At 35.8% G+C, this 128635-nt stretch overlaps 6 protein-coding genes and 1 pseudogene across 7 annotated transcripts; 2 read left to right on the top strand and 5 right to left on the bottom strand.

Annotated features, from left to right (window-relative positions):
- Positions 1 to 20393: 20393 nt before the first annotated feature.
- On the top strand, positions 20394 to 25604 carry LOC138336507 (uncharacterized). Its single transcript, XM_069286014.1, has one exon. The coding sequence runs from the start codon at positions 21094 to 21096 to the stop codon at positions 22696 to 22698; it is 1605 nt and encodes a 534-aa protein (XP_069142115.1). The 5' UTR covers positions 20394 to 21093; the 3' UTR covers positions 22699 to 25604.
- Positions 25605 to 45469: 19865 nt separating this feature from the next.
- Positions 45470 to 60726, top strand: LOC138336448 (uncharacterized). 2 transcript variants are annotated; one of them, XM_069285951.1, is made up of 3 exons: positions 45470 to 46686; positions 55599 to 55712; positions 59758 to 60726. In XM_069285951.1, the coding sequence occupies exons 1-3, from the start codon at positions 45600 to 45602 to the stop codon at positions 59928 to 59930; spliced, it is 1374 nt and encodes a 457-aa protein (XP_069142052.1). In that variant the 5' UTR covers positions 45470 to 45599; the 3' UTR covers positions 59931 to 60726. The 2 variants fall into 2 exon arrangements, with proteins under 2 accessions (XP_069142052.1, XP_069142054.1); XM_069285953.1 differs by lacking the exon at positions 45470 to 46686 and adding an exon at positions 51106 to 52661.
- Positions 60727 to 62399: 1673 nt separating this feature from the next.
- Positions 62400 to 77677, bottom strand: LOC138336446 (protein stum-like). The gene is made up of 3 exons (XM_069285949.1): positions 76974 to 77677; positions 69985 to 70170; positions 62400 to 64174 (listed from the first exon to the last, which is right to left on the bottom strand). Exons 1-3 carry the CDS (start codon positions 77164 to 77166, stop codon positions 63924 to 63926), a joined length of 630 nt encoding a protein of 209 aa, XP_069142050.1. The 5' UTR covers positions 77167 to 77677; the 3' UTR covers positions 62400 to 63923.
- A 1953-nt stretch (positions 77678 to 79630) lies between these two features.
- Positions 79631 to 83930, bottom strand: LOC138336442 (uncharacterized; annotated as a pseudogene).
- Positions 83931 to 84020: 90 nt separating this feature from the next.
- Positions 84021 to 89226, bottom strand: LOC138336441 (proline-rich proteoglycan 2-like). Its single transcript, XM_069285947.1, has 3 exons — positions 88937 to 89226; positions 86861 to 87043; positions 84021 to 86342 (listed from the first exon to the last, which is right to left on the bottom strand). The coding sequence occupies exons 1-3, from the start codon at positions 89061 to 89063 to the stop codon at positions 85870 to 85872; spliced, it is 783 nt and encodes a 260-aa protein (XP_069142048.1). The 5' UTR covers positions 89064 to 89226; the 3' UTR covers positions 84021 to 85869.
- A 1679-nt stretch (positions 89227 to 90905) lies between these two features.
- On the bottom strand, positions 90906 to 98127 carry LOC138336440 (uncharacterized). The gene is made up of 5 exons (XM_069285946.1): positions 97085 to 98127; positions 95833 to 96018; positions 95013 to 95275; positions 92044 to 92145; positions 90906 to 91453 (listed from the first exon to the last, which is right to left on the bottom strand). The coding sequence occupies exons 1-5, from the start codon at positions 97752 to 97754 to the stop codon at positions 91307 to 91309; spliced, it is 1368 nt and encodes a 455-aa protein (XP_069142047.1). The 5' UTR covers positions 97755 to 98127; the 3' UTR covers positions 90906 to 91306.
- Positions 98128 to 106420: 8293 nt separating this feature from the next.
- On the bottom strand, positions 106421 to 120324 carry LOC138305010 (carbohydrate sulfotransferase 4-like). The gene is made up of 4 exons (XM_069245425.1): positions 120020 to 120324; positions 119566 to 119915; positions 116708 to 116879; positions 106421 to 107323 (listed from the first exon to the last, which is right to left on the bottom strand). The coding sequence occupies exons 1-4, from the start codon at positions 120322 to 120324 to the stop codon at positions 106483 to 106485; spliced, it is 1668 nt and encodes a 555-aa protein (XP_069101526.1). The 3' UTR covers positions 106421 to 106482.
- Positions 120325 to 128635: the final 8311 nt, after the last annotated feature.

Genomic DNA, 128635 nt, shown 5'->3' with positions numbered 1-128635 from the left:
AACATAAATATCAAACGACAATTAAATGCCATCGAACGTAAATATCAAACGACAATTTAATGTCATCCGACGTAAATCTAAAACGACAATTAAATGTCATCGAACGTAAACATCAAACGACAATTAAATGTCATCGAACATAAATATCAAACGACATTTAAATGTCATCGAACGTAAATATCGAACGACAATTAAATGTCATCAAACGTAAATATCAAACGACAATTAGATGTCATCAAACGTAAATATCAAACGACAAGTTAATGTCATCCGACGTAAATCTCAAACGACAATTAAATGTCATCGAACGTAAACATCAAACGACAATTAAATGTCATCGAACGTAAATATCGAACGACAATTAAATGTCATCAAACGTAAATATCAAATGACAATTAAATGTCATCGAACGTAAATATCAAACGACAATTAAATGTCATCGAACATAAATATCAAACGACATTTAAATGCCATCGAACGTAAATATCTAACGACATTTACATGTCATCGAACGTAAATATCAAACGACAATTAAATGTCATCGAACATAAATATCAAACGACATTTAAATGTCATCGAACGTAAATATCTAACGACAATTAAATGTCATCGAACGTAAATAACAAACGACAATTAAATGTCATCGAACGTAAATATCAAACGACAATTAGATGTCATCGAACGTAAATATCGAACGACAATTAAATGTCATCAAACGTAAATATCAAACGACAATTAGATGTCATCAAACGTAAATATCAAACGACAAGTTAATGTCATCCGACGTAAATCTCAAACGACAATTAAATGTCATCGAACGTAAACATCAAACGACAATTAAATGTCATCGAACGTAAATATCGAACGACAATTAAATGTCATCAAACGTAAATATCAAATGACAATTAAATGTCATCGAACGTAAATATCAAACGACAATTAAATGTCATCGAACATAAATATCAAACGACATTTAAATGCCATCGAACGTAAATATCTAACGACATTTACATGTCATCGAACGTAAATATCAAACGACAATTAAATGTCATCGAACATAAATATCAAACGACATTTAAATGTCATCGAACGTAAATATCTAACGACAATTAAATGTCATCGAACGTAAATATCAAACGACAATTAAATGTCATCGAACGTAAATATCAAACGACAATTAAATGTCATCGAACGTAAATATCAAACGACAATTTAATGTCATCCGACGTAAATCTAAAACGACAATTAAATGTCATCGAACGTAAACATCAAACGACAATTAAATGTCATCGAACATAAATATCAAACGACATTTAAATGTCATCGAACGTAAATATCAAACGACAATTAAATGTCATCGAACGTAAACATCAAGTGAATATTAAATTTCATTGAGAATAATTTTTTCTGTATTCCTTCTCTTTTTGATGCTCATTGTATGATAGGACCGTGATAAAACAACTTAAAAGTTATCACAAAACAATACTTTTGCAGATAGTTGCCCCTGATGTTGGTACGTTGAGATACGTTGCAATTGGTCGAGATGCTGTTGACGCGACGCCATTTAAAGTACATAGTGTATGTATATACATGTCAACAATATTTTCAATGTGGTTGTTTCCTTTTCTCGAATTTTTGACTGGATTTGATAAAAACTAAGCTTAAATGTGAATTATTTTAAAAGAATATCTTTCGTTTAATAAATATATTTTCCCCGCAGTGTTTTCTAAGAATTTTAATCAAACTACTATTCTGACGTCTTTCTCTTTCATTCAATTAAGTTTGCTCTTGGAGCCATTTAATTTAATTATATTTTGATTGTGTATTATTTTCCTTATTAGGTTGTCCTGCACCCGGATGGATATTCCTTCGAATACACAACCACCCGATCCATGAGAATCCGATCTCGATCCCAAGAGGAGGCAGAAGCTCAGCTTATCCGTTGACCCCTCATGCTGTATAATAAGCTGTAGCTTTAAAATGAAAAGTATTTAATACCGGACGGGCGAAGATGCAGTCATGGAATTCGTTTTGTAATTATAGAGTACATGTATATATATCTAAAGGACCAACCACCTATTAAATACAATGTATTTGAAGGAAATGAGATATGTTTGAGGAATAATGAGTATTCGACGAATAACGGTCAGCGCTATCTGAGTTTTGTTATATAAGATATATAGGGACTCGGTCAGTTCGACGAAAAATATGTCTTCGAGGAATCCGAGTTCGTGTTAGATGGGTTATACTGTACACATGCCTTTTAAATGCACACACTTTACGATGAACATACAGTTGCATCCAATTGCTTTGCATTTAACATTACCACTGTCAAAGTTATCAGTCCATAAAGTAGCATCTAAGTTCATGATTGTAAACAGCATAGTTTTTTGACATCGTTTCTTATTATATTCTTCACGCAACCTCGACGAATGTCACGAAAACACGCTTCTACTAAATAATAACATTGTGTGTTCCTACTATATACAAACATTGTGTACTCCCTCTAGACAAACACTGTGTACTCCCTATAGACAAACACTGTGTACTCCCTATAGACAAACATTGTGTACTCCCTATAGACAAACACTGTGTACTCCCTATAGACAAACATTGTGTACTCCCTATATACAAACACTGTGTACTTACTATAGACAAACACTGTGTACTCCCTATAGACAAACACTGTGTACTCCCTATAGACAAACACTGTGTACTCCCTATAGACAAACATTGTGTACTCCCTATAGACAAACATTGTGTACTCCCTATATACAAACATTGTGTACTCCCTATATACTCCCTATAGACAAACATTGTGTACTCCCTATAGACAAACACTGTGTACTCCCTATAGACAAACACTGTGTACTCCCTATAGACAAACATTGTGTACTCCCTATAGACAAACATTGTGTACTCCCTATATACAAACATTGTGTACTCCCTATAGACAAACACTGTGTACTCCCTATAGACAAACACTGTGTACTCCCTATAGACAAACATTGTGTACTCCCTATATACAAACATTGTGTACTCCCTATATACAAACACTGTGTACTCCCTATAGACAAACATTGTATACTCACTATAGACAAACACTGTGTACTCCCTATAGACAAACACTGTGTACTCCCTATAGACAAACATTGTGTACTCCCTATAGACAAACACTGTGTACTCCCTATAGACAAACATTGTGTACTCCCTATAGACAAACACTGTGTACTCCCTATAGACAAACACTGTGTACTCCCTATAGACAAACACTGTGTACTCCCTATAGACAAACATTGTGTACTCCCTATAGACAAACACTGTGTACTCTATAGACAAACACTGTGTACTCCCTATAGACAAACACTGTGTACTCCCTATAGACAAACACTGTGTACTCCCTATAGACAAACACTGTGTACTCCCTATAGACAAACATTGTGTACTCCCTATAGACAAACACTGTGTACTCCCTATAGACAAACACTGTGTACTCCCTATAGACAAACACTGTGTACTCACTATAGACAAACACTGTGTACTCCCTATAGACAAACATTGTGTACTCCCTATAACAAACATTGTGTACTCCCTATAACAAACATTGTGTACTCCCTATAACAAACACTGTGTACTCCCTATAGACAAACATTGTGTACTCCCTATAGACAAACACTGTGTACTCCCTATAGACAAACACTGTGTACTCCCTATAGACAAACATTGTGTACTCCCTATAGACAAACACTGTGTACTCCCTATAGACAAACACTGTGTACTCCCTATAGACAGACACTGTGTACTCCCTATAGACAAACATTGTGTACTCCCTATAGACAAACACTGTGTACTCCCTATAGACAACATTGTGTACTCCCTATATACAAACACTGTGTACTTACTATAGACAAACACTGTGTACTCCCTATAGACAAACACTTGTGTACTTCCTATAGACAAACACTGTGTACTCCCTATAGACAAACATTGTGTACTCCCTATAGACAAACATTGTGTACTCCCTATAGACAAACATTGTGTACTCCCTATAGACAAACACTGTGTACTCCCTATAGACAAACACTGTGTACTCCCTATAGACAAACACTGTGTACTTCCTATAGACAAACATTGTGTACTCCCTATAGACAAACATTGTGTACTCCCTATAGACATACACTGTGTACTCCCTATATACAAACACTGTGTACTCCCTATAGACAGACACTGTGTACTCCCTATATACAAACACTGTGTACTCCCTATATACAAACACTGTGTACTCCCTATAGACAGACACTGTGTACTCCCTATATACAAACACTGTGTACTCCCTATAGACAAACATTGTGTACTCCATATAGACAAACACTGTGTACTCCCTATAGACAAACACTCTGTGTACTCCCTATAGACAAACATTGTGTACTCCCTATAGACAAACATTGTGTACTCCCTATAGACAAACACTGTGTACTCCCTATAGACAAACACTCTGTGTACTCCCTATAGACAAACATTGTGTACTCCCTATAGACAAACATTGTGTACTCCCTATAGACAAACACTGTGTACTCCCTATAGACAAACACTGTGTACTCCCTATAGACAAACACTGTGTACTCCCTATAGACAAACACTGTGTACTCCCTATAGACAAACACTGTGTACTCCCTATAGACAAACATTGTGTACACCCTATAGACAAACATTGTGTACTCCCTATAGACAAACTGTATGTACTCCCTATAGACAAACACTGTGTACTCCCTATAGACAAACACTGTGTACTCCCTATAGACAAACACTGTGTACTCCCTATAGACAAACATCGTGTACTTCCTATAGACAAACACTGTGTACTCCCTATAGACAAACACTGTGTACTTACTATAGACAAACATTGTGTACTCCCTATATACAAACACTGTGTACTCCCTATATACAAACACTGTGTACTCCCTATAGACAGACACTGTGTACTCCCTATAGACAAACACTGTGTACTTCCTTTAGACAGACACTGTGTACTCCCTATAGACAAATACTGTGTAATACCTATGAGACATTGACGGTACGTATTGTTTTGGGAAAAAATCCATTGAAAAGCTCTAGAATTGTACCTTTAAAGGTTCTTTATATTATGAAATGGATTATAAAATTAATTATAAGTATTGATATTAATATTTTTTAATTTTATCGGGTTATGAAAAAAAATTGTTTGCAAACTGTGTGAATCCGTTACACAGATTGAAAAATGTTTTTTTCACAACCCGATAAAATTATAAAATAGTGACATCAATGTCAACTGAATACTTGAGGATTGCTTACTACATTTATCTATTGGTTTTGTATTGTTTCTGACTTTTTGTCGTTCTTTGGAGTTTAAGGGCTTATTTAGCGATGTATATTTAAATTTTCTGAATAGTAATTTTTATTATGAGTCTTATTGAATTATCATCAGAAGCAAAGTTAGCTATTAAAGTTATCAATATTTGAAATGGTTACATATACAGTCAAACCTGTCTATAAAGATCTGAAACCGGACAAGGAAAGAGTTGTCTTTATCACCACGTGGCCTTTATACACAGGTCAAATTGTATTATAATTAGTCATAAGGGACCCAAATAAGTAGTTTTATTAAGTAGGTGGTTGTATTTATACAGAGGTGGTCGTTAAGGCAGGTTTTACTGTACTTTGTTAACGTTTTTATAACTTATTTAAATACCGATATGAAGAACACCAGCTGCCTCAGACAGTTCTGCTGAAATAAACGCCAGCAATCTTAACTAGTGTATAATATAGTCACCATACGGGGAGAATGATGTAATTGTGGAAGAAACAGACCATAACAATCTTAAAGATGTTCCACCGCTGAAAAATGGTATTTTTTTCAATATCAAAAACAGGAGCATACGATTTAGTATTTTTCTTCAGTTACAAACTTACTTACTTTACACCATTACCACCATTGAACAATTTGAGATTCTAATTCTACTTCAAGTTAAAAATTTGAAAAATAATTAATTGCATCCCGAAAAAATTCCGTGTAACTATATCCTATATGGAATGAAGTACTGATTGCGCATGCACTAAAGGCGAAATAATTATTTTATATGATTTTTTGTGTTAATTAGACATATATACACGATTAAACACCAATTATTGTTCAAATGATGAATATCATTTATGCTCTGTCGGCGGTGGAGCATCTTTAAGATATAATGTTATGGAGACATTACACAGAAATCTGAGGGTAAATCGTTTTATGATTAGAGTATCCTCAGATTTCGTTTTAAATTTTTTATAAGATAAAAAAATCTATTCATGTTAATTCTTATAATCAATTATGATATAAAAAAAATCACTTCAAAACTACAAATTGAACATAGGACTCGTTTGTAATGAAATCATTACGCTGTTATAGCACCCAAACAGAAATTACGTTACAAACAACAACGTCATTTTTTCTTTATGAATTGATAAAGGACATTTTTATACCAATGACAATGGTCTTACAAAATTGAATCATTATTATTTCATAATGCGTCATCATTTGGTATCTAAACAAACTACATTTACACTTTATTATCGAATTAAAATTATTGACATCGTTAATAGATAGTCAATCGGGTGATTTTTGTGGATAACAATGGCTTATATGCAGTAGAAGAATAACCTTGATTTGCGTCATTTATATTTTCTGCATCGGAAGCATGCGGGAAATTATTAAAGTTTGGGTACAAGTCAATGAAATTACCAACTCAAATGCTGGAAAATAACCATCTATGATATTTAACTGTCGCTGATAGTGACTTGACCTACAGTCAATAAAGTGTCTTTTGACATATTTAAATACGACGACTTTGGCCTATCGGTGGCCGCTCAGAATCATGGACAGGGCCTATGACGACTTTGGTTATGAAAGACAAATCATGACTAAATTTGATATTGTTATAGACTTATATAGATTTTTACTTCACATCTTGGTAGGGATCATTGACTTATTATCACTGCACAAATTCTTGCCGGAAAGGAAAATTGATTGATAGCATTCTTGTAACGCTTTGTATTAGTACATATACGGATGATGTGGCGTTAAGATTATTATCAAATAATAGAAAACAACGAGTACTATCCATTATTAATCATCAGTAGCTTTGAGTCCAGTAAGTGAGTCATTATCCGCTTCGAGTGTTATGATCTTGTTTCCAATGGCATGCATGGTAATACTCCAGTTTTAGAAACGTTTCATCAACCAAAGCGAACACAGATCGAGATAAAGCATAACAATTATATCTAGATAAAATATAACAAACACGTATAGAGATCAATCGAGCATAACAAACACATCGAGATAAAATATAGCAGACACATTTAGAGATCAATCAAGCATAACAAACACATCGAGATAAAATATAACAAACACATCTAGATAAAATATAGCAAAAACGTTAAGAGAGCAATCAAGCATAACAAACACATCGAGATAAGAAATAACAAACACATCTAGATAAAATATAGCAGACACATCTAGATGAAATATAAGAAACACATCTAGATAAAATATAGCAAACACATCTAGATAAAATATAGCAAACACATTTAGAGATCAATCCAGCAGAGTAGACACACATCGAAATAAAATATAAGAAACGAATCGAGATAAAACATAAGACACAATCGAGATAAAGCATATCAAACACATTTCGAGATAACGCATAACAAATACACATCGAGATAAAGCATAGCAAACACATATCTAAAGTTAAGTTTGTATTCGAAATATTGTAGGTAATATCACCATGGTGTAGAATGAAATCAATCGACGTGAGGGAATTTTGGAGAAGATCGTGTGGTCGTAAGTTATTACTACAATCAGAGGTACATAACTAACATCAGGGAGTCAGATACGGTTAACGTGCACCCCAGTCAATCACATCTTAACGAAACAAAATTTTATCATTGTTGTTTCCAATTATGATTTTGTTATAATAATTCTAGTGTCATCAGATATAGTCTACTCATTCCCGCTGTCATTATAGTTACCCTTTTTATGAAATTTGTATGAATCCTATTTTTCATATTTTCGTCATTTAAACTGCACCAGAGAAAATACTTATTTTATTTCACATCATAGAAATGTTAAATTTGACTAGGTTAATACGAGAGATTGTTAAACCTGAGAAAGTTGATATTCCCCAAGGCCGAAGCCTTAATTTATATCATATTATACACATACAAGTATTGACTTTTTGTAGGTTAAAACAAGGAATTGTTAAACCAGAGAAAGGTCATATTCCCCGAGGCCAAAGCCTAGGGAAATATCCTCTTTCTCAACTTTGGTCGTATGTTAGGTTAATATTTGTTCTGTTATACGAAACCACCATGCCTATAATAAAAACATATAATAACTAATTAATCAAAACATCAATGGAAATCGACATCCACATATCCTTTGATACCTTTGCTATGTATCTTCACAATATTATCTTCGAACATACAGCTCACGCTCAAATGATTAGTCAAAATGTGAAAGAGACAGGGAACTCTTGTGTTTATTTATAGCAGGTTACCAGATTTGCAATGTCAGCCTCTGAACAGATGTTCATCGTTCTCAGGTTGCATTGCATTTTGTCAAAGCCTGTCCGAATGGTCTAGACCAATCAGAAAACAATGAAAAAAATTCATAATCATTAACACTTCTGTTTACATTCCTGTCCCAATATGATGGCATATTTGATCCATAGAGAACAAGTACAATATGGTGGTCGTCTGGATGACAAAATGACCTGAATTACTTTTTCAACTAATTAATTCCGTTTTTAAGGGAGGATAAGTTAATTCATTATTGGCCAGCTAAGATGTTTGGAATATTTTTTTTAATTCATACATTGTAGCTTGAATCATATTTTATTGACTTCAATTTTCAATATTTACATTTTCACTTCGCTCCGCCTCAATGAAACTAGTAAACTCCGATCACTTCATTTCCCAATGAAGATGCTTGGTCACGCGCTGACCTCTGACCGGCGTGAGAATACATTTTGACATTGTTTACATTTTAACCTAGTTTTACGCCGCTTCAGTTTTGAATGAACTTTCTGGGATGTGGCCTATCGCTGTACATTTAGAAACACAGACAGAAATGTTTGATAAAGTGATATAAGAAATTGTTAGTAATATGATATTACAGATATTTTACACGTATTTTGAAGAAATGATGACTTAGGCTCAAGCCCCGGAAAAGGCTACTGAGCGCAGCGATGTTCATCACTCATCGAAGTAGGCATAATCGAACGCAAATAGTTAGGATAATGTGTACAATATATAGATCTATATGTGAAACGGTGACATACATGTAAGCTTAGAAAATAGAAACGATAGATTCCATAAAAATACGCTCAAATACCAAACAGGCTGATTTCAGTGACATAAGCCTAACGAAACGATTCTGCGAGTGTCAAAACCCACGGCATTCGAGGGTCGTTGGAAACTACCAACATTTCAAATCAATGTTTCTCTACTTACTTTATACAGAATTTTAATCCTAAAACTCCAGTAGACAGAGAAGTTAACACATTTCAAGAATAACACACAAGTCTTCCAGTGATCTGCGACTAAATCCCACATTTTAACACGTTTTATTGAGCCCCTGAAGCATGGTTCTTGGACTGCATCGCATACCATAGACACAGGGGTTAGATTTCACAACAGGTTTAGTTAATAAACATTTAACTGCCAGCTACAAACAATTACCAGGCGGAAATACAACATTCAGGTACATTCCACAACAATCGCAATTGATTTTTAAAAGATTTGATTATGTTTAGATACCAACTATTCAGCATTTTCACCACAATCGTCATTTTCTTCAAAACCGGACTCCTGCTAAATCGAGCAACCGGATTACACGTTGACTGCACTGCTAGTACTGCGCAGTATTTTTTTATTTGAAGCTACATGATCATGTTTTTATGATAAAATTTAAGCCATTAATTCTTGTACATAAAAACAATATTTCAAAATCGCCGTTTTTAATTGTAACAACGCGCAAAGAATGAAGTTATTTTCGGAACTACATTTTATGTTGCCTTGGTGACGAAAAGAACTGACTGGCGGCTGTTCCGTACCTGTACATACATGTACGATAACTGCTACAATGTTGCAAATTGTATAATAATCTTATACCGAATACATATAATTTGACTTTTTTTCAAAAGCGGGATATTTAAATTGGTTAACGTAAATATAAGGATTGATTATCAATTTTGTTGCTTGCATTGACTGATGAAGAAAGTTAATCTCGTGCAAATGTTACATGAACTGCTTCGCAGTTCACTTCATTTGCACGAGATTAACTTTCTTCATCAGTCAATGCAAGCAACAAAATTGACAATCAATCCTTAATTATAGCGGCCGTTTTGAATTGTATTAAATCTATTTTGCTTTCAACTATTTGTCCAATTACAAACTGTCATTTTGATACATCATTTGTCACATTTGATTAAAAAATGAAAATGTTATGTCTTTTTTTTTTCTTCAAAATTCTGCACTCTGTAAGTCCAGGTTTCGCAATGTTACCTGTTGATTTTTTTAGTCAGGGTGGAGTTGCAACATTTTACTTATATATTCGCTTTCATAATTTGCATCTCTATACACTCTTGAGAAAATAATGATATTTGACACCACAAAATGTTATTTTGTTACGGTTTTCGATAAAAAAAATATAACCTTGTCATACACATCTAGTGAGTATCATTAATTTGGCAATAACAAAACTACATTGTTATTTCTAACTACATTCTGTATTTGTAAAGTCGCAATTTCTATACACTCTTGAGAATATAATAATATTTGACACCAAAAAATGTTATTTTGTTACGGTTTTGGATAAAAAAATATAACCTTGTCATACACATCTAGTGAGTATCATTAATTTGGCAATAACAAAACTACATTGTTATTTCTAACTATTTGTAAAGTCGCAAAACATTCTATAAAGTTTGCTTGTATCTTATTTATCATGATTTCAAATTTGGATCGTTCGCCATCTTTATGTCCACATGACTGAAAGTTCATCATCATCCTGACAATTTCACACGATGGTTCAAAACCACAATGGCTTAGTTTGTTTAATCTTGATAGTAACGGGTTGATATTTCCTGGTATACATATCCTGCCGTTAAATAAGATTATGTTACTTTTCTTGATTTTTTTTATGTTTATTGCGTGATATAAATATATGTTTTAAGAGTTAATAAGCACAATTGGGCATCTGATCATGATCGATATCCTTTTTCAACGGAAATAATTACGAGTTATCTCCCGTGAACTGTAGTCTGAAGGAAACAAAAATCGATGTTAAACCGCGATAGAACACTGTAGATTATCTCTGATCATAACAAATCGGTTTATGACTCGAAGGGCCGTTTAAAACAGTAGATCAGATGGAAGTATTTCTGCTTAGAGGAAACACTTATTGTGAAGATGCTATCATTGAGTTATAATGTAAACAACTTTATTTTCCAGTGTGTTATGTTTTGACTCTTTGTTATTTTCAATATAGTTAAGCATCATTCTCAATATCTTTAGGGTTTATGAAGTCATAGACAATTTGTTTTTGTTTTATGACTTAATAAGCCCAAAAGATATTGAGTGTGATGCATATAATTTAATTTGAATAAATTAATGAGGTACTAATTACAAGTTATAGGCATCAATTTCCGTGCTTTCACTTACTTTTACAATAAAACGAATTCAGTTGTGGCGCATTGATATCTTTTCCAATAGTTCAGTTTGGCCAATGACTGTGCCGCTTTTTATTTGTTTTCCTTGAAAACGTTTGCATACATGACGTCATGATACTCAACGGACAATATTTTCTGTCTATGAAAAATAATCGTCTCATAAAGATCTAACCAATAGAAATGAGTGTAACATGTGAAATTAAATATTTCCGAATACATAAAAACCCTGTGTCAGCACATCTGTCACAAATTATGTTAAACTAAATGTATAAATACATCACAACTGAAAGGCAGTATATATTATGACACAACACTGTTTCTAAGCTTCTTTTGTCACGATTGCATTGTCATGTCGTATTTTATTGAAACAGCATCCAGTTTTAAAATTCAAAATGAAATATTACTTATCAATACATTGTTTATCAAAATTACTTATTACTCGTTATAAAATAATATGTCACATATGTATATTTTTTATACCCCAAGTTGGTTAAGATTCAATATTCACGAATTGTCTTGTCATCTACATCGTGTCTTTAGTTTGTATAAACTCGTTTATGTTGTAATGTTGTGTTATACTGAAAATCAATAAAATGATTTTTTTTAAAGTATTCATTTCGATTTATTCAAGAATATAGTTGAGCCTGAACATGATGCGTATGCGTTGTTTTCTAAAAGCCTTATACAAAAATTACTCCATTTATTTGTGGGTTCATGCTAAGGTTGAATGGATATACGATTGTACAAAACAGAGAAGGTAAAAGGGGATATTTTTTAATATGATCAACATCGGTTCGGGAATAGAAATATGTATATATTTATATTTATAAGTTACTACAAATGTAATGTCATCTGGATCAGGAAACGTCCTTTTTAAGTTAAAATTCTACTTATGTTATTATGTTAACACAAACATTAGAGTGCACTCCCCTCATTCGTGGCTTGTTTTGTTTACAGTATTGTATTTTTTAGGATTGTATTTTTGTATTTTTTAAACAGTGTATTGTATTTTTTGTACAGTGTATTTTTTTTTGTACAGTGTATTGTATTTTTTAAGGATTGTATTTTCATATTGCATTTTCTTTATTGCTTTTTGTTGGGTTTTTTTCGTGTACGTATTTTTACACATAAATCTTATTATTTCATTGAAATTATTTTCATACAAACTATTAAAGGCTTCTTAATATGATGTTTCGACACGCACGAAAATACATTAAAGTATTATCCTTAAAAAATTGGAAAATTGTTCATGTTTTGTTCACATAAATATTGTATTAATTATGTCCATACAAAATTGGATGCTACTTAACTAGCCTATGGCATTTGTTTCCACATGTATGACTCATTTAAGAATAAACGATCGTTAAATCAAATACTCGTGACGTCACATCGACAATAAAAGAACAAGATAATAAAAATTTATCTGTAAACATGAGCCTGCTTGTCACTGAAATATTTATGCTTATGTTAAGGAAACTGACTTACCTTTATATGTTCGCCTCTATAGAATTTACGCCCGATGGCTAGGTGTTTAATTTGACGTTAAGTCAGGATTTTTATCACTTTAATGATACGGTTATGATATAACACCTAGAACATTACTATAGTTTCCATTTACATACACATAGTTCTCACGGGTATGTCCTTGGCTCACGGTATTTACGCTCAGATATTTTTCATCTTCGGCTGTAATTAAAAGTATACGCAGCGTGATGTTTATATCGTATTGTTACTACATCTCGCAGTCTATACATCAGTATGGTTAGATTCTTAACTTATTCACCCATGACGATTCTAAATGGATTATTCCAGCCTTTGAACTAGACTAATCTAGATGTTTGTTTAGGGGCGAATGGGTTCATAAGTAGTTTATTATACATTGTAAAGAATGAGAGATGTTGAAATAATGGGATAATTGTTGATTACTAGTAGTTAATTAGTTATAAGAATTAGAAGAATTTTCTTTTCCAAAATTTATGAAATTAATATTTTGTCTTTAGATCGAAATATACATAAAGTACATTTATCACATAACTAGCCCGTCCAGCTATGTCATACGTCTATGTCATAAATATCGTAAAACATATGTGTAATAACACTATTGTGACGTCATAGGTAGTTTTAACGCCATAATCTATATATGGCGTCGCATGATTGACTCAATAGACGGAAAAGTCACATCGGGACGAATTTCTGCTGTTTTATTATAGAAACTAAATCTAAAGTTTTACTTATGTTTGCATTATTTAAAGTTATGTGATGAATAAAATCTTACAGTCGTGACTATGTGATATGAATGAAATAGATCAAACTCCTTAAATAATCTGATATGCCACTCGCCTAAAGGCTCGTGGCATATCAAATTATTGAACTCGTTTGATAAATTTCATATCATACAACCACTCATGTAAAATCCTCTGTGTACTAACCCACGACGTTTGTATGATTTCAACCACTTCATTCAATCGTCTTTTGAACTCTTAAGCTTGTTATCTATGATGTGTTCATTTTCAAATTTAGTTAGTAGCTCATTTGTAGTTCGATCCTGAAATATTGTAATATGTTTTGTGTATAACATGCAATAAAATGAATATAATTGAATTCCACAAACTTGGTAGTCTCTAGGTATATATAGTTATTTTCATTCACATTTGATTTCACGTTGTGTCTTGTAGATACCGCCTATGATATTATCTAAGCAAAAAATGAACTTTTCCATCGAATCGTACCAAAATATTTGATTCCCCGTACTGTTTAATGCCGTAACGACTTAAAGCTTACAATGCGATGTTTGATTGACCTTTGGTCAAGGGAACATGTGTTATCGGTACGATCTTTTCTCCCACAAATGACCAATAGATTATATCCCAGGTAGCCTTTCACACATCAGTAGTTTGTCCGAGTTAATCTCCACTCGAACTTTAAACACCCGTTATTACTCACGAAAGATGTTACTTAATATACTCAGACCACTTAACAGGACTAATTTGTGGGTAATTTTAGATACTTATCTAATATAGTGTATATATCAGCTTTCTCCTTTTATGTTTGCTACCTAGTTAATGTTGTCCCCTGTATATCCCTGAATGTATTATTTACTTTCGTTTTCATTTAGTTATCTGTATTGACAAAAACTTTGCCACGTTAGTGGAGTATCAAGTTTATCCTTTGTTACTGTTCATCTTACATTAGCGTAACAATTGTTTACACTTTCATTGTCCACACCTGAACACTCATGATATCCGAGATATATATTTACATTCATCAAAGTTATCTGTGGTGAAAGAGTTTGGTCTTTAAACCGGAATGTAAAAAGTAGCTTCTACACGTGTCATGGGTTTAGTATTAAACTACATCAACAAAGTATATATTTTGCTAATTGACGTCATGAACCTGTTTTCGTCAATAATAAATCTGTAACATAGACATATAACGCTAATGCTTACAACTTTTAAATGATCGATTGGCAACAAGGTCCGTTCTAGAACTATAACGATTTCTCAGCTTAATCATAAATGGTTAAAGTAAACGTATCTCTGGTGATCCTTCGTTTTGTATAAGAAATATTGAAGAGACCACAATTATGAAGTTCATTAAAAGTGTTAGGAGAGGTTTTACACGGAGAATAAATGTTTTCTTGAACTGAGTGAGGGTGATTGTAACGTTGATCTGATGAAATAATACTTACAACTATATTGAATGATAATTTGAAATTTCACATATATTTTTTTTTTTTTTAATTTTTTTTATGACAAATATTCAATATTAGGTATTACATGTAAAATGCGTTTTAAAGTTATGTGCCATAACTGGGGCAATTTTGACATGCGTTTGTTCAGTGATATATTGAAAATCATCAGGGTTGATGAAATAAGCTATGAAAAACATTTACATTGTAAATGTAGAGCACTTACTTGTTTGTATAAAATTAAAACATATACATTGTAAATGTAGAGCACTTACTTGTTTGTATAAAATTAAAACATATACATTGTAAATGTAGAGCACTTACTTGTTTGTATAAAATTAAAACATATACATTGTAAATGTAGAGCACTTACTTGTTTGTATAAAATTAAAACATATACATTGTAAATGTAGAGCACTTACTTGTTTGTATAAAATTAAAACATATACATTGTAAATGTAGAGCACTTACTTGTTTGTATAAAATTAAAACATATACATTGTAAATGTAGAGCACTTACTTGTTTGTATAAAATTAAAACATATACATTGTAAATGTAGAGCACTTACTTGTTTGTATGAAATTAAAACATATACATTATAAATGTAGAGCACTTACTTGTTTGTATAAAATTAAAACATATACATTGTAAATATTGAAAATATCAAAATATTGGTGTCGTTTAATAACCTATTTTTAAAAAGTTCGTCTTGATTCGTCAGTATGAAAGATTTCGGCATTTATATATATGTAACATTCAAAATTATAATGTTATTGATATGAAGGTATCTTTTAACATGGGATGTTCTTGAGGTACTTTTGAATTGTATTTTGCTCATAGAAATATTTTAAAAAAATATTAATGATGACTATATATTATTTCGTTTGAATAGACACTCATGGTTATCACACCATACTGCGATCTCCCCTTTGTGTAACATGTTTACCGGTCACCATGGCTCCGACGTTATTGATAAGTCTATGAGATATACGATACATACAGAACACACATTTCGAAAGATAAGTTATTTGATATGCAGGCTTGTGGAATAGTTAATACGCTAATTATATTCTTAACTTTAGGGAGAAAATGCCAAAAGAAGTGTTTAAAGCGAATCAACATATGTGTCATAAATATATTCTTCCACACTCTGTTCACACTGCGTGGCTCAGGAGTCCCCGCTGACTGTGAGATAGGTTTTATCAGAGTTCGTTGTGACTTCAAAACGCAATGCATTCACACGCATTACTGTGAATAATTAGTTACTCAACAAATTCAGATACATTTGTATTCATGTATTTAGGGTAGAAATTCAGAAAATATTTTTAAGATTTTTTTATTAAATGGAACTTTTACATCATCAAATATTACGAATAAATGATAAGCTTCAACGTTTGAAGGGACTTTAATTAAATGTTGTAAGATTAATAATCAATTCAATTTTTAATCAGAGGAACAAGTACTATTGATGATTTTTGCACATAAATTGAGCATAAAATCCACAGCAAAACTGAAGCTTCTGAGTGCGATTACAGATGGGACATGTAGTTTGGACCTTTGATACACATAAAAGGAATCGAATAACGGTACATTGTATGGTATTGAGGATGGGCGTCACTCCCTGTATGTAGACTTATGATTGGTCAGTTTTGCTTTGACATAATCCAGGGATGGATCCTGTAAAGAGTGTGAGTAATCATGATTGTAACTCCTGGAACATGGAGGATGACGACTTATATTACAATATTTAAACAATAAGTCTTTATGTAAATAAACAAATAAATAAACTGTTCCAGTTTTTGATTAAATTGACTTTCTAAATGAAAGACTGTACTATTTTCGTTAAATGACCGCATAGAATGAAAGTTATACGAGAGATGATGTCCACCCGTAGTAATGTATTTAAAACGAAATCACGCAACATTTGGTTACAAGTGGTAAGGTCAAGGTCACAGTCATTGGGAAACTCATACATGTATCATGCAATATATATGATGTTGTTACTTAACCTAGACTGAAGTTGTCAATGGCATTCTACGCATATAACTGCTATGTAGAGCTAAAATATGCAACATGTAGCTATATCATCCAATATATTGATGACTATCTGATCAAAGAATATTACATTGCAAAAAATTTAAACAAAATGTCCAACACATTCCAAAGAAAAACTGGGAGGCCCCAAGATAGCTAAGATATATGCACCTAGGTTATCAAGTTAGGTCCGTAAGAAAGCCATGGGGGCCCTTTGTTACTAAATTACAACAATATATTTGTAAGTCCTGAATCAGCCACCGTGGTATAAATGCAGACATAAGATCTACACATTAAAACAGGACAATATTTATACTTGAGTGAACGGTTGATTGATTGGTTAATCAACATCCTATTAATAGCTAAGGTCTTTTAATAACGGTCTCCCCGTATGCAATATATTTGTATGGGCGTTTGTGAGATTTTGGAGGCTGCGGCATGTTCGTGTTGTGTCTGTTAGCAATATTGGGAATTCCTGTCCATTTTATAGTGCTATTCCACTGAAGCATACCGCCAGAGACAACTGACAACACACCCCACCTGGTCACCGGACAACACACCCTACCTGGTCACCGGACGGTGTGGATTGATATGTTGTATGTGTTTTCGAATGTAATTTTTGAATATTGAATGAAATAGTTTTAATTAGTTGTAATTATTAAGTCTGATAACGTACGGAATAAGATTTGAATTTGAATTCGAGTTTGTCGATAAACTATCGTCCGAGAGAAGAAAAAACTGTACATTTGTGAACTTTCAAATCGCATTATCAAATTACCGAAGAACCGTATCACATTTAAATATACAAAATATAACAAACTCATACGTTACTGCAAACGGCATTATCACGGTGATTAAACTTTTTCAATTTTCTTCTGAAATGCCTTCGATTTTGCTATGATATAGCCCATGGGTAAATATAGCGACAGTGATAGTAACTCCTGGAATATCGAGGATGTCTCTGATTATGCTTTAAACCTTCGTAATGCCTTATCGCCCGCAAAATACCCAAAATTAGATCGCACACAAAAATGATTTGGTTAACAGTATCATGAATTCATATCTCTTTTTAAAAGCATGTATTGAAAAATATTTTCATTTATTTTATCTAACTAACAGATAGTCAAAATGATTGGATAACAAACGAGGCTATATAAAGTCTTTCCATACGCGAACGATATGTTACATTCGCTCAATGATAGCACGTATCCTCAAAGTGAGCAATAATAAAATTGGTAATTAGTTCGACATTGTAATGACTTCTCGTATCAGCAATTCGAGTAGCGGCTGTCAAAAATCATCAATGATGCATTCAATATTTCATGATCAGTCATAGTATCGTATCGCAGTTACCTTTATTGTCATTTACAGCAATTGGTTGCCAATGTACAAGTTATTTATTATAAAAAAAATGACACATACTAATATACATTTAAAACCTGCTTATTTAATTTTCTTTTTTTCATATGTTTGCGCAAAAATGGAAAACTCGATAGAAATATTTACCGCAAAACTGGAAAACTTGACAGAAATATTTACCAAGGAAAAATACACCAAGCTAACAAGTCTTTCTGCGAATGTGTACTGTGCGGCACTACAAGTAAAAACACGATGGTCACTACCGATAGGGAATGTAACAATTAATAATTGATATCGATCTCTTATCTGTATCATCGATCGACAATGTGTATAATGGACAGACGACAAGTAAGCTTTATTTAACACCGTTATTTATACGAAGACTTCTACATACCTATTCAGTTACCTGTCTGTATCTGATCGAGGCGACCACAGACGACCGTGTTTATTGATCGCATTTCTTTACCACGGAAAGGTTGTATGGAGCATAATTAGCTTAAAATTCCGTTATCGCGTTCAGCATAACTTCGATAATTTACCAATCAGGATATCACAATTTTATCAAGAGGAATTTTGAATTACCTACTTAGTGTTAAAGTGCTGATATATGATTAAATTTTGATTGAAATGTAATTTTGGATTGGTGTAACTCAGCTTGTCAACTATGTGAAAGAGTGATAAGGCTACAGAAAGCAGATTCTAATGTAAATATTATCGATCTGGAAATAAACATTGGCTTCTGCCCATACCACATAGACAGACATCGGTCACTGTGGGGTTTATACACTCATCTATAACATTTATGTCAGATATTCCTTTGTACATCAACTAAAATGCAATTCCCATACACCACTCCAGGAGATTGCCAACTTACTTAATAATTTAAAGGATTACCCCCTTTGGTTCTTTCCACAGATGTATTTTTATTTGATTGTTGATAAAGGATGTGTACGTGTGTATTTAAATGGTCACAATCTTCAATATCATTGCTTCGTGTTTGCACATGTGTACACTGGATGTGAATACATCGATTGTCCAATGCCTTTCTGTACACAAAGTCAAAAAGTCTGTGTTTGTGCGTATACTGCGAAATTTGTACCTGGCCCGGCACCATGTGAAACATTTGTGTAAAACACTGAATAAGTCATTTAAAAATCAAATAAACTTCACATGTAGCGTATGTATAGGCCTTGTGGTATTTTTACATGATATTATAACGTTTAAACTGTTTTAACAACAGACATTTTTCCTATTGTTGCATTTAGACTTCTAGGCCTTTTATCATAACACTATACACGAGATATCACTTTACTATGTATACTGAGAATATGAATAAGTATGTCTACTGAATGTGAATATGAAAACACTATGGCATGTTGTCTTTGTGGATAAATGAATATAGATCAAGTTAGGATCAATAGTATATATATAACTTCGGATACAAAGACAGCTGCAGAATGGCATCCGGGTGTATCTATTTCAAAGTATACCACAGGTCGAGTTAAATAAAAACATTATTCTATAAGATTATCAACTTTCATGTTTATAAAAATTAAAAGTGGATTAATATACTTCTCTAAAGGTGTCCATGCGGATGTGTATCGAATATGCGGCTAACGGTTTAAATAACGGTGTGGATGAAGCGAGCAACAATAGTCAGGCTGGACACGAAACAATAACATTCATTCTGACGCTGTGTCGCTAGTGACATTATAGAAATGTGGGCATATAGAATATAAAGCCGATACACAGTTGAATTACCTGTGCGGAAGCCACTTCTACAGTGACGCTTGTTACCTGCCCGTACAGGTTCACGCATACTCAAATATAGGTATATATCTATCATGTATATATATATACGGAAAGTGTAAACTTATATTGACAGACGACGTAAGATCAAATTAACCGGCGAGCACGACTGTATGTCCATGCTACCCGTATATATACATTTTTGTATGGTACTGAATGTGGTGTGTGGATCAGCGAGGAATTTAGACCGTGCACCTGCTGTACTATTGATGGATTAATATATACATGGCCAAACCCAAGCTTGGACTAATCGTATGTAAACGGATCAACGAACTGAGATTCGCAGTCCAAAAGGTTAACATATTAGATTTATTTGACTGTGAAAGGATTTACATTCATTGATTTTCTTTACTAAAGAAGTCAATATATAACTTATGAGAAGAATGACTGCCGCTCTCGTGGTGAGTTTAATTTGATTTCTGGCTGTAGATATATAATCTATATTCAACAAAATGGCAAACGAAGAGGACGACACACTAGGACCGCTTTCGATGGTATGGAAAGCGAAGTGTCCAAAGGATGTACCTATTAAGACTCTTCAAACCTGGCAACCGATCGAAGAGGAAGTCGACGATGTTTTTCACATGCAAACGTCGACGAGGACAGAACCAAGGTATTTAGATTATAAAAGCGATGAAGGTTTCGATGTTAGTAACACTGATGATTCTGTTCTTAGTTATCAGACCGGTTTGACTAACGGTAAAGATGATAACACTGCCGAATCTAACGATAGCAATTATTCCAGCGAGATGGACTTGAGTTATGATTCGGCTATGCCCGATAATCAAGATATTGTTTTAGATGTTCATAAACTGTCATTAGATGAAGAGGAGGTTATCAAGCCAGTACGAAACACAGACAGATATACAGAACGACCTCTGAACTCTGTAGAGATCACAAGGCGACAAATAGTTCCCATAAGACCAAATATTCGAACACAAAGCTGTCCGACTCCGCCAGAATCACCAAGGGACAGTGGTAAGGAGTCGTCAGTGACGTCATTCGACGAAACCACCGCAGAAGCCATTAAATTGCGCGATGCTACACGTGCAGCTAGATCGTTTTCACGTCCGTTAGTGCGAAGTAAAGCAGAGGAACACGACGTGGAGGACGACTTAGAATACAAAACATACAAGTTTATTTCTGTAGATGTGCCAAAGATTCCTCCGCCTCCTACACCAGAGGAGGGCGAGGGCGAGGAAACTGTCAAACCAAAGAATGACTTTCAAATCCTAACAGACATTACAGCAATGACGAGAAAAGCAACCAGACCAAAGATAAAAGACTTAGACTTCAAACCGAAGTCCACCTTAAAACGATCAAAGTCGGTGGTCCAGGTGTCATCTCCTACTGTACCTGCTTTGTCGCCATCAGGTGACCGTTCACCTATGTCAAGGAGTCGTACCTCGTCCACTACTAGCTCCCCCTCGGACTATATGTCATATGCGTTTACGTATCAGAATGACGAAGATGCCTGCTTCAAGTGTGGTAAAACCGTTTACCAGCTCGATAAAGTAGGCCCCATCAGAAAGGCGCTGTTCCATAAGCAGTGCTTTCGGTGTTTCACGTGTGGTTCCGCTTTAACCGTCAAAAACTACTGTCAAAACTTCAACGATAAAACTGATAAACAGGTGTATTGTAGAAACCACAAGCCAAGTGAAGGTAAGGGATCGGTCAGTCTTGATGATAGAAGCATAAATGTGATACTGAACCATCCAAAGCTGGATACGCACAACAATACAATAATCAGAGGACCAGAAGGGGACAAAAACAAGGCACACCCTCATGGTTTCCGAGGAGCTGCCTCAACGCCAAAACTGGACGTCGTATGCAAACAATGGGACGAGGTTAACAAAAGTTTTATGGACCGATTAGAGGAAACGTCACCGCATGGTCGACATGATGTTCTGAAATTAAATCCGTCCGAAGCGCGGTCTGTGTGGTCAAGGTCAGCCATGGGGGCTGCATCTTTGGATTTTGGGATTCCCAATCCGAGGAGGAATATACATCACTTTTACCAGGGTTCCAGGCCAAATTCAACGTGGAGCTATATGTGATAATGTGTGACTTCTCAGTGGAATATGTGTTATCAACATAACCAATGCGTAACCATTTAGTACATAAGAAAACTAATGTGACTTACAGGTTGAATCTTAAGTGTTTAGTTTTAACATATTACACAATATATATGTCATAACCAAGACAACCTCATAATTCATGTTACTCTTAAAACCGCGGGCCGCGGTGGCCGAGTGGTTAAGATGTCCCGACATATTACCACAAGCCCTCCACCTCTGGGATGCGGGTTCGAATCCCATGTGGGGCAGTTGCCAGGTACTGACCGCTGGTCGGTGGTTTTTCTCCGGGTACTCCGGCTTTCCTCCACCAACAAACCTGGCACGTCCTTACATGACCCTGGCTGTTAATAGGACGTAAAAATAAATAAACCAAACCAAATCTTAAAACCATAAAATGAACATGCATAACATCATCCTCGATAATCCAGGAGTTTCTATCACTGACATTATATCCATTCATGGACTATCTCATAATAAAACTGGAGGCAACAGAAGACAAAGGTAATTTGGCCCTTTTGTGTCCATGAAAGTAATTGTATAACGGTACACTGTGGTTGTTGATTTGAAGTTGGGCGAAGCTGTCTCTGTAATCTTCAAAGGAAGGCTTTGCAGGCCAGTGATAGTAACCCCTGGAGTATCGATAATGATATAAAATATCCGATAAGACAAATCTCATAAAAAATCGTCAGGTTTACCTATAACGTACAAGTCTAAACTAAAATGCCAGTATTTCAAAATTGAATGCCGTCGTGATTTGTGTGATATAAACTCAAAGTGAACGCAATATGATAAAATGCTATAAATGGCCAGTACAAGTTCTAAACCTAATTGAAATTGTCTAATTGAAAAAAGTCTATTTACTGGAACTTGATATGACATGAAATTACATACTTATCTAATTTTCTAGTTTTGACTAACCTTGACAGACATTTTACTTCCCAGCTATCTTATAGATATTTCACTCGGCCAGACCTATTGAGAACCATTATGTAACTGTAGACAGTCCTCTGTGTGATAGCTATACAGTAGTAGCCAAGTTTTAATAACTTTATAGCTCTATGATATTGACAAAAGGAATATTGACTTTCGAGCGTATTTAAAGTTAGCATTATCAGCATGGCAAGGAGCGAGAATATAACACTGTCTACATAACAATTCTTATGTGTTCTAACCAGACTTCATCTAAATATCTTTATGAAATAAATTCCGATGACGTTAAATAGCTTGATAAAATAAGGAAGACTTATATAACATCAAGATTTCTATGGCTTTAATAGCGACTCAAGTCTGATAACAACGGAGCAATTAACGAAATCATGTTATCACATTGGAACTAGTTTATTAGGCATAACATGATTGAAAAAATATCTGTATGATGGTCAAAGTGAATATTATTTGTCAAATGAACTTAAAAATTAGCATTGTCAGCTTGACAAAGAGAAACTATAGCATTATGTCTACATTATTATTCTCAAGTGTTCTAACTAATCTTCATCGAAGTATCTTAACGATATATATTAAAACATTGCGATGACGGAATCTAATACAAGAAACACAAATCCAGCATTAGCTTTCTATGTATTTAATGGAGACTCAACTTTAAAAACAACAAAACAATAAGAGATATCAGTTTATCTTATTAGAACTACTTTGTATAACATACCACGATTTCCTCAAAGTTCCACAAGTATGTTCTTAAACTATTCAAAAGATCTTTCAAATTTTTGCAATTTGTATTCCTTTATCGGATGCAAACTATTTTTCATTGTTAGTGCTATGAACAATAAATGTGAATTAATATAAAAATGTCCTTATACAATAGTATTCCTCTCGTGTATATACAATTCGTACTTAATTCTTCTATTATAAATTATTATACATTTTTGCAATATACAGATTGTACATTATAAACCCTTGATGTGATTTTAAACTGATGTTGTAATCATCGATTACAATCCATTATGTTAATTTGATTGTTTTATATGTTGGTTAATTAATTAAATATTTACACTTTTACATCACAGCCTGTCCTTATTAAATTTATTGTCTATTTTCGTATTTTTGACGAGGAACGAGACAGAGTGTTTTAATAATGATGTTATGTATACCAAAAATACATGTTATTTCAAACATTTGTGATAAAATTTTAAAGATCCTTCCACCTTACCTATCCTTACTTTGTTTGTATACAGTTATTTAAATGTAACATTCCATAGTTGTTATATACCCAATACACACAGATTGTAATCAATAATCGACCCATGCGGAGATGTGTGGTCACGTGCCTCCACAGAATTGTCTTTTTATTAAATCATAAATTATTTATCGTCTTGCCTACTCCGGAGTGTTCCCTTACTCAACATGCTTAATAAACATTTTCTTGCAATATTTTCTAACAGTTAGCTCAATGTTATTCCATCTACATACTTGCTCGTTATCTTAAGTAACGGCGTTGACTCCAGTATTAGTGTTACATATACTATCTTATTTCATAGGTGTATGAATAAATGTTTGTAAGCTGAGTAAATCAGCGTAGCAGATTATTTTTAAAGTTTCCGAAAATTTTGTTTCATAACCTAGCGTGATTATTTTATTCAAATCAATACGCAACGCCAACGTTGCTTTTCTCGGAATTTTTTGACAGGCATCTGAAAAAAAATCGACTAATCATAATATTAGATTTAGGATTAATATAACGAAAAGGTAATTAATAGTCAACTTGTGAGTGTATGAAGCTGGGGTAACATCGATTTCCAGATAAAATAATCCCTAACCTGACCTATACAATATTATACAATATTATTTTGTTATATTAACATTTTTTTATATTGTTTTTAAATTGCAATGTTTGTATTTACAGGACTATTAAACTATATTGTATACGTTGATATGGTTTCTTGTTTCATTAAATGGCTACCTTACGTTTTAGATTATTTTTGAATAATTATGCATATCACATCCTGAACAGAATAGTAATTAGCTTTGCGTTTGTGTTACAAGTTATTGTACCCAGGTACGGACGTACACCGAATGCTACATACATACATGTTATGATTACCATTGAAATTTAAAGTGTATTGAATTTAAGATCCAAGGCATGTTTTTTTTTAATTTCTTTTTGCTCTAAAGTAGTTTAAATTTTGGCATGACGTAAATCAGACGGATTATCAACATTGAAATAAATATTAAATAACAGATGTTTTCAATCGTTTTGCTAATGATATGATTAACATTAAAAACAATATTTCTTAACCGATCCACCTGACTATAGGGTTTAGTTGTTTGAGTTATTAAACACCTCCTTATCCCCTGCTGAGTGGTGACACCAAGAGGTTGTAAAGTATTATAAAAAGAAATCGGTCGCCATCTCGTTCATAGTACATACACTGATATCCAATTGTTAATTTGTATTTAGTTATTCTGCACAGTCTACTGAATGTGACTCTTTGTTATATTCCTCACATGCGATTATCTAATTGTTAATTGATATTTTCACAACATTAAAACACATTGTACTCATTTTAACACGTTCCTAGTTCGACATATCAACTCAATATTATTGTTATTAAATGCTAAGCCCTATATTCTTTCTAATTACTGAAATGGACAGACAAGTGCTAGTAAGATAGGATACGCCTTTATTTCATAATTTTGCATAGTCATTTGACGTCACCATTTCTCATGCAAGTAAATACACGTATTTCACTTGAAAGGTAAAGGACTATGTATAATCTCAAATTTCATCTCGAATACATTTCTCCAACTTGAAATACAACTCCAAATCGTTTCCAACTTAAAAGGATAAATCATGAAATCTTCAGTATCTATTATCAGACTACGATTTATGGATTTCTCTGATTTTTATAAGTTTGATCAACATAACAAAAGGCCTTTAACTTCATCTCGTTGAATGCTAAAATCATATTTAATAAATAATATATTTATTGATTGCAGATATGCCAAGATTAGCTCCTGAAAACAAATACGATAAAAGGATAAGAAACAAATGAATTCTTTCCTGTAAAGTGGGATGTATTTTTTGTATTCCTTATACACATAGCACAATTAGGCAAAAACCGATATCTTTTAGACAAAGTATTCTTCAAAGGGCTTAATTATTCTAACGTGATGTATGCATACACACCACATGGCTGTGAATCCCAAAATATTAAATAGTAAAAAGAGGTGAATGTTTCGGAGCCTACTGATTGGGTATTCAGGGTGCATCAGTTTCAAAAGTGTATAGTTTAAAATATTTGAAGTTTATATCTGACAGAGGGAGGTAGTCAAGATTGGAAGTTTTGGTCAATTTTTGGTGTGAAATTCAACACAAGATGGCACCCCACCTAAAATGTTACCCAGGTGGTACATCTTTGAAATATTCAAAGATGTGTGAGATTAACTAGGACAGTGCCAAATGTTAATCAACGTCAATGGGAAATAATTTGGTTCTGCGGTCTCTAAACTCTATTTCTAAGGTTTAAACTTGAAAATCGTTCTTTTTGTAAAACAACATATCATTAAACAATGTTTTGACGTCAGAATTCGAGGACGTCATGACAAAATGATGGTATTCACTAGATATTTGTAACACATTTTGACGTGATTTTTAGAAATGTTGATGGTTGAAGTTATGTAATAAAATGGTATTTGATTTCATGAAACTCATCTCCAAGATAAAACCTTCATTAGTCAAAATTCCATAGGATATAAAAACACTTTAAAGTTCTATAATTATTTTTTAATAGTTTTCATTATAGTTTTCATACTAAATCCAACTCTCTGATTGGAAGATTATTTTCCTTCATATACTATGAAGAAAAATTCGAGAATGGCGCGAAAATCAGATGTAATCATGACGTCACAATAGAGACGTCGACGTTCCGTATTGATTTAGAAAAATCAATAGAATCGTACGCTTAAACGTATTTTATTTTATCAAGTAGTCTAGTATGAAAAATAATTATATATTTTTTTAACTTTATAGGGTTATGAAATAAATGTTAGAATCCGCTACGCGGATTCACACAGTTTGCAAAAACACTTTCTTCCTAACCCATATGAAGTAAAAAAAAAATAACATCAATGCTTAAATATTATAATTGTTTCAGTAATGTGTATTGACATAAAATATCCTAAAACCAAAACTATAGAAGCATAAATGAATTGGTTGGTCACTAAGAATTGGTGATACATTATTCTTTCCTATTTTGATATTCCTTTTATTATTCATTAAATTATTAAACTAGTCAGTTAGCTGCAAGGAATACAGGCGTAGTAGACGATATTCATTGTTGAAGTGTATTAATCAAAATTGATAAATATTTGAAACTGTTAGAACCCATTCCAGTCCTTTATAGATGAAACAGCACTAAAGCCTTATACAGGTACAGACAGACGACCTTGGTTGTTCATTCCAAGTGTCACCTTCTGATAAGATTCAAGGTTAAATATTGTTGTCAAAGTCAAACAGCTTACTATTGTTACTATAAATATGTCTGAAATGTTGGACAATGTTTCTGTAATAGATACTTGTAACTGTATCGCATTCCAACGCCATAACATTGTATCTTTAATACCAAGTAATTTGCGCGGTTTTATGTTTTCGCTACCTGCCTATAAATATCTTGCAGATCAAATGTTCATGATAATAGCAATGTGCCGCGAAATCGCTAAATATCATCCCCGGCCCTACAGTATCTATCATCCCCGGTCCTACGGTATCTACAATGTATATACATTTTCAGTTTTGGTCGTTTAATGCCTAATTGAAGCCAGTCGTCGTTTCAGTATGTGTCATAATTTGAAAATAGAGAAAATGTACAGTGAACTAAGTCAATGGCTTAAATCGAATTAACTGTCCTGTATAGAAATCAAAACAAAACATTTTCTTGAAATTGGCCGAGTGGTCTAGATGTCTCGACATATTATCACAAGCCCTCCACCTCGAAAAACTAGACAAATCAAATTAAACCAAACCAGGCGTAATAACAGACGTTGAAATTGATTATAGACACGCTGTAAATAACATCATTATGTAATCTATATATTATTTCTTTTAATAGCTACTTAATTCAGTAATTTCCATGATTGCTACGAAAGTAATTGAAAACGTATTAACTTTTTTGTTATATCATATATTTGCGATGCATATCTAAATACATGTACGCATTTCCCTAATTCACCAAATATTTTGCTTTCCTTATTCGGTAATATTTTTCCTTAGTATAAAACCGCATTAAGTGGCATAAAAAAGTAATGCAGTATTCAACTGAGTGGCGTACTACCGACTTAATCAATTGAATTTATTTTTTGGCGTGTAATGAGTCTATACATCATTGAACAACATTCATTTCCTCTCCAAGATAAGGCAGTATTTCAGGGACTGTATCGAGCAAATTCTAATGAGATTTTAATGGCCAATCCACACACCTAGATCGTTAACATTAGAGACTACTCAAGTGTAAGAGTTCAATAGTTCATTTAGTTTAAGACACGGCTAAAATAGAAGTAATACCACCAAAGTTGTAGTTTACCGTCATAATTTTATGATAACATTTTAATACCAACTTTCTTTCGTGACTACTAAATTTCGCGAATTCCATTAAAAAAAAGTTTTTGAAAATTGACTTTCACGGTATTTTAAAATGATTGAAAATTGATAAGAGATTGAGTGAGTACACATTGATACTTGATATAAGATAAATATAAGATAAACATTCGCGAATTTACTTGGATTGCGAAATTTTATCGCACGCAAAAGAAATTTGGTTTACAGTATATACGATAAGAGTTACGAATAGAATATTTCTTAATAGTCATGTATCCAACTAGATATTCCAGGGGTTCATATAACTCTCGTAATATCTACTCTTGGAATATGTAATAGCAAAACTGAAGGCAATTCAGAAGGAAAACACTGACCAATCACAGGTCTGCAGAGTCTTCCTTTGAGGATTATATAGAGAGCAACACCCAACCTCAAAACCATAAGTTAACCACAGTGTACCTTTATCCGTTATCACATCAAAGGACCAAAATACCAGTCTCATCTGCTGGAGCAAACAGAGCCTTCAGTTTTCGTGTGACAAATTCCAGAGGCGGTAAGAGATTGAATGTAATAACCTTGGAGTATTGAAGATACTATACTATAAGAAGGATGAGGGGAGTTGGAAATGGTGCTTTTAAACCATGGGTATAGAAATAAAGTTTTATGCAACATGATATTATTATTATTATTGTTCCGTTGGCTAACCACTGATGCTTTACCCTCGATTTCAAATGAATATCCCAAACCATTTCATTTGGGTTAATAATCTACTATTGCTCTGAATGTTAGGTCATATTGGTTTGGAGGATTCACAATCTTGCCTACAATTTAGGACATTATGTTGAGTAAGTGTGATATAATAATGTGAGTGTACATAAATATACATTTGCACCAAGTTATTGGGGAATTGAGATAGACAATGTCACCATAACATTTTCCATATAGGGTTCAAAGTAATACAGCTTATAAATATAAAGTGTTAAATGACTTACCTATCGACCTTGCATGAGGATAACATCTACATGTACAACCAATGAACCATATAATAAATATCTTTGATTTTTCACCTGTATTTGACATTGATATTGATATAAAGCTAAATGACATTTTATAAACTCGGATATGGTTTCATTTTTGTAACATTATATAGACATACTTGTATGAAATTATCTTCATTTACAAGCCCCATTCTTTGTGTTTCGGCATCCATGTGTACAGATATAAGGATATAATGACATCAGGCGGTTTCTATCCTCAATGACTGGTTCAGCCCTGGCAGTGTTGATATCCAGACACGAGTCCCAATGGTATACAGTGACATATAGAAACCTACAACAGATATTAATTTCAAGCGTGAGTGATACATAGATTGTGTCCAAGGACGGCGGGAGTCTTTGTCAGCGACATTTATAGAATGGGTGACATCTAGGTAGATATAGTAATAGACATGTGCACGGTTATATGACTATTCAGATAGTTCAGGTACTGTAAACAAACTAATTTTCACGGAAACTTGATTTCGCGTTTTCATATCTAAAAATTCTTATGCCGATATTTCGCGCTGTGCAGTTTAAAAGATATTTTACAATATTTGTTTTGTGGTTAAATAAAATGTGTTTTGTAGTTGCATAATTGAATACTTGTTTTGTAGTTGAATTGTTTGTTTTGTAGTTCAAATATTTGTTTTGTAGTTCAATAATATTTGTTTTGTAGTTGAATAATATTTTCTTTGTACATAATAATAATGTAGTTGAAACATCTTTGCGGAAATTTATTTGAAATACGCGAAATTTAGTAGCACGCGAAGATAATTTGGTTGATAGTAAATACATTATTTACATGATTTGTTTGATATACTTGTGAAGAATTCACCTCATACATTGTTGTTGAATATTGTATGATAGCTTCCGGATACATTTTATTAGAAAAAATATCTAAATCTTTTTATTCTCTCTTTCAAATGTTATGTACATTTTCCCGTTTAAAAGGGACGTTGGTTTCAATGAAAAGATACAATATTTGTTCGTACGGATAGAGAAAAGCAACCAACATTAAAATCGAGCAATAACATTTCCAACGTTACAATTACGCCGTCAAAGGTAATTGACGTCACGATGAATCTGATGTTGTTACACAGAAACACATATAATATTGGACTCAATAGAGTTTCTCATTCCAGAAAAGAATAAATTCAGAAAGAAAAAATATGAATGGCAAAATTAGAAACTAAATTAGTTGGTTTATGAGCAGGTGTATATTTTCTAGCTAATTTATAAACCATTAGTCTAAATTGTGACATAAATTGTGACAAAATATATGCAGTAAGGTTTGATTTTAAAAGTATAATATCTTACAGTCTGTATTTTGTACGAGTAGGTGGGATAAACCATTTATATCTTAAATCAGTCATTTCATCTATCTAATTCCCAAACCTCTTCGTTTAGCTCAATAGTATCACGTCATTTATCAGCAAAACAAAATGGGATCAATCAAATGGAAAAAGACTAGGATCGAGGAAAAAAGAAAAATGCTTAAACTATCAATTACAAACGAAGAGATATTTCCAGAAATTGTCAGTGCAGCTCCTGTATGTAACTCAGTCAAACCAAACGGAGTTATGCCCCTTATATCTGCTTACATACACTTTCCATATAAAACCAATCTAAAACGTAAGTTTTAAATGTTTGAGGAATATTAACAGGAAAAGGATTGTGGCTTATGTTGAAAGTTGATTTTACAGGTTGGTTCAGTTTATAACAGTTACTGCAGTACTATCAAATTGCATTTATTTAAAAACAGTTGAAATTCTTTATAAAAACTAACTAATGAACTTGCATTAAAAAGTACTACTTGTGATCAAGGACGTATAGTTATAAATCCTTGTTGTGATATAAGTGTTCTTGTTATCATTATTATTATTATAATTACAAGCTAACCGATATTTACATAATATCTAATTCATTTTTCGCAATTTTCAGTCATGTGGACATGACGTACATAGCAATTATTTTACATGATGAATAATTTGCGTGCCCCTGTGCTTGGGCTGAGGTGACCAATATTACATTTCACGGTCCCGGAATAGCAGTTGGGATGGGTTGTTTTTATCTTGTACACACGTTCCTTCCACATATTCATAATTCTAAATATAACTGTCGAAGACATATATATCTGGATCAAATTATCGATGAAAAGTTACAAAATACATATGTATAAGACCACGATCGAGTGCATTGTGAGTAGCGATAGGCCTAGGACGTCTCTTTGCAGGCGGTATATGGAATTTTCAAAATATTATTTGCCTAGTGAAATATTGATTTGTTTAAATGTCCAGGAGACAGGAGTCATCTCGTCTTTCCGTGTTGACACCAAAATAAAACTAACAGGCCTATTCAAGGATACGTCCTTGGCCTACTACTGTAAGATACTGACCGTGTATATATCCGATGTAAATCCTCAGATATATAATTATGTATTTTGTAGTAATAGCTACATGTACATGTAGCCCTCACTAGATTTTGTGAATAGTTTGAATAGGCATGTTTGCATGATAAATTAAAAAAAAAACGAGAAAAAATTGCCGCCGGTGGTGAGAATCGAAAGATCAGAAGATCTGCACTTTAACACTAAGCCAGATTTCTGCTTTTTTATATACAGTGATTTTTTAAAAGAAGCAGATAACATGTTTATTTTAATCACCTATCTTTAATAGCAAATATTTGATGATGTATGATTTAGTAATTCTAAAAGGAAAAAAACTTTTGTGAAAGTTGGCGGATCGCCAGCTGTCAATCAAACTGCTTGGTACCGCCCCCTTTTGCACGTGACCTTAGCCGTCAATTCGAATGCTCCGACATCACAGCCATTTGTTTACGTCAACACTGTAGACTTGTACGGCGTGTGTAATTTGAAAATGCGGGTTAGCGTTGGCGTTGGGATAAATATAACAGCAACAATCGACATCCTGATAAATTTGTTAGAAATGTTTTATTAAACCCTTTTCCTGAACCTGGAAGATCGCTGGACAAGTTCAAAGGTAAAACTGTATGTAAGTAACTCATAAAATATTCTGTTGTGCATATGTCATATTTTATACAGATCATCAAGAAGTGTTAGCTCTAAATTTATTACTATCAAGACCTACTGATTTCTGAAGGTATAAAGTCGGTAACGTGTGTGGCCGTGACCGAACTTCCTATATATAGGCCCAAAGTGTACAATACCAGAGTATGGAACGCCATAGCTGCCTTAAGACTAGATGTTTTATTACATCACGTCTCCATGTTATAGCATCGTGTCAACATGTTATAGCATCACGTCACCATGTTATAGCATCGCGTCACCATGTTATAGCATGATGTCACCATGTTATTGTATCACGTCACCATGTTATAACATGATGTCACCGTGTTATTGCATCGTGTTACATTTTATAGCATGATGTCACCGTGTTATTGTATCACGTCCCATGTTATAGCATCGTGTTACCATATATAGCATGATGTCACCATGTTATAGTATCCTCACCATGTATAACATGATGTCACCGTGTTATTGCATCGTGTTACCATTTTATAGCATGATGTCACCGTGTTATTGTATCACGTCCCCATGTTATAACATGATGTCACCGTGTTATTGCATCGTGTTACCATTTTATAGCATGATGTCACCGTGTTATTGTATCACGTCCCCATGTTATAACATGATGTCACCGTGTTATTGCATCGTGTTACCATTTTATAGCATGATTTGTTTGTTTGTTTGATTTATTTACGTCCTATTAACAGCTATGGTCATGTAAGGACGGCCTCCCATGTATGCGGTGTGTTGCGTGTATGTTGTGCGAGGTGAGTGTACTGGGAGACTGCGGTATGTTCGTGTTGTGTCTTCTTGTATAGTGGAACTGTTGCCCTTTTTATAGTGCTATATCACTGAAGCATGCCGCCGAAGACACCAAGCAACACACCCCACCCGGTCACATTATACTGACAACGGGCGAACCAGTCGTCCCGCTCCCTGTATGCTGAACGCTAAGCAGGAGCAGAAACTACCACTTTTATAGACTTTGGTGTGTCTCGGCCTGGGAGCATGATGTCACCGTGTTATTGTATCACGTCACCATGTTATAACATGATGTCACCGTGTTATTGCATCGTGTTACCATTTTATAGCATGATGTCACCGCGTTATTGTATCACGTCCCCATGTTATAGCATCGTGTCACCATGTTATTGAATGATGTCACCGTGTTATAGCATCGTGTCACCATATTATAGTATCGTGTTACCCTATCATAGCATGACGTGTCACCATGTTATAGCATGAAGTCACCGTGTTATTGCATCGTGTCACCATGCTATAGCATCGTGTTACCATATCATAGCACGACGTCACCATGTTATTGCATGATGTCACCGTATTGTTGCATCACGTCCCCATATTATAGCATGATGTCACCGTTTTATTGCATCGTGTCACCATGTTATAGCATGATGTCACCATATTATAACATGATGTCACCGTTTTATTGCATCGTGTCACCATGTTATAGCATGATGTCACCATATTATTGCATCGTGTCACCAAGGTATAGCATCGTGTCACCGCGTTATTGCATCGTGTCGCCAAGTTATTAAGACGTTTTCTTTTAAGACTACTCGGAATGCTTTTGGATTTTACCTTACAGTCAAGCACAAAGACGATCCCGATCACCTGCTAGGCCCAATCGGAACATCTCGCCTATTTTTTGACAAACTGTTTTACCTACTACCTGTAGGACTACATGTATACATGTATCACAGGGGGTTACTTCCCTTGTAAAACATAAAGCGTTTTTTTGTCCATGTCATATCTCTACCTTTTTTTTTACATGTGCATTGTACATCTACATGTAAGTAAATCAATGACATGAACAACTTCCCTGTTATACTATCTAAATTTGTGTTTTAGAAGGTGTGTATGTGATATATTTATTTAAAGTAACACGAATGCTTGAACAAGAATCATCAGAAGATTTTTTTTCTTTTAGCTGTGATTTTTTTTCAGAGAAATTCATCCAACGATAACCTTTTAAGAATGGAATATATAACTTAACACATTACACATTTTTTGAAGATTGTGTATACTGTAATGGCATTGTACCCCAGTTTGTGCGTTATTAAACCGTTAATTTTTTACCAAAATATCAGTGTAATTTTGTATGATGATCGTCCGATATTGGAACCCTTAAGGCCAGATACATATGATACATGTCGTTGTGTATACACCGGTAAGTTTTTGTTTATTTATCAAAAGAAAACTATATAAACGTTTATATCTAATTTGGGTTCAGTCCGTGATTTTGGTTGCGCGGCATCATCAGTTCAATAAATATATCACAAGAAATGTATTCCACAGAAAATAATTTATAAATACAATGTATATATACATCAATATATACAATTAAGGAAACATTATCGTAAATATTACAAATGTCTCTTCTAATTATAGGCGAGGGTAGGTACCAGTTAGGTGACTTACCGGACTGGTAGATTGATTTTTATTGATTTAATTGGCTTATAGATATAATAATATGCATTTTTTGGGTCAAACTTTCACTCCAAAATTCTATCTTTGAAGACCTTTCCTTTGTCTGTGGGCAGTTCACAGAGAGAAGAGTGAAGATATAAGATTCCTGTTATAAAACGTTCACTTTCAACAAAATTGTTGAAATCATTAAAACATACGGTCCATTAATTATCGCTGTCTAAAATACCTATAAGTACAGTATCGCATTCATCATAGAGACACTACAATGTAATTAGTTACCATTTAATGCTTAGGTTTGTGTGTCCAAAAAGACATGTAACTAAACCGGTCACTGTATACAAATACAAAAACTTGAGCGGGACGTGTGGCAGAACGGACATGTAAAAAAGAATGAAAGAGACAAAATCTTAAAACATCCCTCAAGCAAAAAGGTTATTTTATGTGTTAATGACTCACAGGGTCAAATGCATTTTTAAAAGGATTTTACAAATATACCTTTATTATTTTGCAAGAACAGTGACAGTGGCGTAGGAAGATGAAACGTAAGGGGGGGGGGGAGGTCCTCAATATTTTGTAACCCCTCCAAAGCGCCCCCCGCACCCACATGGATACTTTATGTTATGTTTTCATATATCATGACATATAATCCTTGTACACATCTATAGACAGTAGCGTCGCTAACAGGAAATTAATGAATACACAAAGTAGCGTGCGAGCGCCAAAGTCTCGAGAGTTTGAATGTTTGGGGGTCTGGGGGTATCCCCCGGAGAAAATATTAAGATTCAGAATGACTGAGATGAGTTTTAAGATGTATTTTGATGATTTTGGAGCGCCGACACGCGAGATTTTATCGTTTGGAAGGTCGAGGGGTCTCCGAAAAAATTATTACGATTTAGCATGGCTGAGATGAGTTTTACGATGATTTTGCAATTTTTTGGGAGCGCCCAAGGCGCGAGATTTTGTTGTTTGTGGGGTCCAGGGGTGTCCCCCGGGAAAAATATTACGATTTAGAATGACTGAGATGAGTTTTACAATGTATTTTGTTGATTTAAAAGCGTTCTTAACACGGTAATTTTTCGATTTAAAGTACCTGCATTTAGAAATGATAATTTTGTGAATGTCGTCATACCATTATGCAACCCTGCTCGATCTGAACATGTACATGTATACCGGATTCACACCATCGGATTATCCCTCCCCCCCGCCTCCTACGCCCCTGAGTGTTAATGACTGTATCTGTACAGATTGAAGAACTAAAATGCCGCGTTACCACAAGAAATTTGAAGACAACAACTATCGGACATCAGTTTCTTAATAGAGATATGTAATTTAAAAAAAACAACACTTTATATTTGACCCATATTTTCCACATTTTCACTTCAAGGAAGGATTGTTCAGAGAGACGTGCGAAATTTTGGCCTAACTTGTTCACTTGATACCTTCGAATCAGCCAAAATGTGACAAATATATTTATGCTTATGATTATTACTACCGAAGCAATAAAAAATCAATTCTAGACGTTAAGATAAATTTAGTATTTTAAGACAATTATATGAAAAGATGAAAAACACGATAACTATTAATGGATCGTTTTACTTTCTATTGTTTTATTTACATGTACATGTACTTTCATACTACAATACTTTCAATTATTCAACGTAAACAGTTGAAATATTAATAGATAACAAAGCCGTTATATGTTTCTTGAATTTTAATAGAAACAGAACCGTTGTGTATAATCTTTTCACTGGGACCTTTTAAACTAAGCACTTCTGTTTGACTGTACACCGTTAAAAATAGAGCGACTGTATCATAATAAAAAAGGAGAGACACCTTTTCAAAGATACGAAACTATTACGAAATAGAATATATATTCGCTACCTATTTCATTAGTCATTAAAAAGGTCATTAGCAAATTGTCATTTTGTAGCTGTAGATCTAACAATAGATCTAATCATACCTACCAAACGTCCTCCCGCCAAACAACACTGAAGATAATTTCCGGCTAGCAGATGGTGATCGGGATCGTCTTTTCGCTTGACTGTAAGGTAAAATCCAAATACATTCCGAGTAGTCTTAATGGAAAACGTCTTAATAACTTGGCAACACGATGATATAACCTGTTGACATGATGCTATGACATGGTGACACGATGCTATAACATGGGGACGTGATGCTATAACATGGTGACGTGATGCAATAAAACGGTGACATCATGCTATAACATGGTGACACGATGCAATGATATGGTGACACGATGCTATTACATGGTGACACGATGCTATCATATGGTGACACGATGCAATAACATGGTGATATCATGCTATAACATGGTGACACGATGCAATAATATGGTGGCACGATGCTATAACATGGGGACGTGATGCAATAAAACGGTGACATCATGCTATAACATGGTGACACGATGCAATGATATGGTGACACGATGCTATATGCTATAAAACGGTGACACGATGCAATAACATGGTGATATCATGCTATAGCATGGTGATACGATGCAATAATATGGTGGCACGATGCTATAACATGGGGACGTGATGCAATAAAACGGTGACATCATGCTATAACATGGTGACACGATGCAATGATATGGTGACACGATGCTATAACATGGTGACACGATGCTATAACATGGTGACACGATGCAATAACATGGTGACATCATACTATAACATGGTGACACGATGCAATAACACGGTGACATCATGCTATAACATGGTGTCACGATGTTATAACATGGTTACACGATGCTATGAAATGGTGACACGATGCTATAACATGGTGACACGATGCTATGACATGGTGACACGATGCTATAAAAATGGTGACGTGATGCAATAAAACATCTAGTCTTAAGGCAGCTATGGCGTTCCATACTAGAGACTAGCTAACGTTATAGTTATTAGATACATGTACATGCATGTGTATACGGTTTAGACGAAAATATTTTTATGTCAATAGGGCCTCGTTATGTCTGTATTCATGGTCTATATACAGTGTACGATTGCCATAGGTACTTTAGTACTAGTTAGTGCATTTTTATAGGGAGTGAAAAAACTGTGTACATGTAGTACATACATTAATATTCCTAACACACTGAAACGTTTACACTATGCATTTAAGTTTCTGATTTATGTAAAACTTCCTAAGATGAAAAAAACTTAGTCCCTCTTATAATTAAAGTTGCTTGAAAGTAATTATTTAAACTCTTACACTATATACTGTATATATCTTTTTTAATCCTGATTATCACTTTAAACATGGAGGGCCAACCATCCCTGATCCACAGTCTGTTTCATTATATAATGTTTTAAAGTACATATTTGATAATGCAATAGAAGATATTTAATTAAATAATTTATTTTAAACAGTTTATTGATATTTGTTTTTCAAATTTTCATATACATGTGCATTCAAAAATCTATACCCAACCTTTCTTAATAATTCATGTATTTAATGTCTCTTATTATTGAAATGTGACCTATATTTGTTTTAATCTGGTTATTGTACTTTTATGTACAAGCTTGCCACACCCTGCTGGAAACAGCTTTGAGAAGTGATCAGGTTCCTACACATGTATAGTTACAATATTAATCATATTAATTTTATCATTTGTTGCATCATGTCTGTGATTTTTTATATTCTGTGTACATGTATATTAATCAGTCTTAAAGTCATTGTGATGTCATTTATCAGCAACACAAAATATTTACATATATATATTTTTTCAAACCAAACGGAGTTATGCCCCTTATATCTGCTTACATACACTTTCCATATAAAACCAATCTAAAAACGTAAGTTTTAAATTTTTGAGGAATATTTAACAGGAAATGGATTGTGGGACATTATGTTGAAAAGTTTCGATTTTACGCAATTTTCAGTCATGTGGAAACATGACGTACATAGCAATTATTTTACATGATGAATAATTTGCGTGCCCCAGTGCTTGGGCTGAGGTGACCAATATTACATTTCACGGTCCCGGAATAGCAGTTGGGATGGGTTGTTTTTATCTTGTACGTTCACGTTCCTTCCACATATTCATAATTCTAAATATAACTGTCGAAGACATATATATCTGGATCAAATTATCGATGAAAAGTTACAAAATACATATGTATAAGACCACGATCGAGTGCATTGTGAGTAGCGATAGGCCTAGGACGTCTCTTTGCAGGCGGTATATGGAATTTTCAAATATTATTTGTCTAGATGAAATAAATGATTTGTTTTAATGGCCGGAAGACCGGAGTCATCTCGTCTTTCCGTGTTGACACCAAAATAAAACTAACAGGCCTATTCAAGGATACGTCCTTGGCCTACTGTTAGATACTGACCGTGTATCCGATGTAAATCCTCAGATATATAATTATGTATTTTGTAGTAATAGCTACATGTACATGTAGCCCTCACTAGATTTTGTGAATAGTTTGAATAGGCATGTTTGCATGATATACATGTATTAAAAGAAAAAGAAAAGAAAAAACGAAAAAAAAATGCCGCCGGTGGTGAGAATCGAACCCCGACCGCTTGATCAGAAGATCTACACATAACACAAAGTCAGATTCCTACTTGTTAATACATATACAGTGATTGTTTTTATAATAAGTAGGTAACACTAGCAGTGATTTTAATTACATATCTTAGCAAATATTTGATGACGTATATGATTTAGTATTTCCTAATAGAAAAACTTTTGTAATTGTCATATACATGTAGCTGTGGTTGTAGCATGAAGAAAAGTGAAAAAATGATAGTAATCTTTGTTTCCCGCTTTTTTGCCGAAATGCTCGAACGTCATTGAAGACACCCCTGAGGGGGATGATTTGGATTTCGCCGAAAGGATGCAGGCCCGTGTTGATACGGAGAAAACGACAGCTTTTCTTTCATGGCGTTACCATGGAGTATCAAAGTTATATGCTGTGAGGAATTGAACAACATTATATGTTTTTAGCTTATATCTTTCGATCGAGCTTCCTGCGTGTGCATCGTGAAATTCTACTAAGTTGAAAAATCACGATAACTGGATAGTCGATGTCGGGAACAGGTCCGATTTGATGGATGCAATGTCTGCCAATATTTCGTATGATTTAACTCAAATATTAAAAAATGAATGCTATTTCTGAAATTTCTTGGACTGACGATAGTTTATGTGAATTTTAAGTCTTCCAAGATTGCTAGTTGTTTTATACTGAATAATAAAAAACACGCAAAAATCACGTCAACTGCATGGTCGCGATCCAGTACTGTTTCTTTTTTCTTTTTTGTCAAAGTGACGCTTAAATTATTAATGTTTCAAGATAACTTACACAATTATTTTAAACTATGTTCTGTTGTATACGAGTGCAAATTGCCACCATAGTGCTAGGTCGAATCACCCGAGCTCAAGTAAGACTTAAAAGTGACGTCAGTGGAATGATCGGGATCAAATTATCAAATTTAGAAATGGTCGTCAAAATAAAGAAATTAAACATTTATTTACTCACATCGTGATATTTTCCAATCGCAACTGTTACGGGAAATTCTTATTATCTGGTATCGAATTATATGCCTGACTAATCTCGAAATTAGTGCTAAAAATACATCGTTTATTGATATTGTTCCGCTTCTTTTAATGAGTTTGAATTTGCAAATTCGAAGGGCGTGAGAACGCTTGTATTCAACGGGCAACACCGTAGTGATACAAACCTTCTAAATGAACATTTGCGTCGGGGGAACAGGGACACAAAAAGTTGATTTTCTCTAAAAGTAAGTAAATTCAAATACATTAATTTTGCTGGAACACTAAAAAAATCATTCTGATTTCAGAACAGTTGGAAATATGAAGATACCTCTTACAGTATTACAGTATTATTATTATTATTAATATATATTATGTAAATTTAATTATTATTATTATTTTTTTTTTTTTGCATTTTTATTTTTTGCCAAAACACCTCTTTAGATTGTATGATGTAATTTTCATTCAAATTCTTGAAGGTGCTAACATCTGAAACACAACCTATAAAAAACATTTATCTGTATACATGTATTAATATACCTTGAAAATCCATTAAAATTTTATTGGTTATTTTCTAAATATTTTATTATCGAATGGAAGACAAAATTGCTTTTAACACATTCAAATTTAGTTATGCTCTAAACGTTATTTTATATTTTTTTAAATTGTTATTAAATTACATAATGTATATATATTTTTTATATAATGGAAAACCATCCTACCTTGTGTAAAATGTTGCAGAACGTTATCAGTTACGTGATAATAACTGGAACTTCCCCTTTTCTCACCTTTCGCTTTAAAAGGCAAACATTTGAGTACGACATGGATTCTTTTTGGCGATTTTCCTGTTAGAATGCATATCTCCGTGAGCTTTTCAGTTATTCATATGGAATATCTATATTCCATTGGGCATTAAGTTTAATTAGTTTGCAAAGTGTTGGTATTTACCTAATAACCAACCGTACAATAGCATGTATCAAGCACTGACTCATTCACATACATGTGCATTACAATGGAAATATACATATTGTTTTTTACTAACAAATATAACAAAACTATCCCTATAATGTTACAGGTAGACTGACATCACCGATTGGATGTGTAACAGGTTATTTATAAACTTGATTACAAACACGGATCTTGATTTGGACAATAAATCAGACACTTTTTAAATACCTAAGTTTCATATTAACATATCACCTGTAAATTCGGTATTTAAACGGTTACCTGTATAAGATAGATTGTGAGCATATTATCAAATCTGAATAAAAAGGGTAAAGTAATACATATACCACACAAATACAACTAATTAAACATCACTTAGAAACATATATTTCTACCTGCATTAAAAGTTTACAAATATTAAAATCTAACAGAAACATTATAAAAATCACACTATTTACACTGTATCAAAGTGGAGAGTTAACATGAAAAGAGATTCGGTTGCATATGCATTTTTATCGTCGTGGAGTACAGTTGATGACACAACGGTACAACTGCACTTCACTCCGATACATAAGTGCAATCAACCGTCGTCTCCGACGATGAAGTATATTTTCAAAATGGATTAAACACTTTTGCGTCCTAAGTATCACCGATAGAGCTTATTTCGCTTCAGTATTTGTGTTTTTAATTTGTACTTGTGATTTTATACTTTCACATGTGAAGATTACAGACGAAACCAAGAGAGCATTACAAACAATCTACAAAAAAAGTACAACCATGAATGTTTGTCACCTACACGTACAGCCAATGTTATGTGAGTGGTAATACCCCGAAAATAAATCGACGCGAAATAAATTCAGCTTCATGACCTTTTTGACCCTCTGAGATGTAAATCGCGAATATTTTATAAGGTATGCAACGTGAAATTAATTTTGTTTAAAGTAACAGCATTGGAACATGAAAAAATATTATTTGAATATAAAAGAAAAAACAATCAGAGAAGAAAAATCCTAAGTTGTGATTGATTTATCCATTGTCCTTCTACCTTGATTTTGGAATTATATAATTCTGATACCAGTTATGTTGTGTAAGGTCGAGATAAGATTGAAGGTCGTCCCGAACATTCCAATCTGACTATGATAGGTTACATTAAGAACACCAGACATTGGTTCCCATGTAATCATTTGTTACAACAAGGAGCAGTGGCCTAGCTGATTTGGGGTCTCAATACTACTTAGCCAATATTTAATGCAAAGGATATGTGAAAATTAATTATCAGAATTGATCTTATAGGTATGAGTGAATTTGTATGGAGAATTAGCATAATAAAGAACATTTACATTATGTAGAGAAATCCAATAATTGTGTGCTGAGTTTGTCACGTAGGCCAGTCAGTAAAGGTTACAGTTGTTTTACCGGATGTAGCATCGGTCAGTAATTTGGCTTTGGTATTTCAAATATTGGTTAAGTCAATATACATTAAAATTGTTTTAGTCTTTTTTTGCTTTTGTTATAATTACAACAAACAACATGTTTTTGGTTGATTTTGAAATAAAAAGGTTTCGGGGCACCATGAAAAGAATGGCCTGGCCCATGTACTAGTATTTTGTTGGCATATATGTATTACATAAGGGAAAGCCATCAATTATAATTTTGTATGAAAATATATCAAATGAGTTCGGTATCATATATCGTTACATGCGACAAAGATATAATCAGCTAAGAAAATTATCTAAAATGTTACAAATAGTATAATCTAAATAATGTTTCCTCTTCCTTTTTCATATGTACAGTATATAATTATTTCCACATACAATTGTCAAGTTATCATTTGTACTTGGTTAAAGGTAGTTTCCTCTCGACAGAGAATAATCCTTTTTGTTTAGGATTGTATGCTATCTGTATTTCAATAATGAGGAAGGGGGTTCTAATGAAATTTAAACAAATGTGTAAATTATTTCAAAATTTAAAGCAATTGTTAAGATTGGAAACTTGGTAAGAAGAAAAAATCCAAAGAAAGGCTTGCCGAGTGGTGGAAAAGTAGTCGTCGTCGAAATTGATGACACAAGAAAATTGTGAACGTTAAATAGTAACGTATTATCTACATATCGTATGTCGTCTGCTCTTTAATGCCATATATTTACATTTCCTTCTCGCTTCTACTATATAAACTAACCAAGGCAAAGTGAAGTAGATGGCGGCATAACTGACAACCAATGCGTGACCATTATGACGTTACTAATGTTGACGTGGTGACGTCAACTGATCACCGTCAAAATGGCTGTTCAATCTTGTAGATGAAATCAGATTTCATGGTCTAGCTTAAACAATGTGAATGCAGAGACCCTAACATGAGTTCATAATGTAAATATAAGCATTAAACTATCTTGGTATGGCATCTATATAGACCATAGATGCCATAGGAAGATAGTTTAATGCTTATATAACGCGAAATTGATAAACTTTTATATGGGTCGATAAAATACATATCAATATGTCAACTAAAATGGAAGATGTGCCATTTTTGATGACATCCCAAGCTCTTTCACTAGATTGAAGTCATCCAAATATCTGCTTTAATGCCTCAGGTTTTATATTGTTTCTCACACACTTAGTGGTAAATAAAACAATGTAAGTTATCATCAGAAGAATTTTATCATAACATGAAAACATAATGTCATTATAGAGAACAGATGCCATGGTTAAACCGCACACATCCATAGCGTTACGTAATTCAGAGTCACTCTTACATCAGTGTCGATAGGGTTTGGTATGTCTATCGAAGTGTCATCTATAGCAGGTGTAAGTGAAATTGTAAAGCTAACACCAATCCATAGCATTGATCATTAGAAACAGGATATACTACATTTTAAAATTATCACTCATTGATCAAATACATCCTTTTAAATAAAATGTGAATGTTTGGAGCCAAAACTAATTTTACGCAACAATAAGCCTGCATACGTAATGCATTACAAGTGTGTGGAGGTGATCAATCAAAGAGCAGCTTTTCCAACTTTTCAAATCCACGTTAATACTAAGAATAACAATTATCAAATAACAATGATCATACGCATTTGTCTATTGTTTGTGCCTAGTCCACTCGTCACCATTACGCGCCGCCTTTGTTTTATCAAAGACCTGTAAATGATATGTATGAAACAGACCGTTCTTTAGTATATGCCTTTTGGGCACACTGACGCAATTGGCAGTACATGTACATGTGTATGTGTGCGCGCTGAGGTCTAGCTTGTGATCCGGGATTATATACCTACCATAACAGATAAGTATTGTTTCCAATACCATACCACCAAACTGGCAGCTACAAGCATGACATTAGTACTGGCAATGCGTATAGTCTCTTTAAGGCTATTTGCTTCACAATTACGAGCTACCATCGCGCACCAGACCGCTAGGACATATGTAGATACTTTAGCACAGCGAAGTGCTCCCGGATTAGGTGCTCCGAAGAAGCTATGGTGGGCGAAGGAAATTACTCCGGACTATCACGTCGCCGGACGGTTGTCCGAACGACAAATCAAATACGCCGCAGACGGTGGATTCAAAAGTATTGTGTCGTTGTACCATTATGCCGAACCGTCCAAAATAGGTGACGAGTACCTTCCTACGTCTGAAGAGTCGGCAGAAATTGCGAAGATATCCGGTCTTGCTCATCGGGTGGTGTTGGAACCAGGGAACTCCGATTGGACTTCCGTTGACGCCGTGAACAAATTATCTGAAATCATCCCAACCTTAGAAAAGCCCATTCTTCTTCATTGTCACCGTGCTTATACGATATCATTTGTGACCATGATTCACATGGCTAACGCTTCGAAATATGACCCAAATTATTCCCCGAAAGTTGATGTACAAAAGTTCTACAAGATGGCTGCTCTTATGGGCATAGACTTTACTATGGACGCTACACGAAAAACTGCCGCGGAAATAACCGGCGAGACTGTACCGGAAACTGTTCCGACACCGAACGTCGTGCCAAAAGTATGGTATGACTATTGGATGGCGCATCCAGTGTACAAGAACTGGTACACGGCCGGACAAATACACGAAAGTCATCTGGAGAAGTTAAAAATGGACGGCTTCATCCACATTATCAATATGAGAATGGGGGTCGATGACGAAAATGGAAATCCTTCCCAAGAGCAGGTAACTCTAATCAACGTTAAAGACGGCACACCGACTTACGGTAACAAAGAAACAGGTCCACGACAGATCCCGGATACATTAAAGGGCCTGGTCCTCGATTCTGGAAAGGACAATGGCTTTATAGCCGAAGGTTCCGACGTAAACTACGAGGCCAGAAACGCTGGCGAGTTTGGAGACGACATCGGTTATAATGAGGAACGTGAAAGACAGGTTCTGGAGAAGGAAGGTTTCCAGTATTACCACATGCCAGTCTGTAAGTTGTTTTACTTATTATGTCTAAAATACTCAATATAACATAAAATGTTCATTGTGTCTAATTTTGATATTTTTTTATCGCGGTTGCTATGACACTATGCATATAAAAAAGGAATTAGTTCGATACTGAATTTCTATTTACAAAAACTAACCTAGAATATTTCTTCATACCAAAAATGAAATGTCCTGACCAAGACTGAAAACATTCACGAATAGTTCATGTTATTTAGCAAAGACCTTCGCAAAACTCAACGATACTTTCTCAAGAGCAGTCAATGTTTCTAAAAGTAGTGTTAATTTTTCAAACTCTAAGTATAAAATTCAAAAGAATGACAATTTGTTCAGGAGCATTGAATTTATTCTATGATTATATATCGCTTTTGTTTATTATTATAATAAAGTATCAAATCGAAGCCTCTACAACAACTCATAAGATTTTAACAGCTTTGTTTTATCAGAAACAGAATCATAGCAGTTCTACCCTATGTGCTCCTAACAATTGGCAATAAAGTCAAAACATTTAAAAAAATAACATAAATGAATTAAAAATAATTAATGATATATATGTAGAAACTTATCAATCTAATAATGTATTCGATTTTTTTAATTTTCAAACAAAATTGAAAAATGCGACTGGTATCACACTATATATGTAAAACAACAATGATCAATAAAAGTTCAAACATTATAACATTGATGAATATATTTTTTCTAGCCGAATTTTTATTCAGTCTTTGCATATAACAGAGTTATCTCCCTTGTGGTGAGGTGTCTGTAATATGAACAGTAACCTAATAATAGATGTGTACTCAAAACCTTTTAATTTTATATTTCTCAATTAGTTTTTATTACCATAGATATATTCTATACCGTTATTTCAGATTTCTTTTAAGTCTACAGTTAAACAATGAGGATTGGACACGGTTCACTAATAGGTCAAAATATCATTATCAATCGTCTGTCCATATACATGTATTCAACAATAAAATCAATAAATATTTTCTTTTAGTGCAACTCATTTGCTTCTTATTCATTTTCAGGCACTACCGATATAAACTATTAATAATCCACTCTATAAACGGGTCTTGTTCACATGGAGTAGATGATGAAAATCGAGTTGTGATTTTATTATCTTCCGGCATAAGAAGCAATAAATATGCTAGATGAAGTATTTCCTAAAATTATAATTATGCTAGAATGCTAATAATTCAATCTGCATTTTCATTGACTTCACAATGAATTTGGCCATCTTATAATGTAGAGAATGACGTCACTGTTTGTAACGCCATCTCTGATACAAAAAAAAAGTTTCAAGGGAAACAACTTATATAGGCTATATACCTGTTGTAATCCTTTTTCATATATTTTTTGAAAAAACCCCTTGTTGAAATAGATTGAATGATAAGGATTTACTTGAATAGATTTGTATGTTGTGGAACAATAACACAAAAATCAGTGTACTGTAGATAAACGCTAAATGCTATCCAAGTTCATTCTTAATTCAAAATGTAATACTTTTATCACCTTTTATGTCTCTAACGGTTTGCACAAAGGAATATTTTGTTTACATCCATGGCATTTTAATCAAGAAAATAAAAAAATAATCAGCAAGGAATAAAGAGAGGGAAAGAACCTATCACACTAATTATAATTACTTTATTACCAATCGTGTAATGATTAATTACAAAATCATATAACCCATTTATCTGTTTTAACGCCGTCACTATTTTATTTTATGTTGACATGGTAACATAACCTGACATGTGAAGTATTGTGACCTTGAGTTTCATGTGACGCCTAATTTGTTTAGCGTTCTATAAACTGCACTACACACACGTTGACTATGTATGCACATTATTTGAGCTGCAATAAAATGTGCATGTGAAAGCAGGTTTACTGTACAAAGTGCAGATATCATTCCTGTGTTCCTACGGTTTAGCAGAAGTCTTATAAATAGGTACATGTACATTATGTAGCTGATAACAATGCGTCCTCCAAATCACAGTGTGAATTATTTCATTTTCAATGCATATGTTTAAATAAGAGCTCCAAAAAAAAATGAAAAAAAAAAACATATCAAGATGTTCGCCTAGTTGTCGTACATATAAGACTAAGCTGTACAATGAATGTTAAGGATATAACTGTACACAATGCGATTACTAGAACTATGAGCACTGTAACACACGTTAGTTTCGTTTATCAACAACGAAACCCCCATTAACTAGTATTTTTTTCCAAATGTTTGGGGATATAAAAGTTTGATTTTGTAAATCGATATCTATTATAATAGATGAGTTTTACCAGTGACTTCTGTAACACTTACTTTAATGCTTGCTAACAGGCTCTATATCTTATTTTAGTTTTAATTTGTGCTTGGCCTTTTTGACATTTTTGCTTATTTTTACTTTTTTTGTCATGTTTTGTAAAGAAAAAAAAATAATTTTCAGAGATCTTGTGTCTGGTTAGACGTATTTCTTAATCTCCAATGGTTTTCACTTTGGTTTGTAATCATAATAAATTGCATAACCTTTGTAATTTTATTGTTAATTCATTTTCACCACGGAACTAAGTTGATGCCTAAACATGGCGATAGGAATTGAATTTCTTGGCAGTTTGTGACAATGCTCTGAATAAACGTGGCCTTGGCTAGTATCAGTATTGGACAAGAAGAATGATATATGTATCCAAGCAGTTACATAATTTGAATCCCCTTAACTTAAAGGTTAGGTCAGAAGATCCACGGTGATCATATTCTGTCTTTAGTTCAAATCTATTGTTCAATACATTTTGTTTATCAAAGTTTTGTAGTAATGCAATTAAACACGTTGCTATGGTATTTGTTATATTCAATTCAATTCAACTTTATTGCTTCCTTACATCCATTCAAAAGGGATTAATAGCAAAACATACATGTACATAACACACAGTAGATCAAAACAACAACTTAAACATTTATCAAGTCAGTATTCCTCAGTTCAAATGACCTTTTAACAAAGAATCCTAAATCCTGCAGAAGTGTTAGATCATTAGACGACAAGAGTCGTATAATATTTTCAAAATCTGTTAAATGGTGGTTAATTACATAAATGTTATGTTTTGTGTTTTCATGTAATGGTTATGGTATTATTGTATTTTGATGTTTTTGTAGTTTGATGACAATCTACAAAATCATATCATTTATATCGCGTTTGTAAACCGTTTGCTTCCTTCTACGACCGGATGGTTTATAGAGATTTTTATTTTGATAGTAATATGTGGGTCAGTAGATCGTTTTGAACAATAGGATATATAAATATTGTTTCTAAATGTGATTAAGTAGGTTATCTTTTCATACGAAATAGTGTTGTTACCTCCAGTATATTACCTCATTAATTGAAAGAAAGTCACCTGACAATAGTAACTTAAGTTTTTCCCATCTTAATGTAGACTTGTCAGACCTACAGATGGGTAAATACAACATACATGTGTGTGGAATACGTACATTGTATAGTTTTGCCCAGTCGCTGTACCACTGGCCACAGTTATAGCCCCCTTAACTAGGTCAAGTGAAGTGGTGTAGATATGACAAGTGGGGAGGGAGTCAGCGGGGTGTCATAGGGCTACAATATAATGCTATTGTGAACATGATGTGTTATTATATATTACACATAAAAGGGAATAATTTCTTTTGAAAAAAAATTGTTCCATGTTCATTGTACATTACTGCATGATAAATGGACTTTCAAAGGAATTTTCCAATTTAATGACTGTCTAATCCTGGGGGAATACAAAATCAATTCAAAATTATTTAATACAAATCATATGAATAAATAGTAAGTATGGGATTGTGTCGTTATTAGAATTAGTTCATACTAGTCAGTTCGAGCCTCAAAGGTTCCAATCATAAGTAAACATTTCTTCAACAAATATAAATTAAAACATGCTTCTGATGTTGTTGGTTGCCAGTGGTTCGTTAAAACGAAGTGATTTTGTTGGTTGTCAGAAGTTCGTTATAATGAAGTGATTTCGTTGGTTGCCAGAGTTTCGTTAAAACGAAGTGATTTTGTTGGTCCCCGGAGATTCGTTATAACGAGGTGGTTTTGTTGGTCCCCAGAGGTTCGTTATAACGAAGTGATTTTGTTGGTCCCCAGAGGTTCGTTATAACGAAGTGATTTTGTTGGTTCCCAGAGGGTCGTTATAACGAAGTGATTTTTTGGCTGCCAGAGGTTCGTTATAACGAAGTGAATTTGTGGTTATTAGAGGTTCGTTATAATCTTGTTTAACTTTGATTCTTATATACATTTGTTGGTTTTTTTTTAAATAATGCAAGTTCGCCGTCTTCAATCTATTTCATATGTCATACAGATTCGTAAAATTACTTTAAATAGCAATAAAACAAAACCAAATCGAACCAATATTATTTTATTGAGTTTATAGATGGTTCTAAGGAGGAGAGGGGTTAGTAGATAATAAATATCAAATTAAAACGTAATATCAGCCCGATGATTGTCTTCTTTCGCACCAGAAAGCAAAATTCAGACCATGATAAGACCAATGTTTACAACATGCCACATAAGGGAACCTCACACGTCTCGTACACATGTATACGTGCTAGATTTAGCGTGAGGAGCACAGCTGTGCAATATACACGGACAAGGCAACGAATAGACTGGCAACGCTGTGATCCGGTAAAGGTGTTTATTTCAGCTGCAGTGAAATGTGACAACCCTGCTGCCAGATGATGTAATAATAATCAATTTCTAATAGTGTGTATGGATGTGTATATATGAGTGGAAAAACCGATATCTCGATTATCGACAATATCACGTGCACAGGAAAGTGAGTTATATATAGCCACGTCACCATTCGGAGTTTCTCGGATATCTAGCATTTGGATAAAAGGTACAGACATGAATCTTGTATTTAAATTGATTTTATTGACTTTGGGATTATTCGTTGCGTTGTTACGGGCTGATTTGCAGCAATCAAACAGTGCATATGTTAACACCTTTATGCAGAGGAGTGCCCCGGGACTTCGTGCCCCTAAAAAACTATGGTGGGCCAAGGAGATAACGCCAGATTTCCACGTCGCTGGCAGACTAACTGAACGACAAATTAAATATGCTGCTGATGCAGGATTTAAAAGCATTGTGTCGCTATTTCAAGATGACGAACCGTCAAATATTGGCAACGAGTATATCCCTACCAGCGCGGAAGCTGCTGAAGTCGCCAAGCAAGCAGGACTTAAATATCGCGTTGTCTTGGAAACGGATAATTGTGATTGGGCATCGATTGAGGCTATAAATAAAATGTCTGTCATAATACCTACATTGAAAAAGCCTATTTTACTTCACTGTAACCGAGCATATACGATAACATTTGTTACTATGTTATACATAGCTAATGCTTCAAAACACGACCAAAATTATACACCTCAGGTAAATATAGACAAAATTTACAAAATGGCTACCGCCATGGGAGTAGATTTCGCAATGGATTTTACGCAAACGACCGCAGCGGAAATAACTGGTGAAGAGATTCCGGAGAATTTACCGAAACCGGACGCCGTGCCGGAAGAATGGTATGATTATTGGATGGCACATTCTGTATACAAAAATTGGTTTACTGCAGGACAAATACGAGATAGCCATCTTGAAACTTTACAAATGGCCGGCTTCACCCACGTGATCAACATGAGAATGGGCGTCGAAGACGAAAACGGAAATCCTTCCCAAGAGCAGGTTACTCTCATCAACATAAAAGACGGAACATCGACGTACGGCAACAAGGAAGTTGGTCCACGACAAATACCAGAAACTTTGAAGACACTTGTTCTAGATTCCACTAAAAATTACACTTTTGTGGCGAAAAATTCGGCTATGAACTTTGAATCACGTAATCCAGGAGAGTTCGGGGACGAGATCGGTTATAACGAAGATCGGGAAAGACAGGTTCTGGAAAAAGCGGGTTTCCTTTATTATCACATGCCAGTCTGTAAGTAAATTATTTCTATGGCCGATATGTCCATGCCAACCACGTGTATGTCAACATGGATAGAGAGCTTGCAATATCAATGACGTCACGACTAAATGAACCAATTTCATTATAATGTACATTAATATTATATTACTTTCTCGTTTTATTAGTGCTTATGCGGTATTTTAGTGTATCCTTGATACTCCATGGATTACTATCACTGCCGTTATTGAAATAACGACTGTTATACTAACTCCTTGTATATCGAGGATCATTTTAGTGATAATACCAAGTTAATTGATAACACCAAAAAGTATATTCACGTTTCGTTTTAATAGATTAAGACATAATAATTATATTTGAGTGTTTTGTCACTATATGAATCAACCAACTGGTGAAAACAAACATTTGCCTATGAAAACACTATGAATACACTATGGCTTATTTCCAATCGCCATCAGTTGCTAGGCAACTTAACAATTGGGCGGAGCTACTTTCCGATCACGCCATCTCCGTTGACGTAATCAAACGACGTTAGTATCGATCGGAAACTGTTACCGAACACATCATCATGTTGATCTTTTAAGTGTGAGGTTCGTGAAAAATGAAATGGGGTCAGAGGATAATACCTTTCATTTGTACATATACGTACATTTGTTTTGTACATTTTTAGACTACCTGTATGTGGTTATCGTCTCGGAATTTCAACAATGCATGCATATAAATTTATTATTACGCCTAGTGGTATAAAATGATGAAATATTGAGAAATCATAGCGGAATTAAATTATAACCTGCCGTTAGAATAGAAGCAAAACAAAACGGACATGGAATCACAATTACCATCTCGGAATAATTTAAATGATTACAATGTCAAATTGTCTCAATCTCTAACGCATGAGAGAAATAAATTTTTAGTCTAATCAAAGCTTTTGTATGTATCGGTATATTAAAACAGTTAAAGTATGGGGTTTAGAGATATAGCAAGTTTCTGGTTTCCCTCGAACTTGCCTATTTCCCTCGGCTCCGCCTCGGGAAACTGACAAGTTTCGGGAAACCAGAAACTTGCTGTATCCCTCAACCCCATACTTTAACTGTATAATATTTCATTTTAATTAACTGCTGTGATATGTGTTATATATCACTTTATCATTGTATGTTGTTATGTTACCTTATATTGTGTATAAGACAGAATGATATCTGTTTGACGGTAATATCATTACATCATGTGTATATTTTACCTATCGTGGGTCTATCTAATGTTATAAAAGCAAAAAACATGTTTTCAGAATAAATTGATTTGAACAGTCAAACTTACCTACACATTCTACAGAGAAACCTGTAAGAATGTAATATGTAATTATATATATATATAAGAACTTATCCTTTTTAATTATCACTGAATACATTAATGACTACATTGTGAAATATTTTGCTGGGCTTGAACATCGTATAACGTGATCGCCTAACTCGTTAAGAAAACTTGATGAGAGAAAGGTAATCGTCAATGTGTACGTGTGTCTTGTCACATAGTGTTTACTACAGAGAGTAATCGTCAACCTAAATACGCCTTAGACATCTATAGGGACACTTAGAAAGGTCAAAAATATTGTAAAAGTGGCTATTTTCGCGAATGCTTAATGTCGCGATTTGCGACCATAAAGCTTTGACAGTCATGTTATTTTCACCATTGATGTAGTCCTTACACAGTTCATGTATTCACAACACATTACATTTTCACGATCAAGAGATGCGTAATTAGCGAAAAAAAAACCTCGCCAAAAATGTCCGCGTTTACAGAATATGTAAACTACAACTGATCCATGTCTTCATAAGTAAATATCATAAAATACTTTGTATGGTTTTGACTCTTATTGGCCCCCAAATTCGTGTAATTTTCAACTTATAGTTACAACAATAACCTTTCGTATCTGAAATATTTAGTTGACCCCTGATTTATCTAAGATAATACTCTGTATTAATGTATGGATATTTTATATGGTTACTATGGCAACAACAACTGCAATGATACATAACTATCATACTAATTGTATCAGGGATATACTAGATATTTGAAATTCAACAATTTAATCACTAAATAAAAAGTTTGAAAAGGATGAGTGTCCTATCCCCCGGGTATCTGTAAACAAAAAATAATGCGTATCCGGCATTGCCACCAGAGGGCCCAAATTGACACCCATCCTTTCATCAGATTTGGCAGCCAAAAAGGCCCCAAAATATACATCTAGTCCATTTAATATTTGAACGAAAATAGAGTACCTGACATAAGTGACTATGTAATATGAAAAGAATAGTATGGGTTTGGCCGTTTTTGGCCCCAAAATCCGTCAAATTTTTAAAATTGTTATTTAGTGATAAAATTGTTGTATTTAAAATATTTAATACATCTTTTAATTACTGTAATGTCTGTTTTTTGAATTTGTCGCTTTATTTAGTTGCCATTATAACCACCCAAAATATGCATAAATTATGAAAATGTGGAGATTTTGACAATTTTGGACATATTTGTTTATGGTCAAGTTTATTTTATCCAAAAAACACCAAAAAAAACCCAAAGAGCGCAACCTGGAACAAACTTTATCTTTATCTTAAAGGTGTATCGGACCTGAATACATATCTCAGTTAATATCTTTGTTCAAGGATGCGTTCTATGGTTTCCTAGATTTAAAAAATGGCCAAAATTGTCAAACGAGTTTGATAAATCATTACGTAGCCACTAGTATTAGATTTTATTTATTAAATAACTAAAATTGATGGACAGGTAAAACTTTCAATCTCGCTTATATTGATGGCATGGCCGTATAACATAGCTGAACGAATTCGTTGTCTCTATTGGAGGTTGTAGACAATTGAATGATAAATAATTCACAATTTTACAATAAGAATTGGTTTTAAAGCCAGCGTACCTGAGGATACTATTTTTGTATGTCCACAGTGTCTGGGGGAAAATTCAGTCCGGAACTATTCGGGAAATATAAGGACAAATTGCTGGAGATCGGAAGAACTGGGGAGCCTGTCTTAGTTCACTGTGCTAGTGCTACCAGAGTGGGTAAGTACATGGGGAGAACTGGGGAGCCTGTCTTAGTTCACTGTGCTAGTGCTACCAGAGTGGGTAAGTACATGGGGAGAACTGGGGAGCCTGTCTTAGTTCACTGTGCTAGTGCTACCAGAGTGGGTAAGTACACAAGGGGAGAACTGGGGAGCCTGTCTTAGTTCACTGTGCTAGTCCTACCAGAGTGGGTAAGTACATGGGGAGAACTGGGGAGCCTGTCTTAGTTCTCTGTGCTAGTGCTACCAGAGTGGGTAAGTACATGGGGAGAACTGGGGAGCCTGTGTTAGTTCACTGTGCTAGTGCTATCAGAGTGGGTAAGTACATGGGGAGAACTGGGGAGCCTGTCTTATTTCACTGTGCTAGTGCTACCAGAGTGGGTAAGTACACAAGGGGAGAACTGGGGAGCCTGTGTTAGTTCACTGTGCTAGTGCTATCAGAGTGGGTAAGTACATGGGGAGAACTGGTGAGCCTGTCTTAGTGCACTGTGCTAGTGCTACCAGAGTGGATAAGTACACAACGGGAGAACTGGGGAGCCTGTCTTAGTTCACTGTGCTAGTCCTACCAGAGTGGGTAAGTACATGGGGAGAACTGGGGAGCCTGTCTTAGTTCACTGTGCTAGTGCTACCGGAGTGGGTAAGTACATGGGGAGAACGGGGGAGCCTATCTTAGTTCACTGTGCTAGTGCTACCAGAGTGGATAAGTACACAACGGGAGAACTGGGGAGCCTGTCTTAGTTCACTGTGCTAGTGCTATCAGAGTGGGTAAGTACATGGGGAGAACTGGTGAGCCTGTCTTAGTGCACTGTGCTAGTGCTACCAGAGTGGATAAGTACACAACGGGAGAACTGGGGAGCCTATCTTAGTTCACTGTGCTAGTGCTACCAGCGTGGGTAAGTACATGGGGAGAACTGGGGAGCCTGTCTTAGTTCATTGTGCTAGTGCTACCGGAGTGGGTAAGTACATGGGGAGAACGGGGGAGCCTATCTTAGTTCACTGTGCTAGTGCTACCAGAGTGGATAAGTACACAACGGGAGAACTGGGGAGCCTGTCTTAGTTCACTGTGCTAGTGCTACCAGAGTGGATAAGTACACAACGGGAGAACTGGGGAGCCTGTCTTAGTGCACTGTGCTAGTGCTACCAGAGTGGATAAGTACACAACGGGAGAACTGGGGAGCCTGTCTTAGTTCACTGTGCTAGTCCTACCAGAGTGGGTAAGTACATGGGGAGAACTGGTGAGCCTGTCTTAGTGCACTGTGCTAGTGCTACCAGAGTGGATAAGTACACAACGGGAGAACTGGGGAGCCTGTCTTAGTTCACTGTGCTAGTCCTACCAGAGTGGGTAAGTACATGGGGAGAACTGGTGAGCCTGTCTTAGTGCACTGTGCTAGTGCTACCAGAGTGGATAAGTACACAACGGGAGAACTGGGGAGCCTGTCTTAGTTCACTGTGCTAGTCCTACCAGAGTGGGTAAGTACATGGGGAGAACTGGTGAGCCTGTCTTAGTGCACTGTGCTAGTGCTACCAGAGTGGATAAGTACACAACGGGAGAACGGGGGAGCCTATCTTAGTTCACTGTGCTAGTGCTACCAGAGTGGATAAGTACACAACGGGAGAACTGGGGAGCCTGTCTTAGTTCACTGTGCTAGTGCTATCAGAGTGGGTAAGTACATGGGGAGAACTGGTGAGCCTGTCTTAGTGCACTGTGCTAGTGCTACCAGAGTGGATAAGTACACAACGGGAGAACTGGGGAGCCTATCTTAGTTCACTGTGCTAGTGCTACCAGCGTGGGTAAGTACATGGGGAGAACTGGGGAGCCTGTCTTAGTTCACTGTGCTAGTGCTACCGGAGTGGGTAAGTACATGGGGAGAACGGGGGAGCCTATCTTAGTTCACTGTGCTAGTGCTACCAGAGTGGATAAGTACACAACGGGAGAACTGGGGAGCCTGTCTTAGTTCACTGTGCTAGTGCTACCAGAGTGGATAAGTACACAACGGGAGAACTGGGGAGCCTGTCTTAGTGCACTGTGCTAGTGCTACCAGAGTGGATAAGTACACAACGGGAGAACTGGGGAGCCTGTCTTAGTTCACTGTGCTAGTCCTACCAGAGTGGGTAAGTACATGGGGAGAACTGGTGAGCCTGTCTTAGTGCACTGTGCTAGTGCTACCAGAGTGGATAAGTACACAACGGGAGAACTGGGGAGCCTATCTTAGTTCACTGTGCTAGTCCTACCAGAGTGGGTAAGTACATGGGGAGAACTGGTGAGCCTGTCTTAGTGCACTGTGCTAGTGCTACCAGAGTGGATAAGTACACAACGGGAGAACTGGGGAGCCTGTCTTAGTTCACTGTGCTAGTCCTACCAGAGTGGGTAAGTACATGGGGAGAACTGGTGAGCCTGTCTTAGTGCACTGTGCTTGTGCTACCAGAGTGGATAAGTACACAACGGGAGAACTGGGGAGCCTGTCTTAGTTCACTGTGCTAGTCCTACCAGAGTGGGTAAGTACATGGGGAGAACTGGTGAGCCTGTCTTAGTGCACTGTGCTTGTGCTACCAGAGTGGATAAGTACACAACGGGAGAACTGGGGAGCCTATCTTAGTTCACTGTGCTAGTGCTACCAGCGTGGGTATGTACATGGGGAGAACTGGGGAGCCTGTCTTAGTTTACAGTACTAGTGCTACCAGAGTGGGTAAGTACATGGGGAGAACTGGCTAGCCTGTCTTAGTTCACTGTGCTAGTGCTACCAGAGTGAGTAAGTCCATGGGGGAGAACTGGGGAGCCTATCTTAGTTCACTGTGCTAGTGCTACCGGAGTGGGTAAGTACATGGGGAGAACTGGGGAGCCTATCTTAGTTCACAGTACTAGGGCCACCCGAGTGGGTAAGTACATGGGGAGAACTGGGGAGCCTGTCTTAGTTCACAGTACTAGTGCTACCAGCGTGGGTAAGTACATGGGGAGAACTGGGGAGCCTGTCTTAGTTCACTGTGCTAGTGCTACCGGAGTGGGTAAGTACATGGGGAGAACTGGGGAGCCTATCTTAGTTCACAGTACTAGGGCCACCCGAGTGGGTAAGTACATGGGGAGAACTGGGGAGCCTATCTTAGTTCACAATACTAGGGCCACCCGAGTGGGTAAGTACATGGGGAGAACTGGCTAGCCTGTCTTAGTTCACTGTGCTAGTGCTACCAGAGCGGGTAGGTACATGGGGAGAACTGGGGAGCCTGTCTTAGTTCACTGTGCTAGTCCTACCAGAGTAGTTAAGTACATGGGGAGAACTGGGGAGCCTGTCTTAGTTCACAGTGCTAGTGCTACCAGAGTGGGTAAGTACATTGGGAGAACTGGGGAGCCTGTCTTAGTTCACTGTGCTAGTGCTACCGGAGTGGGTAAGTACATGGGGAGAACTGGGGAGCCTATCTTAGTTCACAGTACTAGGGCCACCCGAGTGGGTAAGTACTTTTCACGACTTTTAATATTTGTGGAAATAACGTAACTGTAGAACAAAAAAGATATCATAATGTCAACTTTTTGTTTGAATACAATAATTCACAACTATGATTGAGGAAAAATGCACATCTATGTTGCAATAACTTTTCCCTAACCCATATTGTTATATTTGAAAGAAGAGCTAAAGTTTTATAATAAACCATTTTGATATCAATGACGGCGTCATCGAAAAACAACGATATCTTATTTTTTATTTCAACGATGCAACTGCAACAGGGGTGATTTTACGGTAGATAAGTACTATATGGCTTATTCATACGTGTATGTAAAAGATGACATAACATCCATATCTTTCATATTTAAAAAGAGTATTTTTTCTTCGCATATCCATTTGGAAAACTTCTTAAATTTTTTATTACAATTTTACAATGAAGATTTCCTGCCATTTGCAAAAGAAACCTCATAATTTCACTCGTGAGTGTCAGACAAAATATTGTAAAAGTAAACTATTAAACCAAAAGTCATGTTTAAAATAAAAATTCGTTTCTATACCTGATGTTGTTTGTTTATTTCTTTTTTTACAATTGCTTGCTTTTACCTCCAGCCTACATGACGGTGCTGGCCGCAGCCCTTCAGTACAATAAGGACCTAGACTGGGCCCTACAGAGGACGAGGGAGCTAGGATTTATCGTCAGCCCAACAGAACATAAGGATGTCTATCTGATGTACTCGGCCTGGCTCGATAAAAACTTCAACTCTACTAAGGACGAACTTTGAGGACGTTTAATCCCGGTGTAATTCCGGGAGGATTTTTAGTGCCATGGCGTTTTATATAGAATTGTGAAAAATGTGGAGTATTTCGTGAATTAATTAACGGGATAATTATATATAGTTGATTTTCATGTGTAATCATGCCACAAATATTTTTTTGTAATAAAACTAAGACTACATTCCTTCTTAACAATAAATTGGAAAATATTTACGAAAGATCATGGTTACTGATTTTAACAACTACACAAGTTCGGAAGTATCATATCTTCAGTATCAAGTTGATTGTTTCATTTGAACTATTTGCCTTAAAAATTGTATTTGTCCTTTTTAATAATTATGATAATATCATAATTGTCATTATTCGTTTCAGTGTTAATTAACACAATACAGCGGCACTAAATCAGCATTAATTGCTTATAAGTTATTCAATTTTATTCATTCATTATGTTATCATTGCTCTATGATTGAATTTATAATGCAATAATTAGCCCGTAAATATATTACATAGTATTTCTAACTGTATGAATACCTTAGTGCGCCATATGTTGAAATAACCATAGTTTACATTTTATATGTCTTTTATTTGAGGAACCTGTTCTAGTCCAGCATCTATGAAACTATGCTGTGTGTAAGATTGTGTTAAATTCATGAACGATTTTCTTTTGTTATGAATGTATTCGTCCAGGGATTAATATATGTATCACTGCAATCCCAAGAGTTGTCGAAGTAAGCGTTATCTCCCCTACAATCCCATGTTATTACTTCGTTATATACATCGAAAATAAAAATTATTTTGATTACATACTTGACATATTGTTGTTTAATTACGACGAAGTGAATAAAATGATGCCAAATTAAAGGAGAGCATAGACAGAGGTCAAAGGATGAGTGTCAATTTGGGCCCTCTGGTGGCCATGACCGATAAGCATTATTTTTTGTTTACAGATACCCAGGGGTTAGGACATCATGATATGACAGTATAATTAAGGTCAGGTCGGAGTCCTTTGTGAGTTATGGGGGTTAAGCAGGAGGGGCAATTTTCTGTTTTGTCCCGTTTTGTAGGAACCAAATTATATATTTGAATTATTTTTTATGAATTATAATGTATTTATATGTTAAAATTTAAAGATTTTGGAAAATATAACTAAGTAGTGTCAAAAATAGGTCACAGTGACCAAATTTTGTAAAATGTCAATTATTTAAGAATAAAGTTCATCTGATGCCATAATATACCTGACAAAATGCTACATACATTATATTATATTGCAATTTGCATTTAATAAACTTAGGCAAAGAATAATTTGGATTAGAAAGGATTGGGGAGGGGGAGCAGGAGGGAGATGTGAGGGGAGATTTTTATTTTTGAAACTGTAAAACACCAATAAATGTTTTTGCTTATGTTCAGAGGGTCATATACTTGGTCAAAACTTTACTGTAAAATTTTCAAATGCAATAATAATTTTGTAAATGTTTTAAATTCTCTCAAATGCGATTCATTTCAGAAAAATAATACTATTCGAGTCAGTTTATCTTACTTCTGAACATAGCAATACATTTATTGGTGTGTTAAAGTTATAAATTTTAAAAAAAATCCTCTTGCTCCCCCTCCCCAATTCCATCTCAACCACAATATATTTACACTAAACAGAAGTAATGGCAGTGACCATTGAGGCACGCCATGTTTGTCAACAACAACTTCCAGTGAGTTTCAGGGGGAGTATCGTACTGAATACCCTTGGCCAGCAAAGTTAAAAAAGATTTTAAAAAATCACGTAAGAATAATCGCATCAATGTGATAGCATAGTTATATTTCAAAATGAGTTTAATCTAACAAATTACATGAAGTAATCAATGCTAAATTGCAAATAATATCTTGTTTATACGAAAATAGAGTGTGTTGAACCATGAAAAAATCATTGAAAATTTTGAGGTTTCTTTTCATCTCAAATCAAAGCTTATCTTGCCTAACAAGAACCTCTCTGTTCTGAAAAATCAAAATCGTAAATTTATGAATTTTAGCACCAATTCCAAATATATCTTGAATATCAGATGGACAAATTCTTTCATATTGAACCCGAATGAATAAGACACATTGACTTACAAACTAAGCATATTGACAGAAGTACAGTTTACGGAATTTTACATGTAATCAACAGTCATTGTCCATATCATGGCGCCATGTTGTAACACTAGACAAACGTCAGAACATTTTGTAGTTTATACCATAAAGCACTTTTTGTGCTACAGAGTTTGAAGGGTAATGAGCCAGTATGTTAGGAGTTTAACACATTGTAATTTGGGGCATTTATTGTATATCATTGACAGAATATCAAATCTCAGCGGTTAGACACATTGACACTTTTTTACCATGGTAGACACTTGCACACTACGTGTATGTAAAGGTACATGTTATTGTACGAAAAATTAAAGTACAAAAATAGATTCTGCTTTGAAAATGAATTAGAAATACCAATATTGATGTTTCAAACACCATACTTTAATTCAAAATCATACAAAGTGTCAGATTGCATTGATGTGGCAAATACAAATAAATATCAACATAAATACACAATTAGAACCCGTAAATTAAAATCCCGTATTCTTAATACAGACAGTCAAAACTAATACACAACATGTAGTATTTCATAAAACATTTTACCGCAGTATGGGAAACTTATTTTTGTATATGTACATCGTACTGTAATAGATGTTAAACATTTTAATTGTTCCGGTTCTGTTGGTAGACTTAATCTAAGTTCCGTCAAGATACATTTAGATATCCACATATGCATGATGCAAGTTTTTACTGAACAAATACAAGACTTTTCCTACCCGAATCCCAATAGTGTTATAATACGGAGCAAGAATCATTGCTCCTTAGTCCGGATATGCTTTTTTCGATTACATAAATCAGACAATACCTCACCATGTACTTAGTATATTGTTCGTGTGCATGTATCAATACATCATGTTGTATTTTCTTATTTTTATTCTACTACATTTAATAGCATCAAATTATTCTATCTAGATGAATATAATCATTTCCATTCGCTGATATACGTTCAAATTGACGCCATCGTTTAAAATAAATCCTCTGATTGGCTGAAATAACAGCATAATCATTTCCTTGAGAAAAGAGTCCTTCGAGAAATTCACAGGATCAGATTGAAATGTAAAAAAATACACAAAAACGAAATGTACTCTAACTAAACTGTGGAGTGGTTTATGATAGTACACTGCGATTTGTAAAAACAACATTTCTATTGCGAAAGGAGACAACTCCCTAGTGTCGACTTCTGTGTTTTGAAATCCATTCACGGCTAACAATCATAAAACAAATTAAAACAATTCTACTCTAGAAGTGCATTCGATGTCGAAATGGTGATATTTCAGAAAGACATTCTATGAAAAGTAACCTTACAGTCCGTTACCACTATTACCACAGTGTTATATCTAAATTAGAACATCTGACCACCATGTGACCACCAACTTCAAAACTGACCTGGGCCCACTCACAACATTCTTTAACTTAAACTTTAAGAATTCCTTTACTTAGAATTTCCTATAGAACATCATTACAGAACTTATGGGAAAATATTAAGTTAAGGATTCTTCCTTAATATCTGTAAATATCTAATTGGAAAATTTTAAGTTCAGAAAAAAAGGAATGTTCGTGAAGTGTGTTCTAGAATTCCGACAATTTTTAATCTAGTTAATCTTTCCAAATCTAGATAAATACTCTAACATCTTGTAATCTTAATCCTTTCATTATTCTATCCAGCCTTCAATCCCTTTACCCCGGCCGGGTAAACGTTCACCAATGGTGTAGATGTCAAATGGAAGCGACATTCAATAAAACCTTGTCTATGTCATCGTCCCATTTCTGGAATTCCATCATGTAAGGCACCATGAAATCATCCAAGATTTCGCACCATGGCCGGTATCCAGTTTCTTAGGAGATAGTAAACAGTAAATGCCCTATATATTTATTGGTAAGTATCAATATGGAGGAGGGGGCTCATCGTCTTCAGCGGACGGCTCCAAGTCGTCATCTTCGTCAGAATCCTGGATGAGGATCTCGTATCGAGGCGGAGGGTCGTATTTATCTGCGTCATATTGATTTACTGTTCTATGACTCTGACCAGGATCCAGTGCGCATGCCTCAATGTTGACGATTGTCTGCTGGATGATATCGACGTCATTCGATGACGTCATAAAGTCACTTTGTCTGCGCTGGTTATTATACTCATCTGCAACATGATAATAATCAGAAATATTGTATTTACAGATTTTCCTTCTTCGACATGTAAAGTATGAATGATATACTCAACGTATACTTAGTCTATTTAGCATAGCAACTACGGCGACCGTAGTTACCCTAGCAGCCACGGCGACCGTATTTACACTAGCAACCACGGCGACCGTAGTTACCCTAGCAGCCGCGGCGACCGTAGTTACCCTAGCAGCCGCGGCGACCGTAGTTACCAGCTTTAGTCTGTCTAAAGCCAAAACAGGGATGTAAATATAAGGCTTGATCTTCGGTTTGATTGCGTATACGATAGTATGAACTCAGTTGGCAACGGAAACTATCTATGTTCATTTTAAATAGATGTAAAATACTCATAACTAGTATCTAATTGTATTTTTGTATCTTTTATCTTTACAGTCTAATTTCGTCATAGCTATATCCTTCTTATTTTCTAAATTGTGTTAGCAAGGACAACAACTACAGTATACATAATAAAACGAACGCATTGTTCCCCTTGTTTTGAAAATAGACCGGCATATTAGGCATATTAGACCAACAGAAGAAAAATTGACGAAGATGAATACTGATGTGTATCCCAAAGGAAGGACTCCTGATTGCCCGAGTATTATATTATAACGCCGAAGCAGTTAGAGCGCAGAGAGGATAAAACCCGACAAAGACAAACAGTAGCATGACAATCCACGGTGAAGGCGTATGGCGAAGAAAACAGACCTGGCGATGATGAAGTAACTGTCACAGGGAGAATGACAATGAGGAGACGACACCGAAATTCTGTTACTGAATCTTTTATTTACGATAATTTAGCACTGTCTTTCCTGGTCTATTATCAAGGAATTATCCACAATACATAAGTCCAAGAATATACATTACACACAAAAGTCCTCAAGTACAGTATAGGTAAAATTAATCATCCAATATGGTAACGATACGTTGTCCAAATTAACTACAGTATTTTACGTGAGACGGTCACTACTGTGATCCGAAATCTAACATAATTTTCTAAAACATTCGTATTTATACAAAATTAACACAATTGACAACATACAGCATAAAACTATTTCCATTGGTCAAACAACCAATCAAGTGGGAGTGGTTAACCCTGTACCGTTTACCCCTAGAGCTGGACAAGTTATTGACATGTCTAAACAATTAATACGTCTGGCAGGTTTATTTCATATTCTTAATTACCCCTAAGCAACTCTAACACTACGAGTATACACAATAGCCCTAATTACTGCGAATGTGTGAACATTTCTCATCTGCCAGCGTTTAATCTCTTCAACTCTACTTCCCACAAAATACCGGATAGATCTACGTTCATGAAAATGTTTTAATTGTATATCATTAACTCATTAATATATAATATCACATAAATCAATGAAACCTAAATGTGACCCTTGTCACACTTGCCCACCGTTAAAATCTTGTTTGCTCCTGCAAACTTTTCTGAATCCGAGTCCAACGTTTTGACATATTATGAAAAAATAGAATGAAAATATAGTAATATTACTGAATGTCCATGGAAGGTCCAAAGTCGAAAGAGTTATTCACATTAGTTCTTTATTAAAATTGTTACCGGTACCGTCCGCGTGACTGACCGCCCCGTCGCTGTTGTCGACCACGTCCGCGGGGATTGTCCCTTTTGGGGACCTCACATGACCGGTCCTGAAGACGGTTTGCGGATACTGCTGCTGCTGCACCATATGATGTACCCGAATGTTGTCGGGTTTCTTTTTCCTCATAAAAGTTAATTCGATCTTGCAGCCTTTGAATACATTCATCTTTTTCCTTAATGTGATGAGCCTGTGCAGTGACGATATTTGTTTGAAAATGAAACGAGTCTTCGAGTTTTTGACTTTCGGTTTTCACCACATCAAGAGTTCTTTTATCAAGGTCGTGGATGCTTTGGAGTTCGGTGTATTTGGTTAAACAATTACGTAGTTTGTCATTAAGGTCTTTATTTTCTTTTTCGAGAAATGCACACCGTTTTGATACAATCAAAATTTTGGATATCATAGATTGATGAACGTCCTTATTACGATCAACTGATGCACACGGGAAGTCTTCGTCTGACAAAGAGGCGAAAGGAAGAATACCTTGAAGACGCTGGCGTTGTCTGTAGGTCTGAATCCTTTTCTTATCGCGGCGTCGTTTGGAGCTGGACTTGGTGCGTACATGTAGTTGTTGGTTTCCGTCCTGGTTGATGCTGGTGATGTTGTGAATGACTCGTTTTTGGAAGCCACTGGGTTTCGTATGGAAACATAGTCTTGCATAGTGTCCTATGCGTCCACAAGTGTAGCAGTGGGACTGTTTGGCAGGACACACACTCAAGTGTCCTTGTGTAAAAATCCCTCCACACTTTGTACAAGATCCATTCACAAAAGTTTTAACACCACTGTATTGCACAACTCCATGTCTCCTGTGAGCCTGATCCATTGTTGTAGAAACCTGGGGAATATCCTCTTCAATCGCTTTGCTTTTCGGAGAGTACGAAGATCGGTCTGCAGCTAAAAAGTGCAGAAACCGGTTCTCACACCAAATTGTCACAGGGAGAATGACAATGAGGAGACGACACCGAAATTCTGTTACTGAATCTTTTATTTACGATAATTTAGCACTGTCTTTCCTGGTCTATTATCAAGGAATTATCCACAATACATAAGTCCAAGAATATACATTACACACAAAAGTCCTCAAGTACAGTATAGGTAAAATTAATCATCCAATATGGTAACGATACGTTGTCCAAATTAACTACAGTATTTTACGTGAGACGGTCACTACTGTGATCCGAAATCTAACATAATTTTCTAAAACATTCGTATTTATACAAAATTAACACAATTGACAACATACAGCATAAAACTATTTCCATTGGTCAAACAACCAATCAAGTGGGAGTGGTTAACCCTGTACCGTTTACCCCTAGAGCTGGACAAGTTATTGACATGTCTAAACAATTAATACGTCTGGCAGGTTTATTTCATATTCTTAATTACCCCTAAGCAACTCTAACACTACGAGTATACACAATAGCCCTAATTACTGCGAATGTGTGAACATTTCTCATCTGCCAGCGTTTAATCTCTTCAACTCTACTTCCCACAAAATACCGGATAGATCTACGTTCATGAAAATGTTTTAATTGTATATCATTAACTCATTAATATATAATATCACATAAATCAATGAAACCTAAATGTGACCCTTGTCACATAACTACAAACCTAATGCAGACTTACATTATGTGACAGTAACACACTTAAAAGATAGGAAAACATTTAAAACGTGTTTTCTGCTTCGATGATTTTATGAGTGATTCTTTTGTTTTGTCGCCTCGAAAAGACAATAACTAAAACGTGAATAAGGGCCATTTACTTTCGTTTATTCGCGGACAGCTGAGAATCAAGATTTCATAATTTCCGTCTTTTTGGACGAAAAGAGGATAATTATGGCCTCTTTAGTATCTTCAATTCGAAAAATATGAATAACAAAATAGCACAAATCAGCTACTGAACAATACATCTCTTACCAGGAACATGCATGTTGGAAAATGGATCGTAAATGGAGGTTAAAGCGAGCTTTTCTACTGCATGTTTCCTATGAGGTCTCCCATCTTCCTCCGAATGTCTCGCACCTAAAGGCTCGGTCCCACTGAAGAGCGGATTAATTAAGGATGAATTTAGTTTACAAATTTTGGCCGTTCATTGTCATCCGCTACAAAATTGGCTAAAAATAACAAATTATCGAGTATAAATTACGGATATATTAATAACATTCTGCATTTATTACGAACAAATGCGGATATTTCACGAATAAAAGCGAATACGATAACGGATGCTCTCCCTTGAGGGGTACAATCGGTAAGATTATCCATCAATGCGGATATACTTTAAAACAATTACGAATATATAACGCATATATTGAGGAAACAGATCGAAAGTATTGCGATTATTACGGAAGTATTACGAATCTAATAATAATGCATTGCGCAGTTGTAGCGGAAATAACGGTTGTAATGCGCATGTAGGGCATCTGAATTACGGTGGTAAAATAAACACGTTCGGGCCTTTCGGTATCGTTTTTCACAACAACACGACTGCAACAAAGGTAAGCAAGCTACAGCTTTCTTCCTACATCCTCCAGATACAAAGAAGGTCCAGTCCATTTCAAAACTCAAACCAAAGCGGACAACTTTTTCTTTTCTGTCTTTGAAACAATTTCATGACTTCAACAAGTTGTTATGCTGCATTGGTGTTATTGCCGATGACACATTATTACACCTGTACTCGACGGACTGGAAATAATAGACAAATATGTTGATTTTTGCCTTATTTATAGAGTAGTTTTGGTTTACGCAAAACGTTTGTTATACATTCGCAAATTATTCGCAAATCAAATGCATAACAGACGCAATATAAACGCTGAACTCAATATGCATTCGCTACAAATTGTTTTATTTCGTGATGTCAACGTGATAGATACGCTATTACAGCGTATATATAGCACATTTAATAAGCATGTATTGAGTATATATTACGAGCGAATAGCGTATCTAATGCGAATGATTTCCGCAATCAAAATTTTGTGCAGTTCAAATATCCTGGGAACGGAAAAACATGTTATTGCGGATAATTACGGACGTGTGTGGATGTTGGGTGACAGATACAAGTACGATTTATGAATATTGCGTATGTTCAGCGAATATCAGCCAATTTTGTGCGCGATGCATTCGCAAATCTTCCTAAACGCCAGTGGGACCGGGCCTTTCTACAATGGTAGGGATATACCCACTCCAGTCTAAGCAGGGTCGTCGTTCTTACTGCCTAGAGTTTTGGCTAGTTGTCAGTACAATGTGACTTTTCCGCTAACAAAAGTAGGTGCTCATACTCATACATGGGTAACCAGCTGTCTTGTGTTGATAATTCTGTACGCTATGTGTGGGCTTTATTAGGGCTTTTCACCTATTGTTTTTGTTCTGTTTTATATAATTCTTCTGCACAGAACGCGGTATACAGTTTGTACAAAGGATCTCCGAAATGTTACGATATAATTATGTCAATGAATGTGTCACCATATTGTAGGTGTTACAGCAGTATTTTTATGTTGGTCAAAAATCCAATAAGGCCGCTATGATCTCACTTCCGTTATTAAACTTAGGTCAATATTTTGTTATCGGTTTGACTAATTTCTTTCATTTTTGGATATGTTATGTAGAATCTAAAATGAAACAATTCACTACCATGTTTCTGTAAAATGCCAACTTCCGGTTGTAAATAAGTTCAAAAGAGCAATTTTTCGAAAAAAAATAATTAAAAAATATTCTAGACTTCTAGAAGACCCAGAGTCCTAATCATGCTGACATTAATGGCTTACATGTTTGTTAATATCGTTGACCATGACTATATTCAAGTTCACAAGGGCTAAAAAAACTAAAATCTTCAAATCACTTCTTCTGAGGTTCTGGAAGTCCCAGTGACCTAATTATAGACATGTAACATGCTGACATATATGTAAAAGCCTACCAGGTTTCATAATATGAATGACCTTGACCTATATTGCAATAGAGTAACTTTTGTCCTTTTTATAACGCTATCTCACTGACGCATGCCGCCAAAGGCATCAAACAAGCACAGAGTAGAGGGGATGTTTGGCGCTTGTTTTGTTTTACTTGGTCTCATCAAAAAGCCGAACTGATATAATTCTGATTAATAAAAAAGTAAATAGATGGCTTAGATGCGTCCTTAAGACAGAAAACATCATCTATACATGCAGAACAAAAATAATTACCTGCTGTACGAAGGAAGAGAATTCCCCACATACAACTCCACAACCAGCCGAGCAGGAAGATCGGGGTAAGTAGTATCTGTAATAGTCCTATCACAACATTAGCTGTACAATTAGCACAAACGTCCGAGCAGTTCCGAACGCCATGTCGGTCACAGCAGCACAGGGCGAACCCGGTCATCAGCGTTCCTGGAAAATGATGAAAAGAGGGGAAACGGTTATTCCTGGATATAAGGGAAAAGATTATAGAGGAAATCGATGTTCCTGTGAATCAAGTTATGTTCGCGGCGACTAAATCTCGCATCTATAAAGATAACCACTTTTTTCAAGGCAATTTATATTTTTGCCGCAAATTTCGCGTTTTTATGGATAAAAATTTTTTCAATGCGATTTTTATTTCACGGTTTAGAGTATTTGTTTATCTTATAGTATCTTATTGTATATCTATATAGTTTACCTTTGATTTGAACAATTTCGCCGTGAATACCTGTCGAAGTGATTACATGTACCTATCGCGATGATTACCTGTCGCGGTGATAACCTGTCCCGATGATTACCTGACGCGGTTAAACTGTCGCGGTGATTAGCTGTCGCAGTGAGTACCTGTCGCAGTGATTACCTGTCGCGATGATTACCTGACGCGGTTAAACTGTCGCGGTGATTAGCTGTCGCAGTGATTACCTGTCGCAGTGATTACCTGTCGCAGTGATTACCTGACGCAGTGATTACCTGTCGCAGTGATTACCTGACGCAGTGATTACCTGTCGCAGTGATTACCTGTCGCGGTGATTACCTGTCGCAGTGATTACCTGACGCAGTGATTACCTGTCGCAGTGATTACCTGTCGCAGTGATTATCTGTCGCAGTGATTACCTGTCGCGGTGATTAACTGCCGCGGTGATTACCTGTAGCAGTGATTACCTGACGCAGTGATTACCTGTCGCGGTGATAACCTGTCGCGGTGATTACCTGACGCAGTGATTACCTGACGCAGTGATTACCTGACGCAGTGATTACCTGTCGCAGTGATTACCTGTCGCAGTGATTACCTGACGCAGTGATTACCTGACGCAGTGATTACCTGTCGCAGTGATTACCTGTCGCAGTGATTACCTGTCGCGGTGATTACCTGACGCGGTGATTACCTGTCGCAGTGATTACCTGACGCAGTGATTACCTGTCGCGGTGATTACCTGTCGCGGTGATTACCTGACGCAGTGATTACCTGTCGCAGTGATTACCTGTCGCAGTGATTACCTGTCGCAGTGATTACCTGTCGCAGTGATTACCTGACGCAGTGATTACCTGTCGCGGTGATTACCTGTCGCGGTGATTACCTGACGCAGTGATTACCTGACGCAGTGATTACCTAACGCAGTGATTACCTGTCGCAGTGATTACCTGTCGCAGTGATTACCTGACGCAGTGATTACCTGACGCAGTGTTTACCTGTCGCGGTGATAACCTGTCGCAGTGATTACCTGACGCAGTGATTAGCTGACGCAGTGATTACCTGTCGCAGTGATTACCTGTCGCGGTGATTACCTGTCGCAGTGATTACCTGACGCGGTGATTAACTGTCGCAGTGATTACCTGACGCGGTGATCACCTGTCGCGGTGATTACCTGACGCGGTGATTAACTGTTGCAGTGATTACCTGACGCAGTGATTAACTGTCGCGGTGATTACCTGTCGCGGTGATTACCTGACGCGGTGATTAACTGTCGCGGTGATTACCTGTCGCAGTGATTACCTGACGCAGTGATTACCTGTCGCAGTGATTACCTGACGCAGTGATTACCTGTCGCGGTGATTACCTGACGCGGTGATTACCTGACGCAGTGATTACCTGTCGCAGTGATTACCTGAAGCAGTGATTACCTGTCGCAGTGATTACCTGTCGCAGTGATTAACCTGACGCAGTGATTACCTGTCGCGGTGATTACCTGTCGCGGTGATTAACTGTCGCAGTGATTATCTGTCGCAATGATTACCTGTCGCGGTGATTAACTGTCGCAGTGATTACCTGTCGCGGTGATTATCTGTCGCAGTGATTACCTGTCGCGGTGATTAACTGTCCCGGTAATAAACTGTCGCGGTGATTACCTGTCGCAGTGATTACCTGACGCAGTGATTACCTGTCGCGGTGATTACCTGACGCAGTGATTACCTGTCGCGGTGATTACCTGGCGCGGTGATTAACTATCGCAGTGATTACCTGACGCAGCGATTACCTGTCGCAGTGATTACCTGACGCAGTGATTACCTGACGCAGTGATTACCTGACGCAGTGATTACCTGACGCAGTGATTACCTGTCGCGGTGATTACCTGACGCGGTGATTACCTGTCGCAGTGATTACCTGACGCAGTGATTACCTGTCGCAGTGATTACCTGACGCAGTGATTACCTGACGCAGTGATTACCTGTCGCGGTGATTACCTGTCACAGTGATTACCTGACGCAGTGATTAGCTGACGCAGTGATTACCTGACGCAGTGATTACCTGTCGCAATGATTACCTGTCGCGGTGATTAACTGTCGCAGTGATTACCTGTCGCGGTGATTATCTGTCGCAGTGATTACCTGTCGCGGTGATTAACTGTCACGGTAATTAACTGTCGCGGTGATTAACTGTCCCGGTGATAAACTGACGCGGTGATTACCTGACGCAGTGATTACCTGTCGCGGTGATTACCTGTCGCGGTGATTAACTGTCGCAGTGATTATCTGTCGCAATGATTACCTGCCACGGTGATTAACTGTCGCAGTGATTACCTGTCGCGGTGATTATCTGTCGCAGTGATTACCTGTCGCGGTGATTAACTGTCACGGTAATTAACTGTCGCGGTGATTAACTGTCCCGGTGATAAACTGTCGCTGTGATTAACTGACGCGGTGATTACCTGACGCAGTGTTTACCTGTCGCGGTGATTACCTGTCGCAGTGATTACCTGACGCAGTGATTAGCTGACGCAGTGATTACCTGTCGCAGTGATTACCTGACGCAGTGATTACCTGACGCGGTGATTACCTGTCGCAGTGATAACCTGACGCAGTGATTACCTGTCGCGGTGATAACCTGTCGCGGTGATTAACTGTCGCAGTGATTATCTGTCGCAGTGATTACCTGTCGCGGTGATAAACTGTCGCGGTGATTACCTGTCGCAGTGATTACCTGACGCAGTGATTACCTGTCGCAGTGATTACTTGACGCAGTGATTACCTGTCGCAGTGATTACCTGACGCGGTGATTACCTGACGCAGTGATTACCTGTCGCAGTGATTACCTGAAGCAGTGATTACCTGTCGCAGTGATTACCTGTCGCAGTGATTAACCTGACGCAGTGATTACCTGTCGCGGTGATTACCTGTCGCGGTGATTAACTGTCGCAGTGATTATCTGTCGCAATGATTACCTGTCGCGGTGATTAACTGTCGCAGTGATTACCTGTCGCGGTGATTATCTGTCGCAGTGATTACCTGTCGCGGTGATTAACTGTCCCGGTAATAAACTGTCGCGGTGATTACCTGTCGCAGTGATTACCTGACGCAGTGATTACCTGTCGCGGTGATTACCTGACGCAGTGATTACCTGTCGCGGTGATTACCTGGCGCGGTGATTAACTATCGCAGTGATTACCTGACGCAGCGATTACCTGTCGCAGTGATTACCTGACGCAGTGATTACCTGACGCAGTGATTACCTGACGCAGTGATTACCTGACGCAGTGATTACCTGTCGCGGTGATTACCTGACGCGGTGATTACCTGTCGCAGTGATTACCTGACGCAGTGATTACCTGTCGCAGTGATTACCTGACGCAGTGATTACCTGCCGCAGTGATTACCTGTCGCGGTGATTACCTGTCACAGTGATTACCTGACGCAGTGATTAGCTGACGCAGTGATTACCTGACGCAGTGATTACCTGTCGCAATGATTACCTGTCGCGGTGATTAACTGTCGCAGTGATTACCTGTCGCGGTGATTATCTGTCGCAGTGATTACCTGTCGCGGTGATTAACTGTCACGGTAATTAACTGTCGCGGTGATTAACTGTCCCGGTGATAAACTGACGCGGTGATTACCTGACGCAGTGATTACCTGTCGCGGTGATTACCTGTCGCGGTGATTACCTGTCGCGGTGATTACCTGTCGCAGTGATTATCTGTCGCAGTGATTACCTGACGCGGTGATTAACTGTCGCAGTGATTACCTGTCGCGGTGATTATCTGTCGCAGTGATTACCTGTCGCGGTGATTAACTGTCACGGTAATTAACTGTCGCGGTGATTAACTGTCCCGGTGATAAACTGTCGCTGTGATTAACTGACGCGGTGATTACCTGTCGCAGTGATTACCTGTCGCAGTGATTAACTGTCGCGGTGATTAACTGTCGCGGTGATTAACTGACGCGGTGATTACCTGTCGCAGTGATTACCTGACGCGGTGATTACCTGTCGCAGTGATTACCTGTCGCGGTGATTACCTGACGCAGTGATTAACTGTCGCAGTGATTAACTGTCGCGGTGATTAACTGTCGCGGTGATTAACGGACGCGGTGATTACCTGTCGCAGTGATTACCTGTCGCAGTGATTAACTGACGCAGTGATTACCTGTCGCAGTGATTACCTGACGCATTGATTACCTGGCGCGTTGATAACCTGACGCGGTGATTAACTGTCGCGGTGATTACCTGTCGCAGTGATTAACTGTCGCGGTGATTAACTGTAGCGGTGATTAACTGTCGCGGTGATTAACTGTCGCGGTGATTAACTGTCGCGGTGATTACCTGTCGCAGTGATTACCTGTCGCGGTGATTAACTGTCGCGGTGATTAACTGTCGCGGTGATTAACTGTCGCGGTGATTACCTGTCGCGATGATTACCTGACGCGGTGATAAACTGTCGCGGTGATTACCTGACGCAGTGAATACCTGACGCGGTGATCACCTGACGCGGTGATTACCTGTCGCAGTGATTACCTGTCGCAGTGATTACCTGTCGCAGTGATTACCTGACGCGGTGATTACCTGACGCGGTGATTACCTGACGCAGTGATTACCTGACGCGGTGAATACCTGTCGCAGTGACCACCTGACGCGGTGATTCATTGTCTTGGTGAATACCTGTCGCAGTGACCACCTGACGCGGTGATTAACTGTCGCAGTGATTAACTGTCGCGGTGATTAACTGTCGCAATGATTACCTGTCGCAGTGATTACCTGTCGCAGTGATCACCTGTCGCAGTGATTAACTGTCGCGGTGATTAACTGTCGCGGTGATCACCTGTCGCGGTGATTACCTGACGCGGTGATTAACTGTCGCAGTAATTACCTAACGCAGTGATTAACTGTCGGGTGATTACCTGTTGCGGTGATTAACTGACGCGGTGATTACCTGTCGCGGTGATTAGCTGTCGCAGTGATTATCTGACGCGTTGATCACCTGTCGCGGTGACTACCTGTCGCAGTGATAAACTGTCGCGGTATGTTATCGCTCGTGAAACACGCGAAAGTTAGTCGCACGCGAAAATAAACTTGTTTACAGTATTTCTGGGGTTTTTTTTGTTTTTTTTTTTTTAATTTGTTTGTAATTTTAGTCTTTTTTTCTTTTTGTGAAGAATGACTCAGGTCTTACATATACAACATCGACTTTGAACTTCAATAATTTATACTTTGTACAAGTAAACTTTGTAAACGTTTTTGAGTGAAACAACTAATTAAAAATATATCTATATAAAAAACATTTTTGCTTTAAGGCTAAGATGTCAACAAGCCTTTAAAAAAATCTATAGATATCTTTTAAGATGTCAACACATAATTAATGATTCAGAAGTTAGCATTTTATTCATTATAAAAGTAAAATGTATGTTTTCCTATGTATGCAATTTTGAAGTCATTTATCACCCGTTTACTAATGCATTAATAAAAACTCTGTTTCGACATACACAATAATTGAACCGACGTTTGACATTGTCTGTATGTTTATTTTTTATTATATCTATAATCGGCTTACGGTATAATGTTCATATAGAGGATATAGTCACCTCATAATGACATGATTCAATAAAAGGGTTCTAATACCGTAAATAAAGCCTAAACATTTCTTTATAATAGAGATAACTTGTCCCGTACGGTTGAAAGCTTTTCGTGAAAACATTCACTTTGTGTAATTTAAGAATATTATATATCTTTAGTGGTTAAGCTGACCCTTTTCTCCGTTTCGCACCACAGGCTCTTGTCATGTGTGACTGTAACAGTTACTATGTATATTGTTTTGCAGAAAAGACGAGTGCCTGTGAGCATACCGGTGTTGATTTCTGCAGAATTGTCAGCTTTATAAAAACACGTTTGTAAATTTCACCCTATCAATCTAGTTCATTGCTAGTCAGAAACTTTCAAGGCATTTATTATATTACTTATGTACGTTTTCGTATATCAATGAGTTATAGGGTTCATCAGGGTGCCGTTCTATGATCATTGTTTTTCTTGTAATTAGCTTACTCATATAGGGTTCATCAGGGTGCCGTTCTATGATCATTGTTTTTCTTGTAATTAGCTTACTCATATACCGCTTATCTATAAATTAAAGCAGCTTTAATTTGGATTGTATGCTGTTGTACCACCCTGGTAGGGACATTATTCATTCTACTATATACTCTATCTACTCTAACATATTAACCTAATAAAATGCATATAATTGATAGTTATATTTTGTGAGCTTAAGGTAACAGTGTCTGTACTTCAGTTGTCTAAATGGGCTAAAACTACGTAAGGTATGCATCATTGGTTGGATGGTATAGCGCAACGTACAATAAACAAAACGTGATTTGAGGATGGAAATCAATGTCTCAATACCACAAGGGATGCGTTGTTAACGGAGGCGTTAGGAAAAGGAAGATAGGATAGGAAGAAGAAAGTCGGATAGGAAGAAGCATCTGATTTTGACTGAATATTTGTGTTAAATAATGAAAGCCTCGTTTCTTACCAAGTCCAGGAAAAGCGAAGTTTGACACACAGCAGACGACAGCAACAGGTTTCGGAAGCGCAGCCATCGCGATTGTATGCGTTGGTGTTTCTTCGTAAATTTCATAGGGTCGGTCGCCATTCGGTGGCATTCTTTCACTTCGAACACTTCCGGTTCTTGTGGATTCTTCGGAGAACAAGTTTCCGTTTTGCATTCTTTCTAAAAATCAGGTGTATTGCATAACAAAATGCAAAACATCGAATTGTTTTATCTGATAGAGACAGCACTATGTGTCTCGTACATAAAAATCCATACAGTGTAGCTTCATAGTCCACAGTGAAAACAAATTCGGGTTATTAAGATATATTTCTGCCATCAAAAACGATAATATACATAAATCTGGTTTCCAGTATATGGTAGGTTTCACTACACAGTGCTCGAGAGTTCATGGACGTATATGTACTCGCCAGATAATCGATGGAGGTATTTGTCCTTCGATCTGCTAGATTTAAGTCCAAAACAGTTCTGAAATGTCCCCATTTGACCTTAGATAGTTCTGTAACTACTAAAAAATATTGCATACATACGTATCACTGTGTGCGTCCCAACAAACAATTCTATCTATATACATGACCTATTTGGTCTCATGTTGTTATTTTCAGTTCTTACTTAAATACAGAACTGTACAATGTATGTGTGTATACACACGTGTTTCTGTGTTTACACCTGTCAAACCGTGAGGTATACGAATACCATCGACAGGTTAATACCCACATGGAAATAAGTTATCATATTATTATGTTTTTCGTATTTACTTTCGTTATTCCAAAGAACGAATCTGGTATTTTTAGTTTGAAATTTGATTTAATATATATACAATAATCGAATCAATTTGATACAAAGTATTGAAATATATGCATAAATGTATGTATAGTAAGGAACATTTATATCTGTGTGTCCACTGACCTGTGGCGAAGTTTTGTGGCAAGGTTTAACACACAAAATGGTTTACTTCCCTTGGCTACGCGTAAACAATTCTAAACAAACCTTTAAATTGCATTGTATTCACGGCTGATCAGGTCTAGCTGCGAGAGAATTGGGTTAGCCTTTAATTTGTGTACCTTTAAGCTTGCCTGTCTATGTGGACCTATTTCAAATATTTTCATATTACTAATTACTTTTAAAATTTCAATGGAAATATCGATTTGGAAAATACTTCCTATTGTTTAAATCTCAAATTTTAGTGTATGTAATGTTTTACCAATGAATACACAAATCAGTTTTATCATCATCATTCACCATCACCATCAATCATCTTATCATCATCTATCATTATCATCAGCATCATTAGCTATCACCATCATCATCATCATCATCATCATCTATCACCATCATGAAAACCACCATCAGCAGCATTATCATCATCACATTATCATCATCATCATCATCATAATCATTTCATCATCGTTGTCGTCGTCTTCTCTTCGTCGTCTTCGTCGTCTTTCGTAATGCTTAAGCTTTTTAGCGTCTAGATTCTTCCGATAACTAGGTTCTTTCAATACCTAGTCTTCCAATACCTACATTGTAGGTTCTTCCAATAACTAGGTTCTTCCGATAACTAGGCTCTTTCAATAACTAAGTTCTTCCGATAACTAGGTTCTTTCAATGCCTAGGTTTCGTCTAGTTCTTCCGATAACTAGGTTCTTTCAATAATAGGTTCTTCCAATACCTAGATTCTTCCGATAACTAGGTTCTTTCAATACCTAGGTTCTTCCAATACCTAGGTTCTTCCGATAACTAGGTTCTTCCAATACCTACATTGTAGGTTCTTCCTATAGGTTCTTCCGATAACTAGGTTCTTTCAATACCTAGGTTCTTCCAATACCTAGGTTCTTCCGATAACTAGGTTCTTTCAATAACTAGGTTTTTGCGATAATTAGGTTCTTTCAATGCCTAGGTTCTTCCGATAACTAGGTTCTTTCAATGCCTAGGTTCTTCCGATAACTAGGTTCTTTCAATACCTAGGTTCTTCCAATAACTAGGTTCTTCCGATAACTAGGTTCTTTCAATGCCTAGGTTCTTCCGATAACTAGGTTCTTTCAATACCTAGGTTCTTCCGATAACTAGGTTCTTCCGATAACTAGGTTCTTTCAATTCCTAGGTTCTTCCGATAACTAGGTTCTTTCAATACCTAGGTTCATCCGATAACTAGGTTCTTTCAATACCTAGGTTCTTCCTATAACTAGGTTCTTTCAATACCTATGTTCTTCCGATAACTAGGTTCTTTCAATACCTAGGTTCTTCCGATATAAAAATTTCAAACCGTAAAAGAGTCGTAACAAAGCATGTAGGATACATGTAATTTCATTCCCGAAGCTGTTGTGTGGTATACACTGCCGTTAGGTGACTTTATTTCAATTGTTCCCTCAAAGCAATGAATTTAAAACTTTTACGATGCAGTGGTGCATCTTGTTGTAAATTTGATATACCGTAACAGATGTACGACATGGTCATGCTATTTTCCCTGCTCTTTTCAAACAAAGCAACAGAAATATCTCAAGATAAATTGTTTTATGTACAATACAATGAAAAATATGTAACAGAACATCGCTCAGTTTTTAAACATATAGTAATAAAAAATAACAACTTCATTACTTTTGAAGATAAATTATGCTACGTGCTGGATGTTTTATTAGATAGATTTCCGTTGATAAGGACTTTCATGATAGTCTATTAATTTCAAAATCCAAATCCCAAATATTGATTTTGAAATAAAAAAAAAAGTATGGTCATTTCGTGCCTAATTCTTAAATTGGGGTATATATTGTTTTCTCTGATGCAAAAAGGAAAGACGTGGTTGTAAACAGACAATTCAAAATGCGAAATCTTTATTCTTTTCTTCAATAAAATTCTGGAACACACTTAAGATACCAGAGCGTCTACCGCACAACCTTATGGCCGTGGGTAGTAAATGACGTCATGTCGACATCAGCGTCCAGTCTCGTTAACGTTGGTTGCTATGGGGATCCGTCAGCCAGGCGACATACATGCCGAATACATCCGGTTTGATCGAGGGTCCGATCGGAAACCCTATCTCGTCCAGTTTGGCTAGGGCCCAAGGGAGCTGTTGACCTTCCTGAAGAGCGGCAGCAAGGACGGTCAAATAGGCTGTGAAATAAATTAAATATATTTAACATCATTATCTGTAAGTAAAAGTATAGGGTTCAAGTAATGATTTCACTAGGTAACGATCAAAAGATGAATGTAATTACGTCTACTTACTTATTCATTAGGGACGAAACGCATAACATAACAAAGAGTTTTGAAGCAAAGAAGATTGTAAAAAGACATTAATTTACTACAATTTAACAGCCACACTCATAGCAGTTACACATTTTTATCTATCAGAGTTATATCCCTTAATTTCACTTTGTCAAAACGAAGGGAGGTAACTCTAGATCTGATACAATAGATAATAAATAGAGGTTACACAACTGGTTGGATATGGAATTCATTTCACACTAGTGAGTTATTTTTTGAAAGTTAAAAAAAGACACGCGCTTTAGAGTGTTCTTTCTTTCATACCTACACGTGTAATACTGGCTGGTCCAGGGCAATACATCCTTGTCGCCTTAGGCTGTATTGCATTGCTACCCATGCAATAAAGCCTCGTGACGTCACGGCGTCAACAAAATCTCTATTTCCTCGGCAAAATTTTAACATTTTTTTTCAGCAAATATGACTGGTTTTACTATAAAAGATGCAAACAACGGAATTTGTGTTGAAAGTATCACGTAATTTTTCTTGTATGGAAAATTGACTTCCAGTCGTGGATTTCTTCGAATTTATTTCAAAATGGCGGGATATTATAGTTGTAAAATTGCAATAAAACGTCGAGGTATGAAAGAAAAATACTCTTTCATAAGTGGATATGAAGGATAGGGATATTCTACCCTCGGGATCACAAAATGTTGCAAAACCCTCGGCAAGCCTCGGGGTTTACTACATTTTGTGACCCTCGGGTAGAATATCCCTATCCTTCATATCCACATATGAAAGAGTCTTATAGTATTACCTGCACGCCTAGTATCGGAGCAGTGTACAATGATTGGTTCTCCTGTCTGTCCGACCTCAAGAAGTCGGTCGCTTCTCATCTAAAGAAAATAGTCATGATTCTTATTTTCACTATATCAATCAATATATACACTAATAAGCACCACGATGGTTTCACATCACGCATTAGAAAGCAATACTAGAATTAACAAATAAGCAAAAGAAGTAAATAAGCAAACTGTTACTGTATTGTGATAGAATGATTGATGAAAAGGATTCAGTAATGTGCAAGTGGGAGATAACTCTAAATTGCATTTTGAACTCTTTTGTTGTGATAGATAGAAAAATAAGAATAAGAACTCAAAATGGACGGATGTGTCATGATTACTCTTACATGATTCCCAACTCAACAAACAAAACATTCCAATGCAGTTTGCCAGTTACGCATTATATAACATTATTATTATAATGTATATAAGACTCATAATTTATAAACAAAAACATCATTTTGGAGATGGAAATGGAAAGATTTACCCAGAGGAAGGTGATAATAGGTCAGTCCGGCGCTCTCTACAGCGGCTTGCTCCAAACCTTCATTATAACCAACACTGTCCCCAAACTCGAGGGGGTTGGTCTGTTCGTAGTTCACAGGAGACGTCCCGGATATGTAGGTAGTTAGTTTATCAAGATCAATTCTAGTTCTGACCAGAGTGTCCGGTGACTGACGTGGTCCAAGAGTGGCGTTTCCGTAGGTCGGAGTTCCGTCCACAATGTTGAGCAGTGTAACGGTTTCCTGTGAGGGTCTGTGTCGTGTTGATGTCCCTAATCTTAAGTTGACGATATGTTTAATGCCGGTACTGACAATAGCTGGTAGATGTGTAGTGTGGATCTGTCCTCCCACAAACCAAGACCTGTAAACAAAATGAACCAGCCAATAGTTCGACCATTCGGCAGGGTAGGCTGTTGTCCTCGGAAACACTTCCGGTATCTCACTTCCAGTTATTTTCGAAACAACTTGCGATGTGTTGTTTGCTGTGAAATCTAAGCCAATTGATGCAGTAACTTTATAAAAGACATCACTTGTAATTCTTGGCTGAAAGCTTGGATCAAATCGTGTTTGGTTTGCTAAATACATCAATGTAGCAAAGGTAATGGTATGTGCACGATGACAATGGAGCAGTATCGGTTTCTCCGTTTCCTCAATGGCTTTAGTCAATTTTTTCAACTGTACTTACTTTATACCAGTTTTCCTCTGTATCGAGTATAGCTCTGAAGTTAATACCAAAGCTTCTGGCCATAAATTTCGCTCCATCTGTTGTCGGAAATGTATCCAGTCCCAACAATCCGGGAGAATCGAACCGAAACAGTGTAATGATACTTCTGAATCCACCTTCGGACGCATACTTTATTTGTCTTTCAGTGAGTCGGCCTGTCAAATAAAGGTCTTGAGATATTTTCCGCGTCCACCAAAGTTTTTGGAGAGAGTTCGGATTAATCCGGTCCGGGAAATTATTATGCAAAGGGAAGCGTTCCTGAACATTAGCCTCTGTTCCAATAGCAATGCTTATCAGAGCCACAAAATACAGCACTGTCGCCATTTTTCTTGATGAATTAGACCGCAAGATAAAGAGCATTTCTTATCACTTCGGCGACGTAATGTTATAAGCCGAAAATAGCAACACTAGTGAAAATGTGACCTCATCTACCATAAACTGCTCAAAATGAATTGATGTGTTGGTGCATGTATAGATCGTATCTTGTACATTGCATGAACATTCATTTAGGGAAATCTCAGATAGATATCAAAATCACCATTAACAGGTGCTTCAAACAACAGTGTTGTGAAATCGATACATATCTTTATATAACTAGCTTCAAATTGTCTATCAGTTACAGAAAGAACAGTTCTTTAGCTCAGTCGGTTGAGCGTCAGACTAGTAATCCAAAGGTTCAAAGTTCGATCCTGTTTATAACACATCATGCCCTCTGTTACAATCATACTACATATTTTATTTGTTGTATTTTCTTAACACTATAAACTATCAAAGACAGAATACGTAATGCAAGACTGAAATAAACACTGGTCGTAGTGGCTGAGTAGTCGGTTGACAAGGGAGAGGAGTAGTGACCGAATCTCAGATCCCAATAACGAATCCGCTGATAACTTAGTTTGTTTGTTTGATTAATTAACGTCATATTAACAGCTATGGTCATGTAAGAACGGCCTCCCATGTATGCGGTGTGTTGAGTGTATTTCGTGCGAGGTGCGTGTTTTGGGAGACTGCAGTATATTTATGTTGTGTCTGCATTTATAGTGGAACTGTTGCCCTTTTTATAGTGCTATATCACTGGAGCATGCCGCCGAAGACACCAAGCAACACACCCCACCCGGTCACATTAAACTGATAACGGGCGAACCAGTCGTCCCACTCCCTGTTTGCAGAGTGCTAAGCAGGAGCCGAAACTACCACTTTTATAGACTTTGGTGTTTCTCGGCCAGGGGACAGAACCCAGAGCCTTTCTCACAGGGGCCAACGCTCAACTCAATGCCAAAAGTGAGGCGGTGCTAAGGGAGGCATTAGGAAAGATAAAGTCAGTTAGGAAGAAGAGAAAAGATAATATCCTAAATTTAGTCGCCTTTTACGATCATGCAATAGGGACAGCAGGCACAATTCTAACGCCTTACCTGCAGCACTTAGTGCCCTCGAAGATGTTGACTAGTAAATTAGCAGAGCATCTGACTCATATAAACGGCCAAGTAGTAAAGGACTATCCGGAATTAAAAACTCCGTGAAAAGGGAAAACTACAATTTGCAGACCGTCGGCCGGTGATTTTCTTATAGGATATTCTGGTTCTATATCTGGATCTGCATTATATCGCAAACCCCAACACGAATTGTCAAAAGGACTGAACCAAAAATGTATGTACACGTGTGTATAAGTATATACACTAATTCCACTGGAGCATTGAAACAATGAATTCTACACTCACAAATAGAACAATATAATGGTCTATTACAAAATTGCATAATTTATTTAACAATATGAAATGCTTATTTCAATGTATACAAAAATATGTATGATAATTAATTATGTATTTAACAATTACATGTATATGCCATCAACAATATAAGTAAAGGCAAGAGTTCCAATGCGGAACAAGCCAGATCAATTTTCTAAATATGAAAAGCAGTATAAATAGATGTATGTACATGTATATAAATCATACAATCCACAACAGAACTTCATGTTCACTGTATACAATTTAATGTATATTTCGTTTTTAATAGTTAAACCGTCTCTCACCTATAAATTGTGTTACTTGCCAATTTTAACACAGCCCAATTGAAACTATTATTCTATTCTGACCCTTTCCAAAGGGAACTGTTCTCCTATAGTGTTGTCTGGCGAGGTATAGTCCCCGAGTCGAAGACGAGTTTCGTTAAAGACAGGCAGTCGTTATAGTCAGGCAGTCGTTATAGACAGACCTGTTTACAAAACTAAGAGCATATAAATCATGCTTTGAAGTATATTCAACAATTCTATAATAAAAATATGATACATGTAATAAGAAATAAAACAGTCAGCTGTACACATTGAAATATTAAACGAAATGGCTTAGATGGTACAAAGAAAATATTACAACCCAGTCTGTTAAATAGGAGAGAAAAACAGATCTCAACACATGTACACATTAAAACATTAAAATCGTTATCAAATAATAGAATGAACACAAAATTGAGGAAACAATTTTTCTATAGTATGTTATATCAGATATACAAATATCACAGTGATTTTTTCTCAAGAATTTCATATTTTCAAAATGAATACTTACGTCGGGTAAGATATACACATAAATTATATATCTATGTATGAGCTTGCAAAAAGTCACAAAGCTATTTTGATATCATTAAATACACCGTTACAACACGGACTACATGTTTCTCTGTATAGACATAAAGGTTATTGCAGAGAAATATCCATGGTAACCGCTCCTAGCAATAGGTGACCGCCACTGACAATGGGTTACCGCCCCTGACAATGGGTTCCCGGCCCTGACAATGGGTTCCCGGCCCTGACAATGGGTTCCCGGCCCTGACAATGGGTTCCCGGCCCTGACAATGGGTAACCGCCCCTGACAATAGGTTCCCGCCCCTGACAATGGATAACCGCCCATGACAATGGGTTACCGCACCTGACAATGGATTACCGCCCCTGGCAATGGGTTACCGCCCCTGACAATGGGTTACCGCCCCTGACAATGGTTTACCGCCCATGACAATGGATTACCGCCCTTGACAATGGTAACCGCCCCTGACAGAGATGACAACAAAACGAAAAATAAACCTTACCACTTTTTGAACAAAATTTAGAGGTCTGATATCCAATTATCATCTTCTCTCTTCAGGTGTTTCGATCTCCTAAAAAGAGATTTGTGATAGCACTGTAGTCACGTGTTCCAGTCATTGTTTTGATTTGTCTCTCTATCCGTAGATCAGGAATGATTTACGTTTAGCTTCCGTGGAAGGAAAAATAGCATCATATGGAATGTGGCTTTAAGCTTAGTACGTGTGTTGGGATACAATGTTTGATTGGTGTGTGTGGACCAGCAACTACAAACGTCCGTCAGTAACTATAACAACACCTTAACCATACTATAAGAACTCCACGGCAAAAGTTCGTTCATTCCCGATACTCCAGGGGTTACTATCACTGAAGTTATATTCACGTCAGTGATAGTAATCCCTAGGATATCGAGAATGGAGTTCGGTAAGTGAACAAAGTCTAAATGACAGACAAATATGCGTGCCATTTTAGTATCACACATTGACATACATATACAGTTTTGACCTTTGAACTGAGCTCATGTTGGTGAATAAGGTGGCGGTGGCTCCATTGGAGCTGATGGTTCCACTCTGTTATCCGAGTACGGAGGCACCTGTGGCGGGCCTTGAGGCGCCATTTTAGGATTTGGCTGAGGCGGAGGGAACCCTCCCATAGGAGGCCCCGCCTGTGGCTGATACGGTTGAGCTGTTGGCTGATACGGTTGCGGTTGGTTGTAGGGCGGTTGTTGGCCCGGTTGATAACCACCTGGCCCTGGCTGGTAGCCGGCAGGTCCTGGTTGCGGGACCTGTTGATACCCGCCTGGTGCTGGTTGATAGCCGCCTGGACCTGGTTGATAACCGCTTTGTCCTTGTTGGTAGGGATATGTTTGGTTTGGAGGGACCCCAGTCTGTCCCGGAGATCCATATTGGTTACCAGGGTTACCTTGGTGTTCTGGGTTAACCGGATATGACGATGTGTCGCTATGTGCCGGATTGTCATGGTAATACTCAGCTGAAATTAAATGACAGTCAATTTACATTTATTTGGCATTAAAGGGGGAAATTGTATGTAGGAATACCATTCTTTCGGAATCAACCAATCTCAAAGGATACAAAATATGGGTTTATTATCTAAATTGGAAAAAAGATAAAAGTTACAGAAATCGAGCGCGTGATTTACGGCCAACTAACAATTACACGAAAATGAAACCTTTCAACGAAAAATGAAGTATCTTAAAATGAGATGGCAGGTATAACGTATACCCAGAGAAAAAACATATTAGAAAAGGGGGGTACTGCCATGTACGTTTCTTTTGAAAGAAATTAACCTAAATCGCTTTCCTTTAATTAAGAATGAAGCTATATGACTAAAGGTCATACAATATAAGTTTTTTTAATTAGTGACTTTCTCGTTAGGTGATGCATTGTACCATATGGGATTTGACGAATAAGACATCGTCATTTGTATAAAGGTCTTTAGATCTTTAGAGCTACACTATTGAAGCTAATAAATACCATAGGTGTACTTACTGGACATGCCAATCATCATGACGCCCCAGACACATGACCAGACCCAACCAATGACAAGGGCCGTTAGAATGAGCTGTAACAGACCAATCAGAATGCTGAGAGTACAACTTCCGCACTGCTCCCCTCCTCCCATGTCCTCGTTCCGGGAACAGCAACACACACATAACCCCGCCACAATGGTCCCTAGTCAGACAAACAAAGAGGACACATTTTGTATCTTCACACAAGTATTTCATTTACGTCCTATTAAAAGCAAGGGTCATTTAAGAACGACATCCGGTGGATGTGGTGTCATGCGTGTGTGAAGTGCGAGGTTAGTGTTGTGTCTTCTTGTATAATGGAACTCTTGCCCTGCACGTCACCTGTTCGAAAGTCTAGAATTGTTATAAATCAGTATACCTTACCAGAATTGTTATGAATCATCACTACTTAAAGCATCAACGAGTCTCGTTCAAAATATCTGGAATAGAATATTGGCTGGTCACTTTTAATCCCGACAAAACCGACGTACTTTTTATCTCGAATAGAAATGAAATAGATGAAATGTTAGAAATTGTGTTTAACGGAAATATTTTAGATTTTACGGATAGTCATAAACATTTGGGTGTAACTTTGATCTCAAGTGTAAAATGGGGAACCATGTAGAAGCTATATACTCTTCAGTTATGAAGAAAATGTTTGAACAAGCATCGCTTTTTCTTTGAAGTAATATTAAAACTAATTACGGTAACAGACTTGAATCTGTCCAGATTCGGACGCCATCTTTCTGATAAAGCATGGTCGCACGGCGCTTGCATCTGTTTAGATTTCAGTGTAGAACAAGCATTCGTGGTAAAAGTATTCTGAATAGGTATTTTCTAGAAATATATCGGGCACTTTAAATGAAATCTAGTTTCATTTACAGATGGAACAAATATATCTCTAGTAGTATACCATGTTCGAGACATTATTTTTAGATCACCATCGTGTAGCAATAATAACCAGACAATGCGTAAATGCTAACGGGACACGAAACAAATGACAGTACATACTAAAAGCGGAATGAAAACGGCACATAGAAAAACACAGAAACATATTAGATTAATTTCAATATTTCCTTTGCCTTTTCTCTGAGCTTATCAATCTCTGCACAAAACTCTTTTTATTTTGTTGGTAGCAAAAGTAATATAAAAACTGTTCGTCCGTACTAGACCTGGCTACCTTGCACTAACACAAGCTCACAAATTATGAAATGGCTTTCAACAGAACAATTAAAATTGCAAAACAATATCGTCATATCATTGTTTAATTTCCATATTCTGTCCAATCACAGAGTTAAGCTTCCACGTAGCCCACTTAGCTTTTTGGGAAGCTAATACTTGTATATATTTATTTTTTGCCCATCCATAATAAAAATGTAATGCTCCCCCCCCCCCCCCACCCCCAACCCCACCCATACTCTCTCTCTCTCTAAAATTATATGTATATATTTATTCATGATCTAACTTTTATATGTATTTAAAGCAATTGTAATTATCTATATGTCATTAGTGTTGGGAGAGGGTTTTAATAAGTTGTAATAGCTTGTGCCCGATCCTGTTGTAAATTTGTTTGCAATAAAATACTAAGTAGAATATTAATGAAACTAAGCCTTAACCTTTTATTTCATGCCCCTCTTTATGTCTTCGTATAATTGATACAATGCTGGCCAAAGGGGAGTAACTCTAATAATATCAATACCGTACCGAGAACCCGGAAATCGTCGATGGATCTAGTATATATATATATGTAAACCTGTGTACCGGTGCATCAAATTAACCATGCCTTGTCCCCGCCGTTATGGGACTCGAAGTATATTTATTATTTTACTCGGTCTATGAATTGTTTTGATAGAATGAAAGTAATAATCTGGAATAGCACGCGAAGATGGCCGGGGATGTAAAAGTTAACAATACATACATGTACGTGTATATGACATACATGTATACTATGATACATGTAAAAGATGTAGATATTTTGTCCAGTGACACGTGATTTATATAAATATGACGTACATTTATAGATTGGTAAACTGACCATGTTGACATAAGTACATACCAAGTCCAGGCAGTATGAAGTTCAGCACACAGCAGAGTGTCGCCAGGGGCATAGGAAGGGCTGGAATGTATATCCTTTTCTTCTTCCCCCGGGCCCTTAGGGTCCCATCACCAATTCCAGCGCCCATCTATCCCGTGGGGTCAGGCTAATTCAATAAAAATCCACAACATCCGGTTTAATTAGCCAGCTCGTATACAAAATAATGTACGTTAATGTATACTCGCGATAGAAGTATGTCAGCTGGAGAGTATACATGTGTATACGTTCTATTATTGATAGCGAAACTACATATACATATGTACGTGTGGTTAACCGCCATACACCACCTGAGGCAAATATACCAAAGTATTATAACATACTTCGGGCGGTTTTTATCGATATGTATATAATACACATCACAGGCGCACGCATTTGATTTTTAATGAAGATATTGTAATATATGTCTTAGCAGTATTCTCTGTATTATTACCAAGACACGCTGTCAGATTTTTTTAGTCTGCAATCCCCTTGATATACATGATAGTAATGTAATGCTTGATGTGTATTTCTTCAAGACTTACACATGTCTGACTTTGTAAATATTTGATGGGATACTCATTAACTAATTGTGTTATTAAGAGTAAATGTGATCGATTCAAGGTCTGATATTGATCATTGATCGTTGTAACATCACGGATTTGTCATACATTGTACATCGTTAAGAAATTACGAGATTTATATCGCCAGAAGGTGAGACTATATATATATGTCGTTTTAGTATCACGAAACCATTTTATTGCCCAAACGTGTTCAGGATGGAGGATTATGTTGGAGACTTGAAAAGATTCCGGTTTTATCATGCTTGTTGTAGAAACGTTTTAATACAGGGTACATTACAATTCAATCATTGTTACTAGTATTCATAGCATTAAATTATTTATCTATTGGTACATATTTAATACCGAAATCATTGTAGTTTTGTAGAACATTCTGCCAAGAGATTATGCAACCAGCAATTATAATTCACGGACAGAGCGATGTTTTTTGGTTACGTTCATGACTCCACATTTACAGCACTATTTGTTATTCATTGGCCTGATTTCATTACCAAACATGGACGACATGTGATTGGAGTATTCCGCTATCGTGGAAGAATACTATAGTATAGCAGATTTACGATCTTAGCACACTAGAATCCATCATATAAAACTGCGATAACTACTATAAACTATTGTTGTTTCGGTACAATATTCTTAGTTTTATTTTACGTCCTAGTATTAACACTTACGGTCATTAAAGGACGCAACAGAGAGAGGTAGCGGAAAGCCGGAGGAAAACCAACGAACTACGGTCAGTGAGTACGTGGTACGTGAGACTATAACTACATGTACAAATATATTTGACACCTTAACCGTTCAGCCATCGCGGCCTTGGGTACATCTTTAACAGACACGATATTACAAAATTAATTATGTACCAATACAAAGATGAATATAGACTATGAAGATTGGATGGTAATATAAGTGTCCAGGAAAAAAGTTTCTCCAAATGACGATATTTGTACACTATTTTTCGCAAATCGTATTACAGTAAAACACGGTTATAACGAACATCTGGGGACCGACGCAATCACTTCGTCATAAACATAGTTCGTTATACACATATTGTAGATATTTTTGACGGGGAATGAGAATTACTAGTTATAACCATGAACTCGTTTTAGGCGTGTTCGTGAAAACGTCTTTTACTGCATTTATGTATTTATATTGTGAGAAATATGTATAGGGTTTAAGATTTGTGTCTCTAGAGTAACAAACAATACATGTTGAGTGCAGATCACATGATCTCCCGGCTATTTGCGGATTTGGGAAAGGTGTCGGATGTAAGTGGTAGATCTATGTAGCTAGAAAAGAGCTATACACGTATGTTCGCGGAGATGCAATGTTTTACATAAGGACCAGTTCTTCAACAAAATCACAAACACAAGCTGTCAGAGCACCATAATATGTATTTATCACATTTTACACTTCTCCCAGGATGCTTTGCATTGGAATATATTTATCTATACAAGGTACCCTGGGAGAAAATCACATTCAAAGTCGACAAAACGCTTGGTTTATATGGCCTTTGCTCCAGTTATTGGGCATTTGGCCAACGAAAAATCGCCAAAGTATTTTCAAACAAAATGCATTGCTTAAACTAAACTTTCCGGGTATTGTTTTTCATAAAATGTTGTAAATCTTTGTCACATCTTTCCGAAATCAGTTTCGTTTACATTATAATGATCCCCGGTGCTTAATTTGAGCATTTTTGTCAATATCACAAGTTTATGCATAAACATATATATTAATTATGAGTCATATGATTTATATTCTTTGCGTTTGCGCAGAACTATATGTGTGCCTCTAGATCCGCTTCCATCTCGAGATGATCAGTATAGCAAACATCACATACAATAGAGTAGTCTCCCCCTTGAAAAGGAACACGCTTTGTGTAGCAGTGGCTACACACAATATCTGTACACCGTCGACAGGAAAACTTGAAAGAAAAAACACATAATACTGTTGATGTGACATTTTGATTTATATGAATACATTATTAGTCAAAGGAAACAAACCAATGGAACACTAATTAGTGAAAACTAATTACTTTCTAGAACTAAATTACATGTAACACTAACATGATTGTGTTTTAAGTTAGCCTGCAGTACCAGTTACTAGCTAGCCTGAATACGCGGGGGCGAGGGGGTACTTTAGCTACATGTTATTTTAGGAAAGCCACTTCACCGCCAAAACTGTCCATCATGTGGTAATTTTTAAGTTTTGTGAAGATAAACGATATCTTAATACCAAAAGCCCATAGATATCGCGAGAATCGCACAGACACTAAATGTCTACTCTTACATACCGCGAACTAAAGCGCTCGCGAAAATATCCATGTTTACAGCATTTAAAGTGTATTTGTGATTTACCACATTTACTCTCTCTCTTATGTTCACAACACATGATTTTAATTACTAAATACAATAGAAATACATAATATACGTATTCGTTATACATATATTTTCAAAAAGTAATGAGAACTCTTTATGATATTGAAGAAACTATGTTAGAGTTTTGTGGGCTTACCCTGTGTTCTTCCGTGGAGAAGTCCTTTTGACATACGGCACATCGATTTGCAGAGCTAGGGTTCTGGACTTGGTTATTTTCGGACAGGTCTTCCGTTGGGAGCTTAAACATAAAACATTTTCTAGTAACAATGATAACCTTTAAAAACGATAAATTTTAATTAGGCCCCAACACCATTAGCCAATGAGAATAATGGGAAATCTTGGCATATCTAAAATACATATGTCACACGCAGGGATCTGATAGTTACATGTAGTTACAGTATATATTATATATAATTATACGGACCCACAAGATTGTCCATAGACCATGAACCATTTTAAGCTGTTTTACACATAAAGTAGTCTAAAATTCAAAAAAAGGTAAAAATCCTACCCCACATGATGCTATACTCTACATTACACTGAGGATGATTTTTACTGATTTTTATCTAGACCGCTACAACGAATAAAATGGTCTATGAACACTCTGGTGGGTCCATATATGTATAGACTTACTAATTCTCAAAGCCCTGTGATATCATCTACAATACTCTGGTGTCGATACGTGTTCCTTAAGAGTTAATGATGAGTTAGTACAAAGTTTCAAGTATCTTATATATCATAAAGTATAACATGCATATTTGTAAGGGGCGATAACTCCCGTGTATTTAAGACAGGCACTGAAAATTTTTAATGTTAAAGATGCTCCACCCCTGACGAATGGTATTTTTTTTCACTATCAAAAACAGGAGCAGACGATTTAGAATTTTTCTTCAGTTACAAAAGTTACTTGCTATACACCATTACCACTGTTGAAAAGTTTGAGCTTCTAATTTTACTTCAAGTTAAAAATATGAAAAATAATTAATTGCATCCCGAAAAAATTCTCTGCACTATGTCCTACACGGAATGAAGTACTGATTGCGTATGCACCAAAGGAAAATAAATTATTTTTTATTATTTTTTGTGTTAATTAGACATATATATATGTACACGATTAAACACCAATTATTGTTCAAATGATGAATATCATTTATGCTCTGTCGGTGGTGGAGCATCTTTAAATTTCGAGGGGAGAAATTCGATACGTTATACGACGGCAAATATCAACCGTGTAAAGACGTTATGTGTCTACTGGTGCATGTAATGTAATAGTTCTTAAGTTCAATAAACCATTATAATGATTTGAAATAAACGGACCATCCTTAATACATTTTGTAATTTCGCCTAATTCGACAGAGACTAGTTTATTTAAATTTCATTTACAGTCACCGTGTGGCTTTTAACACGTCATACGCAAAAATGACCCATATACACGTTTTCAACTTGAAGTAAAAGCTAGGTAAAAAGGGTGAATTCAAAAGAATTTGAATATTTCTGCATTTTAAGACATGTAGTCACCATGCATTTTTGGATTGCACAATGTTTTAGGTGTTTTTAATTTTTAAACATTTGAGACGATACCAAGCACGAATTCTATTCTACAATAGACCTAAGACAATCGATGAAGGTCATGTATTTTTAATGAAATAAGTAGGCCAAATTTCATACTTGTATATAACTGTTTTGACATACGTATAGTGTGTTACATGATAGTGTGTCAGCGTGTATAGCTATAATATATGATTTATATCAGACATTTTCACGGGTATCAAATTTCCCTTTGGCCGCATACAAAGTTAATGTCAGTCACAGAGGCTTGTCTTCATTTTCAAATACTGATAAATTAATAATAGAAATACTGACTGTGTAATATTGGGCATTGTGTTGGGTCCCTGTGATTTATGTACATCATTAACATTAATGCCTTACTTTATGATGATTTGAGAGAACCTTTACACGATATGCCCAATTCATAACTTACCCAAGCGGAATGAGAAGGACTGTTTTATTCCCAGTGTCAAAACTATATTTACTTTATTTGTATATATGATAAACGTTACTTTCAGAATGTATCAATTATAATGATCAGATAACAACAACTCAATCATTGAGGTCCGCTGAGAGATTGGCCAATATTCACCATGTTAGACTGTACAATTATACTAATAATGTGGTAACTCATAATTAATTACATCCGTTAATTAGACAAAGAAACGAACTTATAGATAATAATAAACTGTCTGAATATTGTGTTCCCAATGTAAAGAGCAAAAAGCATAATACACAATACTTGCAGTAACGTCCTTCAGTAATGATGTGACTTTTGAATTATAAAAATGTCCTCCAAATACTAATTCGTTAAAAACCATAAATACCTATTGTTTTGTGTCAGTGAGAATCAGCAAAATACTGTGTAACATAAAATACACGCGAGTGCTTTATTTCGTGGTTTTTAGTACTTCTTGGAGAAATGTTTTCCTGTTTATACTATCATATTGACATTATGCCAGGGCGTTCCAGTATTTCGTGGTGAACCAATGTCAACTGAATTATAGCAGATTACTAAACCAATATGTCTTCGATCATCGAAAAGTTCCACACCTTAAACACTTGGCCATCGCAGCCCCACAGTCAGCCAAGCATGATAACGAGAATAAGAGTATTAAAAGTGGTAATGCAAGTTAAAAACGTTGTGATGAGATAAAAAAAAAACCAAGTCAAACGGCTTTCTTAGAAGATTGACGGCCATTTTTTGTTTAGGCACCTGGCCCCAGGATCATGAAAAAATGTTGGTACATGTATATGGTAGGTACATGATGTATTATACGTTTGTAGATTACAGAGTTATCTGCCCTTACGGGTAGGTATTGATTTTGACGCCAAATGTTTGCGAGCGTAACGTCATACTTTTTGGAGAAAACGACGAGAATTGATCCCCCAAAATAATGACATCACAATGGATACCTACCCGCAAAGGGGGCTAACTCTGAAATATGTAAAGGCGGAATAAAATCAGTCAACAAGAGCCGACATACAGGGGTCATCTACAAAAGATTTTGACTTGCATTGTGATCAGCTTTATGGAGGATTGGAGACAGAACTCACCTGTCCTGTAACGACGCCATCAGCGGGGGATGGCGGGCTGTATGATGGAGGGGGAGTAGCAAACATAACGTAGGGTGGTGGCGGGCTATCTCTGTCGATGTCAGATGGCGCTCTCATCGGGTAAATGAAGTTAGAACGAGGCCGTCGTCTGCCGGATCCCAATGGCCGGGAAAAACATTCACATGTACTGTCTGATTGAGCACGCGCACTACTTACACGGTTTCTCCAACTTGATACTTCATGTGGCTTCTCGTAGTAATCCACTGTCAGTCCAACACAAAAAAAGAACAAATGTACATTAGGTTTATTTTACATTACATACACTCAAATACATGTAGCAATACTATATTACAAAAAAAATATTGGACAGAATCATGTAATTACTGTATGATCAGACCTATAATGTATTTCGTTGCTTATGTATATAGTATTTTGTATCGAATGCGATTCGAGTATCATCTTGCATCATTTATAGTGATAAATACACCTTTATATGATGACGTAATTGTCACGTCTATTTTACGTGCATGTCACGCTTTCCTAAATTTTTCGGTTATTGTAATATCATTTTCCCACACACTTCGGATATTGTCACATAACTATTAATGATGATGAATGTATCCTCCTTTTTGCTTTATGATTCCATCATTTTCAGGGATTTTACAATGTATTTTGATAATACCTGTATGTTAGGAAAACTGAAAAGGAAAACTTGGTCCTAAACGAATAGCTCGTAAATAAAAAAAAAGTAACGGTAAAGGATAGCAAAAGCTTGTCCATATTTCAGAAAAAGAAAAGAATAATTGTCGAACTAACTTACATGATGTACCAACGAGTGATAACCCCCAGATGGCGCTCCAAATCCAGCCGACAAGGAAACATGCGGTAAGAAGAAGCTGAAGAAATCCAACACCTACTACGGCTGCGCCAGAACACAACTTCCGGCGCCGAGACATTTCCTCGGCATCTCCACAGCATGGCATGCACATCCCAGCAACTATAGTCCCTAGGGAACAGATTAATTAGTTGATGGTCAATACATAACCCTGAGCTTATTGATTGAATATATATTTAATCACAGATAAAGTTTTGTTTCCTTATTCAAGCTGTGTTGTTTACTATTTTGGGTGTTTGTTCGGTTATAAGCAAATCGGTAAGATGCAAAGGAATGTTATTAGAAGGGATACGTAAAATATGTCCTTTGCAAAATGTATCATAGATTTTTGTACATATTATTAGTCAAAATGTATATATACATAACCTGCAATTGTTTTGCCTAAACTTGTTTTCGGATTTATTGTATTCTTCAAATACTTTTTCTAGAGGACTGTACCTTACATGTACATTGTCCCCAAATGTTTCCATTGTTGCTATAAATATCTGATTTGAAAGGAATGAATATACAATGCAATACTGCTTTTTAAAGTCAGTTAAAAGGGGAAAAATGTGCATGTAATGGGGTTTTAAAGCTTGGTTAAAGCCATAGGGCAAGTTCATCGGGAATCTGTAAATTACACAAGTAGATGTTTGTCTATTGAGAAGAATAACAAAGGAATTCTATTCAGCTACACAAGTAGATAATTACTCTAGGATAATCATTAGGTATGGCCATTCTATATAAAGTGGGTTTACTTGTTATCTCTATAGTAAATAAATGTACAAACACGGTGTATGAGCGCGATAAACATTATTAGGTTCTGTCAATAGGAAAAGAAATTGAGCTTTACGGGTGTGGAATAATGAAATCATTTACTCTAGACTAGGACAGTAAGATGGGCTTTATAATATGGAGTGAAACAAAGACATTTGTTGAAACTTCAGCCTGAACTGTACAATTTTCTCAAAACATTGTGAAGTTATAACAGTAAATGGCTTAAGAACACACTTACTCCTAGCCATGTATAATGTATCGTGCAAACATACATGTATGTCCGTGATAAACATTGATTTCTTCTAAGTCTTGTTAAGAGCAAACGCGAGTTCTTTTTGGTTTCTTAAAATAGGTGCGGGTTTTTTTTAAATTGTTTCACGTGCAAATGTTGTATATAATTAAGTTACATTTTTAGGCTCACCTAGTCCGGGTGCGGCGAAGTTCATTAGACAGCAGGCGATTGCCATAGGGATAGGCAAAATGGGTACGATAAACTCATCCACAACTTCCGGTTCAGATTCGTCCTGTCCGGGGGGTCGGGCTGTCAACAAAGCCATGTCTATCCGGGTATGGCCCCGGTGTGAATAGGAATCATGTCGATCGTTCTGCAAACGTGGATTCGGTCTTTGGTTATTGTCATTATTGTAAACGTACGGTACCGCATGTAAAACATCCGCAAGTGACGTAGGTACTTCCGGTCGTGTAGGCACGTTTGGTGCCGTTGGCTCCTGTGTCTGACGACCATCTACGAAACTTTCAGATCTAACAATCTGATTTAAGTCCACTTGTCTCCGATTTCTTTCTACAACAACATTTTGATCACTGCCCGCCAGATTTTGTTCTTCGTTTCCCGCCGAATTATTCAGCATCTGTGACCCCGTTTGATGTGATGTGTTATCGAATTCGGCTTGTCCATCGCTCTCGTGTCCTATTAACCATGGATCTCTGGGTCCATGTCCACCTTCACGTGAGTCGTCCAAATGTCCAAACAGACATATGCCTTCTTGTAGAAGGTATGATCCATCTGACTCGTGCGCCGACGATGACTGCGGGTACTGAACATTATGGGGTTGCCACTGGTTTCCCGCCATCAATTATGAATGAGATCGCGCGCTATGAATCCTATTATAATATCCGTTCTCGGATGGATCCATTTCGCTCGATCCGTATAAATCAATGGCCACACACATACTACAGTATCAGCGATCACAAATCCCAGTGGATTAACCAGATAAATACTTAAACATACACTCTACAGGAAAATGGTAATTGTGTTTTTATATGCTAGCAGTTAATTATTATTCACAACCGGAAATGAAATATAGTTAATGTTAAAAAGCTTACGTGATTTCATCTGAACCGACGGTCGGGGAATAATCCATGAAGGGTGAAAGATAATGTGATTAAATACCATTATAGAGAAACCAATGTCTCTACATTGTACAAATATCGTGAACGAGACTGATTTGCTTATACGTCACGGCTGAGCACACATTAGCTATTGTTATATATATGTATATATACATGGGTCTCAAGATGGTCTCATGTTCAATCCTATTGGGATTTTAATTTGGAGTAAAATTTAAATACCCTAATTGAAACATCGTGCTTAAAACATAGAGTTCTAACATGCAGAGCTGCAATCCTAAAATGACCATATATCTGTTAAATGATAGTACAAATCAACCAATATTTGCCATAATGAAGAGTTTCGTTTTTTATATACATGTTCGAAGTATTTTTGAGACTCTATCAATTATAAAATATGATTGAAAGCTAATAAGACTTGGGTATATAATATCAGCTCGTTTGACAGATGGCACAGTGTGAATTGTGTTCAGGACAATAGTACCTAGATACTATTACAGGCTATACGACACTATTGTCTAGGCCATTGTTGGTTTTTTTTTCTGTTTTGCGTCGGCGTGCTGGTAGGTCTAAGGTCCCAAGAGTGAAAAACAAAAATATACCTTTTTAAGGAATTATCATTCTCGGTAATCCAGTGTTACGTTCACTCTCGGTATATCCCGTGGATATTACAGTAGCGATAGCAATCCCTGGAATATTGAGGATGAGGAATTGGGTATTGAGATAAATGCACACTGGTAAATGTTTTAGTCTGGACTGTCGCATCAAAGCCGGGCGCTCGTTTCTCAAACCCAAACTCATCTATCTGTCATAATGTGTAAGCCTGGTGTTAGGGCCAGAGTATCTATCAGTCATAATGTCTAAGTCTGGTGTCAGGGCCAGAGTATCTCGGGCTACACCAGACATCTATCTGTCATAATGTCTAAGTCTGGTGTTAGGGCCAGAAGTATCTCGGGCTACACTAGACATCTATCTGTCATAATGTCTAAGTCTGGTGTCAGGGCCAGAGTATATATCTCGGGCTACACCAGACATCTATCTATAGTAACGTCTAAGTCTGGTGGTAGGGCCAGAGTATCTCTGGCTACACCAGATATCTATCAGTCTGGTGTCAGGGCCAGAGTATCTCGGGCTACACTAGACATCTATCTGTCATAAAGTCTAAGTTCGGTGTCAGGACCAGAAGTATCTGGGGCTACACTAGACATCTATTTGTCATAATGTCTAAGTCTGGTGTCAGGACCAGAAGTATCTCGGGCTACACTAGCCATCTATCTGTCAAATGTCTAAGTCTGGTGTCAGGGCCAGAGTATATATCTCGGGCTACACCAGACATCTATCTGTCATAATGTCTAAGTCTGGTGTCAGGGCCAGAGTATCTCGGGCTACACCAGACATCTGTCTGTCATAATGTCTAATTCTGGTGTCAGGGCCAGAAGTATCTCGGGCTACACTAGACATCTATTTGTCACAATGTCTAAGTCTGGTGTCAGGGCCAGAGTATATATCTCGGGCTACACCAGACATCTAGCTGTCACAATGTCTAAGTCTGGTGTCAGGGCCAGAGTATCTCGGGCTACACCAGACATCTATCTGTCATAATGTCTAAGTCTGGTGTTAGGGCCAGAGTATTTCGGGCTACACCAGACATTGAATAATGAGTATTGCGCAATGATAATTTTGTACAGATAATGAATTTAAGTTGTCAAGAAGCCTAAAGTGTATTTTAAACCGAAATTGTGTGCATACAAAAATGTATCGGGTATGTAAATGAATAAACAAATTTCTGGTGTATATAGTAAATTATGTAACAAATTTCAAATATTAACAGATGAGAAAAAGACACAGACTTATTTATGTTACTTCAAATTAAAAAAAGACATTCTTGGACTGTTCAAAAACTTTTACGAAAATACTTTGTATTTGTTACTTTAGCATGATTTCAAAGTTGAAAGTTCAGACTGTGATTTGATTATGTTATTTATACAAACTACAAACGAGTCGAAGTTAAAGAAAATTAGAATTTATTTACAGAAGAAAACGATACTAACAATAAAATACATTTGCTGAAAACGTTTTTTTTTAATTTTCGTTCCGGAAACGTTTTGGTTTCTTTATAGATGTAAGGGGTTCTCTTTCAAGAAAGAATAGCATAGTCTTGTCTCTTTCATTCGATTTTGGTCAACAATTCCAATTCTACTAAATTTTACCTCAACTCTGAATTCTATATTTTTGTTTACCTATCCAATTAATGCCCAAGGGGTAATATTTTAAAGTAATTAACTAATTGCCATATAGCCTCACCGAATTGTCATTCTAAGGTACATTTATTTGTATAAATATAACAAACATTGCTTACAATCCAATTACGGGCGTAATGTATGTTCAAAGAGGAGTAACTCATTGCCATTTTTGGTTATTAGAAATCAATGTAAAATCGTTTGAAAGTGACACGTTCCCATTCAAATTAAGTATACTTGTGAGAATATCAGTTCGTTTCACAAAATAGAAAATGAATTTGATATAATTTTGAATCAAAATATTGATATAGGTTTACACGTCTGGACTGACACTGGAGTGTCCATATAGTACACGTTTCTGTGACCTTTTGATTAAGGTAACATACAGGTTCTTTGTCATAGTACTACACGTGTGTTTTGATAAATTGGGTTAGACTTGTAGAATAATTACAAAACCTATAAGAACAGTGCCAAAATAGACTTTTGATACTTTATCGTTTCAAATTAATTTGTTTCGTACAATTTCTTTAAAAATATATTGCGAATCAATCTCTAACCCTAGACAGGGATATCCGCATTTTTACCGGTGTGAGGTTTTTATTTCTCACCCTAGAGTAAAGACAAGCTACACGAGATCTTTGCACATACTCACATAGGGTAAGAGAAAAATAATCATTCGTCCTTATTGGGGTGAGGCAGGAGATCTCAACCCTCGGGATAAGATGCTTAGCTGCCAAACACTCGGCGAAGCCTCATGCTTGACAATTTAAGAATCTAACGTCCAGGGTTAAGATTATCCTGTCTCGCCCCAAAGGGGGTGAAAGATTTCATTAGTCCTACATGTTTCCCTCCATTGACAAGCTCCATTTTACCCTTCTCACACAGCAGTCACAGACAGCAATAGTTTGTGATACCACGGACTCCTCAGAGTTACGTATTTATAAGTACACAGACAGCAGTAGTTTGTGATACCACGGACTCCTCAGAGTTACGTACTTATAAGTACACAGACAGCAGTAGTTTGTGATACCACGGACTCCTCAGAGTTACGTATTTATAAGTACACAGACAGCAGTAGTTTGTGATACCACAGACTCCTCAGAGTTACGTAATTATAAGTACACAGACAGCAGTAGTTTGTGATACCACGGACTCCTCAGAGTTACGTAATTATAGGGTACACAGACAGCAGTAGTTTGTGATACCACATACTCCTCAGAGTTACGTATTTATAAGTACACAGACAGCAGTAGTTTGTGATACCACAGACTCCTCAGAGTAACGTATTTATAAGTACACAGACAGCAGTAGTTTGTGATACCACGGACTCCTCAGAGTTACGTAATTATAGGGTACACAGACAGCAGTAGTTTGTGATACCACGGACTCCTCAGAGTTACGTATTGATAGGGTACACAGACAGCAGTAGTTTGTGATACCACAGACTCCTCAGAGTTACGTATTTATAAGTACACAGACAGCAGTAGTTTGTGATACCACGGACTCCTCAGAGATAAGTAATTATAGGGTACACAGACAGCAGTAGTTTGTGATACCACGGACTCCTCAGAGTTATGTATTTATAGGGTACACAGACAGCAATAGTTTGTGATACCACGGACTCCTCAGAGTTACGTATTTATAAGTACACAGACAGCAATAGTTTGTGATACCACGGACTCCTCAGAGTAACGTATTTATAGAGTACACAGACAGCAATAGTTTGTGATACCACAGACTCCTCAGAGTTACGTATTGATAGAGTACACAGACAGCAGTAGTTTGTGATACCACAGACTCCTCAGAGTTACGTATTGATAGGGTACACAGACAGCAATAGTTTGTGATACCACAGTCTCCTCAGAGTTACGTATTGATAGGGTACACAGACAGCAGTAGTTTGTGATACCACAGACTCCTCAGAGTTACGTATTGATAGGGTACACAGACAGCAGTAGTTTGTGATACCACAGACTCCTCAGAGTTACGTATTTATAAGTACACAGACAGCAGTAGTTTGTGATACCACGGACTCCTCAGAGTTACGTATTGATAGAGTACACAGACAGCAGTAGTTTGTGATACCACAGACTCCTCAGAGTTATGTATTTATAAGTACACAGGCAGCAGTAGTTTGTGATACCACGGACTCCTCAGAGTTACGTGTTGATAGGGTACACAGACAGCAGTAGTTTGTGATACCATGGACTCCTCAGAGTTACGTATTTATAAGTACACAGACAGCAGTAGTTTGTGATACCACGGACTCCTCAGAGTTACGTATTGATAGGGTACACAGACAGCAGTAGTTTGTGATACCACGGACTCCTCAGAGTTACGTAATTATAGGGTACACAGACAGCAGTAGTTTGTGATACCACATACTCCTCAGAGTTACGTATTGATAGGGTACACAGACAGCAGTAGTTTGTGATACCACAGACTCCTTAGCTCAGAGTTACGTATTGATATGGTACACAGACAGCAGTAGTTTGTGATACCACAGACTCATCAGAGTTACGTATTGATAGGGTACACAGACAGGAATAGTTTGTGATACCACAGTCTCCTCAGAGTTACGTATTTATAAGTACACAGACAGCAGTAGTTTGTTATACCACAGACTCCTCAGAGTTACGTATTGATAGGGTACACAGACAGCAGTAGTTTGTGATACCACAGACTCATCAGAGTTACGTATTGATAGGGTACACAGACAGGAATAGTTTGTGATACCACGGACTCCTCAGAGTTACGTATTTATAAGTACAAAGACAGCAGTAGTTTGTTATACCACAGACTCCTCAGAGTTACGTATTGATAGGGTACACAGACAGCAGTAGTTTGTGATACCACGGACTCTTCAGAGTTACGTATTTATAGGGTACACAGACAGCAGTAGTTTGTGATACCACGGACTCCTCAGAGTTACTTATTTATAGGGTACACAGACAGCAGTAGTTTGTGATATCACGAACAACTCATAGTTACGTATTTACAGGGTACACAGCAGTAGTTTGTGATGCCACCGACTCCTCATAGTTACCTATTCATAGGGTAATTTCGAAATTAAACAGAAAAAAACTTCTACTTTCATTCGTGAAGATCTTGTATCATACCGGTGTTACATAACTTAAAAAAACTATATTTATTTACTGGAGTCCTTAAAAATGACTTGAAAAAGAAAAACTAGAAATAACAAATAAATAGGAAACAGTAAACCTATCTCATGATTACTGCATGTACAGAACCACTCAGTCTCTATGGAAGTGGTTTTTGCCGATTATAATCAGCCACCATAGATAAATTAAATGTTACAATACAGGGTTTATTTTGGTTCGAGACTTAGGAAAGCCGAGAAGACGAAGCTTTGCCGACTCATCTCGGCTTTCTGTGTCGACCACCAAAATAAAACTTGTATTGTAAGATATTAACCGTGAATTATGTTTATCCTGCAACCATTATGACATTCAAATGCAAGCAAATTGTTAGTTATTTAGTTGGTTCGCTCGAAGCGAGAGACTTCTTTAATGCGAATGAAAAGATTCATTCATTTAACCGAATGAGAGTGTACTCCTTTTTACTTCCGTGGGAAATATATCAGTACAATGTGCAAACAGTACCAGTAATTCTATTCAGTGTGTAATATCACTGAAACAATTTTAAATATACTAAAAAAACCCAATAATTACTCATCAAAGAAATGATTTTTACATTACATACCTTTGCTCTAAGCGAAGAAAAAGACGATATCACCATACGATATTTTCGATACATGTACCGCAAAAACGAAGTCATTTCGGTAAATGTGACGTCACTTTTTAGCGAGACCGAATGACGTTGCATTCGCCGGAAGTTTCAATTTCTGGGTCAAATTAGAAAAAAATCAGTCAGATATGGAACAAATTCACGTGATCGTGTTGATGGATAAAGCACAAGTTTATCCGGCAGTAGTTATGCGTCAGTATGTTGGGCAGTTGGTGGAAAACAACATATATAATATGACTGAAGCCAAGGCCTTAAAGGGCGCCGCCACATGTTTCAGTGATAATTAATTTTGCAATGTTAAAAAGTTCAATGTATGGAAATAACGGAGCCGAATTTTCTGTTTATTTTTTATTCATATATTCACACTTTATCCCTGCCCAAAACCCCCATTTGGGAAGGAAACCCATATACAAGAAGAAATTTCAATTTCAAGAATTTTTTTTATTTCAAATAAATTGAAATGAGATCAAACAACAGGCAGTGCCTATATAAGTTCTCTCCCTGGTAACAAAATGCATATATACAAATGACATGAAAGAGCATTTGAAAGCATTTGAAAGCATATGTTTCAGAAGTAATGACAGTATATGAGATATTATTAGTGAGATTATAGATAGTAATTTTGTTTTTAAACAGTATGATAATAAAGAAATGAGAATGCAGCAGCCATGAGGAAATAATCTTCACCCACCAGATACAGACCAGAAAGTCCATGTGGCTATTAAGCCGATGGTCATCCACCAATGGGATTCAGAAATTCTACCATGGCTGCTGCATTCATGTATATGATTTAAAAGATAAAACGTTGCAGAATATTGAGATAAAGTTTGATATAAATTTATACTTGTCATGACACATTAATTTCAACAATTACCTAAACAGATATGTAGCTTAGATAAATGTATCAATCATGTGTTCTAAATAGTATGATAATCTATATAATAATACGTAAAATTTACAACTAATAAAGGATAAATGATAAATGCCCATCGGAACAGATGCTATTATAGAAGTGTTTTTCAGAACACTAATTTTATTAATTAAGGTATGGTATTTTTATCCACGATTAGTTAATCAATTCTTCAAAGTTATTGATGAATCATACAATTTAGAAGTATGTTATGAAATCTATTAGTAGCCCTTACAAAATCTAGTGTACACTGAAAGATATTCAAGTTTTATTACAATCATTACAGCCAGACAAAAGTATTTGAAGGTCAAAGTGGTTATGAGTAAAATTTATTAACTTATTTTGGAGAGTTATGTGTTGTTCCTTGTATTTACTACAGGAGAAGAAGTAATGTTTAGTGGTTTCATATGCATTACCACACTCGCACAATGGTGATTCTGCTAAGTGATCATTATAAAGATCAAAGTTTAAGTTACTACGGCAGTTCCGTAATTGACATATCAGAATATTATCTTTCCTTAAAATTGTCTGAATTTAAAAAAAAGTTTTGTACTTAGAATTAGCTGTGGGTGTGATATCACTAATATTCTGGTTTAGAAGTTTTTTTAAATTGGTTAATAGAGGTGATATTGGTTAAATCAAATCTAAGTGCAAGTTCATAATATTCTTTTAGAGTTTTTGGAATAAAACCATTAGCATAAACGGTAGATCTACTAAAAGGAATTGCAAACAGTCTTTCATTTCTTAACAAATATGGGTTTTCATTATTAAACTATTGTTCAATTAATTCGTTTAGATAGGAGGGAGCAGTTCCTGATAAAATTTTATAAAGAAGGACAAGTCTATGTTTTTTTGCGCCTTGTGGTAAGTGTATCCCAAGCCAAGTTCTGAGTAAAGTTTATAATGAGATGTTCTCTTACGCAGTCCAGTGATAATATGAGAAGGAAGAATTTTTTATTTCCGTAACAGATATTGGACGGTAGTCTATCACTCGAACGCATGCAAATAAAGAGCAACAGCACCGAGCTTCTGCTGAATGAAGATTATGTTCGTCGGATCTTAAAAGCGTTTGAATCGCTTGATTATATAATGAGCTGATTTCAAGCATCGCATTCACGATGATGGGATTTCTTACAGTGGATAAAAAATGCATATGGCGGCAGCAAAATGAAGCTGTCAGTGTGTTGGATTGAATTTGAAGATTGTGTTTTTCTTAATTTTCATGTATGCATTACCTTAGAAGTGCTTCGCACTCTGCGCCCTTCGGGCACGAATAAGTAAATCACATAGTTTACAGTCTAAGTGAGATAATAGAACCCTTGTTGTACACGGGTTATTCCCCTTGACGGATAATAGACTTGGAACAAGACGGTTTTCTGTTGTTGTCGTGTCCCTGAACAAGATGTAACCACAATGAGTTTACTAATATCAAACAACTTCTCAATCACAAAATATCTTGATGGTGCTGATACAGGAAAACTCTCCCAGTTAATAACAAGCGATACAGGAAACACATTGTACAATACGATTTGTCTATAAAGACATGTATTTCAATTTATATTTCTGTAATGGCAACGACAAATTTCTTAGGCTGTTAGAATCCGTTATCTTTACAAATCCAGCTGTTTCGTACAATTTCTTACATTGCGAATCAATTTGTCGTGCATGTTTCTCCTCTATTGACAACCTCCATTTAGAGGATGCTAATTTAGCATTCGTCTTTTTGACACACCAGGAACAGTTATCCACACTTCTGGTTTGTAATGTCACAGATTCTACATATTTACGAATTCTTGCGGTAAACTCTATATTTAAAAAGCTAAACAAACTTTTACTTTTCTGTATTGAATCATTGGTGAAGCTCTCGTACTGGAGTATCCTAATGGTATCTGGGTATTGTTTATTTAACCGCTCCGCAATCAGAATATCTGATAACATCCTATTACATCGTGAGGAAGCCAGATGTTCTATGAATGACCAATCCCACGATTTTGCTTCGTGTAATTGAATTGCAGAAATCAAACTTGCTCTTGGATCCCGATATAAATGGATGACTTTTAAACCAGGAAGCCATTTTAGCAACAGTTCCACGGAGGCCATATCTAAGCGAATAGTCTTGATGATCATGACTTTCCTAGAGAGACATGGTTTCAACAGTAATTCCACACATCTGTTTATACTCTCTATGCTTCTTGTTATGGATTTATATATGCCAGGGCGCCGTTTCACACATTTTATATATTTTTTATATGTGGCAGAGTGATAAAACATCATACTGGTCAGGTCCCGGATGTTAATGCTCCGAACGTCACACGTAAACCAGTTATAGATCATCTTCGCCATTACATAAATGGAATCGCTCCTTGGGTATGATCTGTAATCAAAGATTTGATCAAAGATATAAGCATAAGCGACTTATTCCCTTGACTCACTAAGGTATTGTTGTATCGCACAATTTGCGACCACATGTTTAGGCAGCCAGCATGAATTAAATATTACACTAATGTAAGACAAGTATTAGCTTCCCAAAAAGCTAATCGGGCTGCGCGAAAGCTTAAGCCTTTGAGTGGAAAGAATATGGAAATTAAACAATGATATGACGATATTGCTTAGCAGTTTTAAGTGTTCTGTTGGAAGCCATTTTATAATTTGTGAGCTTGTGTTTGTGCAAGGTAGCCAGATCTAGTACAGGCGAACAGTTTTAACCAAACTTTGTTACCAACAAAATAAAATGGTTTTTATGCAGAGATTGCTAAGCTCAGAAAAAGGCAAAGACAATATTTCATATGTTTCTGTGTTTTTTAATGTTCCGTTTTCATTCCGCTTTTAGTATGTATTGTCATTCCGCATTCCGCTTTTAAGTATGTTCCCTGTTCCGTCAATTAGCATTTAAGCATTGTCCGATATTTATTTTTTACACGATGGTGTTATAAATAAGAAATATAAAACTAATGTCTCGAACATATTATATTAATTTATTAGAGAACATTGTAACTATGTATATGTAAATGAAACCAGATCTCATTGAAAATGTCTGATTAATTTCTAGAAAATCCTTATTCAGAATACTTTTACCATGAATCTTTTTTCTACACTGAAATCTGAACGAGTGCAAGGGCTGTGTTACCATGATTTATCAGAAAGATGGCGTCCGAATCCGGACAGATTCAAATCTGTTTCCGTAATTCGTTTTAATATTACTCCAACATACAATGCTTGTAAAACACGGATCAGGCGTCTGATTCAAGTGTTCTTGCTACATGACTATCCTGCATGATGGATTGAATTACTTTTGAAACTAACTGCTACTCCCAAAGCGGCGTAGCAAAGATATGCTCTGGTTGTAACAGAGAGTATATTATGATTTAAAGCTAATGTAATTTAAGGCAAAGCCTCTCTGAGAGCGAAGAAATTAATCCATTAGTTTGTTTGGGTTTTTTTTAAACTGTTAATAAATAGAAATATACCAGGAAAATAAAGGATTTCTAACGGCGAAAGAGTTATCTCCCCTGATCAATCAGTCTTAGGTAGCAGTGTACAGTTAGACCGAATGGCCACGGGTGAGATTTTTATTAAGCGGAAAGCCCCTGTTTTAATATATGCATTAAAAAAAAATGCATATACCCTAAAATTGGTGAAGTCAATCTAGAGACTTTTATGCAGGCTTCACATTTGCATAAAGAAATTCAACAAAATAGGTTCGAGATTAATGGTTTAAAGAAAACCTCAACTCTGTAGCAGCAGAAATTGATAGCCACGGTACGAGGTAAGATTGTTCAAAAGTTTAATTTTATACCTATGTTGAAATAAGCATAGTTCCGCTATCACGACAGTGATGCTTGGTTTTAAACTGTATTCAAGAAGAAAAATTATAGTAGAGGGGGTGTGATTTTGGGTTGAAAAACCCAATATTTTGCAATTTTAAAAAAAAAACAATGGGTTACCATGGTTTTTACAGGATCGCAAAACAATAAGAAGCAGACCTGTCCAAAAATGAACTCTGTATAACAATTGCAAATGTTGTGTAGATTAAAAATATATATACTTCTATATAGGTGTTATTTAAGGTTAAAAAGCTGTGTGTACATAATTGAAGCCTGCACATTATTTTGCTAAATTTTTCAAATCTACTGTACACTGCTACCATATCGAAATTGACATGTTTTTTGTTCTAATTGCTTATTGTGTGTGCTGACTAACGGTACTGATAGAAACCGTTTATATAATTATTAATTATTAGAATCATAGCTTTGCTGAAATACTTGCTTTGCGTTTATAACAAGAAAAACAATATTGAACATAGGGGTAGTTATACTTTCACTTTCTGCAAAAATACGTGACTGCGGCTACAAAATATAACTCAACATCATTCTCCGTTGCCAGGCGGAAAATTCCGAAGCAATTGCTCACATAAAACGGCTTTTAAGTTAAGATTCAGGACAATATTTAATTGTTAGATTCAGGTCAGAATAAATTGGAAGGTTAATCTTTCACTCATGTATTCATTTTGAATTTTTCAAAAATAATTTGTTAATAATCACGCGAGAGTGTGATTTTGTAATCACGCGAGTGTGTGACTTTGGATACTGTCTTGTGTGATGCTGGATCTTGTGTTGACTTCCAGTTTCCGGTTTTCGTGAAAGTTTTCCAACTCTACAAATATTGGATTATTTACATAGAATAATGTTACCGAGACATCTCTATCACAAGAGTTCGCTGCGCTGTCTAATATGATTTATAAGGCAAAGCCTATCTGAGAGCGCAGCAGTTAATCCATTCTTTCGCTTGTTTTTTAATGTGTAACTCAAAAGAAATATGCCAGGTAAATAAAGGATTTCCAACGGCGAAAGAGTAATCTCCCCTGACCCATCAGTCTTATCGATATTGGCATGCGTTTTGTTTTTATAGCTTATTGGGTGCGCTAAATAAATGTAACGTTACTGCTAGAAGTCATTTACATAATTATTAATCATTAGTATCATAGCTTTGCTGAAATACTTGCATTGCGTTTATAACAAGAAAAACAATATTGAACATAGGGTAGTTCTACTTTCACTTTCTGCAAAAATACATGACTGCGGCTACACAATATATCTCAACGTCATTCTCTGTTGCCAGGCGGAAAATTTCGAAGCAACTGCTCACATAAAACGGCTTTTAAATTAAGATTCAGGACAATATTTAATTGTTAGATTCAGGTCAGAATAAATTGGAAGGTTAATCTTTCACTCATGTATTCATTTTGAATTTTTCAAATATAATTTTTTTTATAATCACGCGAGAGTGTGATTTTGTAATCACGCGAGTGTGTGACTTTGGATACTGTCTTGCGTGATGCTGGATCTTGTGTTGACTTCCTGTTTCCGGTTTTTGAGAAAGTTTTCCAACTCTACATATATTGGATGATTTACATAGAATAACGTTACCGAGACACCTCTATCACAAGAGTTCGCTGCGCTCTCTAATATGATTTATAAGGCAAAGCCTTTCTGAGAGCGCAGCAGTTTATCCATTCGTTTGTTTCGTGGTTTTTTAAAACTGTTACAAAATAGAAATATGCCAGGTAAATAAAGGATTTCCAACGGCGAAAGAGTAATCTCCCATGACCCATCAGTCTTATCGATATTGACATGTGTTTTGTTCTAATTGCGTATTGTGTGCGCTGCTAACTGTACTGATAGAAACCATTTATATAATTAATCATTAGAATCATAACTTTGCTGAATAACTGGCATTGAGTTTACAACAAGAAAAACAATATTGAACATAAGATACTTCTACTTTCACTTTCTGCAAAAATACGTGACTGCGGCTACAAATTATATCTCAACGTCATTCTCCGTTGCCATGCGGAAAATTCCGAAGCAACTGCTCACGTAAAACGGCTTTTAAGTTAAGATCCAGGACAAAATGTAATTGTTAGATTCAGGTAAGAATTAATTGGAAGGTTTATCTTTCACTAACGTTTTCATTTTGAATTTTTAAAGGCGTTACTTGTTTGTAATCACGCGAGAGTGTGATTTTGTAATCACGCGAAAGTGTGACTTTGGATACTGTCTTGCGCGATGCTGGCTCATGTGTCGACTTCATGTTTCCGGTTTACGAGAAAGTTTTCCAACTCTACATATTTGAATGAATTACATAGAATAACGTTACCGAGACACCTCTATCACAAGAGTTCGCTTCGCGAACGGACCCGTTTGCTGCGCTCTCTATCATTTATTGTAAAGATAAATATATATATCAATTGTTTTGTCACTGCCGTCTACACGACGCCCTCATCCGACGGATCAGATATGAAATTTCGATTGTTTAACTCCTGTTACTCTTTGATTCGGCTATCTATTTAAGGATTGATTGTCAATTTTGTTGCATGCATTGACTGATGAAGAAAGTTAATCTCGTGCAAATGAAGTGAACTGCGAAGCAGTTTATGCAACATTTGCACGAGATTGACTTTCTCCATCAGTTTTTTTCCCGTTTTTCTGTTAACCAATTTAAAAATCCCGCTGTTGAAAAAAAAGACAATTTTAATTTATTCGGTAAAAGGTTGTTATAAAAATTTGCAACATTGTACCAGTTATCGTACATGTATATACAGCTACGGAACAGCCGTAAAGTAACTTTATTATTTGTGCGTTATTAAGATTAAAAGCGGCAATTTTGGAATATTGTTTTTATGTGAAAGAATAAACGGCTTAAATTTTATCAGAAAAACATCATTATGTAACTTCAAACACAAAAATTGCTACGCAGTACTAGCAGTGCAGTCAATGTGTAATCCGGTTGCTCAGTTTAGCAGGGGTCCGGTTTTGAAGAAAATGACGATTGTGGTGAAAATGCTGAATGTTGGTATCTAAACATAATCAAACCTTTTAAAACTCAATAACAATTGTTGTTGAATGTAACTGAATGTTGTATTTCCGTCTGGTAATTATTTGTAGCTGACATTTAAAGATTTATTAACTAAACCTGTTCTCAAATCCAACCCCTGTGTCTATGGTATGTAATGCAGTCCAATAACCATGCTTCCGAGGCTCAATAAAACGTGTTAAAATGTGGGATTTAGTCGCAAATCACTGGAAGACTGTTCATCATTTTTCCGGAGCTTGAGTCTAGGTCAGCGTTTCATCGAAATACGTTTAAGATATCTGTATAATATTACTTTACTGGCAATTTCTAATATCACTTAATCAAGCATTTCTGTCTGTGTTTCTAAATGTACAATGATAGGCCACATCGCAGAATGTTGTTCTGTTTTCAAATCAAGCAATAGACCTATTTAAATAAAATAAATCTAGCTGATATGCCAATATGTCTCTTGAAAAACTTGTATAATTCTTTAGTCAGAACAATCTTAACATATAATTTTGAAATATAGTATGCTGACTTTTACAGTAAAATTGCAAATGCAAGTAAAAGAGCGTGTGTGAATAATCCAACATTTGACGAATGTCAATAATAGGTAAAACGCCATTTGAACAAATAAATTTAAAATTTTGCAATCTTATGGCCCTTGGGGTTGGAAAATATGCAGTAAATGTTGCTTCCAGGGCTGAATAAGGACAGAAATCACTAGACTGTTTCATTAATACTCAAGCATTGTGTTATTTGGCTAGTTTATCACAAGATGACATTAATAATCTTGTAAAAGAAGCTTTGAACGTCAGTAAAAATATTCATGAAAGTGGATCATATTCGTGGTTTTCATACGTATTAAGTATTATCAACGAAAATAACATCACATTTGGCATTAAAAGGGGAAACTTCAGTAGGAAGGAACAAGCCAGATTAAAACGGTCATTAAAAAGATTCATACATGGCAGATTTGACATTATTTTCTCAAGCAAAATGCAGATTTTAGATTGTAGTAATAAGCTATTTCTATATAGCAAAATTAAATAAAACTATACAGAGGAATATTATCTTTCTTTGCAAAATTTCTAATATCGAAAATTGTTGGCAATTATTCAGTAGAAAGAAAAACATTCTTATCTAAATACAATAATTCTATGTTCACAGACTATGAAACTTTGATAAAGTTATTGACATCTAATGAACCACAATTTCTGCAGGATTTGGGCATCTTCATGAAAAAGTCGTTTGAACTGAGGAAAGCGGGCTTGCTGAATATTATTATTGTGTTATACATGTAATGTTATTTTTGTAATTTGATCCTTGTTTCTGGATGTAAAAATGCAAATAATTGAATTGAATTTAAAACTGAAGCGGCGTCAAAATGTATTCTCACGCCGGTCAGAGGTCAGCGCGTGACGAAGCATCTTCTTTGGGAAATGAAGTGATCGGAGTTTACTAGTTTCATTGATGCGGAGCGAAGTTGTTAAAGTTATATGTCCCGTATTTTTCATACTCACGAATCAAGATATGCTTTTAATATATTATTCATCAGCAAAATTTACCAACTTTTTTGATGTACGTTCTTTTATTGATTCACTAAAATTAGGCTGGGTAAGAAGAATATTTCAGTCTTCTAGTAAATGGAACTTGCTTCTGAATACTACTATAGACTTAAATAAATTACAAAATTGTGGCAAAGAATTCATTTGTGTCTGTGCCTCCTCATGCAAAAATAAGTTTTGGAAAGATGTTTTTAAAGCCTGGGTCAGAATGAATAACTCTATGTTTCTGAGAAATGTTACACAGGATTCTATCTTGAAAACACCGCTATGGTATAATAATGATATTCAAGTTGGAAATAATTATGGTTTTTTATCCAAATTGGTTTAAGGCAGCAATTTTTACAGTCAACGACCTTGTTAAAAACACTGATGATATGACTTTTTATTCATTTGATGAATTTCTTCAAAATTTCAGGATTAATAAAAATTTCCTTCAGTATCATGGTGTAGTTACTGCAGTGAAACGCTTTCTTCTAAAGTATAATTTTCAAATGAAAAGGCTAGCCCAAACTTTCTTGCCACATCTATTTGAAATATTTTTTATGAACAAAAAGGGGTCTAAAGATTTCTACAAATGCTTAATTTCACCACTTCCCACTCCAAATGGTATCAAGAAATGGAATGAACATTTTGATTTTGAATTTGATAACGAAAAAATGGCAAAAAATACTTAAAATACCCTTTTCTGTCACAAACAGTTTCAAACTACAATGGTTTCAGGTTAGAATTATTATTTTAGTAACGAATACTTTTCTTTACAAAACAAAGTTGTATCCTAGCCTATTATGTTCACTCTGTAATAAGGAAAGAGAAACTATTATTCACTGTATATGGGAATGTTGTGAAGTACAAAAGCTAATACAGCAGTTTGAAAATCTGTGTGACATTTTATTTTTTCCTGTTGTTTTAAATAAAGAATCATTTCTTTTCGGAATATTGTCCCCTGTAGCTAACATTGTTGATAACGAAATTATAATCTTAATCAAACACTATATATATAAAAGTAGATGTCTACATAAATTCTTAAGTCTTCACGCCCTCATCAATACTATTAAAGATCATTTCAATACTGTGAAATTTACCACATATTATAAAAATGAAAACATAAAAAAGAAATTTGACAATAACTGGAGAAAATGGAAACATTTTATTGAAATGTAGCTATAATGATAAGGATTAATATTTAACATGCATGTGCGAAACCAAAACTTTAATCTTAATTCCTGACTTTGCCTTTTTAGAAAAAAAATGTTGTTTTTTTTCATCTTATATCAGTTGTGGGATCTCTCTCTTTTTCTCTTTCTTCCCTCTTTTTCTCACCCCCTCTCCAAATTTAAGTGTTTGATGTATAGTTGATAATAAAAATGATGATTTTCTTTCCTTTGTGTATGAGTTAAGACTGTGTGAAGGTATACAAGGGTGTGTAAGTGTGTGTGCATATGTTAGGGTGTGTATGTATGCATGTATGTATGTATGTATGTATGTATGTATGTATGTATGTTATATATGTATGTAACTTCAACACTATATATGTACCTGTGCATGTATGCTTTGTAAGTATGCTTGTATATGTATCTATGTATGCATGTAAATATGTATGTTTATAAGGAAATATGTAACTACTATACATATGATTTACGATATATGTGTGTATGTATAAATCTATGTAATAGATGTATAAATGTATGTATGTACTTCATATGATTGCAATTACTATACATGTATAATGTATATGGTATGTCGGAGTGAATGTATATATGCCTGTATTATGTTATGTACTATAAAATGTCTTGAACAATAAAAAAGATTATAAAAAAAAAGAAAAAAAAACTTTTTGAAAATGACAGTTCTTTCAATGCATAGGTTTTTTGTACTCAGAATTTGCTCGTCATGTAATTATACATAGCAGAGTCATATCATGTATAAAGAATACTCGTTTAAAAAAAATAACGTTTTTAATATATATAGAAAATAAATAAAATTAAATAAATAAGATAAAACAAAAAGCTGTTTAATCTTAAATGTAGTGAAATTAGTATTTATTAAATTGTGCTGTTAATGTCTAGCCTAATATTTATCAATTTATCTTATATTTCGTGCCTCTGGCACGGAGCCATTTCATCGTATTTTATGGGCTTTTTTCTGTCGTATTATTTTTTTTTCCTTCTTTAGATTTCATTTTGGCATTAGATTGTTTTCTCATTTATACTCTTTCGTTCTCTTTCTCACTTTACTGCAGCTAATAAAGAAGTTTTGTTATAATATTATATCCTCTCTCTCGCTCTCTCTCTCTCTCTCTCTCTCTCTCTCTCAGGACATATCCATTCATTCCCCATTGCATACGAGCTGTAAGAAATAAGAGCTGAACATTATTTTGGCAGTACTGCCTTAAATCATTATATTTACATCAATAGTGAAGTGAAATGAGTACCTGCGGTCAGCCCATGGAGCCAAATTGTGGTCTACAATTTCATTACACATTTTGACAGTGTTATTAGTAATTGTAAAGTGATTTCTGCAGATATGTTTCCATCTAAACATACTTAAGGCACAAAAAACAACAAATTTACAGTACATAAATTTTGTGGTGTAAGTAACGTTTATAAGGCATCTGAAGCAATTTGAATGATTTTAACAGATTAATTCACCAAACCTTGTGGTTTTCAATAGATTAACGATGAAAAATAGCCTGTGGAAATTGTCGCCCAGTTACGACACATATAACTTTAAACGAAGAGAGTAACTCAGGTAGGTCATAATGCGAAGAGGCTTAAATCAAAATCAAATACCCTCGATGTCAACCTTATATTGAGTGACAAAATTGAAAGTAATGTCTTCAGTATCATGTGTGGCCAAAATTAGGTGTTTAGACTATACCTTGAAGACATTCACCATTACGGAATACCAGTATGAACAGATCAATAAAATATAGCTACCGATCAATTTTAAAGATGCGTCACCGCTGACAAATGGTATTTTTTCACAATAAAAAACAGGAGCAGACGATTTAGTATTTTTCTTCAGTTATAAAAGTTAATTAATTTACACATTTACCACCATTGAAAAGTCTGAGCTTCTAATTTTACTTCAAGTTAAATATATGAAAAATAATTAATTGCATCCCGAAAAAATTCTGTGACACTATATCCTATATGGAATGAAGTACTGATTGCGCATGCACCGAAGGCGAAATAAATTATTTTGTATTACTTTTTGTGTTAATTAGGCATATATATACATGATTAAACACCAATTATTGTTCAAATGATTAACATCATTTATGCTCTGTCGGCGGTGGAGCATCTTTAAAATGTTCCTCTCAGAATTGAATGAAATACCTTCTTGTTTTGTTGAGGAATGTGACCATTTTTCCATTGATGATATCCCCAGTGATCAATTGCAATGGCTCAAACAAATACGAACTGTCGTTGACCTGTTGTAGCAGATCTCCTGTCAGTGTCGACCCACTACGGTAGTACGTAACAACGAGAACACGTGTCGGTTGGACATCTAAAAATAGACATAAACATTATTTTAATCATGGAAATGACTATTGCATAACGAAACAAAATAGTTTGTACAGTTTCGTGGTTATTTTTCCATTATATTTACATGTAAATGTATATTTGTAACTTTACGTTGAACTATCTAAATGTACATTTGTGCCGTATCTATGTATTTTTTTACCTTACCTGAATAATAACAATAGTTAGGGATTTCACTTAAGATGAAAATCCCTATTGCTCTTGTTATGTTTTTCTTCTTATTATGGATTTCCACTTTGGATGAAAATCCCTATTGTTTCTGTTCTGTTTTTTCTTCTTATTATGGATTTCCACTTTGGATGGAAATCCCTATTGTTTCTGTTCTGTTTTTTCTTCTTATTATGGATTTCCACTTTGGATGGAAATCCCTATTGTTTCTGTTCTGTTTTTTCTTCTTATTATGGATTTCCACTTTGGATGGAAATCCCTATTGTTTCTGTTCTGTTTTTTCTTCTTATTATGGATTTCCACTTTGGATGGAAATCCCTATTGTTTCTGTTCTGTTTTTTCTTCTTATTATGGATTTCCACTTTGGATGGAAATCCCTATTGTTTCTATTCTGTTTTTTCTTCTGATTATGAATTTCCACTTTGGATGAAAATTCCTATTGTTCTTGTTATGTTTTTCTTCTAATTATGGACTTCCACTTTGGATGGAAATTCCTATTGTTCTTGTTATGTTTTTCTTCTAATTATGGACTTCCACTTTGGATGGAATTTCCTATGGTTTTTTTCTTCTTATTAGGGATCGCACCGGATTTCCACTAAGGATGGACATCTCTATTGTTTCTGTTCTGTTTTTTCTTCTTATTATGAATTTCCACTTTGGATGGAAATCACTATTGTTCTTGAAATGTTGTTTTTCTTTTTATGAATTTCCACTTTGGATGGAAATCCCTATTGTTTTGGTTTTTTTTTCTTCTTATTAGGATTTTCCACTAAGGATGGAAATCTCTATTGTTTCTGTTCTAGTTTTTCTATTATTAGGGATTTCCGCTTAGGATGGAAATCCCTATTGCTTTTGTTCTATTTTTTTCTTTTTATCATCAGGGATTTCCACTTAGGATGGAAAATCCCTTTTGTAATTGTTCTATTTTTCTTATTATTAGTAGGGAATGGAAATCCCTATTGTTATTGTTCTGGGTTTTTTTATTATTATAAGGGATTTCCATTTACAAATGGAAATCTCTATTGTTATTGTTCTATTTTATTCTAATATTAGGGATTTTCGCTTAGGATGGGAATCCCTATTGTTTTTGTTTTGTTTTTATCTTATTAACATTATGGATTTCCACTTAGGATGGAAATCCCTATTGTTTTTGTTTTGTTTTTATCTTATTAACATTATGGATTTCCACTTAGGATGGAAATCCCTATTGTTTTTGTTTTGTTTTTATCTTATTAACATTATTGATTTCCACTTAGGATGGAAATCCCTATTGTTTTTGTTTTTTTTTCCTCCTTAGGGGATTTTCACTTAGGATGGAATTCTCTATTGTTTTTGTTCTGTTTTTCTTATTATTATTAGGATTTTCCACTTTGAATGGAAATCTTTATTGTTATTGTTTTACTTTATCTTATTATTAGAAATATCCGCTTGAGATGGAAATCTCTATTGTTTTTGTTATGTTTTTTCTTATTATTAGGGATTTCCACTTTGGATGGAAATAAGATGTTCATAGGAATATATGCAGATATATCTAGATTAAAAATACGATTAAAAGTTACATAATATAAGAGCACGACCGAGAGTATCGTCGGTAGCGATAGGCCTAGGACACCTCCTTGCTCTACTCTACTCCACTCTGCACAATGAGCCGCCTTCATGAATAAAAGATAGTAAGGGAGAAGAGTATGTATGTTTCTGGTTTATGTATGGATGTTCTTGAATGGTTGGTATAAGATGAGAGTATTATGTGATGATGATGAGAATAAGATGAAATTATGATGATGATGATAATGATGAATCATGATGGTGATATGATGTTGATGATGATGATGATGATATATGATGGTGATGATGATAATGATGACTGATTAAATGATGATGATGATGATGATGATGCATCATGATGTTGATGATGATGTTGATGGTCGTGTGGTGAGGATGATGATGATGGTGATGATGGTGGTGATGACGGTGGCGATAATGGTTTTAGTGAATGATGACGAGGATGATGATGATGATAAAGATAGTAAGGGAGAAGAGTATGTATTTTCTGAATGATGGACGAATGGTTGATAAGATGAGAGTATGATTATGTTGATAAGATGATGAATGATGAATTATGATGATGATGATAATGATGAATCATGATGGTGATATGATGTTGATGATGATGATGATGATAATGATGGTGATGATGATAATGATGACTGATTAATGATGATGATGATGATGATGATGATGATGATGATGATGATGTGATGGTGTGGTGATGATGAGTGATGATGGTGGTGATGATGTGGTGATGACGTGCGTAATGATAACTGAATGATGATGACGATGATGATGATGATGATGATGATGATGATGACGGTGATGATGATGGTGATAATGGTTTTACTGAATGATGACGAGGATGATGATGATGATGATGATATGATGATGATGATGATGATGATGATGATCGTGATGATGGTGGTGATGACGGTGGTGATAATGGTTTAACTGAATGATGACGAGGATGATGATGATGATGATGATGATGATGATGATGATGATGATGATGATGATGATGGTGGTGATGACGGTGGTGATAATGGTTTTACTGAATGATGACGAGGATGATGATGATGATGATGATGATGATGATGATGACGGTGATGATGATGGTGATAATGGTTTTACTGAATGATGACGAGGATGATGATGATGATGATGATGAATGATGATGAGGATGATGATGATGATGATGATGATGATGATGATGATGATGATGATGATGATGATGATGATGATGATGATGATGACGGTGATGATGATGGTGATAATGGTTTTACTGAATGATGACGAGGATGATGATGATGATGATGATGATGATGATGATGATGATGATGATGATGATGATGATGACGGTGATGATGATGGTGATAATGGTTTTACTGAATGATGACGAGGATGATGATGATGATGATGATGATGAGGATGATAATGATGATGATGACGGTGATGATGATGGCGATAATGGTATTAATGAATGATGATGATGGTGATGATATGAGGGTGATGATGATGGTGATGATGATGATGGTGATGACGGTGATGATGACGGTGATGATAATGGATTGATCTTGGTGATAATGGATATACTGAATGATGATGATGATGATGATGATGATGATGATGATGATGATGATAGTGATTATAGAATGATGTATATATATATATATATATATATATAATTCCATTCTATTTCCAGTTTTCCGTTTGATCTATGTTAAACCAGATGGGCAATATCAGGCTATGAACTCCAATCTGGTCAAGCTGGATCCAATCTGGATATTTAACCTTTCTGCCTCGTCACTAACAATGTATACAATGTATACTTACGCATATACACAACTGGCAAATAATTCAAAAGGTGGTTTTAAAATTGTGCGGTCTTTGAAATCCACTAGTATTATCGTGTTGACAAAATAGTTTTCATTCGTTTGCTTCTTTCAAACCGTTTTGTGTTGAACTATATTCATAAGCTGATGATGTAGCTGTTCCCTTTATTGAACTTGGTGACGTCGACACTAGCGCAAGTGAGAAATTCAAAAGATATACGTGTATAGATTTGAATTTGAATGATCGTAATGGAAATATAAGTAATTTACTGTTACCAGATTTGACATACAGTTGATATGCATTCCATTCGTCAGAAAGGTAAATATTCATGGCACCCTAACGGGCGCCATTCTATTTATCTTTCTTTCGGATGGGCTTCATATCAACTGTATGTCCAATCTGGTAACATTAAATTAATATTAGGCTAAAATTAACAAGTAAAACGACTAATAATAAAGGCAGGTTTAGCGGACTAGGAATGATGACGACAAAGATGAGGGTGGTGATGATAGTGATGATGATGATGATGATGATGATGATATGAGTACTTTGTAGGTTGTTGTGATTGAAGTGACATTGAAGGCGAATAAGAATGAAAGTATTTAGCTCTATTTAGTACATCGCATGCTAATTACTAGGAATGCGATTGGATAACAGCCATGGTCTATTTTGCAACAGTTCTCTGTCCTTCTTGACTACGGGAGACTATACCTGACTACAGGAACAATACCGAAGTATAGTCCCCCGGGAATGATCACGCGACAAAATATATGACGTCATAATGAATGTCATGTGACGTACTAAATCTATTATGGCCCTTTCCCTCGGGAACAGTTCTCCTATACCTCGCCAGACAACACTATAGGAGAGCGGTTCCCTATGGAAAGGGCCATAATAGAAAAATAATATTTTGGTTTATTTCTTCTGAAAAGGAAATAAAAAATATATTTAAAAAATGTCATTGGGAAAGATGTATAAACCAGATATTGTGATAGGTGCAAATGTTGTGGTCCAAACATATAAGAAGATACATGTTTATATGATCACAAAACGCCAACATCAAAAGTGCAAAAAGAAACGTGCGTAACATCTGTACGGCGCACTATAAACTGGTGACAAGAAAAAGGTATTCACAAAGAAAATATACACAATAGAGGAGAAATTCACCTTAATTGTGATGATAGCAAATGGTAGCAAATGCCAGTTTCAGTAAGACTGCTTTAAAATAACTGTTTACTATCGATGCACAAAAGTATATTTGTATAATGTAATTAGAACGTTTGTACTTATGCTAGGTTTACACTATGTTCCCGGCGGCCACGGCAGCCCCGTTTCAGGCCACCGTGGATAAAACGTGGTGACCGCGAGGCAACGCAGAAGGACGTGATAGACAAACGTGAGCGGTCGTGATTACCGTGGATGCCGTGCCAGATTTTTAAACTGTCAAAAAAATTGTCACGGCAGTCACGGTACAGACGGTGAACGCCACAGGACGTAATAAAACAGGATTGACGTAACAAAACGTAACAGTGCGTACGAGACCGTAACAAAACTTCCAGACAGTCCGTGGTGGAACGGGCAGCAAGCACGTTCCCCGGAATCTCATGGTGATTTTAATTTTTGTGACGTTCTGTTGCGTTTTTCCACGTATTATCACAGTTGGTATAGATTGGCTGCACGTTTTGTACCGTTTTGTCCATGTTTGTCAAGGTTTTGACGGCAAGCAAAGATGGATGAAAGACGTTTCGATGCGTTCTGTCAAGGCACATCACGACTTGTAGCGGTTGAAAGCCCGACGCGATACGGCATGTTACGTCTTATTAAGGTCTTACGTTGCAAGCAATATATGATGGAGTATCATTGCCTAGCCTGGTACATATTTGCTACTTCATGGAATTATTTGTATTAATAAATATAAATAGTCATTATCAAACACATTGAAACTATCAAATCATACCAAAGCTATCATTGCAAAAGGCAGATTAAGTGAGAACCATAACAGAAAAAAATTGTGTAGAAACACTTGGTTAAAATAATTATATATTTATACCAAATATAGTTAAGATTTCATTTTCTTATAACACATTTTGTAATTAAAAGGTGTTTGAAATGACACTTCGGTAATAAATATTGTTTAATTTGCTCCAAAAAATCCCGGCATAAGACTTTCATCCCTAGTAAGCCTTGGCGGACCGTGAAAAACGTATCGGAGCTTGATCAAAACGTGTAATGATGTGGCTGTTCCCTCTATTGAACTTGGTGACATCGTGTATACGTAGCAGACCTCATCAGATCGTAACAGGCCTAGAGAGATCGTAGTGATATCCTTGAGAGACCGTGCTAAAGCCGTAGTGTACCTTTAACCTCCCAGAACAGCACTTTCCCCGATATCCACGGTCCACGACTTGATCTGTAAAAGACCGTGGCAAAACTTTACAAGACCTAGCTCAACTTGAATACAGAGACAAAATAGCCAAAATTCCACGGCGCATCACGTTTCGGTCAAACGGGGCTACCGTGGTCGCCGGGAACATAGTGTAAACCTAGCATTACTATTTGTGTGAGGTTAAATACATAATGTAATACAATACTAGATACAATCACACCAGGCTTGACAAAGACCAAGTCATTTCTAAAGGACATCCAATACATCCGGTACTTGGTAAGCTTCTCAAGATCGTCGTTGGTGTGGAAGGAGGACAATGACCAGTGAACTAATAATAACACTGTACACGTTATATGCGTGCGAAAGGAGCGGGTCAGTGTAATTTTTGTAATTTTCATAGCGGCTATGAATAGCAGAAGCCATCGAGCGCGTAATGCCTGTAAGGTATTCTTTATATAGATTTTTAAATAGAGTGTTTCTACTAAGTACATACTCCAGCTTTTTAAGAGCATTTATGTTTTTTATAACCGAAGAATAAATATCGATATTTTTTACGAGGCCGATTCGAATACATGTATATCCCCAATGTCTTTTATTTAGAAACAATAAAGGACCAAATATAAAGCCATGAGTCGAAACCCCGCCGCCTTCTATTGTACATTAACAGATGAATTAATCGTATTTTCAATTATTCGTATGAAATGTATGGATAGTTGATAGCTTTCTTATCAGGAATATAACTCACCTGCAATTCTATACGACTTTGGATTTCGTTAGTAAGCCTTTTTGTCGAACTCTACTGAGGGCTTTCGAAATATCGCGTGAAATATAAGAATATAAGTATATGTTTTTTTCATACGCAGTGAATATATGATAATAAGATATTAAATTCTAGAAGTATACATGAATCGCGTACAGGTATTATGCTAATTTTAACTTATAACATGTTATTTATTATCCTATTACTTAATCTAATACATTTATAAACACCAGTCTTTAGAGACAAAATAAAAACAACTGATGGTTTCTCATGCATATAATGTATATGATCATACCTGTGTATTTGCATGGTTTGTATTATACAATCTTAGCAAACTCTCAAAGAATTTTACAGAAAAAAAGCGTTCAGATTTATAAAAGTGACTTACCCTCAAATTTGTTTTTGAACACACGATTAATTGTTTCATCGTGAAACACGTGGCTGTTGTTTTTGTCGCTGAACACAGGAGGAGAAAACCGTAAGTGTTGCTTTCTTCCGAATTCTTGGGTAGTTTTCCACATACATAACAAAGTTATAATGTTGAAAATACAAATAAAACAATACTGCAGTACTTTTCGAGAGTTCATATCGATAACGTGAAGCTTGTGAGCTTATCGTTGAGCTGAGAAATGTGAAATTTCTGACTTTATACACTCCTAAGCGACCGATTCTAATAGCTACCTTCCCCGCAATCAGCTTAATTGTGTCCAATCCCTGTAGCGTATGTGCTGGTGGAAATACAATATTATGAATTTAAAAGGTATAGTCATATGGTGGTTGTATCGATTGATATTAAAGATGCTCCATCGCCGACAGAGCATAAATGATATTCATCATTTGAACAATAATTGGTGTTTAATCATGTATACATGATGTATATATGCCTAATCAACACAAAAAATACAACATAAAATAATTTGTTTTGCCTTTGGTGCATGCGCAATCGTTACTTCATTATATATAAGATATAGTGCCACGGAATTTTTTCGGGATGCAATTAATTATTTTTCATATTTTTAACTTGAAGTAAAATTAGAAGCTCAAACTTTTCAATGGTGGTAATGGTGTAAAGTAAGTAACTTTTTTAACTGAAGAAAAATACAAAATCGTCTGCTCCTGTTTTTGATAGTGTAAAAATACCATTTGTCAGCGGTGGAGCATCTTTAACCAATCTAACTATTTTATCGATGATCGGAGCTGGTTTACTTTAGAGAAAGTTTATGCTTTCTTTGCCGGATCAACTGTAGGATCAATATTGGATACATTACTATGAGATGTAAGTCAAACAGTTAATTAGCTTTCCTCTTAACTTAACCTAAATAAACATATCAACCTCTTTCTTGGTGTATAAACTATCACTATGAAGTCCACATTTATTTACATAGGACACACACTTTGTCATCCGATGGAAAACTCATTGAATAATAACATTTAGTACATTTTTCGCTGTGAAATATAAGGTTTTACGGTATATATACTTCACTCCAGTAATATTTCATCTCGTGAGGTGGTAACTTTGGTTTCACTCGTACTTCGCATTCGTGAAAAGTATCAAAGTTTCGACCTCACTCGATGAAATATTACTTGTATTCATCAAGAAACAAGGATTGTTATATGACTGTGAGTTTTGCCGTTTTCTGATTCGTCTAGACTGCTCGGACAGGTCTTGACAAAATGCAATGACAACCTGAGACCGATGAACACCTGTTCAGAGGTTGACATTGCAAATCCGGTAACCTCGCTATAAATAGACACAGGGAATTCCCTTTCTCTTCTACATTTTTGACCAATCAATATATAGCATTGCCGATCATCGGGCAATAGCCAAATCATTAGGAAAGGTAACTTACACATGTTAAATGTAGCTGTATATTCGAAGATCATATTCTGAAAAATGCATAATAGAAGTACTAAAAGTACCTACATTGTACTGAGGATACGTGGATGAAGATTTTCTTGACTTTTTGTCAAATTAGTCATTGCGCTGTCCTTGCTTCAAAATTATTTTAAATAGCAAAACTTGTATCATTTCATATAACAAAACAATTATTATATGCCAAATGTTTGATTTATTCACTAAAGACTTGTTTGTTAGTTCATGATGGGAAATTTTTTGAAAAATGTTAGATGGAATTATGGTCAAAGGTCATACTAGCTAGTTTCTTTCATATCCAAATGAAAATTAAAACATAGTGACATCGATGCTTACACATATTACGTCATAGTATTGAAAATTAAGTGCCAAATGTACAAAAATATATAACATATGAATGATAACCCCAATACAGATGATTTATTTAGAAAATCATCAAAATTAAACCCCCCGAGCAACTGATTTTATACCCTAGCAACCCAAAAATCAATCTTTATTTCGACCACAAAAAAACAGACTTTTTCAAAAGTAAATTTCTTGGAAATGCAACCATAGTTGGTATTGAACATCATATCAAAGTAATGGCATATATCTGTGCTAAAAAATCGTAAAATAAAAATCCGTAGTCAGGCATCTATTTTTTGACAAATTACCAATCAAAATATGCTGTTTTCATAACTTTTTGAAAAGGATTTTAGCATATTCTTTTTCTTATATTTCTTATATATTACGCCAATATATTAAAAATTAGGTGCCACATTTACAAAAATATATTACACATGGATGATAGCCCCTTTACAGGCGATTTATTTAGAAAAGTATCAAAATTAAACCCCCAAGCAACTGATTTTATACCCTAGCAACTGAAAATCAATCTTCATTTCGACCACAAAAAACAGACTTTTTCAAAAGTAAATTTCTTAGAAACGCAACCATATTTGGTATTGAACATTATATCAATGTTATGGCATATATCTCCGATAAAAATAGTAAAATAAAAATCCATAGTCATTCATCTATTTTTTTGTCAAATCAAATATGCTGTTTTCATAACTTTTTAAAAGGGACCTTAGCATGTTTTTTTTCTATATTCCATATACATTCCGCCTAAATATAACAAATTGGGTGCCAAATGTACAAAAATATATAACATAGGGATGATAGCCTAATTGGAGACGATTTATTTAGAAAATTATCAAAAACAGACTTTTTCAAAAGTAATTATCTTGGAAACGCAACCATAGTTGGTATTGAACATCATATCAAAGTTATGCCATATATCTGCCCTAAAAAATCGTAAAATAAAAATCCGTAGTCAGTCATCAAAATCTGCTGGGGTTTTTATAACTTTTTGAAAAGGATTTTAGCTTTTTTCCCCCTATATTTCATATATATTATGCCAAAATATTAAAAATTAGGTGTCAAATTTACAAAAATATTTTAAATATAAGTGATAGCCCGAATACAGGTGATTTGTTTAGAATTTGGTCAAATTTAAACCTCCCTAGTAACTGGTTGTATACCTTATCAAACCCTGAAAGTATGAGGCATGTCGATTTTCTAAAAAGAGTTTCGAATATTTGACAGATGGGGAAAATAGGACACAAATCATAATTCCAGTTTCCCATAAAATGACCCAAAATTTTCCATATAAATTTTTTTCTAAACATATATTGAAACATTCTCTTACAATCTTATTTGTGCCGATGCAAACAGAATACAAGGTATTTCACTTTTAAACTTAAGTTTCTTGTTACCAAAGCTCCATTATTGCATATTTGACCATGGGAATTTCGACCACTAACCTTGATCCTTCCGCATGATCGATTAATTGACGCGCCATTTACTGCTAAATATTATTTACTGTATATAATATATAATACCATTATTTATTATTCCTACATTGTTTATAAACCCATGGTAATCGCTATTGAAGGATGTGATATGTCATGTTATAGACATATATAAGTTACAGTTATTGACAAAGTTTAAACATATTTGATCCAACGACTAATGAGATATTGGTCATTTTACAAAACTTGTGTATAGTGACCAGGTTACCATGGCAACCATTCTGTCAACAAATACAATCTGCTTGCTCATCTGCACATGCTCTTCAACATTACTATGAAGATAAATTTATATTAGCCCAGTATTTCAAGAGTTGTCCGGAGTTATGTTGTTTGGGTTTTTTCCTTTCTACAAAAGACATGTTTGTATATTGACCTAGTTACCATGGCAACCAACATAATGACAATAGGAAACATGGGTACACATCTACACATGGTCCTCAACGTTAACATTGCTTCAAGTTTCAATGCAGTTAAGAGGGAGCTTGAAAACATTTTCTTGTAAAGACAGAAAAACAGTCAGACAGACAGACAGGCAAGTCAATATTCAATATACCCCCCCCCCTCCCATTGCCACGGAACTCTTTGTTGCGCGCGGGATGGGGTTGGGGTATAGCAATGTTTTGATTATATTACTTTTTCAAAAGACATTCTTGATTATTCTGAAGTTTGTTCAATGTGTCTGAACTAACATAAAAACATTTATGAAACCCTTTTTGGGAAAAGACAGATTTAATACTATTTATTAACTATCTATGTGTATAGCAAAAATCATGACTGTTACTTAACTTGCCCTAAGATTTCCCTAAAATGACCATTTGATTTTTTTGGTGATATTATGACAAAAATTTTATCTGAAAGTATTATAAAACATTCTGCTATACATAATTAGCATAATTGATGCTAAAATAATAGGAATTAAAAGGTGATCTACCTTTAAACTTGAAGTTCTGGCTGCCAAATGAGGTATTATTGCATATTTGACCATATGACCTTTAACCCCTTACTTTGACCTCACCGCATGGTCGAAAAAATTGACACCGTCATTTTTTTTCGAAAGAGGATGACCTACTGAACATTTTGGTATATGGTGTCAAACTTCGTCAAGAAGTGCCCACGGAACCCCCAAAACCCGACATAAGCCACCGGACTATTTTTAGACGAAGTTAAAGATCCCATACTATTAGATTACGAAGATTGTGTTCCTGTATATTTAATTATATCGACCGTTAAAATTAGGAATTATTTATATTTCTATTTATCTTTCTTTCGGATGGGCTTCATATCAACTGTATGTCCA

Source organism: Argopecten irradians, chromosome 12 (genome assembly GCF_041381155.1).
Source record: "Argopecten irradians isolate NY chromosome 12, Ai_NY, whole genome shotgun sequence".
Classification (NCBI taxonomy): Eukaryota; Metazoa; Mollusca; class Bivalvia; order Pectinida; family Pectinidae; genus Argopecten; species Argopecten irradians.
The sequence above is the reverse complement of the archived record's forward strand: the minus strand, read 5'-3'. Positions and strand labels throughout refer to the sequence as shown.

What these genes read in the sequence shown, in the direction of transcription:
- LOC138305010 (XM_069245425.1), bottom strand. Translation starts at nt 120,324, where the DNA reads ATGGAATTATATATATATATATATATATATATACATCATTCTATAATC. An exon ending in ATCATCCTCGTCATCATTCA is followed by an intron (nt 119,916 to 120,019) that starts GTAAAACCATTA and finishes GTCATCATTCAG; the next exon opens with TAAAACCATTATCACCATCA. An exon ending in GTTAAACCATTATCACCACC is followed by an intron (nt 116,880 to 119,565) that starts GTCATCACCACC and finishes GTCTATTTTTAG; the next exon opens with ATGTCCAACCGACACGTGTT.
- LOC138336440 (XM_069285946.1), bottom strand. Translation starts at nt 97,754, where the DNA reads ATGGCGGGAAACCAGTGGCAACCCCATAATGTTCAGTACCCGCAGTCA. An exon ending in ATCACTCGTTGGTACATCAT is followed by an intron (nt 95,276 to 95,832) that starts GTAAGTTAGTTC and finishes TTGGACTGACAG; the next exon opens with TGGATTACTACGAGAAGCCA. An exon ending in ATGGCGTCGTTACAGGACAG is followed by an intron (nt 92,146 to 95,012) that starts GTGAGTTCTGTC and finishes TTTATGTTTAAG; the next exon opens with CTCCCAACGGAAGACCTGTC.
- LOC138336441 (XM_069285947.1), bottom strand. Translation starts at nt 89,063, where the DNA reads ATGGGCGCTGGAATTGGTGATGGGACCCTAAGGGCCCGGGGGAAGAAG. An exon ending in CTTCATACTGCCTGGACTTG is followed by an intron (nt 87,044 to 88,936) that starts GTATGTACTTAT and finishes TTGTCTGACTAG; the next exon opens with GGACCATTGTGGCGGGGTTA. An exon ending in CATGATGATTGGCATGTCCA is followed by an intron (nt 86,343 to 86,860) that starts GTAAGTACACCT and finishes ATTTAATTTCAG; the next exon opens with CTGAGTATTACCATGACAAT.
- LOC138336446 (XM_069285949.1), bottom strand. Translation starts at nt 77,166, where the DNA reads ATGCAAAACGGAAACTTGTTCTCCGAAGAATCCACAAGAACCGGAAGT. An exon ending in CTTCGCTTTTCCTGGACTTG is followed by an intron (nt 70,171 to 76,973) that starts GTAAGAAACGAG and finishes ATCATTTTCCAG; the next exon opens with GAACGCTGATGACCGGGTTC. An exon ending in TCTCTTCCTTCGTACAGCAG is followed by an intron (nt 64,175 to 69,984) that starts GTAATTATTTTT and finishes ATCATGTTGCAG; the next exon opens with ATGAGTATAATAACCAGCGC.
- LOC138336507 (XM_069286014.1), top strand. Translation starts at nt 21,094, where the DNA reads ATGGCAAACGAAGAGGACGACACACTAGGACCGCTTTCGATGGTATGG.
- LOC138336448 (XM_069285951.1), top strand. Translation starts at nt 45,600, where the DNA reads ATGACATTAGTACTGGCAATGCGTATAGTCTCTTTAAGGCTATTTGCT. An exon ending in GTATTACCACATGCCAGTCT is followed by an intron (nt 46,687 to 55,598) that starts GTAAGTTGTTTT and finishes GTATGTCCACAG; the next exon opens with TGTCTGGGGGAAAATTCAGT. An exon ending in TGCTAGTGCTACCAGAGTGG is followed by an intron (nt 55,713 to 59,757) that starts GTAAGTACATGG and finishes TTTTACCTCCAG; the next exon opens with CCTACATGACGGTGCTGGCC.